Genomic DNA, 144,179 nt, shown 5'->3' on the forward strand with positions numbered 1-144,179 from the left:
TGTCTTCTGTTTTACACATCCTTTGCTGCAGCTCACTTTCATGACATGAATCTCCTTTTCCATGAATGAACTCACAGGACAGATACCTACTGCCTTGTTATAGGAGGCACAGAGGGCTTTGTGCTCTCAGACAAGTATTAAGGGAACCTGAAATGTTAAACACACAGAGTTGTTCCTTCAAAGAAAAGGATAACACTTGTTATCCACCCACAAGGCTGGAGCACACTAATGACCTTTGTTTTATTTGTGTGGCCAGAGATTATTCTGGCAATGGATCATTCCCCAGATCTATGCAATAAGCTTGTTTTTCTCGGTCAATCTACAGGACCTATTCTTATGGACTTTACAAAGAATTTCAATATAGTCTTTAGCTTACTTTGTTCCTCAAGATTTATGTATGTCAGCTGTGTGTGCAAGACTGGGTTAGTTATCACCAGAACAGTTTTCACCAAATTCTTCTGTGCTTAAATACGCCTAAAACAAACCAGGTTCAGACTCCCAAAGTTTGAACCAACACCAGCTACTAAGTCATGTTGAGCCGACTGCCTTCTTCCCTCCCATAGTGCATCTCTGTGCAGCCTCTTAAGGACAAAGAGACCCCCTTTGCTTGTAGGCGAGGCTTCTCAATCATTGTCTGAATGGATGGGTCACCACTTTCAATGCCCTGTGTAGAATGAAGCCCGTTGTGGCCGTTTGAATGAAAACGGCTCCCATAGACTCACAGGGAATGGCACTATTTGGAGTTGTGGTCCTGGAGTTATGACCTTGGAGTAGGTGTGGTCTTGTAGGAGGAAATGTATCACTTGGAGTGGTCTTTGAGACTTCAGAAGCTCAAGACAGGCCCAGCATCAGTCTTTCTTGCTCCTGCCTGCTGATCCAGAAGTAGAACTCTTGGTTCCTTCTCTAGAACCATGTCTTTGCTTGCTACCATGCTTCCTGTCATGATGACAACAAATTAAACCTCTGAACTGTAAGCCAGCCCCAGTTAAATGTCATGATGGGTAACATCCACTGAAACAGTTTACCTGAGCTAATGGGAGCTCACCAACTCCAGCCAGACAGGGAAAGAAACAGTATAGGTCTAAACTAGTCCCTCTGAATGTAGGTGACAGTTGGCTGGAGCAGACTGTGGGGCCACTATGCAGTGGCACCAGGATTTATCCCTACTGCTTGTACTGGCTTTTTTGGAACCTGTTGTTTTTGGATGGATACCTTGTTCAGCCTAGACATAGTAGGGAGGGCCTTGGACCTTCCCCAAAGTAATGTGCCTTTCCCTCTCTGAGGAGTGGATGAGGGGTAGGATGGGAGCTTAAGTGAAGGGAAGGGGAGGAGGGGAGGAAATGGAAACTGGAATTGGGATATAAAATGGAAAAAAAAGATTGTTTGGGTTTTTTTAAAGATTAATTAATTAAAAAATAAAAGAGTTACCATGGTCATGGTGTCTCCTCACAGTAATAGAAACCCCAACTAAGATACCCTTTCAAGTTTAGAGCATTGGTGAGCCATCAACTCTCACCGGAGGGGAGAGTGGTCCTCTATTTAGTAACTATCTAACTCTATACCTCTGTTTACCAAAATGAGAGGTGACTCTTATAGTCAACTTAAACAGGTTTTCTCCCATCTCACTGATACCCACTGTTATAGAGGTCAGGTGCCTAAAGCAGTCCACTATTAAATATTTGTTTTAAGTCATACATGGTGCTAAGTATTTACATCTCTAATGCTGTAACTTTCGCAACACTGTGAAGCAATAATCCACTCTGTTGTGAGTAATAAAACTTGTAGGGACTATATTATATATCCAATCACAATCATTAATATGCACCAAAATTCAACTACACTTCCTTGACCTACAAATTCATCCTTTCATATAGCCTCAGTAATCTACAACTAAACAAATTCCAACAAATTCTTATTGAACACGGCTCAAGGAGGAGATGGAGATTGGTAATGTGTGTCTCTTGGTTTCCTCATGAAAGGCACCACATGACGCTTTATTGGTCAATATTGCACACTGATGGCAGATATTCACACTGAGGCAAGTTGCTGCAGCATGCCAGTGTGTCTCATGCTCAAATCTTCAACTAAACAAGATTTTGGGTTATGTCAAATCACATTCCTAAAAAGAGTTCCAGTTTCAAAGAGAAGTGTGTTTGTGAAGACAGTTATCATTTTAGCACACTGACAAATGAAGTGTTAGAAGAAAACCACACAAAGCTTGTTCCAGTACTGAGGGAACTTAAGAGTTGAGTGAACATCCACGCAACAGGACACCCCACTCTCTAGGACATCCACAGTGGGACAAAATCCTGGACCCCTACCCCAACTCCCTTGGCTTTTTTAGCCAGCCAGCAGGGAGTTTTCTATGGAGATTCCCACAAAACTCATTCAGCAGCTGCCACTCCAAACTACTAGCCACACACCGCTCCCAAACCTGCCAATCTTCCTGCAACCTTGGTGGAACTTTGAAACACAGTTTGCTCCAATACTGAGGGGACGTAAGAGCCACACCCCACCTAAGAGCTGAGAGCTTGCTATAAGACTGGGGAGACCAAAAAGCTTGCTAAAACACTAAGGGGACCAAGACAGAGCACCAAGAGAGCAACTTGGGGAGGAAAGGGTTTGTATCAGTTTCCTTGAGAGTAGTCAGGGAAGGAAGCTAGAGGCAGGAACTGAAGCAGAGACTGCGGAGGAAGGCTGCTTGCTACTGGCTTGCTAGTCATGACTTGCCCTGACTGCTTTGTTATACTGTCCAGTTCAACCTGTCCATGGTAGCACCACCCATAGTTAGCTGGGCCTTCCCACATCAGTCATCAAACAAGAAAAGAGCCCACAGGCTAACACTATGGAAGCATTTTATCCATTAAGGTTCCTTCTTTCCAGATCACCCTTAGTTTCTACCAAGTTGACATAAAAACTAGCCAGCATGCAATCCATCTCAGAATGACATTGAATAAAAAGAAAATGATAAGGAAAATAAAATGCCATTTGCATGTCACCGCAATTTTAAAATGTTACAGAGATTTTCAAATGCTTGCTCGCCATTTTTGAACTTCTCTTGTGATCTTCAGTAATTACTCTTTCATTATAAACATATCACAGAACCAATCACACAGGACTGCAGATTCCATTGTCTGCAATGTGCAAATCAATAGTCCATCCGATTCCAGACATTTACTGGGCAACCACTATGTCTACACCAGGTATTGAGGCCCTAATATTATTCAGAGAGAACTGGCTTAAAGATTTTCTTTACCTCAGGTTTAAGCGTGGAGATTAGGAGCACAAAACCTTCTCACATCTACCTTCCCTCATACCAAATCTCTATTTCTTCATTGCCTGTCTCCCCAGAATAAGCCTGAACCATCTTCACTATAGCACTCCATCTTCACTATAGCATACCTCGTTAACCTCACACCAGGACTGCTGCAATGCCTGCCTCTCAGTATCTCTAGCCTCCTCCCCAGACTCCATCTCTACCCTATCAAGCAGGGCTAATCTCTTAAAACAGAAAATTTATCAACTGTTTAAACAAATGACTGCCCACACTGCTGAGAATACAACACCTTGCATGACCAATCTCATTTCAAACTATTTATCCTTCCTATAGCCATATAGGAACCTTTCTCAGGTTCCTTTTGGCCATCAAGGCTCTTCCAATTTTAGGGTATCTAACAGCTATTAGCTCAGCCAGGAGAATTGTGGGTCTTAAAGTAACTGTAACATCCTTAATGGGACTCTTCCTTTCCACTTAAAACCTTTATTTCACTTCACCAAGATTTCTGTCATCACTTGGCTTACTGCCCGTGAGCAGAAACCTGCCATGCCATTAGCATTTGACAAACATTTACTCTCTGTAAGGAAAACTCTGTAAGGAAATCCAGGAGTCTGTATTTGGTTGCTTCTTAATGATATGAAAAAGTAACTAATTTTCTCAAAAGAAAAGAGTCCAAATAAAAAATGTTGGGGTTTTCTTTGCTGACTTACTTGAGATTTAATTATGGGAGAATCTTGATAAAAAGAAGGGAAAATATTATTGTGCACAATGGTGTTAATGAGTGAGCTCTTATTGTTTGCCCCTATCTCCTTCCTACGGTTTTATTAATGAGCCAACTATCTCGTACGCAATAATGTATTACAATGAGTTCCATTTGGTTGCAGGTCAAGATAAAATAGCACAGTGTAATTTAAACAAAATGATGTTTGCTTGGTGAATGGCAGACTCATTTAACACTGGCTTCTCTCTTATGCACTTTATCTGTGCACTCACCAGACTCCCTCCCTCCCCTATCCTGGGAGGAGGCAGACAAGCTCAGCAATCTAATTTGGCCTCTGAGCAAAACAGGAAACAAGGTGGCCTCTCAAATGGCCATGTATCACAAAGGCCAGCCACCTTGCCTGGCACACTTTGAACAGTAGTGAGAATTGGACAGCCACCTATGAATTTCTGAAAAGCCAGGCAGGTATTCACCACCTGGTTACTTCTCAGAAGCAGCTCTGTGGCCCAGGGCACAAGACTAATCCCAGAGAGGTAGCAAGCCCCTTCAACAGACAGCCTTCAAAGGGTGGGTAGTGCCTTACGCCCACCTGTGTTAACCGTCAGCTCCCCACAAGGACGTACAGCGATGGGAATGCCCCTGTTATCTATGGCTTTCATCTCTGTGGTAGGGAGGTGCTGCTTTGGTGGGCTGCAAAGGTGGGTTTCTGGGGTGGCTTTGCTTGTGGTGACAACATTTCCTCATCACACGAGGAGCATGTGCCATCTGCAGAGCAGAAAGGCACCTGACCTGAGAACAGGACAAGGCCGAGAATGTGTATAGGCATCGTCAGTGAAGCATGTGTTCAAACCCATTCAGCTTGCTCCAAAAGAATACTGAATTCAAGTTCTAGAAAATACAAGGAATGCCTATTTATTTACCTGTTCTCTCAGCTATAAAAAAGTATATACTTTGAGTCAATGAACCAAACTAATATATTCCAAGTCACCACTAGATCCGCAAGGTATTTCACTGAACAGTGGGATCTGGGCCAAAACATAACTATCTGTGATGTGTAATCATTTGCTCATTTATTTTTCTCCCCAAATCTCATTTTAAGGCATTTTTGGAAATGTGATAAATATTCAGTCATATTCTTTCTTAATACTTTCTATTTTCATTAATTAGTGCGGTGATTTTGCTACCTATTTGGAACAGATGAGCACATGAGCTGAATTTTTGAACCCCTTTCTGTATCTCTCCTTCCTTTGTGAAACCACTGAGCAGTTTGTTTGCTATGCAGTATATTAGAGCTTAATTACAGAAGCATGTAAAGCGATCACTTCGGGCGCCATCTGTGTGAAACTCTTTGTCATTCTTGCAAATTGAGGACAACTAAACAAGATGTAGTAGACTCATTTAGACTGACAAATACACAAGCCATTAGATCTGTGGAAACACTTTCAAAAATTAAATGCTATGACCAGCAGTCCATGCTGTCCCTGACATCCAAGGGCCCTCACATGCCCTCCTTGATTATGAACCCAGAGCATCTTAAGTCCAACACTCGAGCCCCACGCTCAACTTGCATGTGCTCTTTGTTTGGCCCTCAGTTAAAGCCCTCCTGAGTTCTGTGCACCTGCACAAGAGCCACCAGGTGTTCAGCTGTTTAAATGCAAAACAACAACCAACACGTATTTCTATGTGGGACACACTTGGTAGACTGAGGGAAGCAGAAGCCGACTCCACAGACAAAACCCCCAGCCAGAGCAGGAGAAATGAAATAAAGTTGACTGAAAACAAATGCTGTGTGTTTTCCCCTGAGAAAGGTCAACAAATCCAATTTCAGAAAAACAAAAAGGCAACACAGCTTACCAATATTTGAAAACAAGTTGGATTCACTACAAAAATCTAAGTATCTACACACCACAGATATGTAAAGTTTGTATATGTGCATGCATGGAAATGCTGCAGGATCAGAAACCATTAGCCAGTGCATCAAAACAGGAGACAACAACATCAAAATATGTAAGGAAAGGCACAGAACATTCTCAAAGAACTAAAGCCTCTTCAGGAACCAGTTGCTGGTCACTTCCAGACATTCTCTTAAGGGACTTGGAAAGTCATGTTTGCAAAGACATTTGATACTGTGATTTTTACAAAGTAAGTCCTAATTTGTGTATGATTCAAATCCTTTGCAGGGCTTCCCATTCTCGGAAAAAAAGATGGGGAAGATGAGAATAATTAGTGGATTTTTTTGCTGTCTGGTTGTTAAACACCCGAATTACTTCAAGCGCCATTACCAGCACTTTCACATAAGCCATCCTTTGAAAACACTTTTCAATCTCAACGAAAATTGATGCTAATTTCTTTCAAGAATGTAGCCAGTATTAGCACAATTTGGAGAGCCATTGGATTTACTTTTTAAATCTTAACAGGGATGTCAATATTATAAGAGCACACAGTGGAGACAATCTGCCCCATCCAAAGTGAACCAACCAGAAACTCTTCAGGGTGACTACACACTTTGGCAGACATCGAAAGTACTATAATTATGTATCATGAACCATAACTTTTATTACTGGCTTGCCATTATTTTGGTACCAAATTGCCATCCTATATTCCTTCATGCAAAATTTACTTACATTAGAATTATAGTGCTGGGCCTTTTATTCTTCCCTCTTTTGTGCTGGAGAGAATTACTTTATCTGATTGTTATCTCAATAAATCAACATGTTGGTGAAGCTTGTGAACACATTTTTCATTAGTTTCTTTGTCATAAATTCAATGGATTAATAAATCATGACATTATTTGTTTCTACCATAAACTATAACAAAGGAAGCAGACCCTAGGTCCATATTGGTTGAATGAATAGTTGTGTGTTTCATCTCTGTGGTATTCCTGGTTGCTACAGGCTAAGGAAGTTGATGACCAGAAACAGCGCTCAAGAGACAATCTTCACTCAAGATGGAAATGAATGCGATTTGGTTGACCCTGCTTTGGGGTGTGGGACAAAGTGTATATAACAAGCACTATGAGCACCAAATGCAAATGGCAAGTGTTGCAAAACCATATGAACAGTTCATGGATGATAAAGTAATACCTGGCTGAGAGAATCAGAAAGACTGCATGAACTATGTGACCCCTGGGATGCATCTTAAAGGATGGATAGAAACTCACTGGGCAGAAATGAGTGGCAGCCATCCAGACAGAAACAACTATAAGAACAAATACCTGCAGGCAGAAGGAAATGCGCAGGAGGCAAGGGTGGTCAGTTTGCTTGTGTCCTGGGCACATGAGAAAACATCCTGAAGAGCTACATGGAGACAGCCTTAGGCAGTCGAGTCAATGAGTAGCAGATGGCAATTTTGAATTAAGATTGGAACATGAAGTTTAACAGGAAACTAATGTAGGCAACAAATTGGAATTGTGAAAATAAAGGCAAAGAATTAGAAAATAAGCATGCAATGGGAAATGAGTGGAGGTGAAGAGGTGAACAATAGCAGAGGAAATGCCTAGGAGAGGTTAGAAACAAAACGTAATAGAGGTGCTGGGAAGATGGCTCAGCAGGTCAGAGTCACGCTCTGTAAGTGTGAGACCTAAGTTCAAATCCCCAGCACCCATATGAAAAATGTCAGGCATGGCTGAATACTCCCAGAAGCTGAGAACTGGAAGGGAAGGAGGCAAGTGGATCCTGATAACTCCATAGCCAGCCTACCTAGTAGAGGTTAGCTTCCGGTTCAATGAGAGACCCTGTCCTCAAGGTGGTAATGTAGAGAGCTATAAGGAAAGATGCTCTGGCCTCCAATCATGGGCTTGTATGCTGTATAGTACACACATTAACACACAGACACAGGCATGCACACACATTCTATAGAGGCAAAATGAACAGATTTGGCGAGCCAATGTGGCGCGTAAACAGAAGAAATATCAGAAAAAGAAAGGAACTGTGTTGGTCTAGAGTAGTAAACACATGGGGAGAGACTCAAAACCAGGCCTGTTCAGACAGTCACCAGCCTAGAACCTCTCTCTCTCTCTCTCTCTCTCTCTCTCTCTCTCTCTCTGTCTCTCTGTGTCTCTCTCTCTCTCTCTTTACTGCTGCATACTGTAAAACTCACCTATCCTTGACATGTCACCCTGGAAGCTTTTTCCAACAGGGCAGGACTGTTCAAGGCTCTCCCCTAATCCCACTCCATTTCCTGCTGCACATTTTTAGCATAGTAAACACAAGCCCCACCCTTCAAGAGTCATGTGCTCAACATTATAAAGGGCAGATCCTAAACTGACCTTCACACTTCTAGTAGTCCAGTCCTAGTGCAGCACTAACAGAGAAAGATGTTTTCTTTGCACTGTCCTTTTTCAAAAAGTGAATTGAAAAATGATGTAAAATTCAAAATCCTAAAGTAGCAGACAAATTGTAATTTAAAATGTAGAATAGAAGGCAGGGTGGTGGTGGGGTTCACCTTTAATCCCAGAACTCAGGAGGCAGAGGCAGGTAGATTTCTCAGTTTAAGGCAAGCCTGGTCTCCAGAGTAAGTTCTAGGACAACCTGGACTATACAGAGAGAACCTGTGTTAAAAAACCAAAAATTAAAAAGAAAAATGTAGAATATAAACTTGAGACAATTTCCTGAAAAACAGAGCAAACAGAAATACAACGAATAGGTGAGTATAGAGAATCATCATTCCAGGAAGTCAATGTCCCAGGGCAGGTCCCTGCAATGTGAAGGACAGAGTCCCCCAAACTGAAAGATACACACTCCCAGACCCCAAAATCTGCTGAGAGTCCAATATGGAGCATGGAAAGAGGCCAATGGTGAAATAGTTTTCACCATTGTTTTCAAAATCCTGGAGATTTCCAGACAGAAGAAAACAAAGAATTTCACCACCCAGCACGGCACACCCTTCCATCTCAGCTCGCCCTAATGTAGTGGTGATCCTCAACTAGATGCCAGAGCATCTCTCATTGTACATACACATATATGCACATAACAATTAGACAAAAAGAGAACAAGAGTTTGACAGAGAGCAAGCTGGGGTACATGAGAGGGTCTGGAGAAAGGAACAGGAAGGGTTAAATGATGTGATATTACAATATAAAAAAATACTTATTTTTAAAAATAAAGATCTCTCATGGTTTACACTGCAGTTCAAGTATGAGGAAAATAAAGTACCAGGATGTCTCAATGAGTAAGGGCATTTGCCTCAGAACCTTAAGACAAATTTATGTCCTACCCTTGAAACCCGCATGGTGAAAGGAGATAACCAATTCCTGCAAGTTGTCCTCTGATCTTTACATGCATGTGCATGCACACACACACACACACACACACACACACCATACACCTATTCTATTATAATAGCAATAATAATTAATAATAAATTAGACTTTAACCCTGACTCTTAAGTGTGACAACTCTCATGAGCAGTAATATTCGTGAACTAATACACAAAGCATCCTGCTTTGGACAGCTAAAACAGAATCGTCTTCTTCCCACCTCCATCTTTAAGCCTTTTCTTTCCACTTCTAGTTTCCTTCAGGGAGCAGTTTACACTCTTGGGGGGCAGAACACTGGTGATATCTATTCTGTATCTTATGAATGCTCCCTAAGTGGGATTATTTTTACTTTTATCTATGTTATATGCATGTGCCTGCTTGTCCGGATACGGTGCCCACAGAAGTCAGAAGAAGGCACTGGGTACCCTGGAACTGGAGTCGCAGTCAGTTGTAAGCAGCCACATAGGTGCAAGGAATCAAAGGCAGAACCTCCACAAGGCAGCCAGCGCTCTTGCCCCTTGAGTCATCTCTCCAACTTCAAAGGGAGAACTTTAATACGAGAAGTCAGAAGATGGATTCAAAAGAGAAACTGAAAAATAAGTGAAGTTCTGCAAAAGGTCACGGTGAAGGAAAGAAGGGGCACGCTGGACACGAAACAACTGTATCCAACCGTGTGTTTCTCCAAGAGGTCACGGTGAAGGAAAGAAGGGGCATGCTGGACACGAGACAACTGTATCCAACGGTGTGTTTCTCCAAGAGGTCACGGTGAAGGAAAGAAGGGGCATGCTGGACATGAGACAACTGTATCCAACCGTGTGTTTCTCCAAGAGGTCACGGTGAAGGAAAGAAGGGGCATGCTGGACATGAGACAACTGTATCCAACCGTGTGTTTCTCCAAGAGGTCACGGTGAAGGAAAGAAGGGGCATGCTGGACACGAGACAACTGTATCCAACCGTGTGTTTCTCCAAGAGGTCACGGTGAAGGAAAGAAGGGGCATGCTGGACATGAGACAACTGTATCCACCAGGTGGTCCCTGATTTGCACTGACCATTCTCGGAAGAAGCACACTACCTGTGCCTTGACTGTAAAAGGTGATTGGTAAATATTTAGCCAGAATTTGTGACATAGACTCCAAACTTTTATGCTAATAAGCTATACTTTTAGGCTATACAATAGAAACCTATAAAATAGATACTAATTGCATACTCTTGATCTTTTTAATGCAAAGATGGATAAACTATGAAAAGTCAAACTGAGTTCACACTTCTAATAGTGCAGTCTGAGTTCACACCCAATGTGAAGCTTACTTCCTAACAGGAGACAGATAACAAGAGAGACACGACAGGTGACAGAGTGACAAAGATTAGATGAGAAGAAGGGGTACACTTTAAGTAGGGCTGGCAGGGAATCGGTCTTCAAAAGCACCTGAGGCCACATGATGACCAGAGGACCAGGCAGAAGGGAGAATGACACAAAGAGGCTGAGAAAGAAGTACAACTGAGTGTTTGGAAGAGTCACAAACCATCTAGGATGCAGTAAAAATGAGGAAAATAGTACAAGATTGGAGAGGCAGCTGTGAGCCTTCTAATTGGAAAGGCTGGTTCAGCCGCAGCAAGGGGTAGGCTCTCTCACCTACAATGCAGAAATACCTTTTCTAGAATATTCTCAGACTATTTTATAGCACCACCGAGATGGCTCAACGGTGAGAAACTTGCCGTCAAGCCTGACAACCTGAGTTGGTGTCCAGGCCCCACGTAGGAGAGAGAAGTGACCCCTGTGAGTTGTCCACTGATCTCTACTAACCTGCCCCTCCCCACACAACACAAAGTAAACAGATGGATGCATATATCCTTCCATATCATTTCCCATGCCACTGTACTCACCATCAACTTCTAAGAAATGAAATAATTTTTTTCTTTAACTGCATTTTTTCACATTTTCATTCAATCGTATAGTCTGCACATAGGAAAATGTTCCATTTCAATGTGAACACTCCACCGTATCTCATTTGTGGAGGATAAGTATCCCTGACAAGGGAATTCAAGAACTTCCATATCAGGGAGGAACAATTTTCCATCCTATGCTTTGCCAACCATGCTGGACACTGAAACTACAAAGTAGAATTATATCACTGTGTGTCATCGCACTTCAAAGCCAGACTGACCTGCTGCCTCTTGGTTCATTTCAATTGAGTTTGTGCTGCAACTATTCCATTCTTTGAGGATACTTAAGAATGTTTTGCCTTCTTCCTTCTCAGCTTCATGTCTCCCTCCTCATGCTCTCCTTGGCTATACCCTTCACTCACCATAGTTCTGTTACTACTGCCTCATCCAGGTAGGGTAAAGACAGCTTCATTGGTTAATGCTCACAAGCCCATACAAAACGCCCTTGCTATCAGGACAAGAGATTGCTATAAGGCAATTATGGAGAAGCAGTTGCTGGGTAGGGAGAGATAAATGCTACAGCAGAGACAAAACAATTCAGTTCAAAGGACTGGGGAAACTCATTTTTGATGTCCCCTTAGCCATGCTGCACAACTGCGCCCAAATAGAGCAGAGATCAAAACATGACATAGACTGACGTATCTGAAGGTTACACCACAGATACATCCACCTGCCACCTGCCCTGCCTAGGTAAACCATGAAATATGCTACTGAAATGTGTTGTAAACACTGTGTTTAAAGACTGTGTTTCTTCTATTACAAAACTGAGTCCATAAAGGGGAATTATCTTTAAGATGGTAATATAGCACACAGCCTTCAATATAGACCTGACCTGTATTTCTAACCTCCCAGTTAATCACCCTATTTATCATTTTTAAAATTAACATAAAATAACAGGTTTAATATATATTTTTATTGAGCTCTACATTTTTCTCTACTCCCCTCCTGCTTCTCCCCTCCCCTCTACCAAGGTCCCCATGCTCCCAATTTACTCAGGATATCTTGTCTTTTTCTACTTTTTCTGTAGATTAGATCTATGTATGTCTCTCTTAGGGTGCTCATTGTAGTCTAGGTTCTCTGGGATTGTGATTCGTAGGCTGGTTTTCTTTCATTTATGTTTAAAAACCACTTATGAGTGAGTACATATGATAATTGTCTTTCTTGGTCTCGGTTACCTCACTCAAAATGATGTTTTTTTAGATACATCCGTTTGCTTACAAATTTCAAGATGCCATTACTTTTTTCTGTGGTGTAGTACTCCATGTGTAAATGTACCACACTTTTCTTATCAGTCTTCAGTTGAGAGGCATTTAGGTTGTTTCCACATTCTGGCTATGACAAATAATGCTGCTATGAAGATATTTGAGCACATGTCCTCGTGGCACGGTTGAGCATCCTTTGGATATATACCCAAATGAGGTATTGCTGGGTATTGAGGAAGGTTGTTTCCTAATTTTTTGAGAAATCACCATACTAATATCCAGAGGGGCTGTACCAGCTTGTACTCCCACCAGCAATGCAGGAGTGTTCCCTTTACCCCACATCCTCTCCAGCATAAGTTGTCATCAGTGTTTTGATATTGACCATTTTTACAGGTGTAAGATAGAACTCAGAGTTGTTTTGATTTGCATTTCTCTGATGAGTAAGGATGTTGAGCTTTTCCTTAAGTGTATTTCAACCATTTTAGATTCCTCTGTTGAGAGCTCTCTGTTTAGGTATGTACTCCATTTTTTATTGGATTATTTGGTTTTTTTGATGACCAATTTATTGAGCACTTTGCATATTATGGAGATCAGACCTCTGTCTGATGTGGGGTTATAGGTTCCCTTTTGATGTCTTCATACATAGTTGTATCCTGCTCCCCATATTCTGCTCCCCATATCCCTATTGCCCATCCCCATTTGTTACCCTTCCATTCCAAGTATCCCCATTCCACTTTCATGTCACATGTCTATTGTCCACTCCACACTCCTCCCTTAGAACCTCTTTTATCTAATTTAATGAGCCCCTTTCTAGTTTCCTGATATCAGCTCACACTCACTCCCATGTGAATATATTGAAAATTATGTAAAAATATGTAAATAGGTCAAAATTAAAAGCTAAAATCCACACAAGAGGAAACATGATCTTTGTCTGAATTTGGGTTACTCAACACAGTATTTTCCAGTTGAGTCCATTTTCCTGCAATATCTTTACATTCATTTCCCTTTGTTGATTAATAAAATTCCGTTGTATTTATGTGCAATATTTTCATTAACTATTGACAGCTAGGTTGATTCCATATCTTTTCTATAGTAAGCACCTCATAGGCTGGAGTCCCAGACTATAAAAAGAGCAAAAGGAGAAAGTCAACTGAGTAGCAACTTTCGTCTTTCTCTGCTCCCAGCAATGACTGCCATTCATCACTATGTCTTTTGCATACTTTTAAACTTTACAGCCTCCCACTTTGGTATGGAAAGTCCTGTATATGTGTTGCATTTATTGGTTAATGTATATATAAGCTACTCTTAGCCAATGGCTTAACAGAATATAATCAGCCTGGAAAAGATATATAGAAAGAGTAGGCAAAGTCAGGGAGAAGCCAGGTAAGCACCAAAACTTTGCAGGTAAGCCACAGCCATGTGGTGAGACACAGATTAATAGAAATGGGTTGATTTAAGATATAAGAGTTAGCCAGAAATATGCTTAAGCTATTGGCCAAACAGTAATGCAAATAATATAGTTTCTGTGTGATTGTAGCTGTCTAAGTGGCTGGGAATGAACAAGCAGAGTCCAACAACACCACTTCACTGAGTTAAAACTTCTTACTGACTTAAGACCAATAGACATAGTTGTACAAGTATCTCTATGGTAGGATATCTTTTGAATATTTTGCCCAAGAATAGTGTATCTAGGTCATAGACAGTTCTATTTTTAGTTGTTTGAAAAGCCTCCACACTGATTTCTAAGATGATTACACTAGGTTAGACCCATCAACAGTAAATAAAGATTTCTTTCCTCACCAGCCTTTGTTGTATTCAGTTTCTATATGGAAGCCTTTCTGCCTAGAATGGGATAGAATCTCAAGGTAGTTTTAATTTGCATTCAATCCTGTGATGTCTAAGAATAAGGAAAAACACTAAAAGAATGTAATGACCATTCATATTTCTGCTTTTAAAAACTGGTTAGCACACATAGACATCACTAAGAAAGAAAATTACAGACAAATCTCACTCATGAACATTGATGCAAAAATACTTTATAAAATACTGGCAAACTGAATCCAAGAACACATCAGAAAAATCATCCACCATGATCAAGTTGGCTTCAACCCAGAGATGCAGGGATGTTTCAACATACAAAAATCTGTCAATGTAATCCACCATATAAACAAACTAAAAATTAAAAAAAAAACATATCATCTCATTAGATGATGAAAAAGCCTTTGACAAAATTTAACAGCTCTTCATGATAAAGGTCTCGGAGAAAGCAGGGACACAAAAAACATTCCTAAACATAATAAAGGCAATATACAGCAAGCCCACAGCCAACATCAAACTAAATGGAGAGAAACTCAATGTGATCTCACTGAAATCAGGAGTAAGACAAGGTTGTCCATTTTCTCCATATATATTCAATAGAGTTCTCGAGGTTCTAGCTAGATCAATAAAAAAAAGGATATCAAAAAGATAGAAATAGAAAAAGAAGTGAAACTCTCACTATTTGTTAATGATATAATAATTTACATAAGCAAACCTAAAAATTCTACCAAGGAACCTCTACAACTCATAAATACTTTCAGTAATATAGCAAGATATAAGATTAAGTAAAAAAAAATCAGTAGCCCTCCTGTACACAGATTATAAATGGACTGAGAAAGAAATCAGAGAAACATTACCCTTCACAATAGCCACAAATAGCATAAAATATCCAGAGTAACTTTAACCAAACCAGTGGAAGACCTCTATGACAAGAACTTTAAATCTTTGAAGAAAGAAACGTAAAAAGACACCAGAAAATGGAAAGATCTCCCATGTTCTTGGGTAGGTAGAATTAACATAGTAAAAATGGCAATCTTACCAAAAGCAATCTACAGATTCAGTGCAATGTCCATCAAAATCCCAGCAAAATTCTTCACAGACCTTGAAATAACAATACTCAACTTCACATGGACAAATAAAAATCCCAGGATAGCCAAAACAATCCTGTACAATAAAGGAACTTCTAGAGGCATTACCATCCTTGACTTCAAACTCCACTACAGAGCTACAGTACTAAAAACAGCCAAGTATTGGCATAAAAACAGACAGGAAGACAAATGGACCCAAACTGAAGCCCAGATATCAATCCATACACCTACAAACACATGATTTTTGATGAAGACGTGAAAAATATAAAATGGAAAAAAGAAAGCGTATTCAACAAATGGTGCTGGTATAACTGGATATCAACATGTAGAAGAAAGAAAATAGGTCCATATCTATCACCATGCACAAAACTTCAGTGCAAATGGATCAAACACCTCAATATAAAGCCAACCACACTGAATTTCATAGAAGAGAAAGTGGGAAGTACACTTGAACATTGGCACAGGTGACCACTTCCTAAATATAACCCCAGTAGCACAAACACTGAGAGAAACAATTAATAAATGGGACCTCCTAAAACTGAAAAGATTCTGTAAAGCAAAGAACATGGTCAACAAGACAAAATGACAGCCTACAGAATGGGAAAAGATCTTCACCAACCTCACATCAGACAGAGGGATTATCTCCAAAATATACAAAGAACTTAAGAAATTGGTCATCAAAAAAAAACAATCTAATAAAGAAATGGGGTGCAGACCTAAACAGAGAACTCTCAACAGAGGAATCTAAAATGGCAGAAAGACACTTAAGGAAATGTTCAACATCCTTAGTCATCAGAGAAATGCAAATCAAAACAACTCTGAGATTCCCCTCTTACACGAAGGGGTCAACATCTAGAATATATAAAGAACAGTAAAAATTAAACACGTGAAATACTGGGTGTTCCATAAAAAGCCAGTTTGCCACACATCCCTGTCTTTGCCATGTGTGATATAAATCACGTTCCATGTGCTGTTCAAACTCACTGAAAAGCTGGTCCTGATAGTGGGGCTTTTCTCTCCCTTCCCATGTCAAACCCAAGCATGCTTGCCCAAATTACCTTGTGTAGGGATGGGCTGTCCCTGAACTCTATGACAAAATTCTCCATGACAGCAAGGGTGGCTTACTCCACAATGTCAACCAGGAAGCAGAGAAGGGGATGTCAAAGCTCAGCTGGCTTTTCCCTTTATATTCAGTAGGGACTCCAGCCATTGGGACAGTGCTGCTCACATTCAGGATTTGCACTCCATGTTTCTTACTCCAATCAAGCTGGCAACTGAAATTAACCACCATAGGAAGCTAGGGAATTGTCGCCACCAAGGAGACAACATGAGTTTGGTCATGAATCAGTGGGAGGTTTAGAGTCAGTCAAGCAGGACATTAGAGTTGGAATAGCATGCTTTCTCTTTATAGTTCAGAGAATGACCTATAGTCATATCTTCAGTTTTGAATGAGTGAGGTTATTAAGTACACAGCACTCCAAATAAGAGAAAACAGCTAATGGTATAGAGATGACAAACCACATCAAACCAGGCTCTCAAGACTTCCAGCAGAAGTTGACTATGGGGACTCCTTAGAAGCACTCATCTAGAGTTCCCAACAGAGACAGTCCTGGGCAGAGCAATGTCACCTCTGGTGGGGCTTCCAAGACAACAAAAGGCAACTACTAAATTGGGCATTCAACCTCCAGCCTAGACCAAAGAAGGTGAGGCAGTTGAAGTTTCCAAATAAGCTTTCTCTCCATGGCTCAGCATCTCATAGTGAATCCCCAGTTTCTCTTTCCCACTGCAGGCATATTATATTTCAGGATAAGCAATAATAACCTCTGTTGGAAAGGATTTACCTTTTACCTGTTTTCAAAGACATGGTATTTTTACTCTTGGACTGTTTTGCCTTCTTCCAGGATTGTGATTGTTTTGGGAGTCTGGGCAATCAAGAAACAAACAAGCAGCTTCCTACTACAAATTTGTGCCCAATGTGGTTGACTAAATCTATGTAAAACCTGAGAATGCTTTAAAAGTAATTCTAGACACACACACAAATATCCAGAGTTAATAACAACTTAATGCCATGGCTCCTTTAAAAGAGGTCTCACTGATTCAGTGGTAGCAGAAAAAAACAAACAAACAAACAAAAAACGTGGTTTTGAAACAACAGCTTTCTGGGCAGTGCTGCCAGCATGAACTCTGACTCCTTCTGGAAGTCCAGCTATAGAACAATTAAATGGGATTTGTGGGAAGCATGTTGCAAGTTCCTGGTAGCATCATGGGCCAACTGGTTATCAGAATTGAGGTGGTGAGGACGGCTCCCACCTGGCAGTCTCAAAGGCAGTGAACAGAGTTCCGCCATGTTGGACTGGGCAAAGCAAGAAGGCAGGGCCATATTTGCTCTAGCAAAGCTGTAGCTTAGGTTTTTAAGAAGCATTTAGCATTTTAAGAAGCAGTCCTGGTCAGAAAAAAATTATAAATACACAATAAAGACAAATTTGGATGGAAACGACCTCAAAATGGGTCACAGGGTTGGGAAAATGTACATAGGCTTGAGAGAGGGAAGAACAAGAATATAGATAGTTAAAAAAAAAGAAGTAAATGGTTTTTTTAAAAAAAAGGTAAAGTCTTTAAAGAGACAGAGTACAGATAGTCATAGATAAAAAAAATTAAAAAAATTAAGAAAGAATAAGCTACATAAAGATGGAATATACACAGAGAGTCTGGATTATATATGTTTTCTTTAAATTTTTTGGCTGCAGAGACATTTGATATGGGGACTGCTAAGCCAAGCCAACATATATACTTTAAAGGTATCTTGATTCCAAAATATGGGTCTAAGGATTTGTTGCTTTGGAAAAGAGGTTCTTCTTTTGTTTCCACAGAACATGAGAACCCATGGATTTCTTCCAGACTAAAACCACTTAATGGACCAAGACCCCCTGAAAGGTTACCATGAACACCCCCCAAAAGTATGCTAACCAATAAAAAGCAGGAAGCAGTTTTGAGAGAACTATTCTTAAATTCCCTAAATGATTGTTTATAAATATTTACATTTAAAGAAGGATATGATATAAATATGAATTTACATTGGTATGAATCCTGGTTTATTGGTACAAATCTAAGGTCAATTAATCTTGAACTTGATTAAGATATTGTGTTTGTCCAGCTCATTAAAAATGTAATAGATAATTAAGAAATATAGGTTAATAGATCATCATCTATAATAGCCAAAGTTGTAGTCATATTAGTTAGGTTTTATAGATATATAGAGATATATTTCAATTAGATAGGTATTCTTCAAATATTTCAGGAACCTTAAGAAAAGGGAAATGATGTGGGAGGTCCTTCTGTCTATGTGTTGCTTTTATTGGTTAATGAACTAAGAAACTGCTTGGCCTAATAGGGCAGACTAGAGGTAGGCAGGAAAAACTAAGCTGAATGCTGGGAGGAAGAAGGTGGAGTGAGGAGAAGGCATGGAGTGGCCACCAGAGACAGACATGTCGGAATCTTGCCAGTAGACCACGAGCCTTATGGTAAAATATAAATTAATGGAGATGGGTTAAATTAATATGTAAGAATTAGTCAATAAGAAGCTAGAGCTAACGGGCCAAGCAGTGATTTAAATAATACAGTTTCTGTGTGGTTATCTCAGGGCTGAGCAGTTGGGAAAAAAAACTATAAAAACTTTCCCTTCTATAAAAAGGGAAATGCCAGCTGAGCTCTGACATCCCCTTCTCTGCTTCCTGGTTGGCATCATGGAGGAAGCTACCTCTGATTTCATGCCTTCCACACCATCACAGAATGCATTTCTCTGAACTATGAAACAAAATAAGCCTTAAATTATTGTTGGGTATTGACAAAAGCAAAATTAATTAATTGATTATTAATTAATTGATTGATATGCTCCCCAGGCAAAAAATACATTCAACTTGCTCTGGGCCAGTACCCCTTGGTACAACTTGATTATGACACAGGTCACTATATGCTGTGGTACCACTGAATAAAAACATGACTATGATGTGCATAATTTTATGCTTTTTCTGGTAGCTTCATTTAAAAAGTAAAAAGAATATGATAAATTTTAATAATATATTTCATTTAGCCAGGTAATCTAAGTCACTCAAACACATAATGCAAACGTGATTAAATATTTTCCCATTAACTCATCAAGTGCCAATGTATATCTTCCATGCAGCATATTTTAAATGAAGACACAATATTGTCATCAAAAATAATATTAGTACATACATAATTATTAATCCAACATTTTGATTTCCAAAATGTACAGTTGAAAAAGCAGATTCACATTCCAACGTTGTTCCAAATCTACTTGAAAGCTGTCTGATAAGTGAGGTAAATATGTTCTTGATTTTATACTGAAATAAAAATCAAATAATGAAACTCAGCTCCTTGGTCACAGCGGCTGCATCTCTTTTCCACACACCAGGATGCAGCTAATGACTATTACACTGGGCACTGAAGCTCTGCCAAAATTGTCCATGCATGTATCCCTCGTCCTCACTAAAAGGCTCTGCGATGCTTAGATCTTCCTCACTGCCGAGTGCAAATAAGGCTGGAGTCATAAATGGGAAAGTTTGTTGAGTCAATAAAAATAAATATGCAAATCACGTGAATCTTCTGAAAGATGAAACTGGGAGAATTCTTTTGTGAAGTCTATAAACAGCATTTTTATGAATATAAACACACACAACTCCTCATTCATACCCAAACACAACCGCAGTGTGACTCACAAGAACCAGGATATAGAAACAACCTAAATGTTCAGCTGATGAATGGAATGGTCTATGTATAGAATGTGATACTAATCAGCCTCTGAAAAGAACAAATCCTTCCATATGTAGCCATGTGAATGAATCTGGAAAATATTATAAGTCAAATACATGAGTCACTGAAGGGCAGATATTGCATCTCCACTTCCATAGGGTGTCTCTAACAGTCTAGCTCAGAAGAGAAAGCAGCTACTGTGAGAAGCCGCGGAGATAAGTGAGTGTGGTTTTAGCAGCATGTGGGCAATTCGTGGAGATCTGCCACAATATTGTGTACAGCTTGTAACACTGAACTGTGTGCCCAAGCGTTTAAGACGCTGACTCCCGAAGGGATCAAGTCCATGATGGAGAAACCCAGAGAGTCAGCTGACCCGAGCTACTGGGAGCTCACTGACTCTGGATTGACAGCTGGGGAACCTGCATAGGACCAAGCCAGGCCCTCTGAAAGTTAAGTGACTTGGGCAGTCTGTGGGGCCACTGGCAGTGGGACCAGGATTTATCCCTAGTGCATGAACTGGCATTTTGGAGCCCATTCCACATGGAGGGATACCTTGCTCAGCCTGGCTAGCAGGGAACAGCCTGGTCCTGCCTCAGCTTGGTATGCCAGACTTTGTTGACTCCCCATGGGAAGCCAAATTCTTTCTGAGGAGTGGATGGGGAGGATTTGGAGGGGCGGTAGGGGGAGCAGAAGGAGAGGAAGGAGGAACTGTGGTTGGTATATAAAATGGGGGAAAAAATCTTTTAAATAAAAAAAAAAGATGCTGGCTCTCATGTGAAGTGTTCTTATCTTACCATGGGAGAAGAAGAGCAGCAACAATAGGAAAGAACCAAACCAAAGCAGCAACAAATATATTCTGTGGTGTGTGGTGCTAACCATGGGGGAGCAGAGAAAGGGAGCGTATGGCAAAAATATAAAGTCTACTTAAGAGAGAAATAATACCAAGTCCATTTGTTACTGATTTCTTCAGTAATATTATTCCACACATATCACCCCCCTTATCTCCTCTTCTCCATCCCTCCACCCATTCCCTTAGCAACCCTGTAAGCAGTCTGCATAACTACTATCCCATAACACATTTATAATTTCCATTTATTCTTAGTGGGGGAAGGGTGTGTATGGGTTGCATGCCCTGGCTCCCACATGGAAGTCAGGGGACAGCTTTATGGAGCCACTTCTCTCCTTCCACCTTTACTGGTTCCAGGGACTGAGCTAAAATCATCAGGCCTGCCCAGCAGGCACCTTACGGAGCCCTCTCACCAGCACCCAGGCTATCATTTTACAGACTCTAGTTGCTCTGCTTTTCCAACCCTAAGCTTCTGGAGACAAAGATCACTCACTGTATTTTGTGGCCATCATATGTGAATTAATGGTAAAGTTTTTAATCCCAGAATTCCATGAAGCTTAATCTGTCAACAACCACACAGATAGATATCACCATCTCTGGACACATAGGACCAAAGACCTACATTATAAGTGATTCTATTAATTATACTAATGTTTGAAACAGGCAATTGTCCTGAAACTCTAATAAGATGGGTTCTGTTCCCAGTCTTCAGGACAACACGCACGTGCCCTTGGACAGTGCCCTCATTAAATGGAGATTCAGCAGTCCTTAGTTCCTGTCCCCATTTCCCTGTCCCACCTTCCCAGCCAGTCACAGAACCCAGCCACGGACAGACGAGACTTCAGAAACGGAAGTGATACCTTCAGCCTTGGTCCCTCTGTGGCCTGGTGATAAACAACAGAGACAAAAAAATGCAGATGTATACATTTCCACGGAGGGAATCAGCTGATGTATGCTTTATTCTAATGTTGGTTGCGTATAGACAAAATAAAACTAAACACAAAGACATCTATTGACTCAGTCATGGTGTTCACAAAAGTCTGTATTGGAATCCATCTTCCTTTTCTTGGCCAGCTCTTGGATGGTCGCTATCTCTCCAGCAGTGAACTTGGGAGTGAGAGTCACATTGTCATAATCAAATTCTTCATCGAGAAAGAAGGGCTGTACTTCATCTCCAAATATCTGAAAAAAAATAATACCAAAGGAAAAAGAAACACAGTCACTGAAGTGAAAATGAAGTTGAAAACATAAACAGCCTATTAATATTTAATGAAACTTTTTTTAGACTTTCGGCACTCACAGCTGATTAAGCTGTTTTTAAGTAATGAAATAAATTCAATTATTCAATTTGACCTAATTTAAGCCTCTTAATATGCCCCATTTGTATCATGCTGTATCTGAATGAGTATCATTAACTAATTCCACCCCCACAGCAAGAATCAGGTCTGCTTGCACACATTCAGTTCATTCTTTGCCCACTGCAGTGTCAGAGATGGAGGCATAAGGACCCATTAAACAAGAAATACACCTTAAGGTCTTGACCAACCTTTGCGCCATTTGCTAAAAAATATCTGTTAATGAAGTAATCTTTAAAAATAAGAACAAAAACACCCTGAATTTACCATACTTGAAATAATAGCCATACCCCTGTCTCATAACAGGAGAAATTAAAACACATATGATCAAATTTAAAAGTCCAGCATCCCTTTTCTTCCGTTTTACATATGACAGTTTACCTGTAAGTTGGATTACCTGCAAAGAAAGGAAATAGTTTTGTACATGTTTATAGACATGCCGGAGCCACTCAAAGCACAGTTCCCAAGCTGGGAGTGAAGCTCAGTCAATAGAATGCTTGCCGGGCACGCACAAGATCCTATGCTTGGTCCCCAGCATGGGGAAAAGGTTTGTCTGTTTGTTCATTTGTTCGCTTGTTTATCAAAAAAGTACATGTTCCAGTAAACAGAAAAGAATGCCTTAAATCTCATTAACTCACCCCTGAAAAATCCCACTTAAAGCCAATGGTATGAGATACGATGAAATCACGCAGCACCTCATCAACTCTGTATGTATGGTGGTGCGGAAATAATTGAAAACTATGGCTTATGCAATAAATGAAAAAAAATGCCCTGCAGCTAGGTAGTGTCAGCTTTAAACATTCTTGCATGGAAGATGATCTCCCCAAATAACTTCTGCAGTGTGTGTGAAATGGAACAAGCTGCTTGGAGGCTCTGTGCTGCTACTACAGTGGAAAGACATCAGGAAAGCTCTGCTTCCCACCTCGCTCTTCAGAGTCCTATTAGGGAGTACGGTATACAGTGCTAATAGCAGACTCCCAGCCGCTCATTGCCCTGCAGCAATAAAATCAGCTGCTGTGATCCAACAATTTCCAGAGGTCTGATCCTCTCCTCTGTGTTTTCCTGGGGAGGAAAGTCAACGGCTGCCAGTGAATGTGTTACTATCATGGGCCTGCCCTAGTACCAGAACCACATGGGTATCAACAGTATCCTTCCATCTATCAGCCCTGCTAGTACCTACTGAAAGGATCAGTATCAGTTCGGGACACCCCACGACCAAGTTCTCAGCATAAAGGAGACTTATTTGTCATAGAGGGACAAAGGACAGAGGACAAAGAGGGGAGACAGAGGATGAGGGAAAGAGTGAAGGGAACAAAGGAGCGAGGGAACAGGCATTTGTCCTGGAGGAGGATAAAGGACTGCCTCTGGACAGAGAGGAGACAGACATGCACATAGGAAATGGTGGTTTATAAAGGCAAATGGGGAAACCTCATGTTAGAATGAGGTATTTAATTTTAATTTGGGTGTCTTAATTAGGATAGCCAAAGGGATTGCTGGACTTTAATACATTGATAGCTATACCTTGGCTGTCAGCCTCAGGAGGAGGAAGTGGCCAAATAAAGGAACAGACCTTGGTGGCTAGCTTTAGGAATATAAGCTAATGGTGTTTAGCAAGGCAGAGGGAACAGAGGAAAAGAGCAAGGCCTTCTAGAGCTGTGCTCACTATGCCCGGGCTGACTGAAGTCCTCATGCTATTGCTTCCCAGTCATGAAGCTTTGAAAGGTTTTTAGAACTTGCCCAAGGCTAGTAAAGAAGATAGGCCACTTTTGAAACCAGGACAATATGCTTCAAATAAAGCCACATTTGTTCAAAAACACAAACAAAACAAGTTCAAAAACACTGGTTCTTTGGAAGAAAAGTCCTTCTCTGAATAAGCTGCACAGTTCCCACAGCTACCACTGAAAATGCCTCAAGACCATGTGTAAGGCCATGACTGTTTTCAAAGGAGCAGCTGCACACACACAAATTAGCCTGCAGAAGAAAGCGGCTGATGTGCCACGGTCACTCTCTATAATTAGATATCTTCAGCACAAAATAACAGAGGAGCACTATTGATAAGACTCGCGCCAATGAAGAAACACACACACACAGACACTTGATGTTCATGTCCAGAATGCAAGCGTCCAAGCCGACTCCGTGTAGAATACTGAAACCTGCAGACCAGGCCCCAGTCCATCCTGCCTAACTATGTAAACACCTGATTCTTACTGATCCTGGCCTAGATGTAGAGGAAACTCTGTCTCTGTGACTGTTTTAGTCTCGGAGGATTTTTGAAGCTCTTTGTGCCCTCGTCTAAAAGCAAGAGAGAACACATCTACTGAGTTGCAGAGATCTGGCTTATGTCCTGCACTACGATTCAGAACCTCATCCTGATTCTCGGAACACATCCGTGCTCACCACATGCAAAAACCTGGCCTTCATCCACATCCCAGGGAGGCTGGGCTATCACTTCAACTTAAACAAGTCTCTCAGCTATGGAAATTCCTCTGATATTATACCATGCCCTTCCTACTCCCTGGTACATAACGTACTTCCGTCTCCCCCACCCTTTACTTATTCACCAGTAAACAGTTGCTAAGCATTAGGTACTGGGAACAGAACAGGGTACAGCAAAACCTGGGTCTCCAGGCTTCCCTGTAAGGAGAAGACAGTAACAAGGGACATCACTGACATGTGGCACGCTCCTCACTAGGAAAACTGAGAAAGACAGAGCATGTACCTGCAGAACACACCCCCAGCCCCCACATCTCTCTCCTCACTGTCCACCATCTTGTCTTAGTGGTCAAGATAAAGTAAGGCTCATAGCTTGGACTTCTCAGGCTTCTGATCAACGCCAACTCCTATGGCTAAGTTAGTTCTTCAGAGATGGCCCCATCCCATGCCTTCTTATGCCTCCATTTTCCTGAGATTCCAGTCCATATTGTGGCTGCAATATGTAGTATTATGATACTACTGATGAAGAAATTCTCTCTTTAATAAAAAAAAAGCATTTTTCTTTAAGGGTTTTTCCCCATATAGTTGAATTTTCATTGTGCTGCCATAATTTTCTACAGACATTGTGAATTAACCAAAATAACAGCAAAAACAGAGATTTCTAAAAGCTAGAACTTGCCAATGCAAGAAACAGCCACTTACAATGAACTTTAAAGTTTGTTATTAGAGCAGATAATTTTCTTAGAATGCGACCTAAATGCTGAAACACAACAGAGGAAACTAAAGATATTTGCAAAGTCAGAGTGTGATCCTCAGAATATTTTAGGCCATTTGGAGATAAGCTTCCAGTGTGGCTTCACTGAGTCAAAGTGAGAGACTAGTTCCCTGCAATCACTCAGGGATCTTTCATTCGTCCCAGAATGTTCATTTTCCTACATTCCTAGCCACTGCGTGAGCTCCTAGAACACAAAGACCTGCATAAAGTCACTAACAGATTGTGTCAGCACAGGCACACCTGAGTGGTGGAATGGAAGAGTTTGAGTGGTAATGGGAGCATCTAACATAGACCAGACTGGAGTGGGCTGAGAAGGGATCGGAGACGGCTGGATCCCTAAGTAGAATCAGTCAACAGGCTGAGGGAGGAACAGCTTTGAAGACAGGAGGGTTTCCGTGAGCGTGCTATGAACACAAGGTGCAGGGTTTCACGTCTGAAAGCGGTTCAGCATTGTCTGAGCATTAACTGTAAGGAGGACAGTGCAAGAAATGGCAAGGTGGCAGCAGCATCTTATAGATGATGAAAAGCTTTTGAAGAATCTTTTGAAAGCAAGGGCAGACACTTGGTCTTATATGCACTTCCTTCATTTTGTCAAATGTTTTAATGAGTTTAATGAACACATATAATGGAGCAGGTATTAGCTGCACCAAAAAGAAAAAAAAATATGGCCTGTCATATTGGAGATTAGAATTAAATAGCTCACACTTCAGGTTAAATAGTATATTCAAAGGGATTGGCCTGGAGTCAGAAGGCTCCTCAGAACTCTGCTCCAGTAGTCTAAGCAAGAGACAAGGACAATGAAGCACCGGTAGAAAAGATATGAAAACCATTTAGGAAGGAAAAGAGCAGCGCTTGGTGACTGACGACATAGAGAAGGAAGAGGAGAAAGCACAGGCTGAGATGCTCAGCTGTGAATACAGTGCATCTGAAGATCCCTGGAAGATATAGAAGTCAAAAAGCAATCAAACACGCAAAGCTGAAGCTCAAGGGGAAAAAGACCTGAAGCTAGACGTGCCCATTGAGAGATAAGCATAAGAGGAAGAATATAGGACGAAAACTGCTTCGAGCATTCAGGGAGGGAAAAGTATATGATGCCCTGGGGAACACTGACTTGTTAGGAGTGGGTAGACAAAAACCTCCAAAGAAGGATAAAAGGAACAATTACCGAAACACACAGAGAATAGAGACAAATTGTGAGAGCCAGTAAATCAAGAGACTAGGGGAAAACTGACATGGCAGGACAGGCATGAATGTCCATGCTCATAAATGTAGAAAAGGAAACACCACTCTCTAGGCGGGAGGCTACTTGTCAGTTCACGGCTGCTCAGACCATGAAATAATCACTTAGAAACTATATTATTTGCAATACTGTTTGGCCAATAGCTTAAGCATATTTCTAGCTTGTTCTTATATCCTAAACTAACCCACCTTCACTAATTTGTACATTACCACAAGTTCATGGCCTACCAGCAAAGTTTTGGCAGGCTCCAGCGGAGGCTTCTGTCCCTGTTAGTGGCTACATGGCTTCTCCCTAACTCCAACTACTCTCTCCTCCTCTATCTGCTTGAAACTCCCGCCTTACCCTTTTCTGCTAAGCCACTGACTGAAACAGATTTATTCATTAACCAATAAAAGCAACACATGGACAGAAGGACTTCCCACACCAAGACTGGGCTACTGAACTACACCTGGTTCCCTCATTCTGAATACTTTCAGGTAGGCAACCACAGCAAAGCAATTTGCAGTTCATTGTGAGAGGAATGAGAAGAGAAAAGGCAGAGGCACTAATGGAGTTGAGCGGAAACAGAGGGGAGAGGAACTCAACCAGAAGCACTAATGAATTTGAATGGAAAAAAAGGAGAGGAACAGACCCTAGCCAAAGAAAGGTCCAAGGGAAGCAACCTTTCCTTCGTTTGTTTCTTTTTTGTCAAGAATGGGAGGGGAGATTTGATCATTGTGACATGTTGTGGGAGAGGGGTTAAGAAAGGAGAAAAGAGACAAGGACACTATATTAGCTTCATTTCAGGTCATCATGCAAAAATACCTCACAAAAACAACAAAAGGGGGAAGACTTTTATTTGGCTCAAACTTTGAGGGCTACAGCCTATCATGGTAGGGAAAGTATTGGCAGAAGATAGCTCTATGGTGGTGGGGGCATATGACAGCCACTTCCTCACACCTATGTGGACCAGTAAGCATAGCAAGGACAGGATGTAGACAAGGCTATAAAACCTTGAGGCCCATCTCCAGTGACCACATCTCTCTCACTTTCTAAAGGTTCCACAACCTCCAAAAACTGTCACTAGCTGAAGACCAAATGTTTAGACATTACCCTATGTGGTGCATTGCACATTTACGCCAGGACATTTCCTTTCTGGCCCCATGTGCTCTTGATTTTTTCATAATGACAAATAAATCCTGTCCAACTTCAAAAGTCCTATAGCCTTTAGCAGTTTTGCAACCACTCACACATGCAAAAGCAGAGTCTCTTCTGAGACTTGGGGTGTCTCTAAACCACGAGCCTCTGCAAAATCAAAATACTACACATTTGCAGTAGTGTCAGATGCCAAAGAGAAGAAAAGACACACAGCAAGGGAAGGTCAGCCCCAACTTTTGGTGTCATCATGTGGGGACATGTTGCAGTTGTGTGTTCCCAGCTACACAGAGCAGGACAGAGGACAGGCAGAGAGGCTGGGCTATTCAGCTTCCAGTAACTCACTTCCTCCAGCTGGAGCCCAACCTCCTAAAGGTTTCCCCAAAAATAGCACCAGCAGCTGGGGACCACGTATACAAAGGCATGGGTCTGTGGGTAACAGATCATATCCAGACCATGACAGACTTCAACCATGTCACTATAGCACAAAGTTACTCCTGCTTAGTAGGAAGAATGCATGTATTTGTTTATTGGGTAAATATTTGTTGCATATCTGTTTCATTCTGAGTTCATTCTGACATTTTATGTTGCAATAACATAAACTTATAGACACAGATACATAATTCCAAGTGTAATGAGGTGTGCCATGCCATTCAGAAAGCATCATCGTACCCCTTCAAACACAGACAGGTTGCGTGCTTGCTCCATGATCCAGCTGTTGACTGCCCTAGCAGCCTGGAAGCTTTCTTCTTTCAAGGTGGGTTTATTTCAGCATCTTAAGCTCTACTGCGCCAACATTTCAACTACAAATTGAAATTCTGGCTTATTTTGAAGAAGGATCGTTGCTATACAACACCAACTCCCCCGCTGCTAAACAAAAAAACAAGTGTGAATTAAGTTATTAACTTGTTATTTTTGCCTAAGGAGCTGAGAGAAATGTGTGGATTTCAGGTATCTAATTTCAAGTCTAATTGAAAAATTTTTGTGACCACTATGGGAATAGAATCTGTATACTATTAGGAAACTGAGTTTCCTTAAAATCGCTCATGTGACTGATTCTTACAGGGATGCTACTAAAAGAGGAGACATTTTCATTCATAATACCACACGGGCAAATTAAGGAACACAAAAGTAATGCTCAAATCAATAACGGTAGCATTTAGCTACAAGCTAGAACACAGAGTGATGTGGTAAATAAACTAGCTCGGTGGAGAAATGTTTAGAATCCCATTGTGAAATGGAAGACAGGGAACCTCAAGCTTCTCTACTGACCTCTTGCATGGTTGTCTCTTCAAAGGAACCATAATCTCACTCTCACTATTATGAACTTAGCTTGCTCTAGAAAGCAGTTCAAAGCCTCCAAAATGTATTAAAACAGAGGATCAAGGCAAAAATTTGTTGACAAATAATAAGCCAGAAGTGTTAAAAATGTCTCTAAGAGACAAATGTACATACATAAACTAGTAACGAAATCATGGGGAAATATCAAACAGACCCCATCCATACCTGAGAGTTGTGGGTTCTGAAAAGGCAATACCGAGGAAGCAGGACTCACAGAATGCATTGCACTTTCAGACAGAAGCCACTGAAAGCAGCTACCAGCTCTAGACCCAAAGGCTCCTTGGCGGTCCCTCACAGGACACTCGCCAGAAACTGATGATTGCATTCTTTTAATGATTTAGGTGGTGAAAATAAGATTTGTGCTATTAAACCAAGGAAGCATTGGTTCAATGTTGTAATTTATGATGGTTCTAAAACAATTCTCCAACAAATAATGATTACACCTATAATCATTAGCTCTTACTAGCAGGAAAATGAACACGTTTGAGGCCGACCTGTGCTACCTAGTGAGAACTGGTTACATCAAAGCAAGCAAAAAGAAATCAAGCTTACATACAAAATATCAGTAGTTGCGAGACTCAGTCAAGAAAACTGCTAGCCTGCGCTACAGAGCGACTCCAGTGCAGCACACGTTGCACGGTAGACATGCAGTCCAGTCAACCAGTGTGTGTGAAACTGGGGGGGGAGGGGGGGAGGTTAGGGAGGTAGGGGCGTATCCATGAGGAGTCAGGGGCTGCGGGTGAATCTAATGAAAATACATTTCATGAGAGTCTCCAAAATTAATTTTTAAAATGGGGGAAATAAATGCTTGCCTAATAAGTGCAAGGCCCTAGGTATAATACTTGTAGTTGTAATTTGAGTTTTGTGGGCTATGGGATAGATCCCAGAAGAAGCTTCTTAAGCACTAACTGAAACTAATTTATAATAACTTCAATTACTATCTCAAAATACATATATTCTATAACTGACATCAAAGTAATTGCATCTCTTAGGGTACTAGATGCCATGCCCAACCTGTATGGTTACAGCCTAACCAAGAATATAAACAAGCCTTAAAATGAAATGGATTCCTGTATTGAGAAGCCCTGTAATTTTAGCTTCTTACAGCTCAAAGAACATAATCTATAATTCAAAAGGCATATTGGAAAGTAGCTGTCCTGACTTATTTGTCTAGTAACCAATTTGGGAGTTCAATGCAAGCCTGTAAGCATCTTGGGTATACTTTTCAGTACGGTAGACAAAAGTATTATAAGGAAAAAAAACCATTTAAGACTGAAATGTGTATGTCCTCTCTGACTAAATGACTGATTCATAACAGAGTATACCATTACAAGAGCACCTGAATGATTAAGGAAACCAAAGAGGGACCCTAGAATTTGGCTAGAAAGCGCTAATAAAGAGCCCTTAGCAACGCCTATGTTTATCCCCTCTATGTTAAACAGGGTAAAGGTTACTTCCCAGCCCCACCTGCAGTGTATTTATTAATGCTGGTAGGAAGAGTTGTAAAAAAAAAAAAAATTGCAAAAATGGCTCTCAAGTAATACGTTAGGGAGAACAGACTATAGCGGAGATTCCGTTCTCCCACTTCTGAAAATAATGCTTAACGACATTTCCCAGCCTTCCACATGCCCAGCTATGAACAACTCAGCAGTTGTCAATGAATTCAAGTCAGAGCCTTTTAATCTCTGATAACTCTAAGAAACTGACCTGTTCACTGTAGGACTCTCTACAAATGTTTAAATACAAGAAATGAACTTCTACCTCCTTTTAGGAATGGATTTCAAACTGAGATTCTGTTTACATCCTGTCCTTACCTTACCTAATACAGAGGTTTACAGGACCTCAGAGATGATAGAAAAGCCACAGCCAGGTGAGACCAGGAGAGAGAAGGGAACTGTCCTTCCATTTGCCCTGCAGACCCTACGCAGAACTACAGAGGTAAACCAGGTTTCTATATGCAAACACTATTGCTCTATGTACGTCAGGGACAGATGGAAACAAGCAAGACCAACTAAACAGCTCCAACTCTAAATTATTCCAAACCAAGGAAAATGCAAAGGGTGCAGGTATAGGGGTTCCCTGAAAGGGTAAAACCCACATACTGTCCCGATGGAATTCCCCGGGAATACCTCTTCCATTTGCTTCAGAGTTCTTCGCTCAGTGGGTTTTGGCTTCACTTCAGAAGTGAGAGGCAGGTTCACAGAAGGAACATAAGCAGGAACACTGGCGCTTATATCCTGTTCGACTTCTCCTGGAAGTAGCAGCCGATCTGTTGGATACAAAATATTTCAGCTGATCCTCCTGGGAAGTTCATCATCTCCCCAAGTCAGACGTCTATAGGCCTGTAACAATCAAAATGGGCAAACATGCTCAGGAAAGCTGGCCCCTTGCACAGTTGCTGTCCTCATCTGTGAACGTCACTTAAAGGATTCCCTTTTCCATAAAATAAAAGCTACCTGTGTATTGATTTCTTATCATGTTGCAAGGTTGTAGTTCATCTGGAAGGTTGGAGCAAGGCATAGGGAGTGATGATCCTTCCAGCCTAACTCCCCTTGGCTTAGAGAGTGATGTGGTGGTCCTCCCGGGCCTAAGTCCCCTTAGCTTAGAGAGTGATGTGGTGGTCCTCCCGGGCCTAACTCCCCCTCCACTACTATAGGAAAATAAGGCAGGAAGGTGCTCCGTTTGCCTAGTTTTCACTTGTTTTCCTGAGGGGGAGAAGAGAAAGAAAATGGAGTGCAGATTTCATTCTGTTACAATGCAGCAATATTTCAAATATATATATATATTTTACAAAATGAGGATGCCAGAAGGAAAATACTTTAGCTTTCAGCAGAAAAATGAAATACTCTGTTATATGAAGAATGCACGGGCTCATTTTCAAAACTTGCAAACAACATGTTTCCTGCTTGTTTAGCACAATCAGAAGAATTCAATAACCAATCTCAGTTTCCCCGTGGATTTATTTTGAGTGGTTATGCTGGCTTGTTTTCACACATGTGACACATCATGAATGTAACACAGATGCCACTGGACTTCTGAAACCTTCTTGAGGTGAGCAGACAGACACACAGAAGCATAAGACCTTCCCTCCTCAGCCAGAGGAACTAGGGAGAGCTGGCCAATAGCATTGAACTGGCACGAGATGCTACTGCCTGCTACTCAAAGACGATCCTAACTAAGCCACTCATTAAGTACTCCGTGGAAGTGATTAATTAGCATCAGGCATATCTGGACTAAAGGCAATGGCAGCATATACAGGAAGATAACTCAGCAGGCCTGATATTCAAAAGCTGAGAGTATTCTGAAAGGCATCCTTCACCCCCATAGACATCTCACTCACAAAAGTGAATCGCTGTTGTTTTTTCATTGTTAAGCAATAGAGCATAGTCAGGTCATCTGGAAACTTGAGGACTGGTGGGGAGGCAGTGAAGAAGGTAGTTCTATTGAGATTGATGATTGGAATTTCAGAACCTCATCTCATAATTGGCATAAATAAAAGCAATAATAACAACCGACACCGATGTGTCCAGTATTTTATAAGGACCAGCACCGCTAATCCTCCCAGCAGCTCTCTGTTCTGTTCTGTTTTGTAAGCATGAGCTCTACACACAGAGACCTCACTCAGGATCCCATAGCTAGAAAGGCATAGCCAAGCAGTCTGCCCTGAGAGCCAGGACCTCAGCCAATGTCACATTATACATTCTATAAACAAGCATTTTATTACATGTTTAATTTTGCTTCATCATACAGAACATCCAAGCACAGGCCAAGAAGTGTTGCCTGTAGCTCCCAAGCATAGTAGACAGCGGGAAGTACATTTTGCAAACATTTGATGCCTGGAAAGCATCACGTTTAAACTCAGTAACACCGGGAGAGAAACGGGCCTCCTAATGTAGCCATTTATTTGAGTTCAAAGCCAAACTCCTGCACTGCGCTCCCACATGTAAGAGCCTAGGGTATGTCAAAGGCTGGTGAGGGCCTGCCAACAAGAACTAAAGGAAAGGCTCAGGCCTCTCAATGTGAGGACCAACACCATCTATCAGGTCGGTTGGCTGCTGGTGTAAACACAAGTTCCCAAGTGAAAACAAAACACAATCTGCACTCCAGGCTTATGTTTAAGACCGTGGTCTGTCTGACAAAATGTATGGCGGCAGGACAAGTGTCCGTGTCCCTCACTGAAGCTTTTCAGCCCTAATCTGTTCTCATCTAAGGAAGACGTTCAACTTCAACAACAATGATTTCTTTTATAACAAATCTACTGCCATGGGAACAATTACTTCAAAGCAAAAAAGACTCCACATCCTCAGCATCTTAAATTGCTGTCACCTTTTCTCTGGAGGAAAGACAGAATTCAAGAATGCATGCTGTCAGGGCTAGCACAGTCCCTTACGCATGGTGAATTCCCAACCAGTACTTGGAACAGGAAATTAATTTCCTACATTACAAATTTAAACTGAGCAACAACTATGAAGATCCTGTACACCAGTTAGACACTGTGGGTGATATAAAGCAAGCACAGTCCATCCCCTCAAAAACTGACGGTTGTTATAGGGATATGTTTTCCACATAAAAAATCAAAATGAGAGAAACCAAAAACAAAATTGAATTTTTATGACTCTAAGCATTACAGGGCTATAAAAGGTAAAGCAACACTGACAGAAAGAGCCAGGTAGGATATCTATTAGGAAAGAGACTTTCTCCTATCTTTCAGCCATCTCACAGTTATTTGTATATATACTCAAATTTCCCAGAGGTTGGGGGACATAATAGTCACTGGTGATAAGGAATGGATTATCCAAAGTGACCTTTAACAGTCTAATCCTAGAGTGTTTCAAGATAAGAATCAGATCTCATTTATTGCCTCAAAACAACCCAAAGGCTTCTTACATTTTGAATGCCCTTGGCATTTGGGCAGCTTCCCAAAGTAGCTGACGGACAACTTCAATGACCCACTGTTGCTGTGGGATGATGTCTGTACCCTGTCAATTGTAATTTCATAAAATGCTGATTGGCCAGTAGCCAGGCAGGAAGTATAGGCAGGGCGACCAGGCAGGAAGTAGAGGTGGGGCAATGAGAATAGGAGAATTCTGGGAAGAGGAAAGACTCAGTCTGCAGTCATCACCCAGATGCAGAGGATACAGAATGTGAATGCCTTGCCGAAAAAGGTACCAAGCCACGTGGCAAACACAGTCAAGAATAATGGATTAATGTAAGATGTAAGACTTAATTAATAAGAAGCCTGAGCTACTAGGCCAACCAGTTTATGATTAATGTAGACCTCTGTGTGTTTATTTGAGACTAAATGGCTATGGGACCTTGTGGGACAGAGATAGCAGTCAACACACTGTTCTAGATAGTATCAATCTAACCCTTCCTCTGATAAAAACTAGAAAGGCCAAATAAACTTTAAAAATCAACTCTTGGAAAGCATTGGAGGGCTACTAAAGCAGCTTGTATCTTAAGAAGTTAAGATTCCCCAAAAAGGAAAGATTTGAGAAATATGTCTAAGGGTTCTTGTGGCTTTTTCAGCTCAAGACTTTTTTACTGGTTTGCAAGCAGAGGCTATAAAGTCAGGAAACTAAAAGGATTTAAGACATAATGTCGGGACTAGAGAGATGGTAGAGTGGGTTAAGAGCACTGGTTGCTCTTTCAGAGCACTGAAATTCATTTCCAAGCACCCACAGGGAGACTCATAATCATCTGTAACTCCAGTTCCAGGGCATCCAATGCCCTCTGTCAGCCTTGTGGGCAATGCACACACTGTGGTACAAAAATATGCCCACAGGCTAAACATCCATACACATAAAATTTTTTAAAATACACATCTTTTAAAAACTTTTTAAGTAAAAAGCGTAACAGAGCTGCAACAGGGCTATGAAGGCAGAAGGTTCTTGGAGCTCTGATGTGTCCTTACAGTGAAGAGTGCTAAATAGGGAAGCTCAGGGCTCATTCACAGTGTGTATAAAAAGTTACATATATGAGAAAACCCAACATACGACTCCCAACAGCGTGAACCTCACAGCAGAAACAGAAGGACTATCCAAAGAGTTTCTTCCCCCAACTTATCTGGTGAGGAAAACTCTTTCTTTCCTTGGACGGATTATGAAAAACACTAGAATTACCTTCCCTTTTCTATTCCCTTCTCAGGAAGAAGATGAAAATTTCTTTATGCAATAATAAGTTTGGGGGAGTAGTGTTTTTCTCTGGTTAACATGGCTTTTCAAATACACCTTCACAGATAATTAAGTCAGCAAATATAAAAACCAGAGTAGCAAGACGGCCACTGTAAAGCACACACACACAAAAAAGTTTCGTTTCTTATGTTTTTAGGAAGCAGTGAAGCCATCAAAGAATGATACTTTAAATTGGTTGGAACATGCCATTTTCTCCAAGCCTGGGACTCTCCTGTATACAGTTCCTTAAGCCACAGCATCTTAAACTGTGAGTTGCGACCCTATATAGAATCATATAACCAAATTTAGTACTAGTGAAAAGTTTGGCAAGATAAGAGGTTTCTTAAGACACAATGACCAGAAATTAAGCCAAATCCCAAGGTATTCCTGGCCCTCACCTGTGTTACAACATGCAACTTCACTGCAGCACTGGTCTGAACATACAGTGTGTACAGTAAATACCATACATGTCGTCAACCCAACAGTCCCCATGAACACTTCCCAAAACACCTCCACTCAGACTGCAGACCGCTAGATATTATGAACTGCAGTTTTCCTTACGCATATAAAGTTTTCAGTTCTTAAGGAACCATAATGGTTTAATTGTAGAAAACAAAAACGTTTAATAATTCCCTAGCATTAGTCCTCAACGTGTAAGCATCGGATCGGTTTACCGTTGCATTGGCCGCGCTAAGCTGGAATGGCTGACTTTAAAAACAGCTGTTTGAGCTTCAGGCTTGAATTTCATTTAAAAAAAATCCAAAAAGATTCTGACTTGGGATTAGAAGAGAACTTCCAACAAATTCTGAAATGGCCCTAAATATAATTCTGTCATTTTGTACTACATAGTTGTGGCAAGAAGAATTTGTAGCACTGGCAACTATAAAATCAAAACATCCATCTATCCTAAAAAATGTTGAAGATGTTCTGTATCCTTCAACATCAAATATTCACCCGAGATTTAAGTTTTTAAGTCATCCAAGCATATCTATCTCATTAATATAAAAATTTGTTTTTATCATTAATACATAGTAAAGTTATATGTATACCAAAAATCATTTTAAGATACCTTCTTTATGACTTTCATAACTTCAAGTGCATATACATAGAGCTGCACAAAATTTCCTTGTGTGAAAAGAAATCACAGGAGGAAAGGTTTCTAAAAAGCCCCCATTTTACACCATTCCTATGCTCGCCTGTCTCCCTCCTCCTCACCTCAGGCTCCTCTTTTAGTTAGTGGTTTTCACCCTGTAGGTCAGGTCTTAGAGGGCCTTCTCTGATTCCACATACAGATTTCAGTTCTCTTACCCTGTGTGCTCGTGAGATCCAGAACAATTTATAATTATATATGTGTACTCTATAGGTATTATCTAACTCCTACAAAAAATTATTAATCACATGAGGACAAAAGTTCGATGTGTTAGTCTTCAATTGCATGTCAGGAACAAACTACAGCTGTCAAATATTTGTTGAATAAGAATCACTGGTCACACCTCCAGCAGAAGCCTCCTATCCCACCATGGGCCAGTCCAGTTCCCTGAATCTAAGATAAGACTGCATCCTCCCACCTCCCACCCCACACCCCCACCTATATAAAATAACCCCAGCCATCCCTCCTCTCCCCATCACCCTGATACCCAAACCACACAGACTCAACAAAGAAAGAAAATGACAGAATATCTATCATCAACCTCGATGTCCCTCAACTGAATAATAGATTAAGAAAATGTGGTACATTTACACAATGGAGTATTACTAAACTTATAAAAACAAAAGACATCATGAAATCCACAGGCAAATGGATGGAACTGAAAAAATCATCCTGAGTGAGGTAACCCAGACCAAGAAAGACAAACATCATATGCACTTACTCATAAGTAGATATTAGCCATTACCTAAAGAAGAACCATGCAACAACCTAAAGACCCAGAGAAGCTAAATAAGAAGGGATCAAGGTGAAGACACTTGGATATACCTGGGAAAGGTAAACAGAATATATTTTGTAGGTGGCCTGGAGGTGAATGGGGATAGGAAGAGGAAAGATCAGGTTGGGGTAGACAAGGAGAGTACTGGAAGAGAGATGACTGGGACATTTAAGGGTGAGGTAGAAACTTAGTGCAATGGAAACTCCCTAGAATCTATAACAATGACTCTAGCTAAGACTCCTACTAAGAGGGGACTCATAGCCTGAACTGGTCATCTCCTGTAACCAGGAAAGATTTCTAGTGGAGGGACTGGGACACCAACCCAGCCGCATAACCTTCAACCTACAATGTGTCCCATCTACAAGATGTATTGGGATAAAGGTCGTGCAGAAATTGTGGGAGTGGTCATCAATGACTGGTCCAGCCTGAGACCCATACCATGAGAGTGAGCCCACTGGACACTGCCTGGAACACCAGAACCCAGAGCTAGATGGCCCAGAGACCTAGAATTGACCAAAATATGACTGGAAAAAAATGAAAAGTCAATGTAATGATGCCTATTGACATTCTGCTATTCTCATAGATTGGTGCCTAGTCTCATCGGAGAGGCTTCATCCAGTAACTGATGGGAACAGATGCAGAAGAGACCCACCCACAGCCAACCATTAGGCAAAGCTTGGGGAATTCTGCTGAAGAGGAGGAGGAAGGATTGTAGGAGGGACAAAGGACACCAAAAGAAAACTCACAGAATCAACAAACCTGGGTGCAGTCAGAGGCTGCTTGTCCATTTCCCGGCCGACCAGACCCAAAATAATCACACTGAAACTATATTATTACAACACTGCTTGGCCTATTCGCTCATGCTTCTTATTATCTTAAATTAACCTATTTCTATTAATCTGTGTATTGCCACATAGTTGTGGCCTACCAGTAAGGCTCTGTCTGATGTCTGGCCTCTGTCTCCTGCAGTGGCTAAATGGCATCTCTCTGACTCCACATACTCTCTCTATATATCTTTCCCAGCTTGGCTATATTCTGTTAAGCCACTGGCAAAAAGCAGTCTCTTTATTAACCAATGGCAATAAAACATATTCATACATGCAGAGGGCAATCCCACATCACCTGGGCTCACTGGGGCTCACAGACTCAACTGACAACCAAGGAGCCCACATGGGACTGACCTAGGTCCTCTGCATACATGCTACAGCTGTGTCGCTTGCTCTTCATGTGAGACTCCTGACAGCGGGAGCAGAGGCTGCCTCTGGCTCTTTGTCCAGCTTTTGGGACCCTTTTCCTCATACTGGGCTACCCTGTCCAGCCTTAATATGGGGGAGGTGCCTAGTCTTACTGCAACTTGATAATCCATGTTTGTTTGATATCTTGGAAAGCCTACCCTTTTCTGAATAGAAACAGAGGAGGAGTGGATGGAGGGAGCAGAGAGGGGGCAAAGGAGAGCTCCCTAAACCTGCTTAATGTTGCAGATTAATGATTTTTAAGTCACCAATGTCCTTGGAAATAAAAAACAAATAGGAACCCAATCCCTCAACCCTGCCAGACCCTACACATCCTTCTCCAGTGTCTAGGCAGGTAAATGCAGTCCTCACCCCTCACAAGGAAGCTCTGCAACAGATGGAGACCATTAAAGAAAACCACAACCATTGGAGTTATGAGTGGTGGAGCCCCGCCTCACTTCTACGAAACACTCACACACCTAAGGCTCAGGGAACAGTGCAGTAGAGGACACAGACAGAGTGCAGGAGCCAGAAAACCAGAGATTTTTTTTTCTTTTTTGATTTTTTTGGAGACACGGTTTCTCTGTAGCTTTTTGGTTCCTGTCCTGGAACTAGGTCTTGTAGACCAGGCTGGCCTCGAACTCACAGAGATCCGCCTGCCTCTGCCTCCCGAGTGCTGGGATTAAAGGCGTGCGCCACCATCGCCCGGCAGGACCAGAGATTTTAAGTGTGATGATGTCTGCTGGTAATGTCAGAAGCTATAGCCATAAAGTCTTAGCAACATAACTTCCTAACCTGAACAAGGACAACAGACATGTCAAAGTGGATGGGGGAAAAAACATGAGGCTTTGACCTACCCACACAAATAACTACAGCAATTCAAGAACGCTGAGAGCAGGATAGTCTTTTCCAGGGTGGAGCACACCAATGGTCAGCCCTTAAAATAGACATGCAAGTTGTTTGCTTAATGTATAACTTAATTATACACAAATATTGAGAAATATATATGCATACATATATATACATATATATGGAATAAAAAGAAGGACATGAACTTGGAAGACAGCAAGGAGGGTGTATGGGACTGTTTGGAAAAAGGAAAAGGAATAATTATAAGCTCAATAAAAATAAATCATTTTTTTATTTTCTAAAAAAATCAAACAGGGCTGCAAATGTTAAGCAGGAATCAGTGCCCATTCTCACCTAACACAGTGTAAATACACCCACTGTAGGAAACCTGTCTGTGCATGTGTGATTACAAGAACTGCACCTCCAAAGCCCAGTCTCTCAAGCCAGCTGCATGGAAACTGAGAGAGCAAAGGAAAAATGAACAGTATTCCTACTCTGCTGACCTCGATGCAATGACTGCAGCTATCCCAAATTATAATTGTGTTGTACAGCAATTTGAGCCATCTCGTCTGAGGCAGGGCAGTCACCAGGTTAACTATCCTATCTTAAATTCAAAAGAGGTAAAGGTGCTAACTGTAAGGACGCGACAGCCAGCCCTCACTGATGGCACTGTGCTTTTTCCTGCCCAGAAATGAACTGCTCTATTCCAGCCATTAGAATGCTCAGACCTGAGTAATAATTTACATAGGTCCCGTGTGATGACTAAAGAAACTTAATATGGAACCAGGCATCCCTTAAGAGCCATTGGCCTTTTGCTCTGGAATGCCTGGAAGATCCTAGTGGCCTGCAGGTGAGATAGAATAGGATAATGGGCTGTGAGGTAGTAACAGCTGCCTTTGCTTCTGTAAAACCTCATTGCTATGGAAAGGAGGATGAAATAGTCTTTTATCACTATATACAGAGAAGAAAAAGACAACTGAGGGGAGCAAAAACAATTTTCTTGCCCAGCTGTGAATTCTATTGCTGTTTGTAATGCATCTGCCCTTTCTGATATCTGCCCTTACCCACACCCTCTAACCACCACTTCTAGCATAGTATAAGGTAGCAGTTCTGCTAGGCAGGAGAGCTGGCCCCAGGGTCTTGAGACTAGAAGACGGGTCCTGCCCCTCACCAGTTGCAGCACTCAGACCAGCAGGCCCTGCACCTTGCCTGGATATCACAGTAGAGATGACCCCATTGGCAGGGGTGTGGGTGAACAGGCGTGAAGGCATGGAAGTGGGAGAGCTAGCCCCACAATCTGAGACACTGCAGTGTGGGTGAGGGAGTGATGGCACCCTCACCCCCAGGAGCCTTGGCTCCTACTGCTGCTACTACTACTCCTCGCCACCTACTGCAGGCAGGAAAGCTGGCCATGGGGCCACGAGAGTGGGAGAGCTGATCCTGCCCCTCACTGGCTACAGCACTGGGGAGAGCAGGCCCTGCACCTTGTCCAGGTAGCACAGTAGAGCTGACCCTGTTGCCAGGGGCACGGATGAGCTGTCCTATGGGTATGGGTGCAGGAGATCTCACCCTGCCCCCACTCATCCACCATGTAGTACACCGGTGAGGGAAAGATGCCCTCCCCATCCTACCCCCATCCCTTGTCACCTGTGGCAGGCAAGAGAGCAGGCCCCAGGGTCACAAGAGTAGGAGAGCTAGCTCTGCCCCTCATCAACTGCAGCACATAGGAGAGCAGGCTCTGCATCTTGTCTGAGCAGCACATTACAGCTGACCCTGTTGACAGGCACAGGTAAGCTGGCCCTGAGGGAATGACAGTGGGGTAGATGGCCCCACCCTCCCATCTGCCATGTAGTGGCATGAGCAGGGGAAAGATGACCCCCACCACCCCTTACCTACTATGGGACAATGGTCTTTACCCTGTAAAGATTTGTCACTTGTATTAGTTTGATAAAATGATGATTGGCTAGTAGCCAGGCAGGAAGTATAGACAGGGCGACCAGAATAGGAGAATTCTGGGAAGAGAAAAGGGTCAGTCTGCAGTCATCACCCAGACACAGAGGAAGCAAGATGAGAATTCCTCACTGATAAAAGTACCAAGCCATGTGGCTAACACAGACAAGAATTATGGACTAAGATATAAGAGTTAGTTAATAAGAAATCTGAGCTAACAGGCCAACCAGTTTATAATTGATATAAGCCTCTGTGTGTTTCTTTGGGACTGAATGGCTGTGGGACTGGGTGAGACAGAAAACTTCTGTCAACACTGGCCACTTATAGAAGGCAGGAGAACTGGCCTCGGGACCATGAGGGCAGGAGAGCTGTCCCTGGCCCTCACCAGCAGCAGCACTAGGAAGAGTGGATCCTGAACCTCACCTGGGCAACTCAGCTGATCCTGGTGGCATGGGTGTGAGTGAGCACCCAGATGGCATGAGAGCAGAACAGGCCCCACCCCTTGCTGCCTGCTGCATTAGGTGAGCTAGCAGGGCAATGCTGGAGAGTTAACCCTGGTGGTGAGGATGAAAGAGAACTGGAAGGCTAACCAACCCAGTTACCACCCAAGGCCAGAACCAGGGCTAACGGTTGGCCCAACCCAACATCCACCTCATCTATGAACTGTTGGAGCACATGAAGGGGCTGATCCTGCAGATGCAAAGCTGCAGGATCTCAGTGGCACAGGGCAGCAACAGGATATCCGAGAAAAGCGAGGGCCTAGTACTGGTAGCATAGCAGAAGCCAACGAACCCTTGCAAGTAAAGGCGTAAGGACTAAAGGGTACACTGTGCGGCTCACTCTGCAACATCACAGCTTCCACAGTGAGATTTTTTCTTTTAAATTTTATTTTACTGGGGAGGGTCTGCAAGGGCAGAGGGCAGATACAAAGGGACAGGAAGATGAATGGGATAGGAATGTGCAATGTGACATCCACAAAGAATCAATAAAAAGTTTTTTAAAAAGAATAAATTCATTTACTCTAAATTTGAATTGAGTCTAAGTCTCTGATTTCTCCAGTGGATTTGAACACCACGACACTAACATGATATCAAAAGAACAGAGGGTACCAAGCCTTATAATACCTGGGCTACACATATCAGTACATGGTGTTCATTCTGCCAAAAACTGGACTCTAAACTCTACTCCTTGGTTGCCAAAATAACAAGGCACACACTGGAAAAGCACGGTGCTCTTGAATCTTGAAGAATATTTATAAAGGTGAATACAGTGAACAAATAAAATCAGTGATAGAAAAAGCAATACAAAAACGTGTTTCCCTGTTGCCCCAGGCAAATCTGTTGCTTAAACAGTAACAACAGAATCTAATCAGTAAACCTCCCAGCTGCCAAAATTATAAAAGCAACTTGCCTATTTAAAAATGTCACATCTCCCATCTGATATAAATATTTGCCTTCTGCTTACATTCCTGAAGTGCAATACAAATTAGGCCACACACTGAAATTCACCTTGGCACAAAGTATTTAATTTCTTTCTTCCTTTCAAGTGACCCAGATTGTACATTATGAAAATTGGGAAACCTTGGTGGCTTTTGGTAATTAGAATAGATCACTGCAGACTGAACTGACTGCCAGCCATCAATTCACACATCATTTCACACAAGAGACAGTCTTAACTACTTCATTCAAGTCCACTGAGACTTGGTTCAGCCTCAGTAACTGTTTATACACAAATGGAAGACCTCCTGCTATCTAGTTTCTGGAAACATAATACTACTGAGATCTTTTTATTCATTTTTTAAAAGAAAGTAATAAACCAGGTGACTGAATAGCATACTTGGAAAATGTTTTTTAAAAAAATGGAACAAAAATTAGTAAAGGTCAATGTAAAAAAATATTAAATTTACTAGCCACATTGTTTTATTAGCTTATCATCTCTCCCTGATATACTTGCCTGGTGTTCAGCACTATTAAACAAAATAACTATTAGCATTAGTGATACACTTTCTAGGTTCTTGTTGTAAGCAATCCTGATCATCTTCCTATAAAGAAAGATGTTGGGGCTGGGACAATGTGACTCCCTAATTAACAGCTGTTATCCCATGTTACACTGGCAGCATTCACCACCTGATTTGAACACAGTCAGGTGAACTGCACTGATGATTATACGGGCTGTCTCAACCCTCTACAGACAGCTTGAGAAAAATCCACAATAGCCACACAACGAGCAGCTCCTGAAATACATTCACTCTCCAGCAAAACACTGTCAGTCTCACTGGAAGAGCCCGAGAGAGCTTTGAAGTCTGGAGGGCCAAGGCTCTCGGATACCCTCAGCCCTGGAGATACAAAACTGGCCCTGCCTAAGAGTCCTGGTACCCTAGGCCTATACAAGAATAGCTGAACCAACAAGTGGAGCAAAGGGACCCACTCATCAGAGCCAGCAGGAGAGTTACAATTCTAGAGGGTGCTACATGCTGCTGCTCCCTCCTGTCTGTGACTGCAGATCACTGCTATCAAATGCTAAAGGATATAAAAATCTGCTAAATACCACCACTCACAGAGATTCTCTTCAGATATGCAGTTTCTATTGGGAAGAGCAAAAGAACACCAAGCCACACGACCGGTGACAAGTACAGACCTTCTCACTGCAAGAAGGAAGTGAGAAACTGTACCACAATAATGCCCAATACAGGCACTCTCCTGCCCACCGATAACACTGATTTTACCTTGTAAATGTTTTGTACAGACAAGAACCAGTAGTCTCACAGTGTCAAGCTCAAACAATAGTGGAATGGCTAAAAATGCAGTGTATTTCTCTGAGGACTAAGGATGCTGAGCATTGCCTCAAGTGTCTTTCAGCCATTTAGATCCCTCTGTTGAGAGTTCTCTGTTTAGGTCTGTACTCCATTTTTTTTTATTGGATTATGTGTTCTTTTGATGACCAATTTCTTGAGTTCTTTGTATAATTTGGAGATCAGACCTCTGTCTGATGTGAGGTTAGTGAAGATCTTTACCCATTCTGTAGGCTGTCATTTTGTTTTGTTGACCGTGTCCTTTGCTTTACAGAAGCTTCTCAGTTTCAGGAGGTCCTATTGATTAATTGTTTCTCTCAGTGTCTGTGCTGCTGGGGCTATATTTAGGAAGTAGTCTCCTGTGCCAGTGCGTTCAAGTGTACTTCCCACTTTCTCTTGTCTTTTTCTACTTCCCATGTAGATTAGATCCATGTATGTCTCTCTTGAGGTCCTCTTTGTTGTCTAGGTTCCCTGGGATTGTGATTTGTAGGCTGGTTTTCTTGGCTTTATATCTAAAAGACACTTATGAGTGAATACATATGATATTTGTCTTGTGGGTCTGGGTTACATCACTCAATATGATGTTTTCTAGATCCATCCATTTGCCTCCAAATCTCAAGATGTCATTATTTTTTTCCTGCTATGCAGTACTCCATTATGTAAATGCACCACATTTTCCTTATCCATTCTTCAGTCAAGGGGCATCTAGGTTGTTTCCAGATGCTGGCTATGACAAAAAATGCTGCTATGAACATAGTGGAGCACATGTTCTTGTGGCACGATTATTTAACAGTTTAATTTATTCCAAATTTGAGGGAAAGGAAAGGGACAGCTCTATTTCACTTAGACCAAAGGTTTTATAAGATTGAAAGGGCTTTAAAAAAAAATTAAATAAATAAATAAATAAGGGCTTTAAAAACTGAGTAAAAGTTTTTCCTTTTCAAAAAGAAATTTCACAACTTCAGTTTTTCTTACATCAAGGGAGATAAGGTAAGGACTGCCAAAAATAACAAAGCAACATAAATCACTTGAAGTTTCCAAAACACGGTTACACAGTATGAAAAAGAGAGAGAGCACATACCCGTGTTCATCTGGGGCTCACTCTCTTCCTCCATGTCCAAATCTTCTAAGTCCAGGAAGTTGTCTACCTGCAAGAAGATTGAGATTATCTTGCATATTAGACACGAAGAAAGGCGATGTAGTCAGGGACCCATGCACACAGCTGCATCCTAGACCTGCTTTCCTGTGGCCTCTCCAGGCCCAGTTAAAAGCCCTTGTATGCATCTGCTTTCCCATCTGTAGGAGCACAACATTTGGAAGCCCAAGGTTTTAAAACGCAACAGCCTGCTCTCTACAGAGAAAGAGAAAACAGGCTGGGGTTTCTCGTGAGTGACTCTGTTTTAAATTTTCTTCCCAAAATTTTTAATACCACTATCAGAGGAAACAGCAGGCCCGGGGTTTGTGTGTTACTGCTTGTGAAGAAACCAGTGATGGAGGTGGTGGGCCACCGTCCTTCCGCACAGCATGCTCTCTGACAGCACTCTGGAGACCAGATAGAGGAAGCTAAAGAGAGCGGGAAGGAAAAGTCCATTCAAAACAAAATCTTGCTGCCAGGGAAATCACAGGAGAGGTGAGCAGGACAAAATATCAAGTGTTCTCTCTTTCAGGCAAATAAAAACTGAGAATTACTTCAAAGGTAAAAAGCCCAGCATATGACCTTCCCAGGACCAATAGCTGCATTTCAATGAAGAACTATTCCACATGAAACAGCGTTTCCCACCGCACAGTGACAATGAAGCATTTCAGGGGACTATCAAAGCGTGTAAATAAGAAAATGTTAGCACATGGCATAGAAAAAAGTCACAAGGTTGCTATCCGTTTTATGCTCATAACCTAAAGATAGACATAAAAAAATACCTTAAAGTTACAAACTGAGATTCCTTAACTGCATTCAAGGCAAGCTGTGTCTTTCGGTCCTGAACTGATTATGGACCATGCCCACCCCACAGAAAGCGAAAACGGTAGCTTCCATGCCTCTAACCTGGTAACAACAACTATTACTCAGCGGGCAAATGCAAAAGCAAAATTCACTTTCCATGTGACAGCTTCAATATTCATATTTGAGAATCAGTTACATTATAGCATCTTTCTTCTTAATGAGTATGCTAAAATTCCCTTCCCATGTGTTAAACCTTGGGGAAAAAAGATCCAAAACCCAGTCAAGCACAAACAGTTTAAGATGTTCCAACACCAATTTAAAAGAGAGAGAGAGAGAGAGAGAGACAGAGAGAGAGACAGAGAGACAGAGAGCCTTTCAAGACTAAAATCTGGTGAATCTCCAGTTTTGTTCAAAGAAAAGCAAGAGTCTAACGTTTGTCTATTGGTTTGTACAGAAGTTTGAATAAGAGCTGTCTCCCATAGACTCTAGTAATCGAATACTTGATGTCAGTTGTTGATGCTGCTTGCTAGGTTTAGGAGGCAAAGCCTTGCTGGAAGAAGTCTGTCACTGGAGGTGGGCTTTGTGACTGAAAAGCCTTGCTTTCTAGTTCACTCTCTGCTTCCAGCTTGTGGCTGAAGATGTGATTTCTTGGCTTCCTGCTGCCTGCTGCTTGTTATTGTGCCTCCCGCCATGACAGACTTTTATCTCTACACTCTTTCTTTCAAAGTTGCCTTGGTCATGGGGATTCATCACAGTAACAGACAAGTTGCTAATACAGTTCATTTGTTTATGTGCAGTCGTCCCAAGGCAGATAACTGGGTCTGGCTTTACCTTGACCTTTCCAGCCTGGGTCATGTCACCTTGAAGGGAGCTGCCAACTTGCTGGCCTTCATCAATCACTATCTGAAAGCACAGTAAGAACACAGTCAGGAAATAACAGTTTCTATTCCTAGCATTACCTGAAAGATTCTCTAAGCTACAGCAATGGTGCAGGAATAGGTTTCAGCAAGTCTAAGTGTAATTCTGGTACCCTAGGCTCCTCCAATATCTAGCAGGTGAGCACAAGCTTAAATCCAGCTTGTGTACAAAATAGACAGCTGCTCCACCTCCGAAGTCCTCCCCACAGTGAACCTCTGATACACAAATAGAGACTGCTTCTATAATGTTGTCAAGCTACAAGAGGACAGGGAAATATAAAAATTCTAGGCCTCCCTATATTTAGTATGATCTTAATCATCACCAGTAGAACGTGAATCATTTATGGAAGGCGACTCATATCTCATCTAGCATCACTAGAGGCAAGCTCTAAGAAAATGAATTATAGACCTCTGTTCTATATTTCTATCACAGAGACTTCTGACCCTTATAAAACCAAAATCAAGTATAAGTCTGTCCATAATATCACACAGAAAACACTTGCAAACAGAAAAAAGAAATTCAAATGACTTAAAAAATTAATCAAAGGCCAGGCGGTGGTGGCGCACGCCTTTAATCCCAGCACTTGGGAGGCAGAGGCAGGCGGATCTCTGAGTTCGAGGCCAGCCTGGTCTACAAGAGTTAGTTGCAGGACAGGCTCCAAAGCCACAGAGAAACCTTGTCTCAAAAAACAAAAACAAAAAATTAATCAAAACTCAGCGGCTTATAAAGATAACACTATGAATTATCATTCCTTGATAATTAATCATGATAGCCAAAGAGATGAATACTGTTGATGACATTTTGATGATTAGAAAACACCATCTAATACCTACAAGCCAAATCTGAGAAAAAGCAAGATAATGGCTTCTACTTTAACTCTAAATATGATAAGTTTAGGACAGGAAAAAGAAAGAAAAAAAAGAAGTAGAAAAGGGAACTCTCTTATTAAAAACAAAATATATAATTTTATAAAGCATTATGCATGGCAGATCCTTAAGAAGTTTTTACCAAAAACTGAGGATTATCAAACACTGGCATGTAATGACTTAATTCTCAACAAAGTGCTGTCACAATGGCTTCTTCTCCTAGGAAAAACACCCTCTTCTTCAAGTTGTTTCTATGAACATAAAACAGAAGTACCTGGTCATCTTCCGAGCATTCTGATGAAGTATGAGGAACGACAGCTCTATTTCTAAAATGATGATCATGTGATTCCTTTTTATGGGTCAATTTTTTAGTGGTAAATATATTTTCTGACAAATCAGTTCCACATGCTCCCCTTCTGGCCACATTATTCTCTGAAATGGTAAGTTATGAATTATTAAAAACAGCCACTGTCGTCAGATTGTTTCTTTTGTGTTTACTAAAAATCTTTTGTTCCCCCCTCCTCCTCAATAAAGAATACTTCTTAAAGCACTATGTAAGTAGAAGTTTCTTATAGCCATAACTACTCTTTTTTTTTTTTTTTTGGATTTTCGAGACAGGGTTTCTCCGTAGATTTTGGTTCCTGTCCTGGAACTAGCTCTTGTAGACCAGGCTGGCCTCGAACTCACAGAGATCCGCCTGCCTCTGCCTCCCGAGTGCTGGGATTAAAGGCGTGCACCACCACCACCCGGCCCATAACTACTCTTAAATACAGATAATACTCCTTCAACATCTGATGAATATTGTCTACTATATACCCAGCACTATATCTTACCATTGTTTAAAAGTCCAAGGAAGCACAATTTCCTCAAGATTATGAGACATTATTTGCCTCATTTTCCCTTAAATTTGGAATATTTTTCCTCATATGAAAGCAACATATGTATATTTTTAAAAGAGTATGAGAAAAAGAGCAAAATATGAAACTCATCCCTTTAGTTCTACACAGCAGAGTAACTAAACAAAATGTTTAGAAGCTATCTGTTCATTTCTTATGTATCCATGTACTTCTAAAACTCAAAATAGAACTCAAAATAAATACTATGGTTTGCCAGTAGTTTTGTTGTTATTGAATATTATTCTACATAATAGAGAACTCCACTATTGAAATGTAAGATAGTTTACTTAATCATTGTCCATTCTTCTTTTATTATTAATTTTTTTTCTAACCCAATAACAGATTCCCCTCCCTCCAGTCCTTCTCCCCAACCTTCCTTCTCTCCCTACCAGCTCCTCCTTTCTCTTCAGAAAAGGGCATGTCTTCTGCAGGATATCAACCAAACATGGCATATCAAGATGCAATAAGACTAGGCACCCCCTCTCCTATTAAGGCTGGAGAAGGCAGATCAGGAGGAGAAAGGGGTCCCAAAAGCAGGCAACAGAGTCAGAGACAGCCCTTGCTCCCACTGTTAAGAATCCCACATGAAGACCAAGCTACACACTGTAACGTATGTGCAGAGGGCCTAGGTCAGTCCTACGCAGGCTCCCTGGTTGTCAGTTCAGTCTCTGTGAACTCCTGTGAGCCTGGGTCAGTTGATTCTGTGGGTTTTCTCTTGGTGTCCTCCCTGGCTCCCACAATCCTTCCTCCCCCATTTCCACAGGATTCCCTGAGCTCCCCTAATATTTGGTGATGGGTCTTTGCATCTATTCCCAACAGTTGCTAGGCGAAGCCTCTCTGATGACAATTGAGTTAGGCATCAATCTATAAGAATAGCATAGTATAAAAAAAGAATAGCAGAATGTCAATAGGAATGATTTCATTGATTTTTTCACTAGACATATTTGGGTCTATCCTAGGACTCTGGGCTGTCCAGTTTCTAAGTTCTAGCCCTCCAGACAGTGCCAGGGGCGGACTCCCACTGTTGGTATGGGTCTTAAGCTGGACCAGCCTCAATGTCCATGTTTAACTATTTATAATTATAAGCAATACCTCTTGCTAGGTGGTGGTGGTGCATGCCTTTAATCCCAGCACTCAGAAGGCAGAGGCAATCAGATCTCTGAATTGGATGCCAGCCTACAAATGAGTCTACAGAATGAGTTCCAGGACAGCCAGAACTACATAGAGAAAACCTGTCTTTAAAAAAAAAAATATGCAATATCTCTGTGATACATTCATGTGCCGCACAGTAGTTCTGGCTTTTCCTTAGGATAAGAAAAGAACTTAAGTCCCAATGAGGAGCAGAAGGAGGGAGAACATGAGCAAAGAAGTCAGGACCACGAGGGGTGCACCCACCCACGGAGACAGTGGGGCTGATTTATTGGGAGCTCACCAAGCCCAGCTGGACTGTAACTGAAAAAGCATGGGATGAAACTGGACTCTCTGAATATGGTGGACAATGAGGGCTGCTGAGAAGCCAAGGACAATGGCACTGGGTTTTGATCCTACTTCATGTTCTAGCTTTGTGGGAGCCTAGCCAGTTTGGATGTTCACCTTCCTAGACCAGGATGGAGGGGGGAGGACTTTGGACTTTCCACAGGGCAGGGAACCCTGACTGCTCTTCAGACTGGAGAGGGAGGGGAAGAGGAGTGGGGGGAGGGGGAGAGAAGTGGGAGGAGGGGGAGGGAAATGGGAGGCTGGGAGGAGGCGGAAATTTTTTTTCAATAAATAAATAAATAAAAGAACTTAAGATTAATTCAAAATTAAGGGACTATGAAAATTCTATTGTGACACCATCAAGAGAATGTGGGGGAACAAAATAGAATAAGTCAGGTCAGAAATTATAGATCTAGATCTTGCATATTTCATTTGTGATATTATGAAAGAAATGAGCCAAACACTGAAGTGTGGAAGAAATATTACAATCAGAGGTGACTACTTGACTGACTGTCATCTACACTGAGGCAATAGCTTAAGATAAAAAGAAATATTTTACTATTAACATGATGGCTAATATTGACTGTCAACTTCAAGGCTCCAGGATCACTAGGAGACAAGTTTCCAGGCACACCTCTGAGGCATTATCAAGGTTGGCTTAAATGCAGCGGGAAGACTCAACCCTCAACTCAAGGAGCTGTCTGTGAACTGGGGTCTTGGACAGAATAAAAAGGACAAAGTACACTGAATACAGGTACTCGTGTTTCTCTGCTTCCTGGCTAAGAAACAGAGTGAGCAGCCACCTCAAACTCCGACCACCATCCATACCTTCCCTGCAATGACAGCCTTGACCTGCAGATTGAGCCAAAACAAACCTTCCCTCTTTCCTGAAGTTACTTTGTCAAGGAATTTTGTCATGCAAAGCAATGGGACAATTAACTAATACAATTAGCAATACTGAAATTAGAAAGGGTTTAAAGTCACTGAGTATTGGATGCTCTTTTCTGAGCATTTTATGAATCATTTCATTTAAATCTTCCAAAATCCCTAGAAGGCAGTCCTGTTTCTATCCCCAGTTTATAGAAGATAGTAACTCAGGACACTAGAAATTAAATAATTTATTAATTTAATTGTGTTCAAGGTAATGTAGCTGATAGGTAACAGCTGGGATCTGAACCTAAGTCTTCTGACTCTAAAACCTACACTGGCTACTGCTTTGCTACCCTGAGCAAAACAGTAAAATAACAAAGGAAGAGGTCCTCACTGAACAAAACAAAAAAGAAATGTAATAAGGAGAAGAGAGAGAAAATTTAAAGAAAAAAGTTTTCAACAGTCAAAGAAGAGTCAAGGCTTCAGGGATACATTGTATAAAAACATGTGTCAATCAGAAATACATATAGACATAGATATAGTAAAGGATTTAAAAACAGTCATATAATAGATATCAAGCCATCCCACCATCCCCAGTTGGGTAATCCTATGCCATACCCTTCACTAGACTATGATGAAATTGTCTCAGAGATGGAGGAATTATTTTATCTGTGACCTGAGATAGGTCTCTAAAAGTCTAGCACAGCAGAGCCACCATAGTTATTTCTTTTGAGATGTTACTTGCATGACATCAAAATCTGCCATTGTTGTGATGCTCACAGTTTGGTGAGGGGCCAGCTGGAACACTGTTGTCATAGTTTCAAAAAAGATGGCCTCCATAGTTTCATATATTTGATGCTTAGTCACTAGGGAGTGGAACTACTTGAGAAGGATCAGAAGATGTAGCCTTGTTACAGTAGGTGTGGCCTTGTTGGGGGAACTGTGTCACTGGGGGTGAGCTTTGATGTTTCAAAAGCCCACACCAGACCCAGTTTTTCTCTTTCTGCCTGCTCCCTATAGATCAGGATGTAAATCTCTCAGGTACTGCTCTGGCGCCATGCCTGTCTGCTTCCTATCATGATGATAATGAACCAACCCTCTGAAACTATAAACAAGCCCCCAGTTAAAGCCTTTCTTTTGTTTTGTTTTTGAGTTCCAGTGGTCGTGATGTCTCTTCACAGCAATTAAACAGTAACTAAGACAGAAGTTGGCACCAGGGCGTGGCATATTGCTGTGACAGGCCTGTGCAAGCTATTTTGTTGGAGGAAGATGAAAGATTTTTACACTTTGGGCTAGAAAAGCAGTTGCGTGCTTCTAAGCGGGGATTTATGGGCTAACCCGAGTAGCAGCATGGAAGACAGTGCTGCTGGGGGTAATGTGGACTGTGGGGATCCAGCTTAAGCAGTTTCAGAGAAGAAGAATATTATCAGCTGGCCTAGAGACCATTTTGGGGATATTCTGGCAAAGAATGTGGCTGGATTTTGTCCCTGTCCTAGAAATCTTCCTGAGGCGAAACTTGAAGAGTTTAGGATTAATGGCTTTTACAGAGAAGATTTCAGGACATACTAGTTCTTATGCAGATCTTCAGAGAAAAGAAACAAACAGGGCAAAGACAAGTACAGAACTTTAGTTGAGGGAAAGGGGGCACCAGGAAGTGTAACATGGAGCCAAGGCTTATGTTCAAGGAGATGAAAAGTTTAAAGAAAAGCTTGGTGCTGAATGGAATAAAGAGAGTGGTAACCTCAAAACAAGACCTCACCCAGCTGATTCTACAAAACTGTGGAACATCCTGATGATTTCCTAGTCCTAAACAACAGAAATCATGTGCAAATGTAATTCAAGGAGGTGCCCAGGTTATAGCCCCAACAAGCAACAGAACCTGGCAGCTTCTGCCACATGGTTCTGGATTTGGAGCCAAAAAGGATATAGGAACTGGCTTGTGGAATCTTTCTCTATTCTTAAGACTGGAGAGGGAGGGGGAGAGGAGTGGGGGGAGGGGGAGAAGGGTGGGAGGAGGGGGAGAAGGGTGGGAGGAGGGGGAGAAGGGTGGGAGGAGGGGAAGGGAAATGGGAGGCTGGGAGGAGGTGGAAACTTGTTTTTTGTTTATGTTTTTTTTTCTTCTTTTCGCAATAAAAAAAAAATTTAAAGTAAAAAAAAAAAAAAAAAGTCACTGCATGGAGGCCTGGAGAGGAGACTGCATGAAGCTCTAATGGTGAAGCCTGGATTGCCTTACAGATCCCAAGATACTGGAGATGCCAAAGCCATGGGATACCTGCCAAGGACAACTGCTAACAGGAGGTAGAACCAGCCCAAGAGAGCTATGTGTGTTGCAGTCAGCAAAGCTGGAAGGCAAGAGCCATCTAACAAACCCTTTAATATTAGACATGGAATTACAGAATTTAGAGTTTGCCCTGCTGGTTTTCAGTCTCGCTTGGTCCAGTATTTTCTCACTATGCTCCCTTACCTCCCTTGTTTGATTCTGAATACCCTATTAAAAGTAAAATTTCTCAAGAATTAACAACAAAATTTTGTTTGATTGTGTATATGGGTGCTTTGACTATATATAGGTCTATACATCTTTGCATGCCCGGTGACTGAGAAGGTCAGAAAAGGCATCAGATGCTCTGGGACTTGAGTTACTGGTGTTTTAGAGCCACCATGTGGGTGCTGATAATTGAACATGGGTCCTCCAGAAGAGAAGTCAGTGTTCTTAACTACTAAGCCATCTCTTTGACTCCTGTTTTTTCAAACCCTGAAATACCATTATAGAACAAAGTTAAGGTGACATAGCCTTGAGATAATAATTCACATCAAATGATTAATTTTCTCTTTTAAAAAAGAAAAGAAGGGTATATCCATATACTCTGAAACCAGCTCTCCATTACAGCCTACCTACCAGCAATTCCTCACCAGCCACTATTGGAAAGATGACCTCTGCCTTTGGTACCAACAAATTCTGGGCAAAGTCTCTGTTGCCAAGTGCAAGCGTTGGATGCCAAAGGTAGAAGAGCTCAAGAAGTGGGTAAGGTGCTAGGAGGGTGGCTAAAGACACTGCTGGGACAACAAACAAGAGATCAGTTTAGTCTCCTAGACCTCTTCCATCTTAGAGTCGGGCTCCCCATGGTTCTCAAGGTAACAGTTAGTAGTGTGGAGGGACATGGTGATGCTCAGAAACAAGATAAGCTACTGAGGGATGGGCAGATGCCTCAGGCTCCATCAGAGTCAGGAGAGATGGCTTCCTGTGGCTCCTACCATTCCTCAGCACACTGATGGCAATAAAAGGAACAGTTTCCATCCTCCAAAATATCTTAAAGTCAAACAAACCTAAATTGGTATTTACCAAGAAAATTGTGCACACCCAACCCAACACTGCTAAACTAATCAATCGGCTTAAATACTTGAAAAGCACAGTGGATCAGGAAAGGGACATTCTTCAATGACAGGTTATATACGTTGTCGGATCAATTCCCAATTAAATGCCCAGGGTACCTGATAGGTCACCAGATGAAACTCCTTTGAAATACAGTGAAGGCCAAGCTCCTGATGCTGTTATTGAATTACTGATAATAGCCTCAGATCCAACAAAAACTCTACTCTTTTAAAGTCCACCCTCTTGTAAATGTGAAGTTCTTATCTTTAAAACACCAAAGATTCAGAAAAGTATGCCCTCTCCGTGATTAAACTCAAGTTAAAAATGCTGTCCTAAACCTTGAAATTAGTATCACAAGCCTATGTATTATGACCCCAAAAAGGCACAAAAAGTGTTCTTGCATACAAGGATTTTATTGGTTTTTAAACCTAGTAAATAATAAATCTCTTGGCAGAATGAAATGAGAACAAAGTTCCTTTTCAATATGATAATGTCAAAATGGCAGATGCTGGCACAGCCCAGACTTGGAAGTGGCCAGCAGCCTGATTAGACCAGATGCTGCTTCCCAGAGTGAGCCTAGTGGCGATGCACTCGTGCCGCCCGACTGTTCATCTCTGCTGCTTCTGCTTTCCATCAGAGTCCTGGCTCCCCTTTCATCTCATCCCTAATGCTCCGCATAATACAGTGAGGAAACCTAACACAGTGTCTCCGCGAACACACAGGTTTCAGAGACCCGAAAGAGCATTTCTTTGGGCATTTCTGAGTCAAACTTCAATAAAGATGAGAAAAACTTTTTTTTCTAAAGGTTTTCACAGATTTCATTATTCTGAAGTGATGGAATTTCAATTTCCTTTTGATACCAAACAGATAAGCTTCCAACAGGTCAGGCTTACAAGACCATCTACACCTTCAATGTCTAACTAAATTCAGACCAGAGAGAAATGTCACACTCCTTGAAAAAGTGGAAAGCTGGGATGCCAAGGTAAATTACACTTTACAAGGTAAAGCACATGTTGATTACACCTTCCAGGTAAAAGCAATTATTTGGGGACAGCTCATTTTTGAGGGAAACTCTTATAAAAAAAAATCAAATTCTTCTATCCAAAAGCCAGAGCAGTGTCTGTGTACGGAAAAGCATTCCCCCAGATCAGCACAAGCTGCGTCGGAATCGAAGATCAAATCCTGCCAGCCACCTCGAAGTACCGCTTCTTCTGCAGTGAGGCCAACAGCAATATAAATCAAGTGCACATTCTCAGTCACAACAAGATGCTGGAAGCAAAGAAAACCCGAAGTGGGGAATGTTCTGTGCGACACTGGGCAGCTACAAACACCCTTCTGCAAAGAGAACAGGGGAGAAGCAATCAAGCTTGTAACAAGGTTGGGTACTGGGAAAGTGAGGTGATTTTCACATTACACTCTGAGTCCAAGGCAATGTTCCTCTGGACAATAATACAGTCTCCTGATCTGTCCGGCCAAACCACTCCACACCACTGCTTTTCACTCGCATGCTTTGCTTCATACCTGGCCTCCCCGGGAGCCATAGTCATTAGGATTAAATAAGCAATTTAAAAACCAATCAATCATTAAATCAGAATAAATTCAAAGCAGCTAAATTCGGCACACCAGTGTTTTCTCTAAATTCCCTTTGCAGTGCTCTGAATTCCAACTGTTTCGTGTTCTCTGTCTGAAAGGGCACAAGGAGGGGAAGACTATCACAGCCTGGCCAGTCACGAATAATTGTGCTTCCCCTGAGGCTGGCTGATAATTGACTCATTATTCACAGCCATAGCTATCAACCTGCCAAGGCACAAATACATAAGCCTGGGGTGGGGGTGGGGGATACATATATATGTGTGTCAAAAGCCCCAGATGAGAGACACTGTAGCACTAAGACGAAATTTCAGAAATGTCCAGTGCTAAGCACACCTAGTGAGAAGAAAATGTGGAGCGAGTGTTAGGTTGCTAAAATTCTATTGTTTATGTTCAAGAGAAAGATCTGCTATTAGTAGGGTCCTGAAGATGAAAAAGTCCAAAAGTGACATTCTGGGCATCTACTATGCACAAGACAAGAAAGACAACTAAGGCGCAGTCCCTGCCTTTACGGAGTAGCCAGGCTAGGAGGTTAAGTCACGTATGCAAAGCACCCATGAGAAGAAAGGCATCTGTGACAAACCACACAGGAGAGGCACAAAGTCAGAGCCTGGCAAATGGTAATTGGCTTTGGAATCATGAAAAGTTTCACTAGAAATCAGCAGTGTGAGGTGGGCATTGGAGGAAGTTGATGAGTTCAGCAGGCTTATGTATTCCACGGGGGTTGGGAGGTGGTGAAATAGTGAGGCCTCCAAAGCCAGACAGCCAGGGCCTGCGGCAGAGCAGTGAATCTTCCAGCAAGACTGTCATACACCTTCTGTGACCTGTGAACAGGGTATATTTAGAGAGCTCAAATAAACCTCTGCACTTGACAAGGGAGTCGGTCACAGTCCAGCTGTGCTCTGCAGAGGGACACAGAGTAGAGTGAACAGGTTAGGTCGTGGAGGCAGGAGAGTCACATGATGGGTAACGCGCACACTGTATTGTCTTCCGTGCAACACAGGGGAGAAGTAAAAGAAGCTACAGAAGAAGCAGAGGTTTAAGAGAGAAAAAAATAAGCCTGCAAAGTGAGTTCTTTGTGTGTTTCTAAAACAGAAATAAGGTACCATCTCCCACTGGTTACATTTCCTCCCTCTAGATATCACAGAATATATGCTCCTTATCTTCCCATGGCCGTCTGTCCACACCAGTGTTTTACATTCCAATCAGCATGCCCTTGGTAACTTGCTCTTAGTCTCTGTGATGGAAGATATAGATAATACGGTGTGCTTGTAACCTGTCAGTGAACTAGAATGTGGTGCAGAGGCCACACACGCACCCCTGACAAGCTGAGATATTCTTCCCAACAGGTTTAGTCAGGATCACAGAATCATAACACATTTCACCATGCAAGCAGATACATTATCTGGATGTTGCTTCCTACAGATTTGGTCTCCATTCGGGTGAAAGCTTCTGGTGACAGTGTCTACAGGTGACAGCATCTACAGGTGACAGTGTCTACAGGTGACAGCATCTACAGGTGACAGCATCTATAGGTGACAGTGTCTACAGGTGACAGTGTCTAGAAACAACAGCATCTACAGGTGACTATGTCTACAAGTGACAGCATCTACAGACGACAGTGTCTACAGACGACAGTGTCTACAGGTGACAGAGTCTACAGACGACAGTGTCTACAGGTGACAGAGTCTACAGACAACAGTGTCTACAGGCGAAAGCATCTACAGATGACAGTGTCTACAGGTGACAGCGTCTACAGGTGACAGCGTCTACAGGTGACAGTGTCTGTCTACAGGTGACAGTGTCTACAGGTGACAGTGTCTACAGGTCTAGAAACAACAGCATCTACAGGTGACTGTGTCTACAGGTGACAGCATCTACAGACGACAGTGTCTACAGGTGACAGAGTCTACAGACGACAGTGTCTACAGGTGACAGAGTCTACAGACAACAGTGTCTACAGGCGAAAGCATCTACAGATGACAGTGTCTACAGGTGACAGTGTCTACAGGTGACAGCGTCTACAGGTGACAGCATCTACAGGTGACAGCGTCTACAGGTGACAGCGTCTACAGGTGACAGTGTCTGTCTACAGGTGACAGTGTCTACAGGTGACAGTGTCTACAGGTCTAGAAACAACAGCATCTACAGGTGACAGTGTCTACAGGCGACTGCATCTACAGGTGACAGTGGCTGTCTACAGGTGACAGTGTCTACAGGTCACAGTGTCTGTCTACAGGTCACAGTGTCTGTCTACAGGTCACAGTGTCTACGGGTGGCAGTGTCTGTCTACAAGCAACAGTGTCTGTCTAGAGGTGACAGTGTCTACAGAAGGTAGACTCTATGGTATCTGAGAAGTTCATTTGTTGAACACACAGTCCATTTGTATTAATTGTTCAGATTAGCATACAAAGTGTTAAGTTCCATTCTGGTACTGTTCTTATCGCTATGAAATGACTAAGTTAATGTATAGTTTATTCCCTTGGTACGAAATGTTCACACACAAGCTAGACTCTTCTGGTGCTTAAGCTAAACCCATGGTATCATACGGTGAAGAATTCAGAGTAGGAATCCAAGTGTTCATGAGAAACATCCGGACCTCTCCACAGATTTATCCAGTAGTAACTTATGTACCATCAAATCCATTCAATTTAGCACAGTATCCAATAATTTCTAGTAAATATGTAGACATGTAACAATCACTGCCACTCAATTTTTTGTTTTTTATCACCCCAAAAAGGTGCCTAGTGTCACTCTGAAGACTCCTCCCCCATTACCAACCCTAACAACAGACAGAAGTTCATACAATTTTTGTTCCTACTGGTTCATATTTACTAGACATGCCATTAAAGTGGTAAACACATAATTTCTCTTCTTTAGTATGACAATGAGATGCAGTCATATTGCATAATCACACAAGGTAAATAAAACTGAATTATTAAGGATTGCAATGGAAAGAGATGAACTCACAAATACAGAGAAGGGCAGAAGCCATTGCCGTCCTAGATCTTGCTTCACGCTGAGCAAGAGCCAGAGCAAGAGGAAGAGAACGCCTTCTCTTGCAGCTATCAGTGGACACAGAGCACTTCAAAACACACCCAAAGGGCCGGTCCCCCAAAAGCTAATTGGCTGCATGGATTCCCACAACACAGCCATGTCATGGTATATACCAGTATTTCTCTCCTTTTATTGTCAAATAATCTTCCACTGTGTCTTGCTTCTCCCTTCACCTAATAATGGACATTGGGATTGTCTCCACGATTACAATACAGCATTTTCTCCATGGACCAGCATCACTAATCCAGTTCCGTACAGTGTGAAACATAATGAAATCAAACCAACAGATAACTACACTCGCAGCTGCCTTCCACATCAGATGAGAGATGTGTGTGTTTCCTGAGGCTATGACTCTCCAGGCACTTTATACTATCACCATAGATGCAGAATTGGGACTGCATCACATGGCCCTGTTTTCTTTGAGTTTACAGAAAATTCTCAGAAATTTCCTTTATAATTTGTTAACTGTTTATGTCTTCCTACTCATGTATAAACCTAAACAGAGCAAGGCACTCACTTTCAAGAACTCACTCATGGTTCATGGAAGGGAAAATCCTCTCTTCAAAGAATCTGAAACAAGACTGGGAAGTAGACTAATAGTCAACTCTCAACAGCAAATCCTCACTGGCTGCTGGGCTGCAGGGTGGACAGAAGGTTGGGAAGGTTATAAGGCACAGCAAGGACATAATATTTACATATCTCTCAGCTAGCATTTCATCTAATTTTTTTTCCAAAAATAATGATTAAATATGTGGGAAAAGGTTTCACTAAAAAGGCAGTAACATCTCTTCTATTTCCTTGAAATTTTCACTTGGTTGATGCTATAAATTTTGCTTATCTCTGAACTAGCATTTTCAGATATGTTTCCAAAGACCATAAATAAGAAATTTACAAAAAGGTAGACAGAAAGAGAAAAGTAAGGGAGGGAAAGAAGGGGGCAGAGGGAAGAGGAGGGGAAGAGAGGAGAGGAGGGGAAGGGAGAAGAGAAAGAGAAGATGAGAGAGGGGAGAGAAGAGGAGGCCAAGAAAGGCTAAATCTTGATGAGGGCCTATGGCCATCTATCTGTGAAGGCCTGCCTCTACTTACATGTCTTCTGACCTTCACCTTCACACCTCTGACTTTTGTTCACATCGTACAAGGCACCCTGGCATTTTCAAAGTGCCTAAGTCAAGCCAATGGCTCATCACTGGCTCCCCTGGACTTTAAACATTTCAGGCTTAACTCCCTCTCTTTCTAGTCTCTAACAGATGGAATTATATTAATTGTTTTGTATCTATTTCCCCTTTCTAGAAGGCAAATTTCTCTGAAGGCAATAATTTTTATCACTTTTGTTCACTTTAATGAACAGAACTTAGCAATAAGTTTTATCACTTTTGTTCACTTTAATGAACAGAACTTAGCAAAATGATGATGGCAAAACAAACAATGGCACACTCATACAGCTGAATTCTGTGTAGCCATCCAGCACTGTTAAATAATATTTATTAGGATAGGAAGATATTCATAATATAATGTCATTTTTACAAAGCAAGTTTCAACAAGATTATATACAATATGATCTAGTTTCTATAAAATTACAATAAATTTGTCAAATATATAAATGAAGGAAAACAATAGGCTGAGCCTTTAACTATAATTTAGGCATCATAAGTAAAAATAAATATGCATTTATGTATAGTATATGTATGTAATACTAATAAATCTATTCCATAGAAATTACTATGTATATATATATGTATATATATTTTTTTTCTGATAATAAAAGTGAAACTCAGAGTGTGCAACCAAGCAACTTTCCCAGGACTACCCAATTAGATAGTAATAAAGCTTGTATTCAAACATCCTGATTATCTGCAACTCACCTGTTCTTAAATAATGATTGGATATGTAAGTACATATTAATAAGTATAGAAAATTCAAAAAAGATACATACTGTCATGGTTTCTAAGACATACGGTTTTTTAATTTAATAGTTTAATATAGTTTTGCCTGTATGAAACAGATACCTAGGTTATTAACTACCTAAATGAGATCAAAGTTTATTTTCTACTCCCATACTATATAAATGTATACAATCAGGGGCTAATATGGATGCTATGCTACACAAAGTTATTCTAGACCCCACCTTCCTAAGAACTCCTTCCAGCTCCTACTCAGCTACCTCTAGAGTACCACCCTCTCCACATGGTCCAGCATGACACACCACCACATCTCTGTGCAAAGGACAAGGGTAGGGTGAAGGAGAAGGTGCAAACACACTTAAAACTACCCATTACTAGTTAAAGTGCAAGGCACACGCCTTTAATCCTGGCACTCTAGAAGCACAGACAAGCAGATCTCTGGAAACTTGAGGCCAACTTAGTCTACATAGTGAGTTCCAGGCCAGTCAGGACTACATAGTAAGAACCTGTCTCATAGACAGACAGACAGACAGACAGACAGACAGATAGATAGATAGACAAATAAATAAATAAATGTTTGAAGGTGAAGACCAAAACTAATCAGCGCCAAAAGGGATCCAAGGATCCAACCAGGCCAAGGTGCTGTGTGGGTTTTGCTCTATGAAGTGATCCATGATCCATGAACCAGGTTTGGAAGATTGCTGTGGTACCCCGAGGACATGGCTCCCAATTCCAGGTCTATGAGAATTATTCTCATAAATTCAATTCTCATCTAGGAGATCCTGTCTTCAAAGGAAACTATAAGGATGACTCTAGCTAAGACTCCTAGCAATGAGAGATATGGAGCCTGAACGGGCCATCTCCTGCAACCAGGCAAGACTTCCAGGGGAGGGATTGGGACACCAATCCAACCACAAACCCTTTGACCTACAATTTGTATTCAAGGTGTAATGGTGTAAAGATAGCAGAGAAATGGCAGGAGTGGCAGGAAACCCACACCCTGAGAGGAAGCTCAACCTTGAGGGCCAGGGCTAGAGGTGGGATACCCCAGAGACCTGCGATATAACCAAATACGAATGGAAAAGAGAGAGGGGGGAGGGAAGGAGAAAGGGAGGGAAAGAGAGAGAAAGAGAGAGAGAGAGGGGGGGGGCGCCAATAGAATCATTGCTAATGATATTCTGCTATTCTCATAGATTGGTTCCTTGCCCAATTGTCATCAGAGAGGCTTCATCCAGTAACTGACACAGATGTAACTCACAGCCAAACATTATGCAGAGTTTGGAGAATCCTATGGGAAGGGAGGAGGAAAGACTGTAGGAGCAGAGGAGTCAAGGACACCACAAGAAAACCCACAGAATCCACTGACCTGGGCTCATAGGGGCTCACAGAGACTGAACCAACAATTAGGAGCCTGCATGGGACTGACCATGGACATGCGTTACAGTTGTGTAGCTTGGTCCTCTTGTAGGACTCCTAACAGTGAGAGCATGGGCTTTCTCTTACTCTGATGCTTGCTTTGGGGGCCCACTGGATTGCTTTAGCCATCCTTAATAGAGGAAGAGGAGCCTAGTCTCACTGCAACTAGATATATCTTGACTGGTTGAGATGAATGGGAGGCCTGCATATATCTGAAAAGAAACAGTCGAGGAGGAATGAATGAGGGGGGAGAGATAGAGAGAGGAGGTGGGAGGAGGAATTGGGAGGAGGGGAAGGAGGGAAAACTTTGGTTGAAAGTAAAATTCTTAAAAACTTAATTAATTAACAAAAATAAGTATCTGTCTTAAGGATGTAACTCAGAAGTATTTAAGCCATAGGGGACAGTGAGAAGTGTGATTTTATCATGGATGAGGACAGAGTAGCTAAGTTCTGCTAAGGAGTACGCCCACCCCATGCTGTGTGTGTGTGTGTGTGTGTGTGTGTGTGTGTGTGTGTGTGTGTGTGTGTGAAGGGCGTTTGTACCTTACAGTACTTTCTAATTGCTCTGTCATGACAAAGAAAGTTTAAAACAAATACGCATTTTTAACTTTGCTGTTCCTCTTTTAAATAACAGTTTAATCTAGTCAGGAAAATACTCTTAGGTAATTCCTTAAAATGTACTAAACACCTCCAAGTATGAAATACACAGCCAAACAGCAGAAAGCCCACCAGAAACCACAGAACTATTAGAGAGACACTGCCCGGAGGTTCAGGCAGCAAGATGCTCCACTCCACACTCCAAGGTTTTCATTATCTTCCTGACAGCAAAGTGCCCAAAAAGAACGCAGTTATCCCGGCAATACTAGATTGTGTGGCAAGGAGATTTTTCTGTGGTGGAGTTCCTGAGCCATGGACAGTGGCACTTGAGACTTGAGACAGAATTGTGTATAACCAGAGACCACTCTCAAACTGCAGAGATCAGCAAGATCACAGTAAAAGTATTCACATAATTTGCTACATTCCCCTGTCAGGATGTCTATATAATCTAAAATGGTAACATTAAACAAAAAGACATATATAAAACAAAATAAATTATTGTTTCTCTTTTTGCAGTACATCAAAATTGCATGAAGGCTATATAACTTACTCTTAAAATGCAATCTGTACCAAAATGAGCATAAATTTTTTTTAAAACTTCATGTATTTCCCTTTAGCCATCCCTCTTACAAACGCACATATACACATATGTATGTGTTTATATACATAAACACATACATACATAAACACACATGCATATATATACATACCTCCGTCTCATTTAAGGCATTTTTTTTTAATTTTAAGGCTATTCGGAAAGCCAAGGTCCCTAGGATGCACAAGGAAACTAGTCGATCAGAATTAAAGAGTCCTGAAAATATGCATTTTAACAAGTGCCTCCAATGTGATTTTTGTTGACACATAAGGTAGAATTCCCATGTCAAGGTTTCCTGCAGTAGAATTATACAGTTATGTGAACACATGGTATTTAGTCCATCCACCAGAGGCCAGCACAGAACTATTTCCTGACTTTTATAGCTGTACACTATGCCATACACCATACACAACATCTACTGCACATAGTTGGTTTTAACCTCAAGAAATAGCATAGAAACTGACTGATACTGTACACTCAAGGTTTTAACATTTAACTTCGATATTGCTCTTTTAACAGAAAAATCGGTTCCCCTAACTACACAGCCTTTAAGTCTTACCCAGGACCTTCATAAATATGTTCTCACCCCAAGTATAGGAGCTGCACTAAACAGCAGACTGACTCCTGTTTGTGAGTTTGAAGAGTAAACGCCTGCGTTGTAGTCTTGGGAAATGATAAGCCTGGACTAGTTTGTAGGTCTTCTGATGAGAAGACAGAAAGCGCCCTTCCCGCTACACTGGCCTTGCCTACAACAAAAAGAACCAGGCGGGCACACTGTGAGGGCTTCACAGAACAGCACTGCACCCTGAGATAGTGTCTGTCTACCAACTTGCATCAAAGTACATTTTGTTCCACTCATCCAAGTTAGAGGATCTCCTCTTCTTCACAAATAAGTCTTTGCATACATTTACAATAACCTAATATTCAAACATGGCATGTGGCCTTAGGGAGCTCCAGCTTTTAAGTTATAGGAATGTTGAAAATTCTTTCATTTTTACAGGGTACTCTAGAATATCCCTCATTTAAAAAAAACTAGAAGAAAAGAAAGAAATGTCCACGCTATTCTAATTATTCTTACTGCTTTTTATTTTTCTTTTGCAGGGAAAGAAGTTTGAGACAGGGTCTCACGATATAGCTCTGGCTGTCCTGGAACTCACTCTGTAGACCAGCCTGGCCTTGAATTCACAGAGATCAGCCTACCTCTGCTTCCTGAATGCTAGAATTAAAGATGTGTGCTACTGTGCTTAGCTTGTTTTTGTTTCTTAACTCATAACGCATTTACTCAATCAAAATCTGAGACCCCAGAATCAAAAGCAATATTCTGAATATGATTTGTCAGTTCTGGGCAAGCCAAAATTAATATGGCCTCACTAGTGAGCAGTAACTGTATAGCCTATAAGTGACAAACATGAACTGCTATCTGCTTTCATAATCTAAGCCATTTAGATTCAGACCATCTTTCTAAAGCAGACAACAAAAAAATAGCAACACAGCAACTAATGAATTCTTTGAATACAGAGACTCGTTCTTCCATCCCTGCATCCCCAGATTTCAGTTCAATCCTTACAGCATGGCTACTAGAAGAATGCTTCCATATGCCACACTACCGAGCAGAACAGCCCAGGATTCTGAAATGATGCCCACATTACCATGCACTAGGCTGGCACTGCACTTAGAGACTGCAGCCGCAGGACAGGATTAGATGACTGCTTGCCATCCTTTCTGTCTAGTCAAGAGCTCTAAGACCACAACACCTAATGCGAAAGCAGACAAAGTCCAGAAAAGTACATGAAAGCGACATGACGATTCTCCCTATTCCCCTATATCAAGGGAGCAAGGTGCTGTAAGAAGAGCAGTCTGGCTGCCATCACTTAAATCTGTCGCACCGGAACAAATCAAACTCGGGGTGGGGGGGAGGCACAAAAATCCCATACTAGAGAGCTGTGGTCTTCTTATAAGAAAGACACAAGGATGGTTACAATATGGTTTCCTGTTTGTATCCCTTTGGGCTTAACCAAGCATTTCAAAGAAAATATTATTATTTCATGGCTGAAAGAACACTTTGCCAAAACCCTTCTCATCTGAATGCACACTTATTCAACTGAATCAACACATACAGTCCTATGACAGCCTTGGCTTCACGTGGAGCAATTTACCTTTTCCTCCAGGCAACAGTACACTTACCAGCAGTGAGTAAAATAACACCCTCACCTTCAAGAAAAATAAACACCGAGCAAGTGTTCACCTAGGCAATATTGCTGAAATTGTCTAAAGGTTGGAAATGCCATTTGAATTAATTGATCTCACTATTAGTAATTTTCTATATTTCGTAAAAGTTTAAAATCCCATCTGTTTGTTCAGTTCTTTAATTCATACATGCACATGAAATGTGCTACAAATAATGTTAAAAACTGAAAATACACGGAATTGAAGAAATGATTCTTTTAATTATGATAAAACCAAAGTTCTTTTTTTAAAAACCCCTCTTCCCTAAGAAGCATGCCAAGAAAAGATATCATTGTAACAAAACAGTGTGCATTAAGAACACTGCCGAAAATAAATTTAATGATCATAATTCAAAGTGCTATACACACTTAAATATTTTCTTTCTGTACCCAATTACATCTAAATTGCAGAAGACACACAAAAAAACCTAATGATTATCTATGGACCAAATACTCCCATTTGAAGTAAATATGAATTGTAAAAACCTCTGCTGAAGATTTATGCTAATATACCTAAAACAAAATGGCTCCATCAGCTTGAAATCTGTCATAATTTGAGGAGGGAAATTTCCTTCTGCAACTGAACCAGCAGTTTTCTGTGTTTCGTAATTTGTCAATTTGTTCCCTAAGTGTAGTGATTTAGTGACGATGAAAGAGACTGGGAAACAAATGAAAACTGCTTAATTACAGTTCGCAGATGTTCCCCCCAAAGAGAACCTGGGCTGAGGCTGTGAGTGCTGGAGGATTCTTCCACGGGCTTACTGGAAGCTAGCTCCCTCGCCTTGGGACTTTTCCTCCTTGGCGTTCTCTGTGACATCTGATGCTATGAAGAAGAGGTCACATATAGAGGGCTACCACTTACGATCACTAGAAAACTCAAACTTATTTTGTCCTTTTCTTCAGGTATTCTAAAAGCACATCACAGAAAGCCATAAAGGTCTGTAGGCTCAGGGGTTAAGAACATGTGTTACTCTTGCAAGCGACCTGCGTTCAATTCCCAACACCCAAAATCGGCCGCAACTCCAGCTCCAGGAGACATGATGCCTCCTTCTGACTGTCAAGGCCACCAGACACTTATATGACACACAGGCATGCATGCAAACTAGACATTCATACACATAAAATAAATCTAAACAAAATTTAAAGAAAAGCCTTAAAATAACAGTTTTTTATTCCCTCCTTTAGAAGGCCACATTTAGAAGGTTTTCTCCTTGACTGGTTAGTTTGACTGGGAAGTCCTCGTGTGATGCCCTGCCAACGTCCCCACAGGCTAAGCCCATTTCCTCCATTTGCTGTGTGATTTCTTGATTGTGCTCTTTGCTGTTAAACTCACATTTGCAAAAGATCTCCCCGCGTGGCCTGACTTTTTTTTTTTAACTTTTTCTTCTTAATGTGGCTAACAGAAAAAAAGAAAAAGGAAACAGAAAGGCACTCCAAATGGGCTATGAACTAAAAACACCACTCAATATTCAGTAGGGAATTAAATGACTGATAACAACAGCACAGAATATGTGCGCCACAGCCACCTGGAAGCTTGAAGCTGGTCAGTCCGTTTCCAACTTCCTCCAGCAGGCAATCTGCCAGTTGCAAGAGTATCAAAACAATGTTAAGCCCTCGGGTTTCTGCCTAATACTCGACAGAAAATAACTGCGAAAGGCTACACAGCTAGGATTATTTTTCTTGTTGTGTTTTCTTTTATGAAAGAAGGCTGGTTTTATGCTCTACTGAAATTCCTCTCCTGCTTAGAAATGGGTAAGAGGACCAGCTGCTTGCTGGATTTTTTTCTCTGTGGTATTTTTCTACAGCAGATTTTAAAATTCATTCTTCAGACTGGGAAAAGCCTCTCTTTGTACCCAACCCCACCCGTGGAAGTTTAAAGATTCATTTCTAACGTTCAAATTCAAAATAGCTTTGGGGACCGAAATGTGTCAGCTTTAGAAACGTGTTGTTTCACGTGCTGTCTCCAGTTTCATTTTTAATTACATTTTTTAGAAGTTGTCAAGTATGAGTAGTGATATTCCTTTGGCTGAACTGACAAGTCAGAATTTATCAGTCCAGAAGTGTAAACCAAATCCCAGCACAAGATGCAAAGCTCCTGACAGAACAGACACTCAATAGAGAAGCAAATAATAAAAGACTCCTCAGATGAGAAGCATGTGGCTTTGAACAAGTAACTCGGCCTCTGCAGGCCTAGCACTGCCTAGGCAAAGTACCCCTGACTCCCCCTTCAGTGCTTCATCTCCCGACCTCGTCAGTCACCTGCTCCTCGGTGCTGTCTGCCATGCCTTGCAACACCTCGCATGTACTTTTGCTCTGTTTCTTCGTCCACACCCAAGCTCAGATCTCCACCTCCACACCTCTACTCGGCCTCCAGGCCAGTCTCCCTGAGTCTAGGGGATTCCTCCTTTCTTGGCTTCCAGTTACTGTGTATATCAATCTAACCCTGGAGCACCACGACCCAAATGTGGCTATTCCTCAGGATCGGCACTGACAACCTATCAGCCATTCAGTTGTTCTTGTTTTCTCTTTAGTCCATCCTTCAATAAATATTTACTAAGCATACACTCATCCCATAGTACATGATATCATTTCTGGTGCTAGAGAGCAACAGTGAACGAAATCGACCAGAAGCAGTTCCCATGGGGCATGTACTCAAGAAAAGGCAAAACATGTATGTTCTGACATCTGTTCCAATGGCTTCTATCCACATCAGTGCCGCCCAGACCTCAAGAAAAAACTGTCCAGCACAGTCAGAAACAGAGGAAACATCTCCTTGAAAGCGTGGCTTTGAAGTCACTCCAAATAGACAAACAACACAACTGTACCATCAACTTGTCACGTGACCTGTAACAAGCTGGCCTGGGCAGCTACAGTGAAATACCCACAGGGTTGATGGTTTAAGCAGCAGAAATTTTTCACGGCCTCGGAGTCCTGATTCCTAGGTCAAGGCTTGGTTTCTTGTGAAGACTATGATCTCAACCATCACAAGGCCACCTCCTCACTGTGTCATTTCAGGGTACATGTCTCTTCTCCCCCCACTCCTACCCCCGCCATTCCCCAAAGTCATAGTAGACTGAAGAATTATTCTAGACTCATTAAACCTAATTACTTTTTAAAGGCCCCCATCTCACCATCTACTCCACATTATGGTTAGGGCTTCAACATAACAATTTTTAGGGTTATGTAGTCCAGCCCATAATGGTCAGTTACTTAACATCTTAGACCTTAAATTTGTTCATCTGTAAACTGGTAATAATAAAAATTGAAATCATTTTTTTAAAACTCCACTAGGCTATGCAAGACTAATTAAGATGATCCATGTAACATGCAAATATAGCACCCAGTAACCACTAAATGTCAGCTGCGGCCAGCATGGGAGCCTAGTTTTCTCTGTGGGGGAAGTGTGGTGGTCAGCTGTCTGGAATTTCAATCTCTGGCCTGACACCAAGCAGATTTCCAATGTACAATGACTTTCTGGACCCTATGGCATAAAAGGAATGGTAAAGACTATGTCTTCATAGTACTGTGACAACAAATGATGGGCAAACATATCAATAAACGAATCCAAAACAGAGAGCAATGGGCTCTCTCTTCCAGCCCTACAGTTTAAACAGAAACAAATTTAAACAACTACGGGCTGCAGAGAGAACATGCATAGCCTTGTGACTGCTGTAAGGGCCTCTGTAATGTCATCTAGACCATGGTCCTCACAGTCAGAGACTCAGCGCTGCCACAGGATCATCTACAGAGACACATAGAGAGAAACCCTCAGCTCCTCACGATAGGGACTCACTCCATAAGCCCATAATAGACTTTGAAATCCATGCTTTCATAAAGGCTAGTTCTAAGAGCCAGCGAAGTCTAAAACTATTGTTAGGCATAACTGCAATGTGGCATGTGATTTTAAATTTCAAATGGTCATGTCTGAAAGAGATAAAAAAGAAAAAGTGAAGTTGACATTCAGGTTGTTATTTAAATTCATTTCAATATAGTATCTTAATATTACTAACCATATCAAATGTAGGTAATAAAAAATATTATCTATATCCCTTTTTTTGAGACAGGCTTTCTCTGTGTAAAAGCCAGTTGTCCTGGAACTCACTTTGTAAACCAGTCTAGCCTCAGATTCATGGAGATCTACCTGCCTCTGCCTCCGGAGTGCTGGAATTAAAGGAGTTCACCACAGCCAGAAATATATTCTATTTTTATACTGAATCTTCAAAATCAAATATCTATTTTACAGTTATAGCATACCACAAATCAGAAGCCAAATTTAGATTAAAAATACTTATTTACTTTGATTTCCAAACATTTGCCTTTAAAAAATGACTCACATAACCAATCTGTCCCAAACACATTTAAACTTTTATCCTAATAAATTAACTGAGTGTGGTTTACCATATTTATATTTAAAAGAATTAAAAGTAAATAAATATTGAGTCCCAGACTCTCGATGGCACCAGCCACAGTTCAAGTATTCAACGGTCACCTCTGGCTAGTAGCCAGTGTGCTGAACAGGGCAGGCCTGTGTGAGCACAGACCACAGGACCGCCACACATCCCTGAAATGTGAACCCGCACAGCTCCTCGGGCAGCCACATGTGCGTGAAAGACACAGATGTTGTCCTCTGGGATGGGACGAGATATGAAACTCTGAGCAAAATGGAAGCCTATTTAGGTTTTGGAACTCCAGGGCCAGAGCACCACCATTTGTCTTAGACACCCAAACACGGAATATTCTGCATCGTGTGGAAAGCCCTTTCCTGAAGACATACCACAAGAAAAAGAAAGTGCTAAGAAGAAAGGGTGGCAAATGAAATGAGAAAACACTGAGAAATGAGAAACGGAAGCTTCCATCAAGATCTGAAAAAAATCTTCGATTTCTACTTAATAAAAATAAAACAGGTTCAATGTTTCAAGGACCTAAAAGAGTCCCTTGGGGAGCTGACCTGTGGAGTATTTTAAGAAATAAAAAGGAAATTAGGAACAGATTAATTTAAGAGTTGTTAATCATAAAATCACAGTAGAGTCTCTTCAGTCTCCTGGGAGCACTCACAACGAATCCCAGCACTCAGGAGGGGGAGGCAGGAAGAACATTAAGAAAGTCACAGTTGGCTGCACAGCAAGCTTGAGGCCAGCCCAGGCTTCATGAAAGCCTGTCATGGAAATTGAGAGTGCACACACACACAGGGAAGTGTAAACACTGGAAACCGAGAGTGCACACACAGTGTAAACACTGGAAACCGAGAGTGCACACACAGGGAAGTGTAAACACTGGAAACCGAGAGTGCACACACACACAGGGAAGTGTGAACACTGGAAACCGAGAGTGCACACACAGTGTAAACACTGGAAACCGAGAGTGCACACACAGTGTAAACACTGGAAACCGAGAGTGCACACACACACAGGGAAGTGTGAACACTGGAAACCGAGTGCACACACAGTGTAAACACTGGAAACAGAGAGTGCACACACAGGGAAGTGTAAACACTGGAAAGCGAGAGTGCACACACAGTGTAAACACTGGAAACAGAGAGTGCACACACAGAGAAGTGTGAACACTGGAAACCGAGAGTGCCCACACAGTATAAACACTGGAAACAGAGTGCACACACAAAAGGAAGTGTGAACACTGGAAACTGAGAGTGCACACACACACAGGGAAGTGTGAACACTGGAAACAGAGAGTGCACACACAGGGAAGTGTAAACACTGGAAACCGAGAGTGCACACACACACAGGGAAGTGTGAACACTGGAAACCGAGAGTGCACACACAGTGTAAACACTGGAAACAGAGAGTGCACACACACAGGGAAGTGTGAACACTGGAAACCGAGAGTGCACACACACACAGGGAAGTGTGAACACTGGAAACAGAGAGTGCACACACACAGGGAAGTGTAAACACTGGAAACAGAGAGTGCACACACACAGGGAAGTGTAAACACTGGAAACCGAGAATGCACACACACACACAGGGAAGTGTGAACACTGGAAACCGAGTGCACACACAGTGTAAACACTGGAAACCGAGAGTGCACACACACACAGGGAAGTGTAAACACTGGAAACCGAGAGTGCACACACACAGGGAAGTGTGAACACTGGAAACCGAGAGTGCACACACAGTGTAAACACTGGAAACCGAGAGTGCACACACACACAGGGAAGTGTGAACACTGGAAACTGAGAGTCACTGAGGTCTGCAACACTCTGTGGTGGTCCAAGTTCTGTTATTGTACTAACATGCCTGGGGTCGGATGTTTTATAAAAAATCAGTTTGTTTAATTCATGGTTTTGAAATTCAAAGGCACAATGCCAGTATCTGCTGAGGGTGATGCCAGTGACTTGGGAAGGGCTTCATGGTGTAAGAATACAATGGGGGAGAAAACCCAAGTCAAGTTAGGAAGCCAAGGACCAGGGAGAGATCAGTACTGCTCTTCTTATGATCACCCAGTTTAATTAGAAATTACTGACTCCACAAAGTTCAGTCCCTCGTGAGGGCAGCATCCCATCAACCTAATAACCTCACACTAGGCCCTGTCCCTTAAAAGTTCCAACAACCCACTATCGCCAAATAAATATTTATTTAAAAAATTCACATTTTCAAAACCTTTACAATGATATAAATTGACAAAGGGGGGAAAAGGCGTCTTCCACCTAGATATTCTAGGAAGTTCTTAAATTAAGAGATATCTTTATCCACAATGTTGACAACATATACTATGTCTTCCAATGGGAAAAACAAAATTCCACACGCTGATTTTCTAACACATATATTCCAGTTTAATTATCCTCTTGAACTGAAGACACTATTGAGAATTCATTAACTATCTGTTTAAAATTAGTAATTAATATCTATAAACATTTTGATAGAACATTGTATTTATAATCAAATATGTACCATGGATTAAAAATCTTTTTTTTTGAACTGCAAAAAAAAAAACCCTCCAAAATATAATCAACTTCAGTGTAATGTAGTGAGAATTATGTGCGATATTAACAGTCTCCAGCTGCTTTCCAGGGGTCTGAAGCAATAATGTGAATTTCTCTCAAAAAGCCTATAGTTTAATTTTACCAGAGAAATAAGTTTAATGGGATTACTGACCCTCTTAACACTCCTCTAAAGAAAATGAATCCCATAAGCATTCTGGCATATAACTATTATAAACATAAATAGAACAGTCAATCAATAGACATAGTAATGGACTTGAGAAGTTGAACTACTGAGGAGATGTGCCGCGGTCTGCCTGATGACCATGTAAGCAGAAAGATTCATGCAAAAGAACCAAACATGCTGGGACAAATGAAGGGCCTAGAAACAGGGTGAGGAGGCAGAAGCCTTCAGAAAACAACCGAATTTCTTAGCCTATCTGCCTGGATCAACTATCTAGGCTATCACTCAATTCTGAGTCATATCCCTAAGTACCATTTGGTCTTTTAGGAGGTATTTAAATGTTTCAAGGGGGAAAAGGACAATTACTGATTTAAGACATATTTTTGTACATACAATTCCTTGCGCTTTAAGAGGAATTTTTCAGGTCATTAGTCTCTAATGTGAGCAGGCGCCTGGGGATACTTTGAAAGGAAACAGCAGCGAGCATGCTTGGAGCTGCAGTTTATGCGGCTCACATCATCATTTATTTCAGCTCGGTTTGGGGCCCCATGCTGCATTCAAAAGGAAGTCACCACATGGGAAGCAGTTTCTTTCTCGGCATGCAATGGCCAAGACAGAATCTGAAGACAGACTAGATAAAGGGGAAGCTAATGCTAAGGTTTCACAATTCCATGGTACAAAAATAAAATCAGGTATACAAATAATATCTAAAGTAATACAGATTTAAACGTCATTAATTCTTCCAGTTTTATCTTTATTTGGACCATCTCATGCCAGCCATTCATACTGCCATGTTTAGGTCTAAAAAGCAAGAACTAAATCACTAGACTCAGAGAAAGCAAGCAACTTCCTAAACCCAATTTCATTAACAAAAAGATGCTATAATCCCGAGTTCACAGTAATGGTCATTCTGACATGATCTGCATATCATGACAAAACAGTTGATTCACGTGGTCCCCAAATTAATCAGCAGATCTAAATTATTCACTGCCCTCAAGTATAAATAAAACTCACAGCCTACATGTTTTGTTTAAGTATAAACAAAATAGATAATGATATTATTTTTTGGCTATCAAAGAAATAGGACACAATATTGTATTAAGAGTCCAATACTGTCAAAATTGACAGCATTTTTTTAAAGAAAACAGTGGGGTATGGGAAACCCTCACCTGAAAGGACTTCAAATATTGAACATTTTTCAGCAGGATACAAGATTAACTCAAAAAAAATCAGTAGCCCTCCTGTATACAGATGATAAATGAACTGAGAAAGAAATCAGAGAAACATCACACCTTTCACAATAGCCACAAATAGCATAAAATATCGAGAGTAACAATAACCAAAGAAGTGGAAAACTTGTATGACCATAAATTTCAATCTTGGAAGAAAGAAATTGAAGAAGACAACAGAAAGTAGAAAGATCTCCCATATTCTTGGGTAGGTAGAATTAACATAGTAAAAATGGCAATCTTATCAAATGCCATCTACAGATTCAATGCAATGCCCATCAAAATCTCAGAAAAATTCTTCACAGACCTTGAAAGAATGGTAATCAACTTCATATGGAAAAGCAAAAAACCCAGGATAGTCAAAACAATCCTGTACAATAAAAGAACTTCTGGAGGCATAACAATCCCTGAATTCAAACTCTACTACAGAGCTACAGTACTGAAAACAGCCTGGTATTGGCATAAAAACAGACAGGAGAACCAATGGAACCGAATCAAAGACCTGGATATTAATCCAGACACCTTTGAACACCTGATTTTTGACAAAGAAGCAAAAATATCAAATGGAAAAAAGAAAGCATATTTAACAAATGGTGCTGGCATAACTGGATATCAACACATAGAAGAATAAAAATAGATCCATATTTATCACCATGCACAAAACTCAAGTGCAAATGGATCAAACACCTCAATATACAGCCAGCCACACTGAACCTCATAGAAGAGAAAGTGGGAAGTACACTTGAACACATTGGCACAGGCGACCACTTCCAAAATATAACCCCAGTAGCACAGACTCTGAGAGAAACAATTAATAAATGGGACCTCTTGAAATTGAAAAGCTTCTGTAAAGCAAAGAACATGGTCAACAAGACAAAATAACAGCCTACAGAATTGGAAAAGATATTCTCTAACCCCATATCAGACAGAGGTCTGATCTCCAAAATATACAAAGAACTCAAGAAATTGGTCATCAAAAGAACAAATAATCCAATTAAAAAATGGAGTACAGACCTAAACAGAGAACTCTCAACAGAGGAATCTAAAATGACTGAAAGACACTTAAGGAAATGTTCAACATCCTTAGTCATCAGAGAAATGCAAATCAAAACAACTCTGAGATTCTATCTTACACCTGTAAGAATGGCCAAGATCAAAAACACTGATAACAACTTATGCTGGAGAGGATGTAGGGAAAAGGGAACACTCCTGCATTGCTGGTGGGAATGCAAGCTGTTACAGCCCCTTTGAATGTCAGTGTGGCGATTTCTAAGAAAATAAGGAAACAACCTTCCTCAAGACCCAGTAATACCACTTTTGGGTATATATCCAAAGGATGCTCAACCATGCCACAAGGACATGTGCTCAACAATGTTCATAGCAGCATTGTTTGTCATAGCCAGAACCTGGAGACAACCTAAATGCCCCTCGACCGAAGAGTGGATAAGGAAAACGTGGTACATTTACACAATGGAGTACTACACAGCAGAAAAAAATAATGACATCTTGAATTTTGCAGGCAAATGGATGGAGCTAGAAAACATCATTTTGAGTGAGGTAATCCAGACCCAGAAAAACAATTATCACATGTACTCATTCATAAGTGGTTTTTAGACATAAAGCAAAAAAAAAAAAAACAGCCCACAAATCACAATCCCAGAGAACTTAGACAACAATGAGGACCCTAAGAGAGACATACATAGATCTAATCTACATGGGAAGTAGAAAAAGATAAGATCTCCCGAGTAAATTGGGAGCACGAAGACCTTGAGAGAAGGTTGAAAGGGAGGGGAGAGGCAGGAAGGGGAGCAGAGAAAACATAGAGCTCAATGAAAATCAATTAAAAAGAATATTTTAATATATATGAGAATGGGAGGAGAAAAGGCCCAAGTTAAAATTTGATATTCATTTATGATTTATATGCCTTAGTCTTCCATTGAAGGGCATCTAGGTTGTTTCCAGGTTCTGGCTATTACAAATAATACTGCTATGAACATAGTTGAACAAATGCTCTTGTCATGTGATAGGGCATCTCTTGGGTATATTCCCAGGAGTGGTATTGCTGGGTCCAGGGGTAAGTTGATCCCGAATTTCCTGAGAAACCGAAACACCGATTTCCAAAGTGGTTGCACAAGATTGCATTCCCACCAGCAATGGATGAGTGTTCCCCTTCCTCCACAGCCTCTCCAGCAAAGGCTATCATTGGAGTTTTTTATTTTAGCCATTCTGACAGGTGTAAGATGATATCTCAAAGTTGTTTTGATTTGCATTTCCCTGATTGCTAAGGAGGTTGAGCATGACCTTAAGTGTCTTTTGGCCATTTGAACTTCCTCTGCTGAGAATTCTCTGTTCAGTTCAGTGCCCCATTTTTTAATTGGGTTAATTAGCATTTTAAAGTCTAGTTTCCTGAGTTCTCTATATATTTTGGAGATCAGACCTTTGTCTGTTGCGGGGTTGGTGAAGATCTTCTCCCAGTCAGTAGGTTGCCTATTTGTCTTGGTGACAGTGTCCTTTGCTTTACAGAAGCTTCTCAGTTTTAGTAGGTCCCATTTATTCAATGTTGCCCTTAAAGTCTGTGCTGTTGGGGTTACACATAGGAAGCGATCTCCTGTGCCCATCTCCTGTAGGGTACTTCCCACTTTCATATGCCTTAGTCTGAATGTAAACTCATACATTTTTAATTACATGTTTTAATGCATAGGTATTTTTACTCTAACTTAGCACATGAGGTTAGATGTGGACTTTTGTACATGTGGAATCAGGAATTTTCAAACTTCAGATTTTCAAATTAGAAGTGTTCAACCTATAACTTGAACAATCAAACAAAAATGTCAGATTCCCTTTTCCCTCTCTTCATTAAAATGTCCTTGCTTTTGCATGCTCAGGATTTCAAATCAGGAGATCAGGTTTACTATGAAGGTCATGGTCTCCAGACAGGAAAGCCCTATTCTCAACCATGGATATACATTAAGTCACCAGAGGAGCTTTTACAAAATGGTGGCTCCTTAGCCCCAGCTAAGCTGCAGAATGGGCTCTGTAACAACAGAGTCCAAAAGCCTCTCAGATGAGTCTAATATGAGATTCAGTGGAGAGATCTCAAATGTGTATTGATGGCCCAGAAAGGGCCAGCGTTGAAAGCAGAACCTAAAGTGGACACAGCTATAATGCACACGAATGAACAAGGTGCACACAGTTTCAGATGGAACGAAAGCACTCCAAGGCAGGCACATGAGTGCACACATTTTCAGACAGAACTAAAGAATTCTGTGGCAGCCGGGCGGTGGTGGCGCACACCTTTAATCCCAGCACTTGGGAGGCAGAGGCAGGCGGATCTCTGTGAGTTCGAGACCAGCCTGGTCTACAAGAGCTAGTTCCAGAACAGGCTCCAAAACCACAGAGAAACCCTGTCTTGAAAAACCAAAAAAAAAAAAAAATTCCGTGGCAAGGGTCTTGAGCTCCAACTAACATTGCTATATATAAGGGAAATCACATACCAGATCTTTTCATGTGACCTAAAAAATTAGAATCATTTTTTTCATAAAATTACTAAGCATTTAAGTGTTGGCTCAATTAAAAATGAACACTATATAGAATGAGCAAGCACATAATGAAACACACACTTTGAGTTTAGACTTCAGGCTCCATCCAGGCCACATCATTCCAGGTGAAAGGGATGTTTCCTAGTTATCCTCCTGGATATTGGAAATAGACAAGATTGCCAGGCAAAAATGGGGAGATTGGGGGTGGGGTGGGCTGGGAGTAAGGGGAGATGGGGAGAGAGAAGTGAGAAGGGGAGGATGAGGAGAGCTTGGGGGAATGGGACGGTTGGGATGGAGGAAGGGTGGATATGGGAACAGGGAAGTAGATATCTTAATTAAGGGAGCCATTTTAGGGTTGAAAAGAGTCTTGACTCTAGAGGGGTTCCCAGGTGTGCAAGGAGATGTCCCCAGTTTGTTCCTTGGGCTGCTGAGGAGAGGGTGCCTGAACTGGCCCTATCCTATAGCCACACTGATGAATATCTTGCATATCACCATAGAACCTTCATCTGGTGATGGATGGAGATAGATACAGAGACCCACATTGGAGCACTGGACTGAGATCCCAAGGTCTAAAGGAGGAGCAGAAGGAGGGAGAACATGAGCAAGGAAGTCACCCACTGAGATGGCGGGACTGATCTAATGGGAGCTCACCAAGGCCAGCTGGCCTAGGACTGATGGAGCATGTGATCTCGGAATGTGGCTGACAATGAGGGCTGACTGAGAAGCCAAGGACAATGGCACTGGGTTTTGATTCTACTGCATGTACTGGCTTTGTGGGAACCTAGTCTGTTTGGATGCTCACCTTCCTAGACGTGGATGGAGGCGGAGGCTGGAGGACCTTGGACTTCCCACAGGGCAGAGAACCCTGACTGCTCTTTGGACTGGAGAGGAAGGGGGAGGAGGAGGAAAATGGGAGGAGGTGGAAATTTTTAATAAAAAAAAAAAGTTTCAAAAAAGAAACCTCAGCACCATCCTCATCAACAGTATCACCATCATTCCAAAAATGATAACCACACCCAATGTGTTAACCACTGTGACCAGTTCTGCAAAGCATATCCTTAGTCTTTAGCATCCTTTGAGGGAGGTGCCATGATTAGTCCTACGTTCTGGTAACAACCCCTATCAAAGTCAAGTAGCTAGAAAATGATCACACCAAAATCCAAATGCAGAGAGTGTCTTAGTTTTAAATGTGCTTTTAACAGCTTGAAAGATAAAATGAAGTGAACAGCTAAAATTTTCTCAGCTCATCTGCAGTTATCAAGTATCTCTGACTCTACAACACAATTCTTGAACAAATAAACACTTGGGTGTTTACACCTATCAGTCACAAAGTCTCTAGCAAGAATGATGTGCTCTAAGGAGTTGAATGAATGCTCATGAGTCTTCTGAAAAGACACCGAAGGCACAGACTTAAGAAGTCATTTACTTGTTGCTGTAAAATGTTACTTCATGTAGCTCTCCAGGTGAGGAAGGACTCAGCTTTCTTTACAGGGCTGGCTACTGGGAGTTTGACGATGCTCCAATGAGTACATGGGCAACACAAATTGGACTTCTTTTTCATTTTCTTCTCATTTTTTTAGGGGGGGAAGGGGATACAGCAGGACATCACAAGGGTAAAGGGGTTGGCAGACCTGGGAGGACTAGGCAGTGAGTTTTCTCAGGGCTCATAATATACAATTTCCAAATAATCAATAAAAATATTATGAAAAATTCAGTATTTTACCTTTTGGAAGATGAGTAAAAGTGCTCAGAAATTCTTCATATGTTTGCTCAGGACAGTTAATAAACTTATCCAAGACTTCTTTCATTAACTGATCTTCATCCATTATCTCTGGTCTCGGTATTTGGGCAGGCATTCCTATTCACAGGCCACTCTACAAGACAAAGACAAACACAAGCTAGAGAGTAAGGCAGCTTCAGCAACACTGTGGAGAGGAATTCAGGGCCACAACAGGCAGGGGAATCGCTGCTGGAGCAGTGGACTCTGGTAAGAGCTGGAAGTTTCAGCACATTCTGGGCTGTGAACTGCTAACTACCTATTTTGATTTGGATTTTATTTTTCTCAGTATAAGTTTAAGTCACAGGAATAGTGTCACATAACTCAACAAGAAACTAAAAATCTTTCAATGTGAGAAGAGTCTCAGAGGACATCTACGGACCACCATCACCATCACCACTACCACCCCATGTAGTAGCAACAACTATTGGAGCTGGTATGATCAGGTGCTTCAGTGTTAGCTTCCACAAGCCCAGGTAAGTTCATAAAGCCAAACATTCCTGCCCAATCCCTGAACTCAAGCCCTTAAAACAACAAATCACACTTCGCTCTATCTACTGTGAGCACAGAAGTACTATAACTAGCAAGAAGTGGCCCTGCTGTATCTTAGCACATGCAGGTCTTAGAATCCTGACATTCCACTAAAACCATTGGCAGTCCTACTAAAAATCCTAAAAATAAACTTAAGTCTGTCTCCCTAACCTACCCCAAGTGGTCCTTGAGCCCATGAAGGAGTACTGAATAATTTTAACCCCTTTAGTATCTGACATCCTTGAACAAGGACACACTGAACCATCTTAATCTTCTCATTATATTTGTTGGAACACATTTATTTTCCAAAACTGAGTTCAGAGTTGAGGTTCTCCAAGCCACCCACACACAGAGACCACTCTCTACCATGGGAAGAGCTGGCTGTAACTTCTCATGCCACCTGTACTGTGTACTTAGGACATTCTCTATAGAGAGTTATATGTATTTCTTCGTCTGCTTCTATACTCACAATCAAAAAGACCGACTCCATCTTCTCATACTTGTATCCCAAATACTTAAGACCTTGGGGTGTGGTGTAGAGCTGGTAGCCTAATGTTGAGCTAAAGATGCTCGTTTGAACAGGTACAATGGTCAAAATGTCACTAGACTTGACAAATCAGCTGAACTTGGCCAATGACTTTACCTGTCCTTGGAACCCTATCAAGCCCTCAGTCAATGGACTGGGAAAGATTTGATACCACATCACCTGTAAGTGTGTAATTGATAGCACATTCACAGTATGACAAACTGGAGCTGAGACTCCGACATGGTCTGGGTGTGGACTAAATCTATTCAACTGAACATCACACTCACAACACCACGGGCCCTTCACACAGAACTCATTTCTTCATGCGCTAACTGTCTCATTCTTTGCAGTTTGAACTTAGTCTTCATTCATGATATCATATCTGGTTGAATTCCATTCATTCTGTATAAAACATTATTTTATAAAGCCTTGGGAAAAATGATTATCTACATTAAGGAGAAGAAGAAGAAACACTGCCAAAGTAATACATGCAGAATAATAAAAAGGGGATAAGGGACCACTACACTATATGGTAAGAAATTATTGCACCAAGTTTCTTTTTATTTTTCTGGAACTGGGGAGAGAGCTCCATAGTGGTGCTCTTACAGAGGACCAGAGTTCAGTTCCCAGAAGCACATCTGGAGGCACACAACTGTCTGTAACTCCAGCTCCAGGAGGATCTGACTCCTCTGGCCTCTACAGGCACACACACACACACACACACACACACACACACATACACACACACGCATACACACATACACACAAACACACATACACAAATACACATGCATACACACATACACACACAATTAAAAATAATAGAAATCCATCTTTTAAATGATCATCTTTCATTTAAAAAGGAATAAAAATCTGGTCGCTGTTACTAACTTTTAGATGTCCTTTACTACAGCTATCCTAACCCTTTACATTACAAACAACACAGGAATGTCTAAGGTACAGAGCATTAAAGGTGCTAATTAGTCCCTGACCCCACAAATCCCACCTGCAAACTCTGTCAGAAGTCTAGTAAATATATTTCTAAACCTGTCTCTACGTTTATGATTACAGACATTTTTACAAAAACAGGAAAATAATAAGCTATTCTCTACAAATAGATTTGTGTGTGTGTGTGTGTATAATAACATAATCAGATCCATGGCATCCCACCACTTAGGAATTAGAAATCTAGCCTGATCTTTCAAACAGCTTCACAGTCACAGTCCTTGTATGTAAATTTAGGAAAGTTACTTGATATCTCTAGACCTATTTCCTCTTCTCCTGGAAGGGGCACTGTAATGGCTCAGCCTTGTTTCCTAAACTTCAGTTTTGATATTAAATACTAAGGAGGTAAAAGTGCTTTCTGAAGATGATGTTCAAACTCATTTACTGACAAGACCTGACCTGAATTAACATGCAAGTATCTCTGCTTCTTATTTTTTCTACCCAGTGTGACTCATCACATTTTCAAAACAACACAAAACTGCCTTCTCAGCCCACCTGGAGATTGGTACAATGCATGTCATATGTACCACCTACCTTACTAAAATCCAAAGTATTCTGAAACATATGTGACCTACGGGTTTTACAGAGCCATGAAGCTCTATTAAGCTCACAAGACTGTTCTACGAATGAAATGGTGTCCACCTTAGGGAACGCAGCCTTCCTCATGATAATGAAGAAGACGATGGCAGAGAATCACTTTGATTGTGAACAGTCTGATGCTTTGAAGGCACTGATGGTAGTACAAGATAACACCTCGTACATTCCAGTCTCACATGAAGCATGATGCCAGAGGACTAAATGAAAACAATAGTCCGGGTAGCAACTTCAAATTAAAGGCACCATTTCAAGCTACTTATACCTGAAGATTGGATACCTAAAATGTCACCACTTACAACAAATCTATCTATAGCAATGTGCAGCCTTCAGCAATGGAAAGCTTATTAAGGTATGCTTGTAGCTGACAGATAATAAATACCAACCAAGAACCTCACCAGTGACTACCATTTCCCTATCAGCAGGACATACATGAAAACACAACAATCTCAACATCTGCCTACTTTCCCAGAATTGGAGCAAGCATAATACCAATAATCCAGTCCTCAAAGCATTCAGCTGGCCTACTTCAGTGCATCAAAAATGGCCAAGTTGTGGTTTCTACCACCGCAAATGTCTTCTCAAACTTAAGTTTATTTAAAAAAAAAACAGTCACAGAAATTTCTTTAGGTCTCCTTTCCAAATTTCCAATTGGTATATTTTGATTATTTACTCTCAATATAGCTCAGTACTATCAAAGGCAAATGGCGAACAGGCTATATACAGCACAGCACTGAAGGGAAAAAAAATCCTTCAAGCTTCTCATTTCATTTCTGTGTTTGTAACAATCCAGGCATTTGGGCTTTTTTAAGACTTTCACAAACTGTCAACTGTTGAAGAATTTAACGAGTACCCATCATCCAATTTAGACCTTTCATTACCTAGAAAAGCATTAGGAGCCCAATGTTAAAGGTCCCCGGAGACTGACAAAGCAGATCCCCCTTTCGCAGACAGCCTGGTGGTTTATGCAAATGCCAGTGGTTTTCTAGATGGAAGCATGCTTTTCATTTACCACCCACATACTAGTGTGTCTTTATCATGAAACAGTTTTCTAAAAGAAAAAAAGAGAAAGAGAGGCTTGCCTAGATAACAAGATTCATATTTTTTGGCTTGGTTTTGTTTTATGCTTTGAGCACCACATGAAAGGCGTAGAACATAATGGTAAGTAAAGGTATATAAATAGCTACTGGTAAATCATAAAAACCCTTTCACCATCCGAGCCTTGGAAAGGAAATAGAGAACATTCACTGCTCTGCCCTGACTACTAAAATCACTTGGAAATCAGGTGCTTAGGAATTGGCTAGCTTTTCCCCTTGGCTTGGTCTGAGAGACAGGAGAGGAAAATCCCATCACCTCCCAGAGGTAATGTTGTGTATTATCAAGTAATAAAGCCAACAATCATATAAGCAGAGTGCTGTGTGCACTAAAATGTCTGCTACAATGAAGTGTGGAATGTGATGTCATCACCATCAACAGCACAACTTCGCGATCTTCTGATCTTCATATAATGAACTCACCCAATAAAATGCAACTGTCCCAGACAAGAGCGGTAAGTCTTAAGACACAGGCCCCTGTGGACTAATCTTCTTCCATGGTGCACTGCCTGATTTTCTAACAACACAGAGGATTATATGTCTGTAAAAATGTTTTTAAAAATGTGATATGTCAAGCCGGGCGATGGTGGCGCACGCCTTTAATCCCAGCACTCGGGAGGCAGAGGCAGGTGGATCTCTGTGAGTTCGAGACCAGCCTGGTCTACAGAGCTAGTTCCAGGATAGGCTCCAAAGTCACAGAGAAACCCTGTCTCGAAAAACCAAAAAAAAAAAAAAAAGTGATATGTCCCATTGCAACTTGAAAACAATAATAAACTTCTAAGGAGCGGTACTGGCTTTCTCAGAGCCCACCTTCTGCACATTACAGTTCTGGGAAGTAAAACTTCACTGAAGGAGATGAAGGAGGACAGGAGGACACACCAGCAATGTAATTTATTTTACCTAAGGAAACAGCAATCAGCCTCGGTATGTCACAGGTTGGCTGTCCTTTTGTGGTGATATAAACAGTCAAGTCTCCGAAAGACTGAACTGTACTACAAGCAGGTTATTGTGACTGGTTCATAAGGTAGGGAAGAGCAAGTGTGAAGAGCTGGCCTCCTGGACTCAACTACAACCACGCAGCACTTGCCCACTAAGACTTCCCAGAGTCTTTTACACCATACCAAGAAGAGGGAAAGAAACTCAGCTTCTCTGGGCTGGAGTGGTGGCTCCACCCAGGCTCCAGAAGACCTGAGTTCATTTCCCATATATTAGGCAACTCACACACACCTGCAACTCCAATCCCAAAGGATCCAAAACCCTCCTCCAGCCTCCTTGGGCACTGGAATCACAAACACTATTTTAAAGTTTTGTTTTTTTTTTAAGAATTTTAGATTTTCAGAGTTGATTGCTACCTGGAGCTTACCTAGTACAATTGAATGAATGTGAACAAACAGGGGAAAGGAACTTCACCTGGAGTTTTGTCAACTGATGCCATTGATGAGTTATCATGTATGGTTCTTGTGTGATAAGCCACAAAGAGAAGTTTATGATCAGGAACACAAAGAACCAGCAGGAATGTAACTAAAAAGGAATGGAATTGATGAAAAGAGAAACTATAAATTTGAGGAGGAGAGGACGGGGCATATCAGTGGATTTGGAGGGTGGAAAGTGAAGGGAGAAATGTAATTAAAATATAATATAAAAGAGAGAGTGTGTGATTGTCAACTTCCATAAGAGAGAGAAAACAAAATGTGATATTGTGTTCAGCTCAGAAAATTAAACAAGAGTAAAAGTCATTGGTTGCCTTCTACTGTAGAGTACAGCTAAATGTGGTCACCTTCTACTGTAGAGTACAGCTGAACGTGGTCACCCTCTAACTGTAGAGTACAGCTGAACGTGGCAACCTCCTACTGTAGAGTACAGCTGAACGTGGCAACCTTCTACTGTAGAGTACAGCTGAACATGGTCACCTTCTACTGTAGAGTACAGCTGAACGTGGTCACCTTCTACTATAGAGTACAGCTGAACATAGTCACCCTCTACTGTAGAGTACAGCTGAACATGGTCACACTCTACTGTAGAGTACAGCTGAACGTGGTCACCTTCTACTATAGAGTACAGCTGAACATGGTCACACTATACTGTAGAGTACAGCTGAACATGGTCACACTATACTGTAGAGTACAGCGGAACGTGGTCACCTTCTACTGTAGAGTACAGCTGAACATGGTCACACTATACTGTAGAGTACAGCTGAACATGGTCACCTTCTACTGTAGAGTACAGCGGAACGTGGTCACCTTCTACTGTAGAGTACAGCTGAACGTGGTCACCCTCTATTGTAGAGTACAGCTGAACGTGGTCACCCTCTAACTGTAGAGTACAGCTGAACATGGTCACACTCTACTGAGTATAGCTGAACATGGTCACACTCTACTGTAGAGTACAGCTGAACGTAGTCACACTCTACTGTAGAGTACAGCTGAACATGGTCACCCTCTACTGAAGAGTACAGCTGAAACCCTCCTTCCACTTGGAATCCTTCTTGCCTCTGATAAATTGTTTCCAGGAGGAATAAAAACAAAACAAAAAAGAACAAAACTAATGTTATATGTGTAGACTCCTGCTTCCAAGACAATCTAGCCAATTTAAATTCAATACACCTAGGAGATGAGTATGTACATACATTCTAGAGACCAATAAATCTATAGATCTCTATATGTAGAGACCTATAAATACACCCAGAGAAATAAAGTAAGAGATCAGAGGACAGCAGAAATATGAAACAAAACATAACATAGACTAGAAAAGACCTGCAGTTCTCTACTGTTCTTTCATCAGGATGAGATAAAAGTAGACAACTCCAGCATCAAAGGATACCCCACACTTCAAGCTGCAAACTTTTAGTGACATGCCTCTGCAACACATGAAAGCCAGAGAATGCTTCATTAACACCCAGGGGCTGAGGGTAGAAGCATGTGGGCCTGGATCCCACAGGCATAAACCTCTGCGGTGAAAAGTAAAGGAAGCATTTGGGGGAAGGTAGGAAAGGCTTTGGGATTACTGTTGACCTCACAGTTTCAAAACAGATGTACTATCTTCCAGGCCCAGGTCTTAGAAGTAGGTATATCTTAATCACCATCCACTTTCCCTGACATACATATCATCTTAAAGAAAAGAGTAAGAGAGCATATCCATACTAAAGATTGCACACAGTATAAAGAGTATGGGCTTAGTAAGTGCTTAACATGAATTTAGATATCACAATGACTGCTTCAACAAACATACATCTTGTTCCTTCTTATAGAGGTTTAAAGGTTCCTTATTCTATACAAGACCCCATTTTCCTAATAGGAATGACTATGAAGAAGCATTTGATGATGACCTTAAAACTAAAATAACATGAAACTCAATGAAAGAATGCTAAAATGAAGGAAGAAAGGGGAATAACAATAGGTCAAGGCAAAATAGAATATGTTATAAAGAAAACAGGAAAAACAGAAAATCTTCAGGTCGTATGGTGAGGAAAAAGTAATTTTTAGACTTGAACCCAAAAGCATAATCCACAAGGGAAAAATCTGACTAATTTTATTAAAAGCAGAAAGTGTCCTTCTGCAAAGACCTATTAAGATGTAGAGAAAAACTGGAAGAAAATATTAACAATTCACATATTCAACAAGAGAGCAGCATCTGGAATATGCAGATTCCTCCTGAAATCCAGCATTACATCAGTTTCAAAGGACAAAAGACATGCATGGACACTTGGTCAAAGAAAATACACAAATAGCAAATTAAAACCATGAAAGATGACTGATATGATCGCTATTGGAAAAATACAAAAGTATTTTCATATACGAACTTGTACACTAATGTTCACTGCAGCTTTATCTATAACAATCAAACTCTGAAAACAATCCAAACACCCATCAAGTCGTGCTGGTTATACAAACTGCGATGCAGCCACACCAAGGAACACTGTTCAGCACTAAGATGAAAACAAACTATTGATTCATGCAACTTAGCTTTCAAAGGAAATGTGCTGGGTGAAGCCAGGGTTAAAAGGTACATATTTATCCTATTGTTCCATTTATATGCCATTCATAAAATGTATAATTGTAGAAATAGAGAACACAGTAATGGTTACTAGGGCAGGGGTGTAGAGGGAACAAGGAGGAATATTAAGTCTTGTGGTATACAGCTGGATATCACTGGGTGGCAGTGATTTTGCAAAATTACACAATATAACAGAGACACATATACAAAAATGGGTGCATGAATGATGAAATCCAAATATATTTTGTGGCTCATGCCAATATCAGTTTCTGAAATTTTGTATTACTTATGCAAGATGTTAACTTTGCAGAAGGCTAAACCAAGGATGCATGGAACTTCTCTGTTCAGTTCTTTGCAGCCCCCTATGAATCTATCCTATGGTTATTTCAAAGTTAAAAGTTTAGAAGAGCAGAGAAAGGTAAGGCAACTGAAGCTGAAGAGACCCGAGGATGGAAAAGTAACTGCAAGACTTCTACCAAGGACATGGAGACGAGACTGGTGTGTTGACTTCTTTCTTCTTCGAGCACTTGGGGGTCAGGAATAACACTAGTGTGCAAAAGAGCATGCTTAAGCAGAAACACTCTGCTTGGAAAGTTTGCTTTCTCTTCCTGCACATCCACCCAAGCCACTATCATAATGCTTCTTGGGGCAACCATTCATTAAGCCTTTCTGCTCATCAGCAGATTGCATAAAATCAATTTTATCTCCCCAAAATATGCTCTTCTCCCAGCAACTGAAGTCAGTCTGGAAACCTTGGTGTTAAAGAACAAAGGCTGTCCAACTAAATATATTTTTAACAACAGTTATTAGTTAACAGAAACAAAGAAAGCACTCACAGCTAAGCACTTACTCCTTGTTTTTAAAAAGTTGATTAACTGTACACCTCCAGGAGACACCAAGGGGAATTGTTCTTGCAATCAGGAAGGTCGCCTTTTCACTGCCATATATTCTCAATTCATATTTAATATATGGCTATGTGGAATCACAAAAAAACACCCTACCCTTACCTTTGGCTAAAAACTCCTCTAAGCAACTAGTGATCTCTAGACAGTGTATTTACCAAGAAAATTCTGCACACATCTCAGCCATTTTCAGCCATCGCCCTAGCCCCAATATGCCATCAACTGCCTTCCTGAATTAACAGAAGATACTAGTATGGTTCTGTGATCCTTTTTCTCAACGCCCCTGTTAAAATTTCTAATCCGGAGGAAGTACTAGCACTTAATAGCTCCCGAACTACACAATGTTTCAACAGTAAGAGATGTTCCAGCTCAACTATTTCACTGGTATGCAATGTCCTGTTGACATGTATGGCCTCTGTAACTGTATGACAACTCTGACAGAGAGATGCCCTGCTTACTTAAAGTCGTCCCCTCTCTAGGCTTTCCTGAGTCCGCCAGCCACCTGCACAATGCACAGCCTTTTGCAATACCAGAACATCAGCTTCAAGTAAAATCACACAGCTGGTCGGGAGCAGGTGTAGACCAGGGAACTAAGTCAACACGGCCTGTAGGAATACATTTCTGAGTGTTTCAAAATGCCAGATCTTGCAAATAAAATTGACCTTTTCACTTGGCATTCTCTTAAAAGAAATAAGATTTTTGAGACGTGCATCTCAGCTATTTTTAATTCAGACTCCTATGACTGGAATAACAAATGGGCTTTAAGAAAGAACGCAATGCTTCCATTTGCAGCTTTGCCTCCATGAACACAACCAAGCGCACTGGTGCACACATACAAATTGCCTTTGCCAACACAGTCTCTATCTAGATAAAATATCACAAACGCCTCTTTCTCTAAAAAGGAATTGTTTTATGATTTTTTTTTCTAGCACATTATAAAACTCTACTGGTTTTTGCCACTTTATTTTAAAGCCATGATCTCACACTGAATCCGAGAGAAGGGAACCCCTAGAGGAAAATACTAGACCCCTGCTCAGGGGGGGCTTACTTAACTGCTTTAAATAAAAAGTGGCAAATCATTTGACATGCCCTGCTCTTGACAGCCCATCACCCTAACTGCAGATTGCATCCTTTTCTACTTCTGTTTCCTTCCTCTTTTCTCCTTTGTCAGTTTCAAACATGGCTCTAATTTGCAATTCACAGGACAAGTCAAACTTGCCTGTTTCTATTGCTTCCCTAAGCACCAGGGCCTCATTACTCGAGACATAACATCCATGCCTATCTCAGAGCTATGAGGAGAGGCCACTAGCCTTGCTCCCTGTTATCGTGAAGCTGCTCTTCCACTTAGAGAGCAGAGGTGGACCAGCCTAAAGGGAGCAAAGCTGAGAATCTAGTTTGGTGTTCCTCCTCTGCCTTCCCCCAACTCCCCAGCACACAGACGCTGCAGCTGCTGCCCTTGGAAAGTTAGTTAACTTTCTGTCCTTACGTAGCTTGAATATGAAAACAAAGGCACTGGACTTGAAGCTGTCTTTCATCTCTTTTTTTTTTCCAATTATGCTTCCTTGGCTGTTCAATTACAATGTCAGTCTATCGTATTATTAAGGCTTTTATCTCTCCCATGAAATAAAGCTATTTTTATTCTGTAATTAAGTTGACTGGTATTCTTTAGTTCTCCACTCTTTTTTGATTTAAAAAGGATAAATCAATATATTTCAGTAGGAGTTGGAATCTGATTCTGCCTCAAGGTTTTAAAATGGGCTAAGTAACCTATGATTGTGATTTCCTGATGAACATCAAAGAACAGTGAAGAAAAGTTGAATGTGAGAAAAATAAAAGGTGTGTTCACTGGCAATCAAAATCAAAATGGCTGCCTCGGACTGGCAAGACAGCTTAGCAGGGAAGGGCACTTGCTGCCAAGCCTGGCAACCTGAGGTCAATCCTCAGAACCCATATGGCAGAAGGAGAAAAGCAATTCCCCAGATTATCCTGACCTCCACACACATGCTATCACATGCTCACACACATTCCATCACATGCACACACACATGCCATCACATGCACACACGCCATCACATGCTCACACACATGCCATCACATGCACACACACATGCCATCACATGCACACATGCCATCACATGCTCACACATGACATCACATGCTCACACATGTGCCATCACATGCTATCACATGCTCACACACATTCCATCACATGCACACACATGACATCACATGCACACGCACATGCCATCACATGTACACACACATGCCGTCACATGCACACACATGCCATCATATGTACACGCATGCCACCACATGCGAGCACAAATGCCATCACATGCGCAAACATGCCAGCACATGCTCAGACACATGCCATCACATGTACACACACATGCCATCACATGTACACACATGCCATCACATGCAATCATACGCCATCACATGCACACATGCCATCACATGCGCACATGTCGTAACATGCACACACATGCCATCACATGTACACACATGACATGCGCACACATGCCATCACATGCACACACATGCCATCACATGCGCACATGCCGTCAAATGCACACACATGCCATCACATGCAAACATGCCATCACATGCACACACATGCACACACATGCCGTCACATGCACACACATTCTGTCACATGCACACACATGCCGTCACATGCACACACATACCGTCACATGCACACACATGCCGTCACATGCACACACATGCCGTCACATGCACACACATGCCGTCACATGCACACACATTCTGTCACATGCACACACATGCCGTCACATGCACACACATGCCGTCACATGCACACACATGCCGTCACATGCACACACATGCCGTCACATGCACACACACATGCCGTCACATGCACACACATGCCGTCACATGTACACACACATGCCATCACATGCACACACATGCCATCACATGCACACACATGCCATCACATGCACACACACATGCCATCACATGCACACACACATGCCATCACATGCACACACACATCCCATCACATGCACACACATGCCATCACATGTACACACACATGCCATCACATGCGCACACACATGCCATAACATGCGCACACACATGCCATCACATGTACACACACATGCCATCACATGCGCACACACATGCCATCACATGCGCACACACATGCCATCACATGCGCACACACATGCCATCACATGCGCACACACATGGCATCACATGCGCACACACATGCCATCACATGCGCACACGCATGCCATCACATGCGCACACACATGCCATCACATGCACACACGCCATCACATGCGCACACGCATGCCATCACATGCGCACACACATGCCATCACGTGCGCACACACATGCAATCACGTGCACACATGCCATCACATGCACACACACATGCCATCACATGTACACACACATGCCATCACATGCGCAAACATGCCATCACATGCACACACATGCCATCACATGCACACACATGCCATCACGTGCGCACACACATGCCATCACATGCACACACATGCCATCACATGCACACACATGCCATCACATGCACACACATGCCATCACATGCGCACACACATGCCATCACATGCACACACATGCCATCACATGCACACACATGCCATCACATGCACACACATGCCATCACATGCGCACACATGCACATACATGCCATCACATGTACACACATGCCATCACATGCCATCACATGCGCACACAAATGTTAAAACACTGCCATTTTATCCTACTGTAATACTTGCTGCTTACGTGCAAAGCCGAAGTTTGGAGGGGTTTGGGTTTTTTTGCTTTGGTTTATTTTTTTGTTTGCTTGAACCCTCACATGACTGAACATGGATTTAAGTCGCTATTGCCCCTTAATCCAAAGTATGTGTTCAAAACTCTCCAGGGGATGCCTGAAACTGCAGGTGCATCAGACCCTACTCTATGTTTTCCTATCCATATTTAAAATAAAGTTTAACTTACGAATTAGGCAAAGTAAGAGCACTTTTAAAAACGCACACAGAGGAGAAGTAGCTCTGTACCATTTTAAAATCTGTATATGTATGATCAGCCTTCCTCTTATGGTGATATGAGAGGATCACCAAAGAGAGCACTTTACAGTTTTTCTTTGTCATATCCAAATTTCCAGTTTCACCCGACCCTTGTGCTTTGGGGCTGCAGTTAAACAAAAACAAGGGTTATTTGAACACAAGCACTATAATGCCATTCCATTTGGTCAGTTAACAAAAAGGCTACTGAGTGAATAACAGGAGGGTAGCTTATACTGTGTGAACACACTGGACAAAGGGATGCCTCAGGTGCCAGGCAGGATGCAGAAGAAAGTGACAAAACATCACTATGCTATTCAGGGCATCGTACAGCTTAAAATCTATAATTTGCTCATGTTTGGGACTTTCCATTTAATATCTTTAGATCCCAGAAGACCACAATCCTGCCTCCACATAACAGACAGACATACAACCACGGCCAAGAGAGGATTACTGCTCTAGTCTCCGGTCACCTCCAGAGATAGAAAACCTATTCCAAAACTAAGTAAAAACTGCCAGGTTCATGATGTTATTAAAACCTAAAGGCTAAACCCTCACCAGAAGCTACATTAAGATTATATGAGTTCCGTTTATTAAGAACTGTACAACAACTACAACATCAGCTTTATGAGTGCTGCCGCCACGGCTGTGATTTCAGATATCACAACCATCACACGGTGGTATGAACAGAAAAACAGCCAACTGCCCTTTTTCAGACAAACAAAAATCATAAAGGAAATAACTAGACACTGACATTTAAAGAACTGACCAGCATTTTCAGATGAGAAGAATCAACCAGGAAATTGAGCTCCACATGCATTAAAAAAAAAAAAGTCGACCCTGAAAACAGATCTTAACATTTTCCAAATAAAATTAAATTAAGTAGCTGTTATACAAAGGAACCCATAACATCACTCACCCTCAGAAACAATATTTGTTGTGCTAACCCTCTTTCCCACGCATGGTCTGTTCAGCAACACTCAGATCCTTGTTTTAGAGATAAGAAAACTGTGAGAGATGGAAGCAAAGACCCTACCGGATCTGTCCACCCTAGTCACTGTGGTCATCTCAGCCTCGTGACAAAGCAGAGCAGTGCGTTCGCAAATGCTTCTACTCAATGAAATCCTGCGCAACGACTAAAATCGCAAAGGCCACATGAAGTCGCCATGCCATCCTGACTGAGGACCATTCATAAATTCTCTCTTTTTATCTTTCTGCAACAATCACATGAAGTAAGCAGGCTTTGGGGGTTAAGATGACTCCACTCGGGGAAACAACAAATCCCATACTCACAAGCATCACACTGGACATTACACCACAATGCCCCAGATAATTAGAGCTTCTTAGTCTGCACTAAAGAAAACTGGGTCATAGAAGAGACATTCTGAGCCTGGCTTCAGAACAGATCACTTCCCATTTGATTCACTAGAGTGTTAAATTAAGCTAGTGATATTTTTTTCTGTTTGTCTAAAATGTTCTTAATTTTAATAAATCAAGTTTCAGTTAGATTTTGTCTTTACAATTGACTGGTGACTCCAGTCTTATATTTTCAATATGTCAGTAATGAAATGGTTAAACTTGAGGGTAACACCCTGGTGGATATCTCTCTCCTTCAACCATCAAAGGGGTGGGGGTGGGGGTCACAGTCAGTTACTCCTGTTACACCAGCGTTTGCTGGAACATCTGTAGGCACACAAACACTCTACCCTTCAGCCTTCAGCTTGCCACAGTCAAACTAAACAGTTACTGACTCTTCCCCAAGTCCGACCTTAATTCCTGGCATAGCCGCAAGGATTCAGAGAGGGATAAGCAGCCCCTCTGGCCTTCAGGTAGGTCCAATACTTCATTTCTAGCAATGCTAAAAGATGGGAACCTATGTTTATAAACTTTAAGGGTTTGTTGCTGCCACACTAAACCAGTGTGCTGGCTACAGATGAACGACTTCTGGGTAGGGAAGAAGAGATGTAGATTTTGGAAGGGTGGGGTCTCCTGGTCTCAAGCTACTGCAAGGATTACTTTCAATTCCTTCAGGGTATTATTAATCTTGGGACATAAATGATCCTCAGCAGGGGAAGACAGGCCTAATCCTGGTTTCACTGCCAGCAGAAATCAAGCAGCATATGCCTCTAACCTGATAGACCGTACAGTGCTCACTCACTCACTCAGTAGCTGCGGTGCATGGGCTCCTGGCTATTTTGGAGTCAGGAAACACGGACAATGCTGATCTGTAAGATTTAGAGCATCAGAGTATACTGCCTGTCTTTGGAGAGAAAGTCAGTTCAGACACAGGAAACTACAAACCCAGACCTCACACCATTAGTTCTCTTCTGATACTCAACTATGCCCTGGCTTCAAAGCGAACAAGTGAAGATTGCCCTGCTGGGGAATGCTAGCACAGGGCTGAGAAAACTGTGTTAAGGGTATTGGCCCTGTATGTCTTCCTTTTAAGAAGAATCTTTAATGTGTTGACTTTGAAATTTCCCTTAGTTGAAAAGCAGTCTTTTTTTTTAATCTGCCTGATATTTTTGTCTATTTAAACAGTAGCTTTCAGTGGGTTATTTTAGGCCTAGCATAATTTTTAAACAATTTTTAAAACCCTAGATGTAACTAATATAGTTATATTAAAGCTGGAAAAGATACAATCATCAACTCCAGTAAAAATATATTCCCACCCATGAACCAAAACTTCAACAACTAGATGGTGTCAAAAATGCTAAAACACCTCCAATGTTTCTATTATTTAAATATACAAATCATCTGACTAAGACAGATCGTCTGAGACTTAAATGGGCAATCACTTGTCTATGTCCCAAGAGGAGACAACGTAGCTCCCTTTACTGTTCTTAGGGCTCCAAGTTTGCTACAACATGGACAGTCTTCCCTATGCACTGCTCAAGAAACTGCTTCTTATTATTAATCCATAATATTCCAAATCCCTATGACGACCTTCTCATGGCACAGTGGACTACAGTGAAAACTCTCAGGCTGGTGCTCTTCTCTCTCTTTCTCCCTCCCTCCTTTCCTCCCTCTCTCTCCCCCCCTCCCTTTCTCCCTCCCTCCTTTCCTCCCTCTCTCTCACGCCCTCCCTTGCTCCCTCCCTCTCTGAGTCACCACCAACACCTTTGGCTTAACAATTTAACCAACTATTATTAGTTCCAAACTGTATCATTTACACATCCCCTCTACTGCTCATCTCTTGAAGGAAGACGGGAGGCAGAAGACAGAGCAGCCGTGAAATGCTCCTCTTTGAGGTGCGGCACAGACACTGCAACCACGACCTTACAGCTGCTGTGGCTTCCTAGACTGGGCCAGCACAAGGCTGGCCCTATCAACAGCCCATTGTGGATGGGAGGGGAGCTCGGGAAGGCCGACTCCACTCTGCAGTACTACTGGCTACTGATAGATTTGGGAGAGGAGACATTGCCTTCAGATAAGCATCAGTTAGGGCACACTCCAAACTTCCATACACAATTCCAAACCCATGGGCACTCAGATATCTCTGGTTAAACTCAATGGGACACAAAACAAAACAAAAAGACATAAATGTGGGAAATGTGGTGAAAAGATTTTTAGGAAGGAGGGGGAGGTTGGCAGGGGCAGGAGCGACATAAAAGAGGGCAGAATGACAGTAAATCAGAATGAACTATATACATGTATGAAACTGTCAAAGACCAAATTCAATTAAGAAAAAAATTCATCTGTCTACATCTGCTGACCAAATCCCAACCACATCCTATAGCCCCCTGTAGACATCTCCATCTCCACTCACGTGTGCGGCCATTATCAGCAGATATCTGTGCCTAGGGGGCCTGTTATCTTGTGACGATGACAAGATAATGGTATCTACTACTGTGTCTGGGCCCTGTTCTGACTCCTTTACAATTCTGACATCAACCTATGTGGATAAAACCACCTCATTTTACAGATGAGGAAATCAAGCCACAGAAACAGTTTGCACAAAGTCAGGTCGTTAGTTACTAAGTGACGCCAGGATTTGAGTCGAGGCTGACAGCACTGAGTCCCAATCCTGCCCGTTGTTTTATTCTGCTTTTTAAACAACTTACTCTAAAAAGAGTCAATCTTATCTTATTTCAACATGTAGTGCCAATAACAGAGTGTTTCACGTCTGCAAGCAGGAAGAGTACTTCACCTCTCTCTAAGGTAGGTAACAGTACAAACTTCCCAAGCTTACCTTTATCTGATAATATTTCTTAATGGCAGTGCAATAATTTTGTACTCAATATAAAATTAATCAAGAATTATCTCACAATTCGTGGGCTGGAAATGATCTGAAACAGGACAATTCTATTTTCCTAGGTGTTGGGGCATGGAGGGGGGAGCGTGTAGTTTAGGAACTGTCTCTGTTTCGCTGAAAGAATTCTCAAAACAATAAGGAAAGAAAGTTGCTGAGCAGGAAGGGGGCGGGGGGGGTCTTCTAAAGTGTCCCTTGTAATTGCCTAATTACTACACTTCCGTTAGTAAGTGCAGAGTGGAAAAAAAATTTTTTTAATCATTTTCAAGCTGCTTCTCCCCTGCGTGCTAGGTATTCTAAGACTCGTCTTTCAGTTCTGAAAGACAGTCAACTTTCCTAACTCCCTGTCCCAGCAAGTGACGAGTCCTCAGAGTGCAATTCTGGGTCTCGCTTCAATAGATCCAGAGTGGAGTCAGTAAAGTCGACTCAACCGTGGCTTCCCCTCAGAGTGTGGTTTCCAGGCAACCACACTTGGGCCAGAAGTATCTGTGCCTCCTACCGGGACACCCTACTAAGAGTCGCAGAAGCCGCAGCGATTCCCGAGCACCGGTTTGCAGGCGCCCCTCCTGGTACTCTTGGGTCCAGCGCCCCGTTGTCGGCAGAGGGGCGCACTCTCACCTCGGTTCCCTAGCTGTCCGTCACCTTGGAGCCCATCTAGTCACTTGGCACTTTTGGAGTCCTTTCCAGTCAGCCTAGACGGCTCCAGTCCTGAAGCAACAAGAAGACAAACTATAGAAAACGGATTCTTGGGAAATGTAGTTCTGTTGGCTCGCATGCAAGGGCGCTCTGGGAAAGAAGGACTACAGTTCCCAGAAATCAAAGCGAAGGGAGTGCGCCACTAAAATATGTCCCAGCTGCTAGACTTGAATTAAGAAGGAAAGGTCTGGAGCTCTTTGCTTCCTAATTAGGACAAGCATTTAAATGACTTTTCTTTTAAACAAACTTTTTGCATGTGAGGACATCTAAACATGATGATGTATAATAAAAAGATATTCTAAGTTTTGTGTTTTATACTTTCAGATAAAAGACCTACTCACAATCAAAAATGTCACTGCAGATGGTAACAGTGGGTCATAATATAGCCTTAATTCAACCAGGCTTCTCACTGATGAATTTTGATGGTCAAGTTTTCTTCTTTGGCCAAAAAGGCTGGCCCAAGAGATCCTGCCCTACTGGAGTCTTCCATTTTGATATTAAGAAAAATCATCTCAAACTAAAACCTGCGGTTTTCTCTAAAGATTCCTGCTACCTCCCACCGCTTCGCTACCCAGCTACTTGCTCCTACAAAGGCAGCTTAGAGTCTGAAAAACATCAATATATCATCCACGGAGGGAAAACACCAAACAATGAGCTTTCCGATAAGATTTATATCATGTCTGTTGCTTGTAAGAACAACAAAAAAGTTACTTTCCGTTGCACAGAGAAAGATTTAGTAGGAGATGTCCCTGAAGCCAGATATGGTCATTCAATTAACGTGGTATATAGTCGAGGGAAAAGTATGGGTGTTCTCTTCGGAGGACGATCATACATGCCTTCTACGCAGAGAACCACAGAAAAATGGAATAGTGTAGCTGACTGCCTGCCCCATGTTTTCTTGGTAGATTTTGAATTTGGGTGTGTTACATCATATACTCTTCCAGAGCTTCAGGATGGGCTGTCTTTTCATGTTTCTATTGCTAGAAATGATACTATTTACATTTTAGGAGGACATTCCCTTGCCAATAACATTCGTCCTGCCAACTTGTATAGGATAAAGGTAGATCTTCCCCTGGGTAGCCCAGCAGTGAATTGCACAGTCTTGCCAGGAGGAATCTCTGTCTCCAGTGCAATCCTCACTCAAACAAATAATGATGAATTTGTTATTGTTGGTGGTTATCAGCTGGAAAATCAAAAAAGGATGGTCTGCAACATTGTCTCTCTAGGGGACAACACGATAGAAATTAGTGAAATGGAGACCCCAGATTGGACCCCAGATATTAAGCATAGCAAAATATGGTTTGGAAGCAGCATGGGGAATGGGACTGTTTTCCTTGGCTTACCAGGAGACAATAAGCAGACTATGACAGAAGCATTCTATTTCTATCTGCTGAAATGCTCTGAAGATGACGTGAGTGAAGAGCAGAAAATCTGCACAAATAGTCAGACATCAACAGAAGATCCCGGGGACTCCACTCCCTTTGAAGATTCAGAGGAATTTTGTTTCAGCACAGAAGCAACCAGTTTTGATGGTGATGACGAATTTGACACCTACAATGAGGATGACGAGGATGACGAGTCTGTAACCGGCTACTGGATAACATGCTGCCCTACTTGTGATGTGGACATTAATACCTGGGTTCCATTCTATTCAACGGAGCTCAATAAACCTGCTATGATCTACTGTTCTCATGGAGATGGGCACTGGGTACATGCCCAGTGCATGGATCTGGCAGAACGCACACTCATCCACTTGTCAGAAGGAAGCAACAAATATTACTGCAATGAGCATGTGCAGATAGCAAGAGCATTACACACTCCCAAAAGAAGCCTGCCCTTACAAAAACCTCCAATGAAATCACTCCACAAAAAAGGTTCTGGGAAAGTCTTGACTCCTGCCAAGAAATCCTTTCTTAGAAGGTTGTTTGATTAGTTTAGAAAAAGCCCCTCAGATTCAGGTGCACTTATTCTTAGACCTACTTTTTAAATCATAATAGTGATATAAATGGCATTTTGATTTTTGTTTACTGAAAATCTCTGTACCATGCTTTGTTCGTATGAGTTAAGTGCTAGTTTTAATGTAATGGTAAGTATAGCTATTTTAATGTGTATTTTTAACATTTTATTCAAAGGTTTCTTAAATGAGAAATGTTATCTAATTTTTATTCAGAATAGCAGTGATAATGTATACACAGAACTCTTGCATCATTTTGTCACAATCTACATGTTGAATAGTAACTAAATACCAATAAATAAACTAATGCACAAAGGAATTAAATTGTTTTGTGTAAGTACCCTATAGTTGATTTAAAAAGTTAAAACCAGGATCAACTATATCCCACATTTCTGCTCTTTTTAAACTCTCAGTCAGCCTCTTGGATTACACCCATGAACAGATTAATATATATGTTGTATGGAGGCTGCTAGTTAGTTCCCAGCTACTTAGCCTCAAAATAATCACACAGAAACTGCATTAATTAAATTACTGCTTGGCCCATTAGCCCTAGCTTCTCATTGGCTAACTCTTACATATTAATTTAACCCATCTCCATTAATCTGTGTATCACCACATGGCTGTGGCTTACCGGCCAAAGTTCTGGAGTCTGTCTCTGATGAGGCTACATGGCTTCTCCCTGGCTTTGCCTCCTTTCTCCCAGCATTCAGTTTAGTTTTCCCTGCCTACCTATGTTCTTCCCTATCAACAGGCCAAGGCAGTTTCTTTATTCACTAATGGTATTCACAGAATATAGAGGGGAATCCATATATATATATATATATATATATATATATATATATATACCCAGTAACTCAACACACCAAAAAAATCTACATCAAGCCAGTAATGATGACACATGCTTGTAATCCTGGTACTTGGGAAATAGAGAAATAGAGGCAGATAAATTGTGAGTTTGATTCTGGCCTAAGTTAGATACATTATATCTGAAAAACCTGAAGACTGGCCTTGATAGAAGACAGAACACTGGTAGCATTGTCACCTACTGTGGTGTTTTTAATGAAAACGGCCTCCATAAATGCATAGGGAGTGGCACTATTAGGAAGTGTGACTTTACTGGAGTAGATACAGACTTGTTGGAGGAAGTGTACCACTGGGGATGGACTTTGAGGTTTCAGATGCTCAAGCTAGGTCCAATGTAATTCTCTTTTCCTGCGGCCTGCAAATCCAGATGTATAACTCTTTGTTCCTTCTCTATTACCATGTCTGACAGCATGCTGCCGTGCTTCCTACCATGATGACAATAGACTAACCTTCTGAATCATAAGCTAACCTCAGTTAAGTGTTTCCCTTTATAAGAGTGCTTATGGTCATAGTGTCTCTTCCCAGCAATAGAAACCCTAAGTCACCTATATGACCAAAGTCCTGAATTCAACACTGTGGTACATTTTCGTGAATTATCTACATGCACTTGAGAAGGGTCAAAACATGTTCGCCTAGCCAGTTTGGATGTTCACCTTCCTAGATATGGACGGAGGGGGGAGGACCTAGGACTTACCACAGGGCAGGGAACCCTGACTGCTCTTTGGACTGGAGAGGGAGGGGGAAAGGAGTGGGGGGAGAGGGAGAAGGGTGGGAGGAGGGGGAGGGAAATGGGAGGCTGGGAGGAGGTGGAAACTTGTTTTTTTTTCTCCTTTTCTCAATTAAAAAAAAAAAAACATGTTCCAACAATATGCTTTTGCCTAAATCACTTTGGGGGTGCATTTTTAATCCCTTCCAAATCAATGGTTCATCCCTTTGAAATTGCTCAACTGTTGTCCCTCTTCTCCATTAGACTGTTATCATCTCTGGAAACAGTCAAATTTCACTCAAGGCCCAATAGTGTACAGCCCTGAAAACTGCATTATCATTTTAAATGAAACATGAACATGAGCTTATGCAATGATATTGGGTTCTCACTCTCAGAAGGTATCTAGTGCTATGTCCTGGACAGTTTTCAAAATAGTATAAGAATAATATCAAGAAATATGTGATCAATAAAAAGAAAATGTTCATATTCCATAAATGAAAACCCTCAGTTTCTTGTAAAATCACCAAATCCTTCATTGAGGCTTGAAATGATTCTTTCATTCCATCCTCTTCTTTCCTGAATCTTCTATGTACTTGAGCCCCCATCATTGTTCATCATCCTTTCTCAAAAGGAGAAAAAACAGTGGCTGGCACCTGAGGAGAAACAATATTTGAAGTTGAATCCAGCCTCCACATACACATGTACATATGTGTATATGCTCTACACACTCATAACCATATGTTATGTCCTTAACACATATGGACACACACAGCTTTTTTAATTTCAAGATCCACATTAAACATGGAACCTGAAAAAAAAACAATAAAACTCGTCTCTAGAGAATGTGCTGTCTCACTATAGAAAGAGGCCCAGGACAGGGAAGGCAAGGTATAAAAGCCACATCTGTATATACTTGAGCTGTTTGCATAGGAAAGGCTGTCCACGCAGCATTAACTCTTTTCTAACCTGGAGTATGCTAATAGAATTACAAAACGGGGCCAAAATTTCTCAAATTTTCTATCTTATATCAACCTTCGCCAAAGAAATGCTGTGGCAAAGATGGTTTTAAAATGTAGACTAAACCATTTGAAGTGATACACAAAATATATAGCGATCCCTCAAAAAAAGGGGGGGGGATCTTTGTTGCAAAAGATGACCAAATCATTTGCAACAACAAAAAAAATGAACTTCTTAAAGACAAAATGGAAAGACAGTTATAGAAACTGATCAGTTCATTAGACTTTGATCTGACCTCAATATAGAAATACACAGATCTTAGCCTTCGAGTAAATTAGGATATGTGTGCGCATACATATGTGTGTTTGTGTGTATGTGTGTGTTTCTGTCTCTATACATGTTCCTCTGTGTGTGCATCCACATGTGTGAGGGTGTACACCTGTGTATGAGTGTGAGTGCGAGCTTGTCCATGTGGAGTCCACAAGACAACCAGGGCTGTTATTTTTGAGGTTCTCTCCAGCTTTTTGTGACAGAGTCTCTGTCTGGCTTGGATCTGGTCAAGTAAGTTAAACTAGCTGGCCATCTGAAATTGCCTTGTTCACCTCACCAGCACAGTCATTAAGAGAAGATTCCACCACCTGTTTTTTGATGTGGGTTCTGGGGAACAAACTCAGAACCCCTTACATGCACAGAGCTATAACAATCAAGTTATATCCCTAGACTGAAATAAATTGGTTTTTTTTTTTAGTAAGAAATATATTGTCATCATCAGGAGAGGATAAAAAGCAAATGTCCATGGGACATAAGAGGAGAAAACAGGAGAAGAAACGACTTCATTAAAATAAGAGACTTTTGAGTACTAATAACCCTGCTTCATCTCTTCCCACGCAGACTGGGCACAGTTGTCTGAGAGAGTGAAACAGTAATTTGTAGACAATGTACCAATGGAGCAAAAGGGGACAGGTAAACCTGTCTCCAGTTCCTTTAAATGTACACATATAACCTCTCTCGTACCTGGACAGAGTCCTTTGACCCTAATACTTTGCAGGAGCATCCCTTGTGTGCCTGGTTCCAGCACGGTTTAGATCGACTGCATCATGTGATCACCTCAGACTCTGGTGGTTTCCTTTCACACACAGGGCATGTCCACTGGGTCCTGCACAATAAAGCCTCTGCCTGATCTGCCAGCAGTCCACGCCCCCTCCTCAGTCTGCTACGGTCCACTTGTCTTTCTTAAATGCTCACCTTATGAGACCTGGATAGAGGTGGGCAGTCCTTGGGCTTCCCACAGGTCAGGGAACCCTGATTGCTCTTCGAGCAGATGAGGGAGGGGGACTTGATCGGGGGGGGGGGGGGGGAATGGGAAGCGGTTGCGGGGACGAGGCAGAAATCCTTAATAAATAAATAAATTTAAATAAAAAAATAAATAAATAAATTCCTAAACACTCTGAGTGCTTCCCTCCCTGAGTTTCCCCCATCGGTTGTCCATTCTAGGTAACTGGCCTAACTTCATCCCTCATTCAATCTGCATATAACCCTAGAACTTCATTCAATCTGTATCCACTTAAAAACTTTTTCTTCCCAGGTGCTTTTTTCGGACTCCCCAATTTAAATTCCACTGCCCCGTGTACTTTATACCTATCTATTGTAATCGCATCTACTGCTTTGCCTTCTCCACACCAACTAGAGTATAATATCAAGCACTCATAGTCTTATTAATGATCTAATGTCTTGCTTCTTATGAACCAAAACTAAACTACTTGCCACTATATCTCAGTATCAAACACACATTGCTTGCTTAGAAGAAGCATCCCATAAATACTTAAAATAGAGGCTGAGAAGCTGCCAAAGAAGAAAAGTTACCAACAGTCTTATATAGCTGTAAAGCCTCAACAACGATGGTAACCAGCAGGATACCCCAACTATGCAATGGTGGAACTTAGGGGAAACTGACAGTTGCCTAATTGGATCTAATGCCCTCTCAGTAGGTGGAAACTCGGGCCTGATACTGTAAACCCAGCCAGAAGCCCATGTTTAGAGATGTCATCAAGCCTTGAAGAGGATCTACTATCGCGATTTTACAAAAGTAATATAGTTTCCAACTGTCTTCTAAAGTTACACCCATAGAGCCCTGCAAACTCTCACCCCTCATCAAAAAGCTTCTTTATGAAGCAGACAGAAACTATTAGAGATATCACCAACTGACCAAATGCACAGAATGAGTGACCTTGGGATGCCTAGCCCCCGAATGGGACAACTGTAACATAATCCTGAAACCTAAATCTCGGGGGAATTCAGAAAAGGAGATGGAAAGATTCTAGGTGCCTGTGAGCCAGAGCAACCCCTACATGAGAGCTTCTTCTGAACAGGACAAAGATGATTCTCCCATGCCTCCCAATAACATGACTGACCACACGAGTCCTGCAAAGACCACACCAATCAACACGTTAACAAGGATGGCAAGAAATTTCAAAATTTGGTTCCCCGCAGATGAGCTACCAGCAGTCAATGGCTGCTGAAGGAGGAAAGTTCTATGTGGTTTTGTTTTAAGGTGGCGGTGGTGATGGTGGTGTTTTTGTTATTGTTGTTGCTTCAGGGATGAGATTTTTGTCCTATATTCTCAGTCTTAAACACATGCAAATAAGGGAAACACTAATTGTACTCAGTAGGTTGTGTGTATCTGTACATGTATATGCATGTGTGTATATAGATATTTATATAAATTTATATGTCTTTATTTTGCTTTATATAAAAATAAAAGCTTTTATACATAAAAACCATGTATATTTGTAAAAACAAAAATAAAGATGCAAGAAATTATATGTTTGAAGGAGGCAATTGAAAGATGTAGGAAACATTAGAGGAAGTGGGATTGAAAATTATGCAAATACAGTGTATTCATGTATGAATCCCCAAATAAAATAAAATATGAAACAATATAGCAGCAATGCAAATGACACTTGTTATTTTCAAATCTTAAAATTTTATTTCAAATACTTAAACACAAAATTGTGAATAATAACCATAATGCTAATGAGTAAAATATTAAAATATAAAAATAAGTACTGGAACTCGTTTTCTTCCATTTGAAAGCATTTAACATGAAAATACAGGTCTTCAAATCAAATAACACATTGCATCCTGGTGTCTAAACTTCCCCTAAGGGAGAAGAGTAGACTCTTGGAAGTCACTAAACAAAATACATCACTATATGTAAGAAAATAAAGTGAAAAACAATATCACAAAATACCTCTGAAAACTAATAACTTTGAGATACGCTTACATAGATACTTAAAGAAAAAACGAGAAATGGGCAAAAAGTATTAATTTTGGCTTAGGATATCTTATCATAGGAAAACTAGAACTGTCATACAATATCTAAAGATATACACACATGTAACTAAACATCACATACAAAACAAGTCCAGCTGGCATAGACCTGTCATCCCAGTTAGGCAGAAACTGGAGTACGAGGGTTACAAGTTCAAGGTCAACCTGGGGAAACAGCGAGACCTTGTCTCAAAAACTGGTTAAAGAAAGTTAGGAATACCTCAGAGGTGATACGTTTGCCTAGACTGTGCAAGTCCCTGGCTCACTGTTAAAGTCCTGCCTCCTAACTGTGTGGACTTTGACATCTATGTGAAATCATATGAAACCCATACTTTCAAATCACCCCTCCCGCAAAAAAAACAAAAAAAAACTGTTTTCAAGCATACTTTGTGAAAACAAATTGAAACAAAATTAAATTCCAGTCCACCTGAGAGAGAAAGACATCTTTTCCTGCTGCTCTGGCATCTGTGCGCATGTTTATTAATCCCAAGACACTTCTTAACCTCACACCAACCATTCATCAATTTTCATCAGCTACCATCACCGGTGCCCACAGTGCCCCACAGAAGGCTGGCAGGTAGACCTGTGAAACCAAGCTTCTCAGCAGAAAAATGCCCTGCACTTTTCCAGACCTCCTCTGTGCTTAAAAAAATCCTCCACTCATTGCGGTGAATTTTCCTGGAGTATGTGCCTACGTTTGCAATGGGCATTGTTAAAAAATAAAAGTAGAGCATTAAACCAGAATCTCTGATTTGCAATCCCCACGATGGGAGAGGGGGAGAAATAGCCGTCGGCGGCACTCTACATATTGAAATCCTGTGACCAGGTGTGCCTGAGGTTTATAAGAATGTGATCTGATTAGGAGAGTCGCGAGAAGGTTGTGCTATAAATCATGTCCTCAGTCAAATGCTTCTGAAATTGTCCTACATGCTAGCAAGGAGAATTTAATATTGGAAAGTATTTACAGTGCTGCCAATTGACTAACAGAGTGAACGAGGGAAAAACAGCTACCAACCAGTGCCAGCATGCTCCAGAGAGCAGGATGATGGTGGGAATTTAGCTGTTTATTAGTGCACAGACATCTGTATGGATTAAATAAGATGAAAGGGCTGGTGGTTTGGAAGCCTATTCATTACCAAACTACAAAACAAAGAGAGTTTTAAAATAATACTTAAGCATGTATATGTTTTTGACAACTAAATTATGAATGTCTTTGATATGCTCCATACACAAAGCAAAGAAAACTGCTGCATCTTTCAATGGAAAACACTAAATTGAACCCCCTCACGTGCACCAAATGTGCGCCATTTAGGATAATGTCACTGATGCACACTTGACAACTAAATTACAAAGCTCTTTGATATACTGTGTATGAAGACTGACAATTATGACCAATAAAATCAAAGAAAGAAAAAAAACTAATTAACACTAACATATCATTATGACTCACTAGCATATAAAATCCCATGCCTGCTCTTAAATTGCTAGTGCCTGGCAAACGCTGAACTCCTAAAGACATGAATAGTTTCCAAATAACTGCATCCTCTAGAGGGTTTATGGCTTCCTTAGAGGTTTGGCCCAATTTAGTCTATAAAGGCCCAAGACAAACAGATGACTTTAAATTCTGTCCTGAAAGATAAAACTCTCAGGATTATAATCTGTCGGGGTGAGGTGTGGACCCTAATTAAATTCTGATGCTACTGTGTAAACAGTATATATGTAGTGTGAAGAACACAGACTTAAGAGACAAAAGGCTTTGGTTCAAATTCAAAATCAGGTATTCATTATTCCTGTAACTTCAGGAAAACCATTTAACCTCTATTCAATGTTCATCTCTTCACAGAGCTGGGATGAGGAAAACAAGTGTAAGAACAAAATCCGAAAGTGGTAAAAGTAAATCATGTACATATGTTCAGTCCTCTGCTCTAGTGTGAGCAGTCTCCACCTAAACTGAACAGAGAAAAAAAAAACACTGCCCAGCTACTAAAACCTGGACACACTGATTCTGGGCAGGCTCATAATCAAAAGAATAACACAACTCAGAAGAGGGGCCTCTATGAAGCCTGCACTTACTCAAATTGAGTAACTCATGTTTCATAGAGAAAAAATCGGATTGACATTTTCAACAAGGCATTAAATCTGTTTTTAGGCAGTAAGGAAATATGGATTTAAAAAAATTCTGTGACCTTGAGAGTGTATGGAAAAAACATTGAGACTATAAATTATTTTTAATTAAAAAGCAAAAATAAACAACCAGAGTTGGCTATAAATAACTATGCAAATATGAGTTTATAAAATTTAATGGATAGTTTTAGCTAACAGGTGCATTCTCTAACTTCATTATTGAAAATTTAGGATACCAGGTGACCTCCTAGACACTGAAGGTGACCATAGTGATGTCATTTATACCTAGAAAAAAAACTGACTTTTCTGAAACCTGTCTTGATGTAATTTATTTCTGCATAAATGTACCATACAAGAGAATGCACTGAGCCCTTGGTAAAGGTCACCATGTCCTACAAATGTGGAGTGTTGTTAGAGAACCCTAAAAGGCTCCTTTGAATCTTGCAAAACAAATAGACAAATATGAAATTTACAAAATAGTCCTACAAAATATGAAATGAAAAAAATTGCATTACATCTCAATACAAAACATAATAAATTGAGGTGGAAAAAAAGGCATGCCCAAGACAAATTCCTTTCCTAGCATGCTCGACTGTTCTTTGACAGCTCTGGCTTTGATTTTCATGACACACAGTGCCATGCACACCCTGTACATCCTTGTCCCCTGCAGTTACCACTGTTCTCAGTTATTGAGCTTTCAAAGAACTGATTTCTCCTGCTGCTCTGCTGAACTCACTAAATGGCTCAGGCAATCATCTCTTCGACTATCCATCCCTGACCTGGTGACAGCACCTCTGGCCTGTCACTCCAACCTGCCACCCCTTAGGCGGTAAGACTCACACACACAATGACGTGACAGGTGCTAGGAGAAGACCTCCATGTAACCCAAAGGAAAACAAATTTGCAAACACCACTTCTATGTGGTGGTCCTATTTAAAACTCCATTGAATCTTGGGTTTCCAGAGAGTCCTCAATGCCCAAAGAGTCCCCTAAGGTCTCCTTTGAGTTCATGGTAAAGCCAGAGCTTTTTAACGCATTATGAGCGTTCATAAACTTCTGGAGGTATTTAGAAGTATACAGCCAGTGGTGTTTAAGGACATCTTCCATCTCATAGCACTTGGACTGCCTGGCATTCATTTTCCGGAAGCGTCTAAACAGTTTATTACCAGATTCATTCCCTTCACTCGCCCATGCCCCAATAGAGCCATCCCTCTCAATAATTTCAGGGACATGTGCCAAGGTTTTGTGAAAATAATTAGTGATTTTGCCCTCGTATCTATATTTGAACTTGGTAGAGAGGAGCTCAGCAAAACGTTGTGAGTTGAAACTGTACTGGCAGAGGGACTCTGGACACTCTTTAGCAGGACATGATGAGCGCCACACGGGTTTCATCTTCAGGTAAAGGTCCATCAGCTCCCTGAGAGCTTCGTGCCTCTCCTCAGAAGGAATTAGCTCACAAACTGCATCTACAGTCTCTTGGGTCATCAGCTTCCGGGCAAAGTTGCCATTCATCCTCATGATTGGTTTTAGGTTCATCCTTTTCCGGAGATGCTTGTCCAGTGTGGCCTGCCATCTCTTCCTTTCCTCTTTAGAGGCATTGGGATTTTTATACACTTCCCCTATCTCCAGCTGGAAAATCTTATAGAATTCAGCCGCGTTGCCAATGTCACAGTGGAGCGCATCTATGGAAGGGACTGTCTCGATGAAAGGTTTGGCAGAGACCCCTTTCACCCGGTCCCGGAGTTCTTCCACGGACTCATGATAGGGATTGGACCGCCAAACCTCATAGCGCTCCAGGTTCTCAGCGTGGCTTCTGGTTATGGAGTGGAAGACAAGATTTTGAGAGGCTTCCAGACGAGTGGCATCACAAAGTGTACAGATGTAGACTGAGCCAGAGGCTTCCAGGCCTTCTACTTCCCGGACAAGCTTTTCATCATATCCAGTGCCCCTGAAGATGAACTTGAAAGTCCTGAGGATGCCCCCCATCTCCAGCATCAACTCACTGCTCTTCATGGCCTCCCTTTCAGCAATGAGAGGGCTTAGGATGGCAGTCAGGGTCTCATGGTCAGACTCATCTGCCAGCATAAGACACAACGGCTTGCAACACAGTTCAGAATTGGGCTTGGGTTCCTCAAACACCTTCACATTCTGGGAGCCGTGCTCTATCGTAATTCTCATTATTGTGAATGAAAAACGAACCGCCTTTTCGGGGACCGCAGGCCCACTGCCATGCTTCTCACTCACGTCCCCCATCCCATCACAAGACTCCTTCACCACGACAATGAAGGGACCATTTAGGTAGTCATCAAGATCTTGGGATCTCATTCCTTCCAAGATGTCTTCTTCCATGTCCATCAAAGCAGACACCAAAGCAGAATCATAGCGGAACCTCTTTGCGATGGTATCCACTGGATATTCATCCACAGAGGAGGCAAGTCCGGACAGCCCATCAATAATGCCAACATCCGTTCTGGAAGACACATTCTTCAGAGGGGGCTGCCACTCAAAGGGGTAGTAGCCTGGCAGAAGGATTTTCTCAGCATTTCGAAGAGCGTGCAAAGGCTGAAAAATCTGCCTCCCCGTGATGGCTTTCACGGTCCTGTACATCTTGTGGTACTGGCTGCAACTGAGGAAGGTGTTGACACGTATGGCCAAGCAAACAGCTGGTTGCAGACCAGAGCCCCGCCCCTGCATGATGGCCTCTAGCTCATCAGCTTGTCTGTGCTCATTCCTGGCCCTCAGTGCCAACAGGAACAACGTCAAGCACACAGACTTCACATCGCCACCTTCTTCTTTGTCAGCAAATTCTTTAACTTGAATCTTGAGTTCCCTCAGCCTATGCTTCTGAGCCCTGCGTGTCAGTGACAAGAGATGTTGCCGAGGCCGGCCCCCTTTATTAATATGCACCAAAGTCTCTTTGGACTCTTTGTGGCTCGAGACGTGGTGGTTATACTTTTCCAGACTCACCTCCTCATCACACTCTTGTGCGGGACACTTCACCATCAGAGAATTCAAGACGTTCAGAAAGGACTTTACTGGACTCTCCAGGTCAGTAGGGAAGCACGGATATCGGCAAGAGGGACAATAGCTGCCCATGACTTTGAGACATCGGAGAATGCAGATCCTGCAAAATACGTGCTTACAGGTGGTCTCCACGGGGTCAGCCAGGATGTGTTCACATATCTGGCAGGAGATGGCTTTCACAAAGTGTGCTGGGAAGTCCACTGCAAGAAGTTTGGTACTCAGATGAATCTTACTGCAGTTGGAGAGCTTCTTCATGACTTCCTTACTGCTGACCCTAGCCTGAACTCTCTTGCGCTGACGGTCCCGTCTCGCTTGGTTGAGCACAGTTTTTAGTTTCTTGCTGAGCTGCACATTGGTCTGATGCCTCTTCCTCTTGAGTGCCTGGTGGTTGGGCAGGCAGATGTCACAGGATGCTGTGTGGGGATGCCACTCCATGGTCGCCTTCCTTGGGAAGTAGACCTCACAGGGGGCACTACTGAACTTCCTGTACATGATGGCCCAACAGTTGTGGCAGAACTCAGTGGGGTGAATCGAGTCAACATCCGCCTTCACATCAATCCGGAAAACTCTGGCGATGAGGACTGGCCAGGAAGTGACTCTCTTTTCCTTCTTTCGGAAAAGGCTTTGGGTTTTGGCATCCACAGGCCCATGGACTGGGTATCTCCGGTTGTGCCCATCGCCCTTGAATGGATTCCCACAGATGCGGCAGAAGTGTCTAAGCCTGGCTTGGTGAATTGTTTTGTCTCTTGACTTCCCATCAGCATGGAATTTCTTTGAAAATTTGGGGTGTAGTTTCAGTGCTCGTTGAGTTGGAGCTGAATTCTGACCAGCAGGCTTGTCTGGAACTAAAGGAGACTGCTCTAGGCAAGGGTTCCCCTCTGAGGGACCCTTCTCCTTTTGGGCTTCTTCGGGTGCCTTTTCGAAGGATCTCACCCTGAATAGCTTAAATTTCCACTCAGAAAATTTCATGTGTGGGTGCTGAATTTCATCAGGAGCAGGACTGAGCCTCAGAGTGGGTGGCAAGGAGACAGCCATGTCGGCTAAGCTTCCTAAGAATGGTGAAGAAAAATAAGTCAAATTAAGAAAAATATCAATATTTGATTGCAGTATCTTGAAAATAATTGAGATTGATACATTCAAATTTTTATTCATTAATTCTTTCCAAAAGATATTTACTAAATCTCCTCCTGATAATATAACCAAGAACAGTCAATTCCTTTTCTAACAGTATTTGGGGCCACTTATACTATAATATACAAATGATTTTAAATGCTGTGTATATGTAAAATTTAACTCCCTTACCACAAAAACCTCATCTTTGATGACAATATTATTGAGTGATTGATCTTATTTCCCCCCTGGTTATCATTAGGTGCTCAATAGTTGTTGTGAGTAAATGCAATAATCAACTGGATACTAAACCAGAGAAAAGTAATATTTTCTACTTTTATATTATTTATATTAGCCTCATTACACTAACTGGACAATATATTTCCAGGTTGTTAAAACATTCTTCTGGGAGATTTGGTGTTGATTTCTTCCAAACAGTCATAAGGAGATGGTAAAGCTACAAACCAAATACTAATTACTCACTACTTGAAAGAATGAAGTGAATTTTGAGTTTTACGGGTGCAAACTAATAATAAGTATCATGGATAGCAATTATGCTTACAATTTTAATTAGTGAATGCTATTGTAAATTAGAAGGCTGAGTCTACATTAGAAACAAAACCACAGAGCTCGTTAAACCTGCAACAAACCATAGTGTGGGTCTAAGATGAAAACTTCAAGTAGTTTCAGTAATCTCACACAGCCCATCCTGAAAGTCACTGCAGACCGAAGGTCATTAGCACAACAGTATTAATAAGTAGAGATACAAGAAACAACAGAGGGCGAAAATGATGTGGTTGCGTTATAATCTCAAAAAGTAAAGGAAATAATTTTTTTAAAAAATTAAAGATGAAATGAAATGTTTCCTAATGATATTCTGTTGCACTCAAAGACTGTTGCCTAGCCCAGTTGTCATCAGAGAGGTTTCATCCAGAAACTGAAGGAAACAGATGCAGAGACCCACAGCTAAACAGAACTCAGGGAATCCTGGGGAGGAGGGGGAAAAATGATCGTGGGAGCTACAGGGGCCAAGGATACCACAAGAAAATCACAGAATCAGCTAACCTGTCCTCATAGCTAGAGCGCTTGCATGGGACTGACCCAGGCCCTCTACACATGTTACCATTGTATAGCTTGGTCTTCTTGTGGGACTCCTAACAGTGGGAGCAGAGGCTGCCTCTGACTATGCTGCCTGGTTTTGGTATCCTTTCCTCTAGCTTGCCTCATCCAGCTTAATAGTCTTGTTGTAACTTGTTATACCATGGATGGCTGATATACACAGGAGGCCTGCCCTTTTCTAAAGAGAAAGGAGGAGGAGTAGATGAGGGTGGGGAAGAGGGGAGGTTGTAGGGAGGTGCTGGGAGGAGAGGATGGAGGGAGAGAAAACTGATTGAACTGGAAATTATTAATTAACTAATTAATTAAAATGCAGACAAGCGTTATGGTGCATGTCTTTGATGCCAGCACTAAAAGAGTGGAGCAGAAGAATCAAGTTTGAGATCAGCCTGGTCAACCCGAAAGAGCTCTAGGCCACCCTGAGATACAAAATGGGACACCGTTTCAAGTAATAAAAATAGTAAAAGCAATAATAAACAAAATAATATGCCAATTGTAGTATTAATATCAGTCACAAGATAGAAGAAAAACAACTGATGCTATCTGAGTACTCTCTCAACCTAAATTAGACCAAACTGCCTAAGGACAATTAAGTCCTTAGTTCATAATATAACCTCCCATCCATGCTCCCCAAGTGTGTCTGGCTTAACTCTTTGACCTAAAACCTTTGTCTCGAAACCCATCCCCCCCCAACAGATTAACCATCTCAACAAGTTTTTAGCCACATTGGAAGACAATTCCTCAAATAATACATTTTAACCGGTAGTGGAACTTGGCAAGGGACGTAATGGCGGTAGAGACTAGCCAGGGATGCTGCTAGCAACATTGTTTGTAAATTCTTCCCTTTAAGCTGACACACTTTGTTCCCTGTCTAAGCACATTACACATGAGAGTTGTTGGCATTTTTTCTCATTAAAATTAAAGGCAAATTTTTAAGACTTGATTGAAAGTGAAACACAGTTTGGCTGTTCCTCATGCGGGACTATGGGAGCTAAACAGCTCTAAAAACATTTCAAAGGTCTCAAGAACCCCAAAGGTATTTGAAGTACAGCCAAACAAAGTCCTCAACGCTACTTTCTGATCAATTATGTTTCTTCATTCTTTCTTGTAACAAATGCTAGGCCGGTCTCTGTTCCTTGCCTTTGGCTTGAACCAAATGCCATTTTCACCACATTAAATACTGACCTTTCACGTTCAGTAAGTCAACTTCCCGTAACTCCCCCTAGTCTGAAATACAGACCAAACCCACCAACACATCTGCTGAAATGTTTCTATGGAGTAATGTAATGACTAGCTACTGCCAGTCAAATCAATGTATTTACTAGGTTGTTTTACAGCACAAATCATAAAAGTTTGTCTAAACTTCAAGGCAGAGGTGGAAAGCATGTGATAATGCTTTAAGGTGATATTCAGGAAGATGTTCAGGGGGAGTTTCTTTGGAGGCTACACTTTCTATGAGGTTGAGAGACTACAGAACTTTTAAAAATCTGATTTAGTAAGTCCTTACAATCACCCCAGTTATCAAAGACTAAAATTATTGGCATCATTTAGTTTTAATAAAAGCATGGAGAAATGAAGATACCTTCATATGCCCTTGAGAGAAGTATAAATGTAAATTATCATAAGAAGTCTAGTGACACTTTCATAATGCCTTTTAAAAGTTAAGGTGTGTTGTCTTTCATGCAATAAATTTCCTTTGGAGAAGATATTCTATAGTTAACCTGTAGAAATACTTCCAGAAGTATATGGTGACATTTATATAAAGCTGGGGGAGATTTATTTAAAAAGTAACTAACTACTTTGAAAAACAGAAAGTAATACAGATAATCACCAAAGGGGCATTATTAAATAAATTGTGGCCTAAACATAGAATAGAAACTACATTGTGTAAACATTGCACAATGAATAATTTCTATATACAGAAGTAAACAAAAGATGTTCCTATGCAAAAAGAGAAGAAACAATAATAGAAAGTATGGCAGGATTCTGTCTATGAATATACATTCATATTTTATACACATTGAAAATACAGGAACTTTAGAACCTTATGCACTAAAATCTCAACAGTACGTAAGCACTAGAAAAGAGAATTAGAGCTAAGAAATGGGTCTCTCGATTTCATCATTTTTTTATTTAAAGTTTCCACATAACACATGTATTTTTTACTTTTATCACCAGTTCAGTTCAAATAAACCTTTTTCAAGACTAGACTTGTATGTATTCATGATCTTTTTATATTCTTTCCTTTTAATTTTTCTCCAAAAAGACCTGACTAAGTCTTAAATCTGGCCAGCATCTTTATTTTTGTTTGTTTGTTTGTTTGTTTTCAGTTAAACATGTCTCAGGGGATTAAAATTCAACCTGTAGGAACCTGAAGCTAGGACTGTGAGGGCTGATTTTTGTACTCGTGATTTGAAATCCTTCAAATGCTCATTGTCTTCTCCTACAGCAAAATGTCTGAGAGTAGACACCTCGGAGTCTCAAAGGCTGAGGGCCTGGTGCTGTCTCAGCTCTATTCCAGTCAGCACTATCACCTGAGGATTGCCAGCTTCTGCCACCAAAGCTGTGACAGTCCCGCCCTCCACAGGTCACTGACTCTGTGAACCCAGCCTGGAGTGAAGGAGGTGAGGCAGAGCTGTGGCTCGTAGTGAGTAACCATTAGTAATGCTGGGTGTCCGGAAAGCCCAGCAGCAGCTCGTTTCTATCTCAGCCCTGACACATGCATTCCCCTGCTTGGCTCACCATCTCCTGGCAACAGCTACAACATCATTGCTGACTGGCAAGCGAACCCCAGAGACCTACCTGTCTTCTTCTCCCTGGTACTGGGATTACAAGAATGGGACATCACACCCAGCTGTTTTACAAAGGTTGGGGTATCTGGCTTGGATCCTCATGCACATTATCAACTGAACTATCTCCCCAGCCCCAATCACACAATTCTGTGTGTCCAAGTGTGATCTTTCTTTGCCACACCTTTTCTACTTTGTTCTCTTCTCAGTTACTACTCCTAATTATCTGCCACACAACGTGCACCAAAATATTTCTAGCATCTACAGAAAAGCCAAAAAATTCTTGCCCTTCTTCCGGAGGACCCTCTCATTGGACTACTTTAGAAAGAAACACACAGCTACAATTCTTTGTTGCATATCCCAAAAGCATCACCTCAGAGTAAGGTCTCTTCCATGACAATTCTCAAAATTAATATGAGTCAGAATCACCACAGCGATTGTTTCCCAAAGCAGATCAGTAGCTTGCAGAGAGCCTGCCTATTTGTCTAGGTGGAGACCAGAGATTGCATTTTTAGACATTGCAATGGTCCTGATGGAGTGGCATACAGGTCACATTTTCAGAAACACTGGACTTCTCAGGTGAGGAAATGTCGGGCCACACTGGCTAAACCTGAGAAATTGCACATCTCCTTCCAGCCTGGAATTCATTTCTCCTGATTATTTTTTTCTTGCCTGAGCTAAGAGTGCATTCGTTCATCTCTCCTTTGCAGTCATGCAAGCAGCTCTCCTTAAGCCCTCCTCTGCCAGTAACATTCGTTTCTATCAACTCAGATGTGTTCCATCTGCTCCATAAGCCTGCCGTGTCTCTCAAACTTGGCCTCTTATCCCTTTTCTGATTTTCCTTCATTCCAAACAAAAACAGAATCAATGCCAGCTTTCCTCATTCCCTCCCTTCACTGCCTGCAAGGGAAACCGCTCTCGTGGTTCTGATTAGAAACACACAAAAAATATAATAAATAATTTGACTCAAGGCATGAGAAATACAAGAGTTACCTTGCTCCTCCACAGAATGTTGGGATGTCTGTAGTTTAGATGTTATTATTCGATACCACAGAGATAGCAATATGTGCTGTCTACTCCCTCCTTGCTCTCTGGTCCCTTCGAACACAGGGCTGCATTATTTATCAGTCCCCACTGTCCTTCCCACCCTCCCCCAACACAGAGGGCTAACCACAGATGATGGGAGCCAATCACAGGCCACCCCCCTCCAGCTCCAGCTGGCACCTGGCTCTTCAGGAAGCTTAGCTGCAGGACCCAAATGAAAAAACATTCAGGGTGTCTTCTGGAAGCTGGCTACCAGTTTACTGCCTGAGAATGCCTGGGGTAGACATGATCTTGCAACTCTGGGCTCTGGTTTCCACCTGGGTTCTAAAGCTCCATGCTTCAATTCCTGACTCCCAAAGTCAATAGCAGTGAGAGTTCCTATAGGAAAATTATTGGGATGGTACCTGGTTCTTAGTAAATGTCTATCAAAAATTAACAAAGCTATGAATTTTTATTTATTACTTATTATAAACAGCCCCAAGACACTTCCATCTGGTCAAGTCTTTTGTCAGAAAACTTGATACAAGAAAACCAAGTTTAAAAACGACAATAGGGAACAAGAGACCTGGATGTAAATGACTCAGGCCTTAGATTCCTTACTTAAATGCTGTAGGTTTAAATCTGGTCACCCACAGCACAAGGTTGGTGTTATTAGATCTCTGAATGCTTTCTGCATACTTAATTCTCACAACAATCCTATGCATATGATAGTATCAGCTCTAGAGAAAGGTTGCAAACAATAGAAAAGCTGGCCCATGGCCACTCAGCCACTACATGTTGAAGGTGGGTTGGAGTTGTGCAACCCTCTCCACATGTCTCTGTCTTTGTGTGTGGTTTCTACATGTTTGTGTACAACCACATGTGCAGGTGCATGTGCACCTGGATGCAGTGTGCACAGAGAGGCCAGAGGCCAACATCATTTTAGTGTATTGCTTCATTGCTCACTGCCTTATTTTTTGGAGCAAAGTTTCTTGTTGAACCTGACGCTCAACAATCCCAGTACATGGACTGTCGAGCAAATCCCAGGAATCCTCCTGTCTCCATCTCCCCAGTACTGGGATTATTGACAATGCATCACTGTCCCTAGCTTTTATAGATGCGCTCTGAGAATTAAACTCAGGTCCTCTATGCATGAACTGGGGACAAGAGAGAAGAGCTGCCAGATGACAACATGGAAGCAGGTACCTTCCATTCATGCCACACTCTGCAAAATGCTGCATCCCGACTGGGATCGCAGGAAGGAAAAGAATAAGTTGGGCATTCATGCTTCATCTTGAAGGAAAGAGAAAAACCATATTACCTCACAGATCTGGAGCAAACCAGCAATACCAACTATCCCAAAGTCGGACTTCAGTTCTCTATGAACATTGGACATCAAATGATACTAAGGTGGCTGAGCCATCCTTGCTGGCCCTGGATTCCTCTTGGCTTTGTATCAAAAGTCTAAGGCAAATAAAACCAGTCTCACCATCTGGCTCCAACCCAGAGTTGGAATAATGCTCTGGACTTAAATATTTTTAAGTCCAGTCCTTCTCAGTTTTTCTTAGAAAATGAGAGTTAGCAAAAATTATGTACCAAATTGTTTAGGATAAGGGCATGAGGATCAGACCCAATAATTAACAGTGTTCTCTCTCTCTCTCTCTCTCTCTCTCTCTCTCTCTCTCTCTCTCACACACACACACACACACACACACACCACACACACACATGTGTGTGTATGTGTGTGATATGATATTATATATATATTTCTGTTTACTTTATTAGTCCTGTAACACTTTATAAACAGAAAAATTAAGAAATATTACAAAATTAACCCTAAAGAATTAATAAAAATAGAAAAATATTGGGTACATACAAAAAAATAACCTTAAAATGGTTTAGTGGTAAAATAGTTTAGATGTCTTTTTATCAAATTCTTCAAAGTCAAGGGCACTAATACTCCCCCCTTTTTGCCCAACAGCCTCTTCCTTACCACCTACATCGCAATCATATTGGTATTTGTTGCCTACTGAGAGCTGAGACCACTTTTGAGGCAAATGGAAAAACAAGCTAAGCAAAGGACCCGGGTCCTTTCCCTAGCGACTAAATTTCTATTCGCTATCCTTTCAAGTATTTTCAATGAAATAAGCCCCACCTGGAGCAAGCCTTGACTTTCATCATAAAATTGCAAAGTCAGAGCTACATAAGAGTCTATGTTATTCCAAGCAAATTAAAAAATGGAACATGCTGACAGGTGTTGGCCAAATTTTGCAGAAGGCAAAAGCTGAAAAGGGTGAACTAGCATCTCGACAATGTGATGCCAGACTCCAGCCTGCAGCATAGCCCTCTGGCTGACGGATTATCTATAGAGTACCCTGTGAGTGCCCACAGGTCCTTTGCTCACGGGACTTCTCCAAACATGCCTTCCTGCTGTCCTTCCTTTCAGCCTGCCTGTCCATCCAAGTCCCAAACCCTCCTTTTGCCTGCACTTATTCCCCGTGACTTCCCAAAGGCCCTTTTAAAAGACCTTTTCAAATTCAATTTCTTCCCAGACAGCAAAGAGCTCTAGTTGCTGATACCAATCAGAATCTCCCCTGCAGCCAGGGTCTGTCTAGGTGAACACCATTTCCCAGCCTTATCATAACCCAGCAGATGCTGCTTGCCAACATTGCAATTACATACATAAGTATGTATCTATACATCTCCAACTAGAAAAAGTCTTGTCTTCTAGCATCATCAAAAGCCAGAACTAAAGGGAAATTTAGAGGTTATCAGGTCCTGAGGATGCATCTTGAAGGACAAAGTGCCTCCTCCACGCGACGTTGCAGGAGAGGAAAGAACTGCAGAGAATACAAACACTTCAGATGTGGTCTCCAGGGTCCCAGGACAAGATTCTTCTCGCTACAGGAAGAAGAGACCTCTGGCCCTCCCAGCCTGACACCATTTTCACTAGTTTGGGCCCTCAAAGAACTTGAGTTGGTGACAGATCAGAACCTTAACAGGTCATCGCTAAATTAAAGCCTTGGGTGATTGTGCAAATTTGCACACTGCAAGGGCCATGGAGAGACAGTATCTCCAGTCACTCATCTCTCCCCTACTTCCCCGTCCTTAAAATTGCTTTCTAATTAACTCAATGTGGATTATCCCTGTTAGTAAATTTTCTAATGCGTTATTAATTACTCTAAGCGTCAACTGCAGCTCATTTTCAGCACACTCAGAAACGCCGCAGCAGGTTGCCCAGGAGCTGTCTGCCTCTTTTCTAAACAACTAGTGCCACCATGTGGACAAAAATGGGTAGCTTCTTAAGGAATCGGGACAAACCACCAAGAAAACAAACAATTATTGGATTTCTGGACTAGTTAAGAAGAAATTGTGTGTCATATTTTCTACTCTCCTTTCGTCTCCACTTCTATTTTTACCCTTCTTACCTACCCTCTCTACCACAGCTTGCCACTCTAGGAATCCTCCCACCCCATCCTACAGTTCCTATGAACCACCAAAAGCTTACAGGATGGAAATAATTTGCCCAAAAGCTCACACCTAGGTAGCAGCAGTGTTCCACCAAAGTCAAGGGTCCAACATGGAAATCCAGCATCACTGTCCCACTACTGCTGACTGCTCCCACCCCCCAAGAACACCTTCTCCTAATTCCTCAAACAGGTAAAGTGTGAGAACAGCATCTTCATTGGAGATGCTGCAGACTGAAAAGTGATGGACTGAGCACAAGTCTCCACTAGAACAAGTTTCTAACCTGGCGACAGGTGGCCCTGTCCAAACCCAACAACAGAAGGGCATCTTTTCATCTCCATCCTGTTTGGCTGCCAAGCATTTAACAGTGAATTCAAAGGTCAGACTAGGATGGAATTGGTCTAGCATTCTCAGAACTAGTATTCATGTTTGAGAACCCAGCATACCTATCCTAAAAATCAGGAAGCAGAAACATATGACAGGATACCACAGGGGGATATCCCTTTGTTTCATGCTCAGAATTGTAAGTCGTGCTCAAAGGCATCTTCAGGCATGAGGTGTGGCTAAAATGGCTCCCAAGGCATCGGTATTTCCAAAATCTGGAAACATGCCAGATGAATACAAACAACCTTAATATTGTATTTCATTATAACAAAATAGTTTAAAGGACCATCTGAACTCTAGTGATTCTTATTTATGCCACTCTTAGATTAAAAGTAACTGTCACGAATGAAGGAGGATGCAAGGTGAGCTTAGCTGTAGTTGTCATTCACAGTTCTCTATTCTGCTATCAGTGGGTGACTTTCAATTTCTTCAGGCTTCTCTGAGTCTTTCCCAGTGCTCCAGTGCATCCTCACTCCACAACCAATCACAAACTAGAACCAACAATGGATATCATTAACACACAGCAATGGTTTGGGACAGTGTTTGAATATCCCCTGCGGTTTCCAGGGACTAACTGTAATCCTCACTGTGGGGCATTAAAAGGCGAGGACTTTGGTGAGTCAGATAAGTTCCCTAGAGCAGAAATCACGACTGAATGCATGAGGGAAGGAGAGAGACCTGCTAGAAACACCCGCTGACCCACGAGCTCCCGGGGCCCCTGCGCTACGATGCTCTGCATCTTTCAAACTTCTTCAGCAAGAACTTTTGTACCTCTAGAGCCATGAGACAAAATCAACATGTTTCTATTTTTGAATAGCTTGCCTCAGTATTTTACTATAGTTATAAAGCACTACTACAGAAGTATTACACGTATCATACAAGAAAAAATATTCATAACAATTTAACAAAACAATATGTGAGTAGCTTCGAGGCCTCCTAAACATCTTCCTGGCCTCATAATTTTTCATTGGCTATCTTTTGTTTTGTAGAGACTACATGTAAGATGTAGAGAGTGAACTCAAGATTAGCTGGTTTCTGATTATTTGGATTAATAATCTCGTCTCTCTAATAAAGACATTCCACGAGCTTCTGATATATGTCGGTAGGTGAAGGCTCCTGCTGCCAAACCTAACTACCTGAGTCAATCCCTGGTACCCTATTTGATAAGGAGACACACATGTTGTCGCTGTCTTCTGACCTCCACACACCTGACATCACACATTAACGTGAGTACTGATCGGGGGAGAGGAGAACGATTATAAATAAATAAAATGTAATAAAAATAATTGTAAAAGGAATGGGGTGCTGGAAAGATGGTCCAGTGTTTAAGAGCACTTCTACTCCCCACAAGAGTGGAGAGCAGTTCCCAGAACCAATGGCAGGTGGTTCTACCTCCAGATTTGATGCCCTCTGTAGGCAGAGACTGGTGGTTCGTGCCCAGCTGCCCAGACCTGAAAAATCACACAGAAACTGTATTAATTACAATTTCACCAACTAGTCAGGTGTATTTCTGGCTAGCTCTTACATCTTAATTAACCCATTTCTATAAATCAGTGTATCGTCAGGAGGCTGTGGCCTACAGCTAAGGTTCTGGCTGGCAGCTAGTGCCAGTCTTCTTCAGCAGCTACATGGCATCTTCCTGACTCCGCCTACTCTCTTTCTGTATCTCTGTTTGGATCTCCTGCCTGGCTTTACTCTACTAAGCCATTGGCCAGAACAGTTTTTATAATAACCAGTGGTAATAAAACATAATTATAGCATACAGAGGGGAATCCCACATCAGCCCTTATCTGGCTTTCATGAGTATCCACACACATGTGACACACACATTAACACAGACATACACACAGACACATAAGTAAAGTATGGCTATGCTTGTTGGTCTAAGGGCCTCTGTGCTGATGCCTTGAGGCCCAATACTTCAGATTGTGACTGCATCTGAAAACAGGTACTTATATAAGTCAGCATTCTCCAGAGAGAGGGGAATGGGGCAAGGGAGGAGGAAGAATGAAAGTGTACCACAACACATGACTACTGTCTAACAAGATTGTGAACCACAAAGGCCCATGGTGTGAATCAGTCTGAGCCTGAAGAGTCAAGAGCAGAACACGGAAGTCTTAGCTCAAGGAAAGCAAGTTTTCCCTCTGTCTGCCTTTGTCTTCCATTGTAGACCTACACACATTAGGAGATACCCACTGGCACTGATGAGGGTGTCTTCTTCACTCGCTTCATTGAAATTCTAAATTCTTAAAAATAAGCCCATGTTTTACCAGCTGCCTAGGCATCCCTAGCCCAGTTACGTTAACACAAAAACACACACAAACACACGCATACACATGAAAATAATAAAACAATAACTTTTTTAAAAAAACTTATAAAATTGGAATAACAATGTGTGCCTGGTAATGTCCTTGGAATAATTAAACTAGTTAATATGGGTGAGGTGCTTAGCACACTGTTTCCCCAAATCTCCCAGGCTTCCTCAAAACACTCTCCTTCCACAGACTCCTTCAGTTTGCTTAATGGCAATAACACGCCCCAAGGAACGCTCTTGATCAAGACCAGATAGAACTGACCATTTTTCTCCAGAACCCTCACATCCAATCAGTCAGCAACTTTTAATCTTCTAAAAATCATGGGGGGGGGTGGATATTTCACTTCTCTGGTCCAAAGCCCCTGTGCTGCTTCTTCATCTTGGTTAAATCCAACACAAAATGTCTCACAAGAGCCAAGAGCAGATCACCTCCCCACACATCTGCTCTTCCCACCGCACCACAGCTATCTTAAACTTTCTGTGGGCTTCCAAAAGCCCAGATACTCCAGCAGCAGCAGCTCACTCGCTGAAATACCACCTTAGACAATCTGTGCTAGTCAGAGAACTCTGGAAGTGGTGAGGGGATACACACGCACGCACGCACGCGCGCGCACGCGCACACACACACACACACACACACACACACGAGGAAGAGAGAGAGAGGAAAGACTGCTGATGGCTCTCTAAAGTGTGTGTTCCCAAAGAATACCACTGTCTCACACGACTGGAACTGTAAAAGGCCACCATGTGACCTCATGATAAACTGTGAGAGGAAGTCCAGTCAGACAAGAGAAAAAGGGAAGCTATTGGGGGCCGGGAGGGAGGACTGACATGAGAATATTTAAACTTTTGGATTAAATAAGCTCCATTCTCATAGGTTTCTAAGTGATGGAAGTCATGAAATTCCATGGACTACTTTAAGTGGGCTTAATTTAAGGGCTTTGTCTCGTTGTTGGCAAGGTCCTGTTAAATGGCCTGAGCTGTCCTACAGTTCACAATCCTCCTGTCTCAGTCTTCCTAATGTTGGAACTGCGGGCATGTATGTGCCGTTTCTATCGGGCTGAATTGAGGTTTCTGACGCTCAAAACCACCCTAAGTCCAATGAAACAAAGATCTTTTATTCTATCCTTGCAAGTTTCCTTAGTAGTTTTGAGTTCCTGGAAAATCACAACAACATCACAAGGAAACTTTCCTTCAACCCAAAGGATTTCAACATTTTCCTTGCTCCTAAGGAAGTTCCCGCTTTAGTAGCTTTTTCCTTAAAGAAGACCAAATTTGGGGTTTTCATCCCCCCCTTTTTGTAAATGGCTATGAATTCATTTTACATAGTGATGTGTTTCCTAAAGATAATTTTTCGAGTACTTCATGTATACTTTGACACCAATATCTCTCCCTTCCTCCCATCTCCCTGTTTATTTTTCCAACTTTTCTCTCTCTTTCCCCATCTGCTTTCTCATGGCAGCGATGCTCATGTGTGTGTACATACATGTCTGGTTTTGTGTGACTATGTACAATCTAGGATTCACAGATGAGAGAAAATAAGCAACAGTTCTGTTTCTGAATCTGACCTATTTCACTTAATATGATAACCTCCAGCTACATCTATTTTACAACAAATAACATAATTTTGTCTTTCTTTATGGCTGAACGAAAATCCATTGTGGAGTTTATTATCTTTGAACCAGTATTCATCTCTCCATCTTCCTGACTGTGAACTCATTGTGGTCCCACTTCTGCTGCCATGGCAACCCCTGCCATGAAAAACTGTATCCCAAACAACTGTGAGCCAAAATAAACTGCTCTCTCCTGAAGTTTTTTTTTTCCATTCAGACCTTTGCCACTATAATGAGAAAAGTGACTAATACAGTGATGATTGATTATTGTGATGGCCGTACGGTCTGCTTCGTTTTCATAAGTTCCTCAATTGTGCCATCTTCGTAAATGTTTTACTCGTGAACAAACCTTGAGAACCTGTTCATGGCATGAAGGCCACTCAAGCCCTTCCCCTGCTGTATATGCGATCTAAGAATGTCCACAGACACAGAGTGGAAAAATGACTGTTAGCCAACTGCATAAACTATTCAATAGGAATAGAGCAAGAGAAAGCATACAGAGAGAGAAAGAGAGAGAGAGATAAAAGCAGACCACCTTCAAGATGTTTTCTACTACTGGATTCATTATATTGCTTTCATGTCTATACATCATTGTACATGTTTGCATCAGCCTGTCCACTGTCCTACTCCGGACCTGCTGGCCACCTGCCTGCTCTTCCCCACAGTCTCCATTCTACTTTCATGTGGTATATCCATATTTGTACATACGCTGGATTCTGCATATGAAAGAAAGCTTATGATACTTTGGTCCTCCTTACCGCCTTCTCTAGTTACTCCTCCCCTTCCTTCAACTCCTTCCTCTTCTCTCACAGTCCTCCTCTCTACTTCCATGTCCGCTCTATATATTTATTTTATGTGTACATTCTATATATGAAAGAAACCTTAGTAGTTGTAAAGACTCTATCTTTAGCCAGGCAGTGTTGGCACACGCCTTTAATCCTAGCACTTGGGAGGCAGAGGCAGGCAGATGTTTGTGAGTTCAAGGCCAGCTGGTCGACAAGAACTAGTTCCAGGACAGCTAAAATTGTTACACAGAGATACCCAGTCTCGAAAAAGAAAGAGGGAGAGAGAGACTGTGTCTCTTGAAGTACAGACACACTGAAGATTATCTTTATCACGGGACTTCTGAAAAGACCTAGAAGTCCCTTACCTGTTCATTTATAGCAAGTCTATTCAGATGAAGCTAGATGAAGGAACACACAACTTGAATCCTGGCCCCTGGGCTGAGACAAGAGGACACTGAGTTTAAGGCAAGCTGGGCACCATAGGTAGCATCAAGCATCATTTTCTTCACACAGCCTTGATGGTTCACAAGTCCCTTTGATGTGACCGAAAAATCCTTGGCTTCCCATACCTTTCAAAGTCACAGAGATCATACTCCCAATTCCCTTCACATTCTCCTCCCCATGAGCTCCTGGAGACCATCAAAGAGTGGATACATCAAAGATGTTCTCAATACACCAGCCATCACCAAGCTCTATAGAGATCTGCAGATAAAGAAAAGTCAGCATTTCCTGGGGCAGCCTCTTCCTTCATCCTGGACATCCTGGTCATAGCAAATGTCATTAGTCAACTACCCCAGTTCTCTGAACAGTCACTTTACAACACAGAAACAATAGGGAAGTGTAACCCAGTTTATCCATATCAATCTATTCACCTCCCCAGGTTTGTTTTTCACTCAAATGCCACCTGCAAGATTATTTAATATCTCTACTTAACGGGACTTGTGTGTGTGTGTTTTAAGTTGGATTCACTTGCTTATTTATTAGAATTATTTTAATAATATCAAATGATAGTAGCAGAAACACAGAGTAGAATAGAATAGACTGGAATAGAATGGAATGGGCTCTCTGTTAGACAGGGAAGGTAGTCAATACAGACAAAAGTGTCCAAAGGCCTGCCAGCACCACACATACCTTCTCCCACCCTAAACAAAAAGGCTGAATGAACATTGGCAATGCGTGTCACTGTTAGCATTTGCCTGATAGGAATTTGTACTCATCTTCTGCCACCTTGCAAGCAATGGAAAGCCATTGTGTGCTCTACAATAGGATGTTGTGAAATGCAAAAGAATATGATGTCTGAGAGTCCTTCCAGTCTGACTCATATTAGCAATCACTTGGTGTCTTCGCTGTCCAGCTCCCCATCCCGGACAATGACCAGCAGGTAGCAGGACTGAAGAGCCCGTGGCAGATGCAAGACTTTTCCTGATATATTAATAGCCCGGTTGTTTACAGCTCTGCAGCTGCTGTTTATCACTCCGCAGTGTGCTCAGTGGCTCTTCCTCCTCACCTGCTATTTGTCTACATCTCCTCTGTGTCTCCGAGGAGAACAAGAGACCAGTATACCATGTCGCTGGGAAACAGGACTAAGGAGTCCTAAGTCTTTGTGTTTGTTGAGGAAAGACCCCCGAGTCTCCTCTTCTCTCACCCCTCATGAATTGTGAACTTCTAAACCTAGGCAACTCAAAGAATCAAGGTCTCTGCCTAGGATTCAACTTGAGGATTTGAACTAGTCAACTGCCTAGAATTTTAAACCATCAGCACTGTGTTAGGCAGAGATCACAAAGCACAGTGATGTGCTGCTTGCAAGCTACAGGTTAGCTAAACAAATGGCAAGAAAACTGCTGTTATTGAAGAGATGAATGCTAAAGGGCATGGGAGGAGCCTTAAGAAATGCAAGTGTTCATGGGGCTGACCTAGGCCCTCTGCACATGTTACAGTTGTGTAGTTTGGTCTTTTTGTGTGACTCCTAACGGTGGGAACAGGGGCTGTCTCCGACTCTGTTACCTGCTTTTGGAACTTTTTTCTCCTATTGGGTTGCCTTAATAGGAGAGGAGGTGCCTAGTCTCACTGCAACTTGATGTGTCATGGCTGGCTGATATAGATGGGAGGCCCTGCCTTTTCAGAAGAGAAAGGAGGAGGAGTGGATGGGGGCGGGGGAGATGGGAGGTTGGGGGAAGGACTGGGGGAAGAAGAGGGAGGAAGTGGAAACTGTGATTGGACTGGGGAAAATTAATTAATTAAAAATAAATAAAATTTTTAAAAAGAAATGCAAACTTTCAGGAAGATTAATAGCTGATCCCATGAATCCTCTTTCCCAATAGCCCATCATAGCATCTATGAAAACATCCAAAGGTAAAGAGATTTTTATTTTACTAAAAGTTAGGAATAAAAGCTAGTCACGTGCCAGAAACTCCAGAAGTAGCTGCTCTATGTTAGCAAAATGATGGGTAGACACCATATGCTTTTGGTCACCCAAGGATTCCACAACTAAGCCATAGATTGTGGATTAAATAATAAAACACTTCTTTCTGATACTATAAAAAGCCAAAATTCCAGAGGAAGGAGTTGGTAGCTTTGCCTTATGAGTCTCCTTTCTTGGCTCTCAGGTATTGCTATTTTATCTTATTGCTGTATTATTATTCATCTCTGGCATCTCTCCATCTTGCCCCTCATAGGGATGCAAGCCACAGCACATGAGGGCTTCACCTTTAGCTCCTTAATTACTTCCCAGAGGCCCCATCTCCAAGACAGACGGGCACATCAGAGCACCCAGCTTAGTCCACAAAGCAGCTCAAATCTACTCTTCAATTTTTCCATAGAAAACAGCTTAGAAGGAAAACAGAGAAGGAAAAGAATGAAGGGGGAAAAAAGAATGAAAAAAAAAAACATAGTGTCGTATGACAGAACGGAAGCCAACTATGAGCCACAGTCCAGTCCTAAGAATAACATCCAATCTGAAGATGAAGAGAGAGGTGAACCTGATGAACAGAGTCACTCAAAATAAAAGCGATGTGAGGAATGAAGCTGATTAAGGCTCAAGGACAGAAATCACACAACCATCTCAGTAGAGGTAGGGAAAGCTTTTGACGAAATCTTACATTCCTTTTTAACAAAATACCCTTAGGAGACTGGTAATAAGACGTACTAAATATGGCGTGCCTGTATACAAAGTGTACTCGAAGCATTTCTACTTTTATAAAATCAATAACAAGACAGGAATTGTATTGACTGGTTTTGTGTGTCAACTTGACACAAGTTAGAGTTATCAGAGAGGAAGGAGCTTCAGTTGAGGAAATGCTTCCATGAGATTTAGCTGTAAATAGGCATTTTCTCAGTTAGTGATCAAAGGGGGAGGGCCCAGTCCATGGTAGGTGGTAACATTCCTAAGCGGGTGGTCCTGGGTTCTATAAGTAATCAGGCTGAGCAAGCCAGAGGAAGCAAACCAGTGAGCAGCACCCCTCCATGGCCTCTAAATCAGTTCCTGTCTCCAAGTCCCTGCCTTTATAGAGTTTCTGTCTTCACTTCCTCCAGTGATGAACAGCAATGTGTAAATATAAGCAAAATAAACCCTTTCTTCCCCAACTTGCTTTTTGGTTATGGTATTTGGTCGCAGCAATAGAACCCTAAGACAGGATGTTCATATTGTCTTTTTTGTTTGTTTGTTTATTTTTTTTAAAAAAAATATTTATTTATTTATTATGTACACAATATTCTGTCTGCGTGTATGCCTGCAGGCCAGAAGAGGGTACCAAACTTCATTACAGATGGTTGTGAGCCACCATGTGGTTGATGGGAATTGAACTCAGGACCTTTGGAAGAGCAGGCAATGCTCTTAACCACTGAGCCATCTCTCCAGCCCCTGTTCATATTCTCCATTCACATTAAGTATAGTGTTTGCAATCATCATTAGAGCAATAAGACAAGAGAAGGAAATAAAAGGGATATACAGGTGAAGACAGATGCTTAAAAGAAATCCTACACTAGCTCAAAATTGAGTATATTAGAGGGTTATTTATTTAGGGGTACACTCACAGATCACAGCCCTCTGCTTGAACGGGGAACAGCAACCGAATCCCACGGCCAGAAGATAGGCCAAACACATGCTCTACATTGGCATATATAGCATAAAAGGCCACACCCAAGTGGGCAGGTAACTTAAAGGCTATTGGTAGTAGGAATTCCTACAACATACAGGAAATAAAGAAGTAACCATCTTTATTTGCAAATGATATGAATCTATTAAATGAAATATCCTAAAGACTCCAAGAGAGATCACATCTGACTAACACCTTTCGGAAAATGCCAAGATGCAAAATCAACATATAAAAATCAATACTCTCCCTATACTCACATAACAAGCATTCGCCGTCCACCATATTCTAAAAACATACCTTGGAATAAATACAGCTAAGTAAGTGAAAAATCTCAATGACAACACTAAAACATTATAGAAATAAGTCAAAAAGCACAGTCCTCATTGTCCGCTATGTTCAGCCAGTCCGGTTTTATCCCAGGCTTTTTCAGACCCAGGACAGCTGGCCTTGGTGAGTTCCCGATAGAATATCCTCATTGTCTCAGTGTGTGGGTGCACCCCTCGCGGTCCTGGGTTTTGATCCTACTGCACATACTGGCTTTGTGGGAGCCTAGGCTGTTTGGATGCTCACCTTACTAGACCTGGAAGGAGATGGGAGGTCCTTGGACTTCCCACAGGGCAGGGAACCCTGACTGCTCTTCGGGCTGATGAGGGAGGGGGAGTTGGTTGGAAGAGGGGGAGGGAAATGGGAGGCTGTGGTGGGGAGGAGGCAGAAAGCTTTAATAAATAAATAAATATAAAAGAAAGAAAGAAAGAAAGAAAGAAAGAAAGAAAGAAGTCTAAACCATTGTCCATAATAAAAAAAAGAAAGAAAATGTAAAGATTTCCCATACATATGGATTGAAAAAATTAATATTGTAAAAACGACTGTAGTATTGAAAATAATTCACAGATTCAATATAATCACCATCAAAGTCAAAATGCCCTACAAAGAAGAGAAAACAAAATCTTAAATTTGGCTTTTCCCCTGCTGCTGCCAAATTGCACAGAAGTGGAGGCTAGGGTGTGTTAAAGATTCTGCCTGACCCATACATAATCTACCACCACGGAGGGGGACGAAATTGCTACTACAAGTGTAACGAAGATCAATACTGCTCTACAAGAGATGCTGAGACCACCCTCATCCACAATTGTCTCACATGTGGCATATGCGAAGCTGCCAAAGCCTTAGATAAACGCCACTCCTATCTCTGTGCTCTTGAATCCAATTGCGATGAGCATATGTATGTCATGTTGGTGGAGGCACTTTGTGCTAAGGAGCAAATCAACCTAATTAAACTTGGTGACAAAAAGAAACTAGGGAAATGGGTAGATCTCTGTAAAGTCGACCGAGAAGGAAAACCACAAAAAGTGGTTGATTGCAGTTGTGTAGTGGTGAAGGACTATGGCGAAGAATCTCAAGCCAAAGATGTTATCAAAGAGTACTTCAAATACAAGAAATGAATAAATAAAACTTTGGCTCATTTAAAAAATGTATCAGCCAGTGGAATGGAGGTTGGTACACACCTTTAATCCCAACACTCAGGAGGTAGAGGCAGGTGGATCTCTGAGTTCAAAGCTAGCCTAGTTTACAGAGCAAGTTCTAGAAAAGCCAGGCCTTCACAGAGAAACACTGTCTTGAAAAATGAAAACAAAAACACAATTTCTAAACTCAAACGGAAGCACAAAAGATCCTGGATAGCCAAAGCAACCCTAAATACCCCCTAGCTTTCTGTGATTACTTTTTTCAACTAGTTGCCAACTCGGCCTCCTGATCCAAGGCTGATTTTATTTAATTATTGCAAATGCAAACTCAAGGTTCAGAGTGTGAGCTAATAGCCCACATTTCTTCCTTTTGTCTAAATAAAAAGGAAAGGTTTAACTCTGACACAGTAAAACTATATAAATAAGAACAATTATCAAGTAAAGGTTACAATCACAAAGTCCATTCTGTTTATATTTGCCAATTTGGAGATACTACTCTATTATCTTCTATCTTGGTGAGCCCAAAGTTTTATACCTAAACCACTTTCTGTCATAACTTGTATTACCAACCTCAAAACATCTTTTTAACCTTAAAACATTTTCTTATGTAAACAACTCAAGTTTTATGTTTCTCAACCTTATAAACTTTATATCTGTTGTGTAAGTTTCTTTTCTGAATTTGGTAACAAGGAAAACTGTAAAACCATATCTATTCTCCAACCCTATCAGAGACACAAGAAGGCTACAGTGTTACCTGAGTAAACAGGAAGTGCAGAGCTAGCAACTTCCAAAACTATAGAAATGACAAAAGCAGCTGGCTTCCTGAACAGTCACCCAAAGTTCCTCTGCAACACTGGAGATTGTTCTGAAAAGTTATTGGTAACAGGAGTCATTAATATTAATAATCTTTGACCTACTAATTTCCCTTGAAGGAATAAACCTTTAAGTCACAGTGGAACAACGATTTAAACACAAAAGTTCATTATAAAAGCAAATATAGTAGAGATGACCAGACTTTGACCTTAGAGAAGTAATTAATTTACCATAGATGACTTAAATGTAGGCAAATGTATAGTCTTCAACCTATTCTCCAACATTCTAAGCACAAAAGGAAACCCTTTTACATTTAGTTATAAAAGCAGAAGCCATGTTAAGAGATGCAGCTAAAGCTCCCAAATTGTTCCAGCTTCCAGCTGTTTCCCAGTTGTTAATCCTTCATTTTCTCCATGGGTTATATGATTTTTGTCACTTCCCTGCTTGGTTCTAGGGGTTTCCCATATGAAAGTGCACATGGCTGCTTCTGACTGGAAGTAACTCCTGCATGTCAGTGTCTAGTATTCACCCCTTACAAAGCTCTTTCCCTGCTGCAGAAACCAAAAACAGCCAGTGACCTCTCTCAGAAGGAAGCCCTTAAGAGACATGCCAGCACTGCCCTCAACACTGAGAGGATTATGAATCCAACAGCATTTTATCCCCTTCAGAATCTTCTTTAAAGACAGCAGTGTCTGTACCCACTGTCTCTCAGAACATGAAAATTCCTTTGTTATGAAGAAATTACATTTCTGTATTGTTCACTAAAGCAATATTTAGAAAGCAAGCTGAACTGTTCTAGTAAGAGTTACAATGAAAGTGATTATTTGGGGTGGATAAAATGCTGAAAGTTCAATTTAGGATTGAAGATTTTGCTCTAGTATTAACAACAGCAGCTTATGAAAAGAGAAATATAGGCAGGGCTTACGGGAATGTGGAAAGAGCATCCTACTGTGGCTGAAAACTGAAAAATTCAAAGTGGTGAGAATACACACACCCACACAGACTCTTCCATGTTTCTAGAAGCAAGCATTTGCGATTTACCTAATTTTACCATTACGATAAACATTCTAACCTGTTCCAAATTTTTAAAAATTCTGTGCCGCCTCCCTCCGCTAAGCATTTTTATTTAGTTGACTAGAACAAAATACACACTCTCTATAAAATAATAGCATAAGTCAGTACTAGTTTCTATGTCTATCCTAATAAAAGACTTCTGGGTTTATATTAGATCTGAAATGTTTGCAATGAAAAGATACAATTACGGGAAATGATATTATTGCAGAGGAAAGGCACATTATTTCAACCGTGTTGTGGGTAACTCATGGAAATGGATTCTAAATTCATCACCTTTGGGGACAAATTACAAATCCTAACCAGCACTGGCAAGATCTCTTCTATTCTTCCTACTCAAGACACGTCCTGCTGCCTTGTGCAGTCTCTGCTTTCACTGTTTCAAAGACAGCACAACCAGCAGTCACTGGAAACCACACAGGTCACATTCTGGCATCTGAGAAACGACTCCGTGTCTAAGGACACTTGCTATACAAACATGAAGGTCCAACTTCAGTGCCCAGGGACCACACAGGGGAAGGCAGCCTCACATGGCTATAAGTGCCTTTATCTCCAGGAGTGGGGAGCAGAGACAGAATCCTGGGAGCTTGCTGGTCTGCCAGGCTAGCCCAAAGTGAGCTTCTGGTTCAGTGAGAGGCTTTGTCTCAGGGCAATGGGGCAAGAATGAGAGCAAAAGGACATCTGATATCTTGATCTGGTCTCTGCACACAAAGGCACTGACATGTACCGCACACGTGCACACGTACACACACACACACACACACGCACGCACTTACCATTCACATATGCATGACCCAAATACCACACACACACACACATGCATGTGCACACGCACACACACACACACACACACACACACACACATGCCATGTGGCTATAATATATAATTCAGACACTTCCATTGTTCAAACTGAATCAACCAAAAACTTCCCAAAACCTCTTTTGTGTTATGCAGCTATCCATGTTGAAAATCTATTATGAGGGTTCCAATGCTCTGAAAGACACAACAATATTGGATCAGTGGGTCCCAAACATCCTGCAAACCTTAGACTGACTGACAGAACACAGTTTATTCCATGACGAACACTGGAAGAAGCACACTGAATCATGACGCAGCCATGCAGAGCACTTTACAAATAGTCAGACGCAGTTCTGATGTGGACGGGGCAGAGACAGGGGTTCTCCTCTTACTCGACTCAGCAGTGCATGAAGGAACGCATGCGTTGCTAAAACTAACTCAAAGGAGAACCAAAGAATGGAGGCCACCAGAGACACGAAGAAAAGAAATGCCTGCCTAATAGACACAGGCCTAGTTAATATCCTACAGGGTGTCAGCTACAGGTTTAGTAAAGTCACAATCCTCTAATATAAAATATTAAATAGTTTTAAGTAAGTGTATCAAAAGTGATATAATTTACTTCAAGTTTTGGTTGAATTATTTTAATGTTAGTAACTTTTAAAAAATATGTCCAGGGGGGGATGTACCAGAAATTGTAAGTATTTTTCATTTTGGTGAATGTGACCCTTGATTCTGTCAATTCAAAACTCAAATTTATTCCCACCATGTACCAGAACACTAAGTCAGCTTACCGTATGCATACACAGATCAGACAAAAGCTATTCATTCACACCAGACCCATAACTCACAAGGAGAACAGATACTCACATCCTCCGATGGTTGTATTCTTGCCCTCAAGGAAAGCAGTTAATTGGATCAATTTATCATCTTAATGTGGCTGGATGAGTTGGGACGAAACTAGGGGGGAAAAATTAGCTCTGATATAATGGAAATGGGCTTGCTCACCCACTCTTCCAAATGATAAAAGAAAGCAAGAGGGGAGAGGTAGGGAGGGAGAGGGAAGAAGGAAAAGAAATGAAAAAAACAAAACGAAGCACAAAACTCACCAGAGATTCTTTCTTGATTGTAAAGGGGAGAGAACGTGGTCACAAAAGCCTCCTTTATAGATTTTGATTTGAAGAGGAGATTCTTACACCTCAAATAAGAAAGGTTTGCCAGAGCATCTCATTGCCCTGGACACTTTAGGGAATTTGTCCTCTAAGACGTGACATTACTGCGGTTTGGGTGCTGTTTGTCCTCTTGAATTTACACTGAGCTTAATCCCCATTGTGAGTTTCCAGAGAAACAAGACAGTTAATTCAACTACGGTGTGTAAAGGCAGAATCATTTGGTTGGAGCCCTTGTGACTGAATTCTCATGACTTTATGGGAGCACGATAAACTAGAAAACCCAAACAGACACACAGAAGTTCTGTCATTTGCCATGTGATGCCATTTGCTACCTTTGGATTCTGCCAGAAAGGTAGTCATCACTTGATATGAATCCGTGAACTTCTGGAAGTGAGCGTTTAAGATGTCGCTTTCCTTTCTGATGTTACCAAGTCTCAAGGATGTTCGAACCAGCAATAAAACACAAGCACAGAGAATAACTCAGAACTAAACTTCTGTCTGCTAGTAGATCAGAGTCTGCTCTCAGACAGGACAGTTGCCCAAGGCAAAAACTCAGCTCTAAAACCCATTACTACTATCTGCGGTGTCTCCGGGAGCCTTCCTGCATGTGTCTGTGCCTCCTGCCTTCCCTTTGTCACCCCACCTCATGACTTCATGATCACTTTTCCCTCCTCTGCTCAGAGAACTTTGCCTCGTTTTGGTGGATATGGGGAAGGGTGTGGAGGAGACAGGAGAATGGTAGGGGCTACCCTTTATCTTACTGTGTGTAGGATGCTTTTCCATAGTCCAAAGTCCCTTTTGAGGAATGTTCCTTGTGGTGCTTTGAATAGGAATGTCCCCCATAAACTCGTGTTTGAATGCTTGGCCCATAGCAAGTGGCACTATTAGGAAGTATGGCCTTGTTGGAATGGCTGTGGCCTTGTTGGAGGAAGAATGTCACTATTGGGGCGGGCTTTGCAGTCTTGGATTCTCACGCCTGGCCAGTGTGTCACATTCAGTTCTTGCTGCCTGAGGATCAAGATGTAAACTCCCAAATACCTCTCCAGCACCATGTCTGCCTGCATGCCACCATGTTCTCCACCGTGACCGTTATGGACTAAACCTCTGAACAAGTAAAATGTTTTTCTTTATAAGAGTTGCTGTGATTATCATGCCTCTTCACAACAATAGAAACCCTAGGACACTCTTTTGTGTTTACAGACTCACTGTTAACAAATGGCAAAGCCCATCAGTAGGTCACCATTTTTTCAATCATTAATGACATCAGGCTGTTGTAAGAAGCCACTTGTTTGTTTTCCCGGCTGACCAGACTCCCGAAATAATCACACAGAAACTATATTATTTAAATCACTGCTTGGCCAATCACTAGCGTATTGCTAGTTAGCTCTTACATCTAGAATTAATCCATCTCCATTATTTTATATTTTACCATAAGGCTCGTGGCCTACTGGCAAGGTTTCAGCATGTCTGTCTCTGGTGGCGGTTTCATGGCTTCTCCTTGACTCTGCCCTCTTTCTCCCAGCATACAGCCTAGCTTTCCTGCCTAGTTCTGTTCTTTCCTGTCATAGGCTCAAAGCAGTTCTTTGTTAATCAGTGGTAATCACAGCATACAGAGGGGAATCCCACCTCAATCAGGCCATCTCCCAAATGTCTGTCCTTGAAAATGGACAGGGGGAGATTTTGATGCCTGATGCCTCCTTCTCCCAACTTAACCCGCATGAATTTCTTTGCCCTTTTTCTAGCTCTAGTGTGGCCAAATTGCCCTCCAATGGGTTCATTCTTTCCTCGTGTGCAATTATATCAAACACTACCTTGTCTACTTTCTTCTTTCCCCGATTTGACTTGGGTAAGATTTTAACTCTTATGTGCTTTTCTCCAAGTTGCATGGATCTGGTTGTATCTTCTCTCTGAATATACTCTCCCTGCATGATACCTTCCTGTAAGCTAGGAGAAGGAGCTTCGGCAGAGCGCACTCTCAGCCCCTCTCCCAGCTTCAACCACATCAACTTCATCAATGCTGGGAAACAAATCAAGCTCACTTCATCTTAAGGCCCTGGCAACAGCTGCTCCACTACCTGGGTCCCTCTGCTTCAGTAGCTTTCCGTGAGGAAAATACACAGAATTTTTTTTTTTTTTTTTTTTTTTTTGGTTTTTCGAGACAGGGTTTCTCTGTAGTTTTAGTTCCTGTCCTGGAACTAGCTCTTGTAGACCAGGCTGGCCTCAAACTCCCAGAGATCCGCCTGCCTCTGCCTCCCGAGTGCTGGGATTAAAGGCGTGTGCCACCACCGCCCGTCCCTAAATACACAGAATTTTAGTTCAACTCTTAAACATGTTCTTCACAGATCACTGGGGTGACAGACAAGCGAGTAAAGTGCTTACCTCGCAGGCATGAGGACTTGAATTCAGATCCCCCAGCATCCGCGAAGGAGAAGAAAAGCTGGACGTGGTGGCCTGTGCCTGTAATCCCACCACTCCAGCCACAGAAACAGGAGAATCCCAGGGACTCTGGCTAGCCACCCTAGACCTATCAGTGAGATCCAGAGCTAGTGAGAGACTCTGTCCCAAAAAATAAGGTGAAATGTGAGAGTGGAGACATGGCTCAAGCAGTTGAGAGCATTTTCCATTCATTCAGAAGGCCCAAGCTCAATTCCTAACACCCATATCAGATGCCCTCTTCTGGTTTCTGTGGATATGGGCACCCATGCGATGTTTATTCATAAAAACTCACACATAAACACATAAATAAAATAAAAATAGTCATAAAAATATAAGGCTAGAGCAATTGACCCATCATTGACTCCTGACATTCACATCAATGAGAGAGTGTCTACACACACACACACATATACACACACTACACTTTTCCTGCCTAGTTCTTTTCTTCCCTGTCATAGGCCCAAAGCAGTTCTTTATTCAATAACCAATAAAAGCAACACATAGACCTCCCATACCACCCAGCCCCTTATTCCTATATAATCCAGCAATTTTGACAATGCACTGTCTTGGTCCTTTGGTTCTTGGCTTCTCTCTTGACCTGCTTGCCTTCTCTCCTCTCCCTCTTTTCATTTTCTTTTACTCCCCCACCTCCTTTTAAAAAGAGAGTGAGCTTTCATTTCCCTGTCACCCAGACCCAAATAATCAAACAGAAACTATGTTAATTACAACACTGTTTGGCCAATGGATCAGGTTATTCCTAATTAGCTCTTACATCTTAAATTAATGCATTTTTATTAATCTACGTATCACCACAAGGCTGTGGCTTACCAGAAACATTCCAGCATCTTTCTCCTTCAGCAGCTACGTGGTGTCTCCTCGACTCTGCCTGCTCTCTCTCTCTCTCTCTCTCTCTCTCTCTCTCTCTCTTTCTGTTTGGATTTCCCACCTGGCTTTACTCTGCTAAGCCATTGACCAAAACAGCTTTGTTCATCAACCAATAAAAGCAACACATATACAGAAGGACATCCTATATCACCTCCTCGTAGCTCACTTCAGTCTGTACCCTTTCCGATGTCTTTGACTGTATTCTCCCTCATACCAACAATAAAACCTTCTCTTCAACCATACCTATGAACAGGCATGTCCTCACTTTCATTCAATATTAAACTAATAAATTATCTTAATTTTATAATTTAACTCTTCAAGATATCTTATTTTCAAATGTTTGAGAAATACTTTCACTATCTCAGCCCTATTGCCTGGATGGAGTATCCTATTTTCTTTATAAAACATTGTTTATTGTATTTTTACTGTGTTATTGTATAATTGTATTATTATTATATCTGTGTGTATGCATGCACACACATGCACACACACACATTCCACAGCACATGTTTGGAGATGATAGGACAACTTGAGTCTTTTCTCTTCTTCCACCATGTGGGTCTGAAAATTGAACTCAGTTCACCAGGCTTGATGGCAAGTGCTTTTACCCACTAAACCACCTCATCAGCATGTTTTAAAAGGAATGAAAAAAAATGACAACCTATGCATGTTATGGGACTATCCTTTTGTACATGTTCAGTTTCTTTGTAGGACAATCAAATGAGGCATTTTCAGGTAGCAGTGCCTTAGAGAACCTGAGCACTGGGATTGCTGTAAACATCAGGACCCTGCTTGTCAGCACATCTGGTTCCTCTGTCTGGACAGGACTTCCCAGTCAGCAGAGTGTATTCACTATGGTCTCATCTGAAACCACTTCAACCATGAGAAACATAAACAAGGCAGATTTTATTCAAATGTTATAGATGAGGTCACCTGATCAGGATCCAGTTTACTGATAAGCAAAGCCAGAAGTGCAACTTTGGCGTTCTGATTGCTCTGATCAGAAGACAGACTAAGAAGGAAATGTGTCTACAATGGACTGGATTATATTTCAGAAATCAACTACACCATCTCAATGGCTTCAAACAAAAGAATTGCTCACGTAAATCCAAAGTAGGGGTTAACCTTCCAAGGTGACTCCCCTCCACACAAGGCAAGGACTCACCTCTTCCTTCTAGAAGACTCTTCACGGCCTCCAGGGTTGTGTTGGTTAACCTTGACTGTAAACTTGATACTTAGGAAACTAGTAATGATGCCATGAATTAGAATCTCAATCATCTACTGGGAGGGGGTAGTACTCTGGAAAGTGGGGTCTGGATGGAGAAGATTGCTGATGAGGCTGAGAGGCCTGGCCTTAAGGTCAGTGTCTTGTGCTGACCCTTTCCCCTTCCTCTCCCTTCCTCCTCCTCCTTCCACTCCCCGTCTTCTGTACCATGAGCTGCTTACCCTCCACTCTGCCATGCATTCCTTGCCATGGACTTACAGGTCTGAAACAAGGAACTAAAATTAAGTTTTTCCTGTTTAAGTTCTTTCAGACATGGATTTTGGCCACAGCCATACAACAGGAGCTAATAAGGTGGTCAAACACAGGCAGCAGAGCGGAAATCAAATGTGTTAGTCCCAAATGGCAAGCATCCTTCTCCATCACAGCTCATGAGCCCTTTCTCACAGCCCTACTTGACTGCAAGCAGACAGAGATGTGTAAGTTTCCTGTGTCCGGGGCACAGGTGAGCTCAAGACTCTCTGTGTACAAAAATTAGTAAAGTATGTACAGGATTTATAGAAATAGGAAACAATTCTTGAGGTCCCTCAAGAACGCTTAGAAAAACAGTGTGAAGAAATAAGCACAAAACATCTGCTCTTTTTGAAAGCCTCTTGCTAGCTCTCTCCTGTTCTTTCACTAGTTCACCTTGACAACACACCTGGTTAACGGAGACACCATCCCCTTTTCTATGGCTTAGGAAGTGGAAGATTGATAAGTAGCTAACGTGCCCAGAAGTCACACTAATAAACTGTCGAGGACTAGCCTCGACAAAAATACTTCTTACTAGGGTAGGGGCATGGGAATTTTAGAAATACAAGTAAAGAATATGAAGACGCATGAAAAATAATAAGACAGAAACTGTAGAAAAGTAGCGGGAAGGTGTTCCAATGATAACTGAAATCCTGAAAATTCCTGTGTTTATTTTTCCATAGCTTTTATACTCAATGTAAATGAGGGGCTATCAAAAGACTTTATTAACATGATACAAAGGACAACTCAAACAGTCAGTCTCTTTAACACTGTGAGATAGCAAATCATTAGCATTCTGTTGTCTAGGTAGCGAAGCTGGAAGGTGCTTTAGATCCTGTAAGTTGAAGACCGCCCCTCCCCAGGTGACCTCATAGTTAAAAAAGAAGGAGCAGAAGTACAATTGCATATCCTGACCACCTGTCAGGATGACATGGACCTACTTGAATGAGCTGTTTTAATGTTAAAAGAAGCAAGCAATCACATCCTGAGTTGGGACCTGCAACTACACTGACCGACAGACAAGGTGAAAATAGGCACTCATTTTAGCGTCTCCACAGTAAATGGAGGAAATCCGATGCCCTTGTTCTTTCTTTCTCTGTCCTTCTTTTTCTTTAAGTGTGTGCATATGTGTGTGTGTGTCTATGTGTACACACATGTGCATGCCATTGCGTACACGAGTAGTTCCGAGGATAACTTTTGGGAATTGGTTCTCTTCTAAAATGTAGGTTCCGGAGTTCCAACTCCTAGCGTCAGGGTTAAAGGCGTGCTCGTTACCCACTGGGCCGTCTGACCCTCTCCTCATCTCTTGGTTTTGTATGACCTGTTCTCCATCCCTCGGGAGCTTATGTAAGTGGACGAGGCAGCTGTGGAGGAGGATGCGCAGAGAGTAGCGTCGGCAGGATCCTTTACTTCTTACACCGTAGGACGTGCTCACAGACGCTTCCGTGTAACTCTTTACACTTTTCAGGCCTTAACTATTTCAAAGCACGTTTTAAAGGGCAGACTGAGTCTGAGTAGTGACAGATTCTTACGCTGGAAAGAATACGTTAGTTAAAATGTCAGCAAAAATGGGCATGCAGATTGTTCGTATTTATTGCACTATTATTTCCTATATAACTTTAAACCATTTATTTACGTGCATTTACTCACGTTACCTAGCAACGCGAATGTGAGATGAGAGAGTTGAAGCTTGTAAGTATAGATTAAATAACTTGATCTAACGTGACAAGACTTTGTGTGTGTGACAAGATTTATATAGGGGAAAAACTGGTTTTGAAAGCACACATCTAGTTTCAGGATGTGCGCACGTGACCCTGCAATACCCTCCCTACCGAGTGGAGAAGATGAGTCAGATCTTCAGATGAGGGTGAAAATCTTTGGGCCATCTATCGCAGTGTGTCTGTTACAATTCGTAGATTCCATTTAAACTGGGAATTGAAAACGGCTTTCCCGTGACGATGCCGGAGAATGGGCTAGTGCAAATGCAGCAACTGTGAAGAAATTTTTCATGCATCGATGAAAGGAAGAACTACTTGATTAATTAATGTAGGGTTCTACCTACTGGTAGGAGTAGGGGTAGAACTGTAAAAAGTCTAAGAAAATACAATTTTGGATTGTTGCTATCATGCTATCAAGGCTATTGATGCCCCATCACCATCAAATTTCTCATTTTAACACACACACACACACACACACACACACACACACACACACACACACCCTTCAATCAGTTCAGAATTGCAAGGCGGGGTTGACAGCCGCAGGGTGGAGGACCGCGGCCAGGGGGCGCCCTCACTCCCGGGGCCGCTCTGTCTCGGGACGTGCTCCCTTCCCCTCGCTGCTCCTGGCTGGCTGAGAAGGCGGAAGCAGCAGCGACAGCCGCGGCTGGGGCTGAGGCTCCGGCCGTCGGCGGACGCGGCGGCTGCTGCCCTCGAACCCGGAGTCTGGCGTCGGAATCACTCGGTCTCGGAGCGCCGCGTGTGTTGGCGATCGGGAGCCTTCCCGGTCGTCTGTGGCGTCTGTGCGTGGGCGAGCGGTGAGTGAGCGGCTTCGAACTTGGGTTCCGGCGGCCGTGGGCCCGGGAGCGTCACCCCGGCTCCCCGCGGGACGGGGACGTGTCGCCGCGCGCCCTCGCCTGCCACAGACCGGCGCCGCCCTTCCCTCGTCCCCGCACAGGTCCGGGACTCCGCCCCTCTCCCCTCCAGTCTGGGTGGCCCCAGGACCCCCGTCTCGGCGCGCAGCCGCCTCTGCCCTCGGTGCCCGGCGTCTAACAGGTGCCGGACGCGCCCGCAGCCCTCGCACAGGCCAGGGACGCCCTCGTGCCCTCCCCGGGCCGCTCTTGCCCCAAAGTCCTGGCCCGGCCCCTGGTCTGGGAGCCTCTCCCGCCGATCCAGTCCCTTCCCGGCTCACTGCATCCCACTTCCTCAGCCCGGCTGATCCTCACCTCGTGTTTCCCTGCCCAGGGAAGGAAATCGCCCGCTGGGTTTTCCCGTCCCTTCCAGCTTAAATTAAAAAGAAAAAAAAATAAAAATAAAAAAAACCTTCAAACTTCCAGAGTGCAGGGGGAAACTTTTTTGTGTTCCCTATTAAATTCGATAGAGGTCCTAAGCCATAAGTTAGAAAGAAAAGAAAAAAAAAAAGTTCGATGACACCCATGTTCCCTCCCCAACCCTGCTCTCTAGAGATTGTTCCAGACACTGTGTCGATAAAACTGTTCCTAGTATTTGACTTCAGGGGAACTCCAGCTGAGACTTAGACCATCGTGTGTGGACAGAAAGCACCCAAAGCTTGGATGTATAGGATTTGCATGTGTCTCTGAGAGCAGGTAACTAGCCTGCTGCACAAGTCTAGAAACGAGAACAACTTGTCACATCCAAAGTGTAGGCTTTGTGCCTTGAGCCGCTGGCATTTCACACCTCCTTTGATGATGCTCCGAGGTAAAGGAGCTTTTTTTTTTCCTTTTGGGGTTTGAAGTGGAGGGTGGAGTGTAGATGGCTTGGTGTCATGTGACTCAAGGAAAGTGTTTGAGCTATGGTTGTCCACATGATGCATACAAGAATCATATCTGAGATTCAGCCTTGATGCGCTGTGTGTGTGTGTGTGTGTGTGTACTGTTTCAAAATTACAGCCTTGTTTGTCTGTGATAATAAATTCTGCTGCTAAACCAAATTGGTCACTTGGTTTGTGTAAGAGATTGTCCAAAAATCCTTGGCTTTTCGAGGAGCAAACAATGTCTGGATAAGCAAAATCACTTTGAATTTGAGTTCAAAACTAAACTACAACCGTCAAATATTTTGTAGCATTTCTTAACCACTGTACCCCATTTGCAGGTCTTTGTATTTTAAGAATGAGTTTGTTATTGTTTTGGTTTTATGTTGTTGTTTTTCAAGACAGGGTTTCTCTGTATAACAGGTCTGGCTATCATCCCCCCTCCCCCCAGCTCACTCTGTAGCCCAGGGTGGCCTTGAACTCACAGAGATCCAACTGCCTCTACCTCCCAAGTGCTGAGATTATAGGTGTGGGCCACCACCACCCAGAAAGAATGGGTTTTTAAGGACTTGGCACACAGTTAGTAAAGAAATTTGGGTTTTGCTTTTACATAATTATTTAGTGTATTCCTGTGTGTGTATATCGGCCTTTGTGCCTAAGCTCATGTGTGGAAGTCACAGGATAAGTCACTTCTCTCCTTCCACCTGGTGAATCCCACCAGGTGAGTCCCTTGTAGAAAGTTAAGTAATTGTCAGTATTTTCTTTTATGTGGCCTTGATTTATGAATTACATGTTTACTTGTGTGTGCACCCCAGTTAACATAAAATGTATGCTTTCAAGAGGTAACATCCACATTTCCTAGCATAGCATTTGTCTTTGTGGGTCACCCTACCCTTCATGTAAGACATCTAACTTCATTGTCTTTGAATTATAATATATACCTAGGTACAGATTTGTAGATACAAGCCATGACTTCTGGTAAGGCTAATTTTATTACTTACTCACTGTGTAGTTGAGGTTAGTTGGTAATGGTTACCTCTGTGGCACTTCACTAAAGTGTGCCTTACTAGAGTCTCAGCAGCAAACAGGATTGCAGTCGTGAGGTACAAGATAAAGAATGACCTAAATTTTATTCTGCCCTCTCTATACTGGAGAAAGTCATCCAAATAACTAAAAACTATGCTGAGAAATACTTTGTAGCAAAGCGTAACTTACTGCAGTGAGTCTGGAGTCTGCTTTTGTAGCAGCTCGTGGATTGCTCAGAGCACCGTGTTCTACACACACACACACACACACACACACACACACACACACCACTGTATTCTCACTTCTGTAGCTGATTCAGGACACCATTCCTTCTTCTCTAAGTGTTAATAAAGACAACTACTCACTGTTGGGAAATTATAGAGATGTGGCTTTGTTACTTAAGTCATTGCAACACATAAAAATAGAGGTAAAATATTTTAACTTGCCTCAGAAAAGGTGGCTGTGCTTGTTGTAGCTTAACTTCCCTAGTAGTAATCAAGTTTGAGTCTAATTTCTACACTGTGTGTTAAAATATCTCAGTATATGTTAAACACAGATACACACGTACAGGTGCACACACACCTGTAGACCTTCAAGGTGTATGTATTATCTGAAGAGTATTTGGAAGACATAGAGCTTCTCTGTTCTTAAAGCATGGAAAGTAATGAAAGCAACTTGATATTGGTAGGTTTTTTTTTTCTA

At 41.8% G+C, this 144,179-nt stretch overlaps 4 protein-coding genes across 5 annotated transcripts in view; 2 read left to right on the plus strand and 2 right to left on the minus strand.

Annotated features, from left to right (window-relative positions):
- Positions 1-21,562: 21,562 nt before the first annotated feature.
- LOC121440561 (intraflagellar transport-associated protein-like) lies at positions 21,563-97,191 on the minus strand. Its single transcript, XM_041641305.1, has 7 exons — positions 97,081-97,191; positions 79,454-79,604; positions 48,123-48,280; positions 46,896-46,967; positions 45,207-45,273; positions 31,335-31,474; positions 21,563-22,109 (listed from the first exon to the last, which is right to left on the minus strand). Exons 2-7 carry the CDS (start codon positions 79,584-79,586, stop codon positions 21,945-21,947), a joined length of 735 nt encoding a protein of 244 aa, XP_041497239.1. The 5' UTR covers positions 79,587-79,604; positions 97,081-97,191; the 3' UTR covers positions 21,563-21,944.
- A 316-nt stretch (positions 97,192-97,507) lies between these two features.
- On the plus strand, positions 97,508-99,091 carry LOC121440526 (V(D)J recombination-activating protein 2). Its single transcript, XM_041641250.1, has one exon. It carries the CDS (start codon positions 97,508-97,510, stop codon positions 99,089-99,091), a length of 1,584 nt encoding a protein of 527 aa, XP_041497184.1.
- Positions 99,092-108,026: 8,935 nt separating this feature from the next.
- Positions 108,027-111,152, minus strand: LOC121440571 (V(D)J recombination-activating protein 1). Its single transcript, XM_041641323.1, has one exon. It carries the CDS (start codon positions 111,150-111,152, stop codon positions 108,027-108,029), a length of 3,126 nt encoding a protein of 1,041 aa, XP_041497257.1.
- A 30,177-nt stretch (positions 111,153-141,329) lies between these two features.
- Positions 141,330-144,179, plus strand: part of LOC121440550 (TNF receptor-associated factor 6) — a 24,631-nt gene continuing 21,781 nt past the window's right edge. Inside the window, exon 1 of one of the 2 annotated variants that reach the window (XM_041641285.1) lies at positions 141,330-142,399. The gene's annotated coding sequence lies outside the window, so the exon portion shown is untranslated. The remainder of the gene's footprint in view (positions 142,400-144,179) is intronic. The other variant, XM_041641284.1, reaches the window with a different exon arrangement.

The sequence above is a fragment of the Microtus oregoni genome, unplaced genomic scaffold (genome assembly GCF_018167655.1).
Source record: "Microtus oregoni isolate MIOR12 unplaced genomic scaffold, Mior012 000068F_ref0000429, whole genome shotgun sequence".
NCBI lineage: Eukaryota > Metazoa > Chordata > Mammalia > Rodentia > Cricetidae > Microtus > Microtus oregoni.

What these genes read in the sequence shown, in the direction of transcription:
- LOC121440561 (XM_041641305.1), bottom strand. Translation starts at nt 79,586, where the DNA reads ATGCCTGCCCAAATACCGAGACCAGAGATAATGGATGAAGATCAGTTA. An exon ending in TTTTACTCATCTTCCAAAAG is followed by an intron (nt 48,281 to 79,453) that starts GTAAAATACTGA and finishes TTACCATTTCAG; the next exon opens with AGAATAATGTGGCCAGAAGG. An exon ending in CCCAGGCTGGAAAGGTCAAG is followed by an intron (nt 45,274 to 46,895) that starts GTAAAGCCAGAC and finishes ATCTTCTTGCAG; the next exon opens with GTAGACAACTTCCTGGACTT.
- LOC121440526 (XM_041641250.1), top strand. Translation starts at nt 97,508, where the DNA reads ATGTCACTGCAGATGGTAACAGTGGGTCATAATATAGCCTTAATTCAA.
- LOC121440571 (XM_041641323.1), bottom strand. Translation starts at nt 111,152, where the DNA reads ATGGCTGTCTCCTTGCCACCCACTCTGAGGCTCAGTCCTGCTCCTGAT.